General features: G+C 43.1%; 1 protein-coding gene across 2 annotated transcripts; it reads right to left on the bottom strand.

Moving 5' to 3' along the window:
* Positions 1–42,141: 42,141 nt before the first annotated feature.
* Positions 42,142–93,150, bottom strand: LONRF3 (LON peptidase N-terminal domain and ring finger 3). Of its 2 annotated transcripts, XM_077989515.1 has the most exons (13): positions 92,718–93,150; positions 91,176–92,592; positions 88,320–88,438; positions 83,814–83,936; positions 77,077–77,341; positions 76,189–76,279; positions 59,026–59,140; positions 56,029–56,150; positions 53,282–53,440; positions 52,060–52,222; positions 50,902–51,051; positions 46,037–47,387; positions 42,142–44,306 (listed from the first exon to the last, which is right to left on the bottom strand). In XM_077989515.1, exons 2-12 carry the CDS (start codon positions 91,990–91,992, stop codon positions 47,232–47,234), a joined length of 2,280 nt encoding a protein of 759 aa, XP_077845641.1. In that variant the 5' UTR covers positions 91,993–92,592; positions 92,718–93,150; the 3' UTR covers positions 42,142–44,306; positions 46,037–47,231. The 2 variants fall into 2 exon arrangements, with proteins under 2 accessions (XP_077845641.1, XP_077845642.1); XM_077989516.1 differs by lacking the exons at positions 42,142–44,306; positions 46,037–47,387; positions 50,902–51,051; positions 52,060–52,222; positions 53,282–53,440 and adding exons at positions 53,823–54,192; positions 79,694–79,849 and having other exon boundaries at positions 55,482–56,150.
* Positions 93,151–108,734: the final 15,584 nt, after the last annotated feature.

The raw sequence follows: 108,734 nt of genomic DNA, 5'->3' as shown, positions 1-108,734 counted from the left end.
TGGAGGGGAAGGCACGGAAGAGGTAACAGAAGGGGCTAGGAAAAAGATTCTTCCAGGGCCTTAATCAGCCTGAAATGTTTTGAAACCAGCTGACCTAATAATTCTTCAGAGACTGTCAGTGCACTGGTGCCCCATGAATGCCTCCATACAAAGCTGCAAGCCCATTATCTATGGCTGTCTAGGACTGGGAAATAACCAAGCAAGGTTATAACTGAGCGGACCTCAGTTCAAAGAAATGAGAACAAAAATCAGGTCGCTCTTGGCCATATTGATTTATACATATATACATATATATACATATATACATATACACACATATATACATATATACACACACACACATATACACACATACATACACACACATACATATATATATATGATTTTTCCCCTTCCTCTATATTCCAAATGGCTTGCAGAAGGGATTCTTGTTTCTCATGGCAGGGCTATCGATGGGGCAATTGAAGGAGCTACTGTAAATGACTGTAACTAAAGAACATTTCAAGACAGCTCCATGGGCTGTTTGACAGGTCTAGTTCAGGAAGCCCCATGCCAACAACCAAACAACTCTATTTGCAGTATGACCCACAGGCTCATCCTCTGGGCTGGTTCAGCTTCAAATGTCCATTTGGCACTGTTTGGCAACAGGTTGCCTCACCAGCCCACTGACCTCCAGAGTCTTCTGGAATTTAAAAGCACACATTCACTACCATAAGTTCTAAAAACCTATAGCAGTTTCCACTCAAGCCACTCCACTGACAGTTGGAGAGGGTGGGGAGAGATGGGGGAGGGCTGAAAGGGAAATGTTGCAGATAGAGAGCTTGTTTGAAATGCATTAGGGTACTTTCTCTTTGAAGGAATTTGTAGGGAAGGGTTTTGTAAAGGAAAAAGTGCTTTAGTATGCCGGTAATATGCAGTCATTTATCTGTGTACTAAGCTTAGATCTTATCCATCACTTTTTTTTTTTTTTTTACCCTTGAGCTCATCTCTATTAGGGAGATTCCGATTTCTCCAACTCCTTGAGAGACACCTCAGGTCCAGGGAAAAAAAGAATAAGGATGCCTTTCTCCAGAGGATGGTACTTTTTAATTCCAGATGTTCCTGCTGTGAATATAAAAAAAGAATTTGTCAAACTCGGGGGCTGAACTGCCACTTAGTACCTGCGTGATCTTGGGTAGTTATTTAGCCTCCCTGCACTTCAGTGGTTTTTTTAAAATATGAAAAATGTAGATAATAAGAGCACTTATCACATAGGCTTGTTGTGAGTATTAAATGAACTAATAGATGTAAAATCTTAGAACAAAGCCTGGCACATAAGTAACATATGGGTCCTCAGCATATAATTCCTGCCCTCAACTAGCTTAGAGTTCAGTTGGGGGGATAAAACCCACGCATTAAAGATTAAATAGCAGTACATGCTACCACTTCACTAGACCGTATGTAGTGTTAGGCCTTAGGATATGATAGTGAGCCGGAGAGTCTTGGTATAACCAGAAAATGTCAAAGAAACAGAACAAACAACAAAGGCACTGAGATCAGAGTAGTGAGAAAGTCTTTTGGTGTGGAGTGGTCAGAGATGTCTTCGTATAAGAGGTAGGACTTGGCCCAGAAATAGAGCAGGGGTTGGACAGACAGAAACAGAACAATTCATTGGGGTCAGAGAATAGGGCTTTGGAGGTAGAACACCTGTGGGATGGACGGAGGTGTTCAGGAGCCTATTTGAAATGCACTTAGGGTAGCTCCCTGTGCATGCCCTTCTGGTAAAATACTGATATGAGAAAGAGAAAAGCATCTCCTAACATCCGGGAGTTGGACTAGTACCATCAGCTAGGCCTTGCTGTTGCTAGGAGCTGGCCTAGCACTAGTAGCAACACCAAACTAGGTCTTGTTCTGTTGAACATAAATCCACAGAATGCCAATATCAGACAAGGCAACTCTGTGACTATGGTGGATCAAGGCAGAAGCAAGATCATTCTGTAACGGCTGAACCCAGACAAAATGTGAACACTGTCCAAACCCCAGAAATGACCAAACATCCCTCTCCCAGCTAAAATGAATGACTGCTACTCTTTACTAACTAGGGCTGTAGCTTCCCTCTACTCTACCCTCCCTCTAGCTAAAACTTATTGAAATACTTGATCACAGAATTGTTCTACTGTCCGACAGCATACAATTTAGGGCAAACCACAGCTTTTTTTGACCTTCCCCCAAGTCATCTAGCCAATGCCCAAATCCTATAACAAATCTTTTCTAACACACTATTCTTGAGATGCCTCACAGTTCTTCATGGTGTACATGCCCCCTCACTTCAACAAGTGATAAACCCAGGTTGATCAACATGTGTGTGCCTAGTGATCTTTGGCCAAAGGATATTGACAATATCACTAAAATGATTGAGGGGTATGGATGCATCCTTCTTCCTAGGGTTCATGTAAAAAATTCCAAGAAACAAAGAAATGTCTGAAATAAGTGCAGTCCCACCTCATACAACACAGCATGGTAAGTAAAATGACAGAGGCAATTACAGAGCACTGTAGGGATAGAAGAGGGACTTCTTTCAGCAACTTTTCCTTAACAACCGTTGCCAGGCACTGGGGATACAACAGGGAACAAGATAGACAGATAAAAGAAAGAAAAAGGCTGGGAGCAGTGATTCATGCCTCTAATCTCAGCACTTTGGGAGGCCGAAGCAGGTGGATCACTCTAGGTCAGGAGTTCGAGACCAGCCTGGCCAACATGGTGAAACCCTGTCTCTACTAAAAAATACAAAATTAGCCAGGTGTGGTGATGCACGCCTGTAATACCAGCTACTCAGGAGGCTGGGGCAGGAGAATTGCTTGAACCCGGGAGGTGGAGTTTGCAGTGAGTGGAGACTGCGCCATTGCACTCCAGCCTGGGCAACAGGGCAAGACTCCATCTCAAAAAAAAGATAGATAGATAGATAGATGATAGACAGATAAAAGATAGATTGGACAGATAGGGAGAGAGAGAGAGAGAGTCCCTGCTCAATGAACGAAGGAAGAGTACTTGCAAATGTTTAAAAACCAGAAATAGCAAGTATGTTCATTAACAGGGAACCATCGTCAGAGGCGGTGTAACCTAGTGGTTGAGAGCACAGCTTGTGGATCCAACCTGCCTTGGTTTCTATCTCAGCACTATCACTCAGCAGCTGCCAATAGGGCACAATCTCACAATCTACCGTGGACAGTAATTTCCTTTTTTACTGATCACCCCCCAGTTAGGGAGGTAGCTCAGCTCCTATCTGCTGCTCTTCCTACACCAACACTTGAACAAGGTCTTTCCACTTCCAACCAAGACATTCACCCAAGGCTGCTTTTTCTCTGTGGTCTCTGGCTGAGGGCCCAAGGAAAATAAGTCCAGACTTCAGCCTGGTTAAATACAGAGCCCAACATAATGTACGCATGGTTTTAGCATCCAGGAGAAAATTGCAATAGGTGTTCATGCAAGGAGCTCTCTTGAAGCTATTTTTAAGTGCTTTACAGGGACACAGACTTTATGTCATCCCCATCCCCTTTCTTGGTTGCATGTTTTTGAACAGACGTTTGGTTCTAAACTATGCTAACCCAGTGAGGGGGCTTGGGGAGGCAGTATGACTAAGGTATCTGACACCAACCTTGTTCTCAAGGAGTAGACAACCTGATTGGGGAGAGAGTCAATTGCTGACAAACAGAGCAAGAACATAGACCCAGAAGAATGTGCTAAATTACATGGCCGTCTGAAAGGCCACCTGAACTTGTATCATAAATACAGGAGGAATTCTCACAGGAAGAGCTCACTGCGGGCCAAGTGAGTCTACGAAGGCTTTGTGGAGGAAGAACCAGGGATAAAATACAATTTAGATAGAAGGATTTTCAGAGGGTATTTCCTGCCTTAAATTATCTTTGGTATAAAATGAATTGGGAAAATTAATTTTGAGAAAATTGTGCAAAAATGTTCCTTTGAAACCACTGAAGCCAATCTAGGGTGTTCCAAAAACAGTGCCAGAAATGGTCCCTTTTTACTGCAATCTCGGCTCTCCTGGGAAATGTTGCCAAGCAGCTGGCTGCACATTTAGCCAAATATAAATTTTCCCACATATGGAAAAATCATAGAATTACAAGTGTATAAAGGCCTGCTACCTCTGATTTGAAGAGTCTCCAGGGAGAGTTCCTGAACTACCACCATTAGCAAACCCCCACCTTTCACAGGTGCCAGGTATTCATCCTCACCAACATGCATTGTGATCATTATTTCTTATTTTAGCCATTCTGATAGGTGCATAGTTATATACTCATTTATTCTCCAGCTTTATTAAGGTATAATTGACAAATAAAATAATTATATATATTTACAGTATACAACATGATGTTGTTATATATATAATATATATGTATATGTATATACACATACATATTGTGAAATGATTAAATCAAGCTAATGTACCCATCAACTCACTTATTTTTTTTTTGTGGTAAGAATACTAAAGATTCAGTCTCTTAGCATTTTCAAGTACACAACACCATAACTGTAGTCACCGTGCTGTACAGTAGATTTCCAGAATTTATTCATCCTACATAACCGAAACTTTGTTCCATTTTACCAACATATTTCCACTGCCCCCACTCCCAGGCCCTGGCCACCATCATTCTACTCTCTGCCTTTATGAGTTCAACCTTTTTGGATTTCACATGTAAGTGAGACCACGTAGTATTGGTCTTTTCTGTACCTGCCTGGCTTCTTCCATTTAGCATAATGTCCTCCAGGTTCATCCACATTATCACAAATGACAGGATCTCATTCTTTCTTAAGGCTGAATAGTATTCCATTGTGTATATATACCACATTTGCTTTATCCATTCATTCATCAATGGACACTTAGCGGACTTAGGTTAATTTCACATCTTAGCTATTGTGAATAATGCTGCGACAAACATGGGACTGTAGATATCTCTTTGACATACTGATTTCATTTCTTTTGAATATATACCCAAAGGTGAGATTGCTAGATCATATGGTAGTTCTATTTTTAATTTTTTTAGGAACGTCTACACTGTTTTCCACAATGGCTGTACCAATTTACATTCCCACAAACAATATACAAGGGTTCCTTTCTCTTCAGATCCTTGCCAGCACTTTTCTTTCATATTTCTGATAACAGCCATTCTAACAAGTGTGAAGTGATCTCATTGTGGTGTTAATTTGTATTTTCCTGATGATTAAGCATGTTGAGCATTTTTTTATATACCTGTTGGCCATATTGATGTCTTCTTTTCAGAAATGTCTATTAGGTCCCTTGCTCATTTTTTACTGGGTTATTTGTTTTCTCGCCTTTGAGTGTTTGAGTTCCTTATATATTTTGGATATTAACCCCTTATCAGATGCATGGCTTGCAAATATTTTTTTCCATTCCGTAGGTTGTCTTTTCACTCTGTTGATTGTTTCCTTGGCTGTGCAGAAGCTTTTCAGTTTGTGCAATCCCAAACATTTATTTTTGCTTTTGTTGCCTATGATTTGAAAGTCATATTCCAAAAATCATTGCCCTGACTGATGTCAAGAAGTTATTTCCCCCATGTTTTCTTCTAGTAGTTTTAAATTTCAGGTTTTATATTTAAGTCTTTAATCTCTTTTATTTTTGTATATGGTGTGAGTAAAAGGTCTAATTTCATTCTTTTTCAAAGGAGACATGTGGATATCCAGTTTTCCAGTGCACTTTATTGAAGAAACTGTCCTTTCCTCATTGTGTGTTCTTGGCACTTTTTCAAAGATCAATTGACTATAAATGTGTTGACTTATTTGAGGGCTATCTATTCTGTTCTGTTTGTCTGAATGTCTATTTTTATGCCAGTACCATGCTGTTTTGATTACTGTAGTTTGTAGTATATTTTGATATCAGGTAGTGTGTTGCTTCCAGCTTTGTTGCTTTTGGTCAAGATTGTTTTGGCCATTTGGGGTCTTTTGAGGTTCCATACACATTTTAGGAATTTTTTTTCCATTTTTGTGAAAAACTCTTGTCATTTGAATTTTGACAAGGATTGCATTAAAACTGTTGATTTCTTTGGGTAGTCTGTACATTTTAATAATATTAATTCTTCCAACCTATGAACACAGGATATCGTTTTATTTATGTCTTCTTCAGTTTCATCAATATTTTATAGTTCTCAGTGTGTCATATTCTTATTTTTATGTATAATGTCTCATTTGTTTTTTTTCTGTTTATTTTTTCATGGTTTCATTTCTCAATTTATTGTGTGCAGGATTCAATACAGTATAAAGTTTCACATTGTATTTCCAATTGGAGTATAATTTTCTTTAGTTATGCTAATGACACATCTTTAGTGAAACAAAAATGAAATATTTAGTTTCCAGCATGGTTGTTGGGATCATTCTTGATTCGTGTTTTTATTTTTAGTTTATTGGCTTAGATCCTGATGAGAAAGAGAAAAAAGAAATGTGTTTGTTACTTTAATTATAGATGTCCAGGTTTTTTTCAGAATATTTCAACTGTTTTGCATGTCCACCAATTGTGAAAAGAAATTTTTGTTTGACCAAACAGTTAACAAAACGTATTCGGTTTTTTAATTTATTGCTGAAAGGCACATTAATTTCTGGTGTTAACGTTTTGCTATTCCTGTAGGTGTAGAATGGTTAAATTACATCTGTTTTTTGCATGCTTGTTATTTTATTTTTTAAATGGTTATAAATATATATGCACAGAAAAAATGAAAAGAGAAAAGTCAATAGTGGTTTCTGGGTGGTAAGATTGTGGGTTATGTTAAGTTTCTTTATACCTTCGTATATTTAATTTTCTACAATAAGTATATATTGCCTTTTTTAATAGAGTTTATTTTTTACAGAAGTTTTAGGTTCACCAAAAAATTGAGCAGAAAGTACAGAGAGTTCCCATATATACCTTGCCTCCATGCATGCACATATATTGCTTTTTCTAAAGACAGGATCTTGCTCTGTTGCCCAGGCTGGAGTGCAGTGGCACCATCTCAGATCACTGCAATCTCCACCTCCTGGGCTCAAGTGATACTCCCACTTCAGCCTCTTGAGTAGCTAGGACTACAGAGGCACGCCACTACACTTAACTGATTTTTTAATTTTTTGTGGAGATGGGGGTCTCACTATGTTTCCCAGGCTGGTCTTGAACTCCTGGCCTCAGGCAATCCTCCTGCCTCAGTCTCCCAAAGTGCTGGAATTATGGGCATGGGCCATTGTGCCCAGTCTACTTTTTAAAATCAGTAAAAATGTTATCAAGGAAATCCAATATAATGTATGTGGAAAAGCATATCATATAGGAAGTATAAATAAGTGTTTACTGAACCTAAAAGATAAAGCTTTTGCATATTTTATAGATTTCATTTCTTTTGTTATAAAAATAGTGTTAATTTATTTCTCTTTTCATGCATGTAGATCCTAGGTTTGGCTATTCAATTTATTTTATTTCATGTGATTTGTTTTCAATACAATACCAGTAGTCTTTTCGGTTGGTTTTCAGCTTCTATTATTGTCCCATTTGTTTTTTTCCTCATACTTATCACATCTCATCAGTGTTACTAGCACCAAAATAATATATGCTGCAGAAAATAAAAAGTGGATATGAAATGACTGTTGACAAGGTGTTCCCGCATAGAAATATTTTAGTTTTATTTTTTATAACTACTCTACATTGAAGGATAATGCTTACATACTAAATATCCAAGTCTTTTTCTTAAATGTACCTATTAAAATATCCCTTGTAGACCGGGCACGGTAGCTTATGCCTGTAATCCCAACAATTTGGGAGGCTGAGGCTGGAGGATCACTTGAGGCCAGAAGTTTGAGAGCAGCCTGGGCAACACAGTGAGACCCTGTCTCTACAAATACATATATATTTTCAATTAACCAGGCATTGTGGCACATGCCTGTGTTCCCAGCAATTCAAGAGGCTGAGATAGGAGGGTTATCTGAGCCTGGGAGATTAAAGCTGCAGTGAGCTGTGATCATGCCACTGTACTCAAGCCTGGGTGACAGAGTGAGATCCTGTCTCAAAACCAAATATGTATATATACATATATATCCCTTATAAAACAAAAGCTAAACTCTTACCCACTCTTTTACAAATAGTAATTTTAAATATCTGAACCACAGTTTCAGAAATAATTAAACTATGAAACTGAGGCTGGGTGTGGTGGCTCAAACTTATAATCCCCACACTTAGGGAGGTCAAGGCGAAAGGATAGCTTGAGGCCGGGAGTTCAAGACCAGCCTGGGTAATATCTCTGCAAAAAAAAAAAAAAAAAAAGTTAGCTGGGCAGAGTGGTGTATGGTTGTAGTCCCAGCTACTCGGGAGGCTGAGGCAGGAGGATCACTTGAGCCCAGGAGTTCAAGGTTGTAGTGAGCTATGATTGGGCCACTGCACTCTAGCCTGGGCAACAGAGTGAAATCCTGATTCAAATAAAATAAATGATTAAATAAGCAAAGAGTAAAACTAAAATAACAGTTCTGTGTGTGAACTGGCATTTCTATGTTTAATAACCAAAAATACTCAATTTCAGCTGTATTACATTTTAAAATTTTAAAGCAAGTTGACTCTGATTACAACTATTAAACATATTTTGCTTTTTATGTATTTATTTATTTTTTTTGAGACGGAGTCTTGCTCCGTCATCCAGGCTGGAGTGCAGTGGCATGACCTCAACTCACTGCAACCTCCTCCTCCCAGTTTCAAGCGATTCACCTGCCTCAGCCTCCTGAGTAGCTGGGATTACAGGCGACTGCTACCACACTCAGCTAATTTTTGTATTTTTAGTAGAGATGAGGTTTCATCATGCTGGCCAGGCTGGTCTCGCACTCCTGACCTCAGGTGATCCACCCTCCTCAGCCTCCCAAAGTGTTGGGATTATAGGCGTGAGCCACGGGCACCTGGCCATATTTTTTTTTAGAAAATGTTTTTAGCTTTTTGATACATTATCTTTTCAATGAAAAACGTGCTGGCAACATTTTTCTAAAATTTAATAAAGTATTTCTTTTTTCTTTTTTTATCCATATTTTACAGATGATCATATTTCTTTAATTATGAATGAATCACAGACCCACAATAACAAACTCAAATTCATACTCCTGAGCCGATTATCTCAGAAACTTTAAATTTAAATTTCTACTTGCACAGGAGCAACCCACTCACTAACATAGAGAAGAACAATATGGAGACTGTCTGTGTGCCACGATTTTAGACACTTTTGAAATACTTACAATATTCTTAGTAAAATGTTCGGTCCCATTATCTTTGTCTCATCGAATGAGCTAATAATGGAAACCAGTACTGAAGGACTCCAGTCTCTGGCTATGGAATCTTTTCAATTACTTAACATTGTTTCCCATGTTTTTCTTTTCTCCCATAGTCTTGTCCCTTGATGAGTTGCTCTGGGTGACACAATCTAGATGGGAAACTGTAACTTGGCAACGTGTATCTTTCCTACTCCATCAAATCCATACTTTCTTTCCAAGTGAAGCCCTGAGCAGTAGAGACCTAACAGCCTTAGAAGTACTGAAAAACGGCCAGGCGCGGTGGCTCAAGCCTGTAATCCCAGCACTTTGGGAGGCCGAGACGGGCGGATCACGAGGTCAGGAGATTGAGACCATCCTGGCTAACACGGTGAAACCCCGTCTCTACTAAAAAATATGAAAAACTAGCGGGGCGAGGTGGCGGGGGCCTGTAATCCCAGCTACTCGGGAGGCTGAGGCAGGAGAATGGCGAAACCCGGGAGGCGGAGCTTGCAGTGAGCCGAGATCCGGACACTGCACTCCAGCCTGGGCGACAGAGTGAGACTCCGTCTCAAAAAAAAAAAAAAAAAAAGAAGTAATGAAAAACCTGTTAGGATCATTAACACGGAAAGGTTACACAGCACGTGTTTCTAGATTTGGTGGGCTAAGTTTGAGATGATAACGAAGACAATGTTATGTTAAAACTACTTGAAGTTTATGAACCTATAGGTGTTGCAGTTTCATTTGAAGAATTCTCAAGCCATTTGAAAAATAGAGGCCCTCCAGGATGATTCTCTTCTTCATAGCGGACATAATGAATTTTTTTTCCACCAAGAAAGTTTTAAAACAAGAAGTATGGCTGAGGAGTAAATTACTACACTTTATCTCTTTTTGGCCACAGCTCAGTCAGTTTTTGTGACTATATATATATATATATATATGTATTTTTTTTTTCCAGAAACAGAAGCAGGCTTGTCACACAACTTGACAAATCCAATTGGCATTTTGCCTCAGTCATTAGAATATTTCAATCTTTAAAATAAACTACTCATGTCATGGAATACAGAGCCACAGGATTTCCATTTGCCTGCCTCTAACAAAGCTTATCTGAGCAATGGATTTGGAATTTCTCTCCATTGTTCTCCCTGTTTGGCTCCTGTGTCTCATGCTTACCCTTAGACTTCTACATGTGAGAGATAAAGCTGCAGCAAACCCCTTATTCATGCCACGCAAGAGAGTCTTCTGTCACTTTACCTCTATTCCTAACCCCCCACAAAGTCCCTTTGTTAGAGTAGGCAGATAGCCAGGAACGAGTAGGCAAAGGAGGCTCTGGGAAAAGAAGTCGCGGAGATGTTGCCCACTGACAGCAAAAAAGACAGGCTACACTGGCTACTTCTGACCTTGTGGTTGGGCTCCTCCAGCCCTGAAGGAGACTTATCAGGCCCTAGCCAGAGATAACCATGGTAGGGACTTCCCGGGCAGATGTGCATACACACTCCTCCAATAGCTTGCCCTGGAGTACCCTTTTGCTCATTATAATAGCAAAAAACAGACCCTTGAGTGGGGATTTTAAATGTTAATGAGACATGTGTCATGCATACTAACATGTACAATCATCCAGCACGTGTGCCCAAGGGGACCACCTAAAACATGATTGCAAGTGACACCTCGTTATGCCCCTTCATGAATAATCATGTAAGATTCTCTTAGAGTCCCCTAGCACCAGCTGCTGCTAGCCCATTCTTTTGAGCAGCCTGCTCTGACTCGTGCTTCCAAGTGTACTGTCCGTGTAAATAAACCTTGCTGCTACTGCTGCTGCTTTCCAGCCAGACCAGCCCAGAGCTGTTTTGCAGCCAAGTTAACTGGCTCCTCTCTTGGGTTGTACTCTTATCTCTTTAACAAACCTTTGACTTGCATTATTAATTGTCCCTTGGCCAAATTCTTTCTCCCAAATTAGACAAGAACCAAGGATTCCTGTACTTCCCAGTAACACCTTCACTTTTTCCATCTTCTCACTTCCACCCTCTTGAACGGGGCTAGAAATGGGGATGTTATAGAAGAGCAAAATTGAATCATACAGAGCTAGGGTCACTTGTGGGCCTACTTCATAGTTTTCTCAGACCTGGCCCTAACTCTTCTGAGATGTGGCACTTGCTTTTCCTGGCTTGCTCACCAGTTTTTCTCATCTTAATAATCCAGAGTCACCTTTAACCAGCAAGCAGGCCATGCTCCTTCTTCCATGAACAGAAAGTAGATGACCTTAGAATAAGAGTTATGCCTGAACAGAGGGATCTTGTACCATTCTCCTGTCACACTCATCTTTTTCTTAGTATGTTAACACAATGAGGATTTCTTGATTGTTCATTTTTAATGACGTAGAGCATAAATTAGACAAGGTAATATTTTATGGACAAGAATGCTCATAGTAAGAGAGATTTTCTTTAATCACACAATCAATCCATGTTCAATGTAGAAAATTTAAAACTGCACATGATTCAATAACACAAAGAAAATTAGTGTATGGCTGGCCACAGTGGCTCATGTCTGTAATCCCAGCATTTTGAGAGGCCAAGGTGGGCAGATCACTTCAGCCCAGGAGTTCGAGACCAGCCTGGACAACATGGAAAGACCCTATCTCTTAAAAAATACAAAAATTAGCCGGATGTAGTGGCACGTGCCTGTAATCCCAGCTACTTGGGAGACTGAGGTGGGAGGAACACTTGTGCCTGGGAGGTTGAGACTGCAGTGAGCTGACTCACACCACTGCACTCCAACCTGGGTGACAGAGTGAGAGGTAAGAGCCTAAGGGACTTCTAAAACGACATTGAAAACTATCACTTGAGTTTTAAAAATCATCTCACTTTTAAAATATTAATATATGCACAGAAAGACAATCAGTGAAAAGCAAGATTTCCTCCTGCCTTTCCCTTAAACCATCCTCCTGAGATAAACAAGGTTACTGATTTCCTTGCGTACATTAAGAGATGTTGCACACTTACACAGTCTGTAACATGTTTTTCTTAGAAATGTTGCATACTAGACACTGTTGTGTGCTTTATTTTTCCCTTAACACTACATCTTGGAGATCCTTCAGTATCAAATTACGGAGAGCTGCCTCATTTTTTAAAGGCTGCATAGTATTCTATTGTATATATATATCGTATTTTGTAGAATCAGTCTTAATTGAAGGACACAGTTTTCAATTTTTTGCTATTATGAATAATGATACAATGAGTGAATATTGATAGATGTGTGTGTGTGAGAAGGGTAAGTGCATTTTTGGTTTTAATAGACATTGCCAAATCACTCTCCAGCTTGATAGTATTGTCAGTTTACACTCTTGCCAGCAATGCATGAGGGTACTTATTTTCCCACATCTTGAATCACACAAGGTGTAAACTTTTTGTGTTTGCCAACATAACAGGTAAAAATGGTATCTGAGTGTGGTTTCATTTTGCATTTCTTTTGTTACTACTATTGATGGGCATCTTTCATGAACTGATGTAGCTCTTATATTTCCTGTGAATTTTTTATTTATTCCTTTGCAAACTTGAGTTGAATTGATGGCTTTTGTTGTTGTTGTTGTATCAATTTGTAGGAGTTCTTTATGTATAATAAGAAAATTATCCTTTTGTCTATGATACATGTAATAAGTATTATTCCCAGTCTGTCATTTTTATTTTTTACTTTTTTCTTGGTTTATAGTGTATTTTGAAACACAGAAGCTGTTTTACTTATATGAGGTCAAATTTATCAATGCTTCCTTTTATGGCTTCTGGATTTCTGTCATACTTAAAAAGGCTTTCTCAACTGCAAAATTATATATAAAACTTATCCTGTGTTTTCTTCCATTTCTTCATGATTTTGGTTGTAAAATCCTCGACCCATTTGGAATTCATTTTGGTGTAAGGGACACTCAGGTTTCTTAAAATAAGTGATATTTCCTGGATTGACCCAAGCTACCAAGTCTTCCAATCACTAGGTCTTAAATTCCTCTTAAAATGTCATCTAATTTTCTCTTGCTATTTCAGCAAGCTGAATATCCAACAAATATAAATATAAAATAATATGGTATGTAAGTATCAGTATTTATAGTCCAAAAAGATTTTATGGATCATAATGTATGGACTAGTCACCCAAGAAACCTGCTGAGGCCATCTTGCAATGAGTAAGAACTTCAAAATTTTTTACAGTTAACGTAAAGAAAACAGGAACACAATGTATAACCGAGACCAACAATTTCAAAATTAATCCACTCACTCTACAAAAATTAATTGGGTGTTTCAATAAATGGTGCTGGAACAACTGGGCATCCATATACAAAAAAAAGAGAATCTCAACACACACTTCACACCTTACACAAAATTAACCCAAAATGAATCATAGAGCTAAATGGAAAATGCAAAACTACAAAAGGTCTATAAGAAAACATAGGAGAAAACTTTATGATTTGGAGTTTGGCAATGTATTTTTAGATATAACACCAAAAGGCTAATCTGTGAAAGAAAAAATTGATATGTTTGACTTTATTACTGTTAAAAACTGCTCTTCAAAAGATTCTATTAAGTGAATGAAAAGGCAAGCCACAGGCTGGGAGAATATGAAGAGGCTGATGGGATGTTTTGAAAGCAAATCTAGGACTATTTGGACTCAGGAGACAGTAAATCCAATCTCAGCAGCCATTTTCAGTTCCAGATGAAGACGGCCCATGTTCAGAATGATGATCCTGAGGACCTCCTCTTCTCAGAGCATTAGTGTTAGGACTCAGGCATGAAAGTGGATTCACCCATTTTGGATAAAAATTTTAAGGGCCAAAAACGTGGTAAACTATACGTTCTATCAAACCCTCCATTAATCAGAAGACTGATCCCTTTGGCATTTTAGTGGTTGGTTTTCCACCAGGCACAAGGATGGACTGTATGTCTTTTGACTGAGGTTCTTCACTTGGGTTCCTTTCCCAGACACTTACGTTGACACCAAGTAAACAAAAACAAAAACAAAAAAACAAAAGAAGAAGAGGAAGAAGAAGGAAGAAGAAGAAGAAGAAGAAGAAGAAGAAGAAGAAGAAGAAGAAGAAGAAGAATTATTGCAGGAATATAAGGAAAGCTGTGGTTACTTCAAACTATTTTATTATTTTTTAAAACTTTTATTTATTGTAGCTTTAAGAAAGTAATTAAATGTGGCTATTAAAAGTGTTGGATAGCTCTTGAGTTAGGAAATCAGTGTTTTGGTTGACTTTACTCCTAAGAGCATCCATGGCCCATATTCACCCATTGGTGAAAGCATCCTTAAAACTGATTAGATGAAGCCAGTGATAATAAAATGGATATTGTCTATTTATTTGAGTTATTGATGGAATGTGGTATAACTTGATTAAATGGCTAGATATATTTTACATTAAGAAATTACAAGCTTCAACATATTAGTTCTCAAATTTTAGAAAAGGGGCAACAAAAATTCTAAAATAGGTCAACAAACAAAATCTGTTTAAGGACAAGTTAATACATAATAAGAAAACAATAAATAAGACACTTGAAAAGCAATATGGTTGAAAATTAAGCAAGCAAATCTGTAAATTAAGACATGGCCTCAAATGACACTCGGGCAGTTAAAAAGACTTAGGTACTTTGCGGAGTTGGGGGGAGGTAGGTTGAAGAGAACAGCACTGGCACTCAGTAGTCTCTCACTGCAAGATTTCCTCTGTGCACTTCCAAATCTAGAAGTTTCATTATGTCTGTATATGCCCACCTTCATTTCCACCTGCAAAGACTCTTAACTATGACTTTTATGTCTTGCTATCTTCCCAGTATCTGGCATATAATATATTCTTTTTCTCTCAATATGTATGTGTTTATATTTATCTTTATATATTTATGTATATATGTACCATATGTGCATGTACACATATATTTCATGTCATACATATATTGAATTAAAGAGTAGTGAAGGATCAGAAGTCTCAGCATTCCATGACCATATGGCTAACAAAGGGCTAAAAACTCAGCAGGAATTCAGAGATGGCTATAAAACTGTTGAGTCTAAATAACTAAAAATCATAGTATTTAAAAGTTTTAAAAGAGCAAAAGGGAAATCTTATTGTGGAGCACTCTTAGTTCAAGGTGAATTCATTTCAGTTCCTAATTGTTGCTGAGCTACATTCTGCAGGAATGTAGCAAAACAGACATGAATTGTGACCTCAAGGGATTCCAGCCTAATTATGGGCATAAGACAACAACCAATAACTACAATACAAGTTAGAATATGTGGTCAGTGACAAATGAATGGAAATGAGTCTTGGAGGATGGATGAGATTTCCACAGGAAGAAATGAGAGGGAATTAGTTGAGGTCAAAGAAATGCACAGACGCAGAAAAGTGTGGATGCTAATTGGGGAATGGAGTTAACCGAGATTTGGCTGAAGGCCGCAATATAGGTAGAACAGTGGTGAGAGACAAGGCAAGCAGGAAGAGGCATGGACAAAATAAAAAATAACTTTTTTTATTTTTTGACATCTTTATTGACATATAATTCACATATCATACAATTCACCTATTTTAAGTGGATAAGTCAATGTTTTATAGTATAGTCACAGAGTTGTACATTCTTCACCACAATCTAATTTTATACTGAAAACTACAAAACATTACTGAGAGAAATTAGAGACCTCAATAAATTTTTTAAGAAGTGTAAAATCTAATTTTTCTGTTTCTTTTTATTTATTTTTTATTTTTTGAAAGGGAGTCTCGCTCTGTTGCCCAGGCTGGAGTACAGTGGCGTGATCTCAGCTCACTGCAACCTCCGCCTCCCAGGTTCAAGTGATTCTCCTGCCTCAGCCTCCTGAGTAACTGGGATTACAGGTGCATGCCACCATGCCAAGCTAATTTTTATATTTTAGTAGAGACAGGGTTTCACCATGTTGGCCAGGCTGGTCTCGAACTCCTGACCTCAAGTGATCTGCCCACCTCGGCCTCCCAAAGTGCTGGGATTACAGGCATGAGCCACTGCACCCGGCCTAATTTTTCATTTTTGTTCCCCTTAAAGAAACCTATAGGCATTAGCCATCAATACCCATTATCCTTTACCCACCCTACCACCATCTCCCCCTACCCCCAGCCCTAGGAAACTACTAATCTACTTTCTTTCTTTTTTAAAATTTGTCATTCCTTTTATTTCATTTGTCAAGTTTCATATATGTGTGGTTATTTCTTGGATTCTCTATTGTTTCTTTGGACTATTTGTCTATCTTTGCTCTGTTACCACATTGTTTGTTTTTTTTTTTTTTCCAGCTTTTATTTTAGGTTCAGGGGGTACATGTGCAGGTTTGTTACATAAGCAAATGTCCTGAAGTTTTCTTCTTTCATTATGTCTCTGCCAGGTTTTGGTATCAGTTTTGTTCAGGCAAAAATCCTCTCTAGGGAGGTTGGGAAATTTTCCTTGGACAATATCCTCAAATATGTCTCCCAAGTTGCTTACTCTCTCTCCCTCTCTTTCAGGGATGCCAATGAGCCATAGGTTTGGTGTCTTTACATAATCCCACATTTCTCAAAAGTTTTATTCATTCTTTTTTATTCTTTTTTATTTTTGTCTGACTAGTTGATTTGAAGAACCTGTATTCAAGCTCTGAGATTCTTTCCTCAGCTTAGTCTATTCTGCTGTTAATAATTCTGATTGTATTACGAAATTCTTATAGTGAGTTTTTCAACTCTACCAGATCAGTTTAGTTCTTTCTTAAAGTGGTGATTTCACCTTTCACTCTTGTATCATTTTACTGAATTCCTTAGTTTCCTTGGACTGGGTTTCAACTTTCTCCTGAATCTCAATGATCTTCAGTGCCATACACATTCTGAATTTTATTTCTGTCATTCCAGCCATTTCAGTCTGGTTAACAACCATTGCTGGAAAGCTGCTGCATTGTTTGGAGTTAAGAAGACACTCCGGCTTTTTGAGTTGCCAGATTTCTTGCACTGGTTCTTTCTTATCTGTGTGGGATGTTCCTTTAATTTTTGAAGTTGTTGTCTTTTGGATGAGGCTTTTTGCTTTTATATTATTTGATGTCTTTGAAGGTTTGACTGTGGTATAAATTGAATGTAGTTGACTGGCTTTGTTTCTGGATGATTTCAGGAGGCCAAGGCTCAGCTCAGCACTCCTGGACTGCATGGTCATACACTGGGGGTTGGGATTAGGCGCACAGCTTTGTTCTCTGGCCCCTCAAGGGAACTTGCTGTGCTGGAGGGGCTGAAGTGTCTCTGGTCCGCTGGCAACAACACTCCAATGGGGGATACCAGCAAAAGTACCTCACTGGGGCAGTGGCAGCAGGGTCTGCGCTGGCACACACATGCTAGCAGCAGCAGGGCAGCGGTACAGTGGGTCTATGTGCACGCCAGTGGCAGCAGGGCAGCAGCGTTAAGGTCCACACACACACACATACATGCCAATGCGAATCTACTTTCCTGGTTTTCTGTTTGTTTGTTTGTTTGTTTGTTTGTTTTTTGAGACAAAGTCTTGCACTGCCCCCCGGGGCTGTAGTGCAGTGGCGTGAATTTGGATCACTGCAACCTCCGCCTCCCAAGTTCAAGTGATTCTCCTGCCTCAGCCTCCCAAGTAGCTGGGATTACGGGCACCCGCCACCACGCCCTGCTATTTTTTTGTATTTTTAGTAGAGACGGAGTTTCATGAAGTTTGGCCAGGCTGGTCTCAAACTCCTGACCTTGTGATCTCCCCACCTCAGCCTCCCAAAGTGCTGGGATTACAGGTGTGAGTCACCACACCCAGCCAATCTACTTTCTATTTCTTTTTTTTTTTTTTTTTTTTTTGAGACGGAGTCTCGCTCTGTCGCCCGGGCTGGAGTGCAGTGGCCGGATCTCAGCTCACTGCAAGCTCCGCCTCCTGGGTTTACGCCATTCTCCTGCCTCAGCCTCCCGAGTAGCTGAGACTACAGGCGCCCGCCACCTCACCTGGCTAGTTTTTTGTATTTTTTTAGTAGAGACGGGGTTTCACCATGTTAGCCAGGATGGTCTCGATCTCCTGACCTCGTGATCCGCCCGTCTCGGCCTCCCAAAGTGCTGGGATTACAGGCTTGAGCCACCACGCCCGGCCTCTACTTTCTATTTCTAAGGATTTACCTATTCTGGACATTTCATATAAGTGGAATCATATAAAATGATTTTGTGACTGGCTTCTTTCTTTAGCAGAATACTTTCAAGGTTCATCGTGTTGTAAGGTACTTCATTTTTTTTTTTTTTTTTTTTTGATATACTGTATGGATATGCTGCACTTTATCCATTCATCAGTTCATGGACATTTGGGTTTTATGAATACCCAAATGTGTTTGGCCATTATGAATAATGCTGCTATGAATATTTATGTACAAGATTTTGTGTGGAAATGTGTTCTCAGTTTATTTAGGATATATACTTAGGAGTGGAATTGCTGGGTCATACAGTAATTCTAAGTTTAATTTTTTTTTTTTTTTGAGACAGGGTCTCACTCTGTTGCCCAGGCTAGAGTGCAGTGGTGCAATCATGGTTCACTGCAGCCTCAATCTCCTGGGTTTAAGTGATCCTCCCACCTGATTCAGCCTCCCAAAGTGCTGGGATTATGGGTTTGATACACCGTGCCCAGCCTTTGTTTAACCTTTTGAAGAACTGCCGAACTGTTTTCCAAAGCAGCTGTACCATTTTACCTTTCTACCACCAATGTATGAGGGTTCCAATTTTTCCACATCCTTGTCAACACTTATGATTGTCTTTTTTATTATAGCCATCTAGTGAGTGTGAAGTGATACTTCATGGTAGTTTTGTTTTCATTTCCCTGATGGCTAATGATGTTGAGCATTTTTTGTGTACTTATTGCTCATTTACATATCTTTTTTGAAAAAATGTCAACTCACATCCTTTGCTAATTTTTAATTGGGTTACTTCTCTTTTTATTGCTTAGTTGTAATTGTGCTTCATATGTTCTGGACACCAGTACCTTAACAGGTATATGATTTTCAAATATTTTCTCCTATTCCTTGGATTGTCTTTTCACTTTCTTGATGGTGTTCTTTAAAGCACAAAATATTTTAATTGTGATAATGTACAATTCATCTAATTTTTCTTTGGTTGCTTGTGTATTTGGTCATGTCTAAGAAACCATTGCCTAGCTAAGATCACAAAAATTTAAGCCTATATTTTATTTTAAGACGGTTAGACTTTTAGCTCTAATGTTTAGGTCTTGGGTTCATTTTGAGTTTATTTTTATATATGGTGTGAGGCAGGTAAAAGCCCAACTTAATTCTTTTGCATGTGGATATGGTTGTCCCAGCATCATTTCTTGAAGAGAATATTCTTTTCCCATTGAATCGTCTCGACACCCTTGTTGAAAATCAAGGGACTATAGATGCATGGGCCTATATCAGGACCCTAGATTGTTCTGTTGGCCTATATGTCTATCTTTATGCCCAGTACCACACTGTCAAGATTATGGTAGCTTTGTAGCAAGCCTTAAAATCAGGCAGTTTGAGTCTTCCAACTATGTTCTTTTAAACATTTATCTTGGCTATTCAGGATTCCTTGTCCTTCCCTGTGAATTTTAGGATCAAATTGTATGTTTCTTCGAAAATTCCAGCTGGCATTTTGATAGGGATCATGGTGAATCTGTAGATAAACTTAAGGAATATGCCATCAAACAACATTAAGTCTTCCAATCTGTAAATATGATATGTCTGTCCATTTAGTTAGGTCTTCTTTAATTTCTTTCAGCAATGTTTTGTAATTTTCAGTGTGTAAATCATGAACCTCCTTGGCTAAATTTACCCCTAAGTATTTTATTATTTGTTATGCTATTATAAGTAGAATTGTTTTCTTAATTTCGTTTTTGTAATATTCATTGCTAGTAGAGATAAATACAACTGCTTTTTGTGTATTAATCTTATTTCTGCCATGGAAAGCTTTTCACTAGGGGCATGACTTGCTTAATATTTAATTCAGGAACCATTATATTAGAGCTTAGTCTGGGTAATCTCTAACTTTTTTTCCAAGCTCTGTGCTTTTAGAGATGATGAGGTCCTGAAATAGGAACAATTGAAATGTAGAGGAAGAAGTATTTATGAGAGAAGAGAACTTTGGTTTTACTTTTTAGAGATTTTCTGTGTGTATCTTCTCCTCTCCACCATCACTATCACTGCCTCAGTCCAGGCCCTTGTTATCTTTCTCTTGTAGTTGCATTAACAATGATCATTTAACTGTTATCACCTTGTTACCATTCTTGCCACCACCTCCCACCCACACAAACCCTTTCTGCATGCGGTTATTAGAGTGATCTTTTGGACATAGATCTGATATGATGCAAAATCTAGTGTCCATTTTTCTATGTGTTTCCTTCACTTTTTAGCAACATTCAAGATGCTTTACCACACTCTCCTTCATGAAACACTTTCCTCTCTAGACTTCTGGGGAACCACTCGATGGATTTTTCTTCCTATTTCACCAATCTCTTCTAAGTTTCCTTTGCTGCATCCTACCCATCTGTTTAATCTTTAAGTCTTAGAATGACCAAGGCTCTGCCCTGGGACTCTTGCTCTCCATCCCCTCTCTCTCTAGCAATCCTATCCAGTCCCATGGCTTTAAATATTGTCAATCATGTTGACACCCTTTTTTCATCTCCAGACTTGACTTTTTCCAAGAACTCCAGACATATATCCAGCTCTCCACTTGTATGGAATCTTAAATTTAATATATCCCAAATGGTACTCTTGATTTTTTCCCACCTCCAATTACAGTGTTTCCCACCTCAGTTCTTAGTTGCTCAAGCCAAAAACCTAAAGTTCATGTTTAATTGTTTTTATTTTTTTATCACTCACCTGCAATATCTTAAGAAGTAGTATTTTCTGTAGCTCCAAAACTTATCCCAAATCCATCCATCTCAATCACCACCACCTTAGGCCAAGCCTAAGGTTATTATATTATTAAAATGTATTCTATTATTTCTTTGCCAGATGACTACAAACACATACATACACACACACTTTATTCTCTATACAGTGACCAGAGTGAACTTTTAAAACTTAATTAATTTATTTATTTATTGAGACAAAGTCTCACTTTCTTGCCCAGGCTGGAGTGCAGTGGTGCAATCTCTACTCACTGCAACCTTCACTTCCTGGGTTCAACTGATTCTACTGCCTCAGCCTCCCAAATAGCTGGAATTACAGGTGTGCACCACCACGCCCAGTTAATTTTTGTATTTTTAGTAGAGACGGCGTTTCAACATGTTGGCTAGACTGGTCTTGAACTTCTGACCTCAAGTGATCTGCTCGCCTTGGCCTCCCAAAGTGCTGGGATCACAGGCCTGAGCCACTGTGCCTGGCCTGCCTTCTTCTTCTCCTTCTCCTCCTCCTCCTCCTCCTCCTTCTCCTTCTCCTCCTCCTCCTCCTCCTCCTTCTCCTTCTTCCTCTTCTTCTTCTTCCTTTCTTCTTCTTCTTCTTTTTTTTTTTGACAGAGTCTCACTCTGTCGCCCAGGCTGGAGTGCAGTGGCGCGATCTTGGCTCACTGCAACCTCCGCCTCCTGGGTTCAAGCAATTCTCCTGTCTCAGCCTCCCAAGTAGCTGGGACTACAGGCACATGTCACGATGCCTGGCTAATTTTTTTTTGCATTTTTAGTAGAGACGGGGTTTCACCATATTGGTCAGGCTGGTCTCAAACTCCTGACCTCAGGTGACCTGCCCACCTCAGCCTCCCAAAGTGCTGGGATTACAGGTGTGGGCCACCACACCCGCCTTTTTTCTTTTCTTTTTTTCTTTTCTTTTCTTTTCTTTTTAAGAGACAAGGTCTTGCTGTGCTGTCCAGGCCAGTCTTAAACTCAAGTGATCCTCCCACCTCAGCCTCCTGAGTAGCTGGGACTACAGGTGAGCACCACCACACCCAGCTCAAGTGATCTTTTAAAGACATAAATCAGATCGTGGTACTCTTTTACCTATAACTTATCAATGGCTTTTTCTGGCACATAAATCTATCATGCCCTACATGCTTTATATGATATGGTTTCTGCTTATGTCTGTGACCTCATGTTGTACTAATTTCTTATTCACTATGCTCTAGCCTCTCTATCTCTGTTTCTATTTCTTGAACACACCAAGTTCAACACAACCATAGAGTCTTGCTGCAACTCTTTTCTGTTTCCCCCCATATCTTCCCATGGTTGGCTCTTTTCTGTCATTCAGTTCTTCCTTTAGAAGTCATCACCTCAGGAAAGCCTGATCATTTAATCTAAATTAGCCTGTTTACTCAATTCAATCACTATCACATATCTCTGTTTGATTTTGATCAAATAATTTATCATTGCTGGATATTTTCTTCTGTATTTACTGTTTTGTTTATTTTCTCTTTCTTCTTCATTAGAATATAAGCTCTATGAGAACAGAGACCTTGTTTATCTTATTTAGCACCTCATCTACAGCACCTAAACAAGCATTCAATAAATACTTATTGCATAAATGAACTCTTAAGTTTGGAGCAAAAGTGAGAGGTTAGAGCTAAAGAGTAAGAAAAGAGAGAGGCTGGGCGCAGTGGCTCACGCCTGTAATCCCAGCACTTTGGGAGGCCGAGGTGGGCGGATCACGAGGTCAGTAGATCGAGACCATCCTGGCTAACACGGTGAAAACCCGTCTCCACTAAAAATACAAAAAATTAGCTGGGCGTGGTGGTGGGCGCCTGTAGTCCCAGCTACTTGGGAGGCTGAGGCAGGAGAATGGTGTGAACCTGGGAGGCGGAGCTTGCAGTGAGCTGAGATCGTGCCACTGTACTACAGCCTGGGCGACAGAGCGAGACTCCGTCTAAAAAAAAGAAAAGAAAAGAAAAGAGAGAGAGAGAGAAATTATAAGAAATTGGCCCACATGATTATAGAGACAGAAACATCCCAAGATCTGCAGGATGAGTTGGCAAGGTGAAGACCCAGAGGAGTGATGGTGTAGTTCCAGTCTGAGTCAGAACAACTGAAACCCAGAAGAACCAACAGTGTAGTTCCAGTCCAAAGGCTGGCAGGCTTGTAACTCAAAGAAGAGCCAGTTTGAAGAGTATCAGGTAGGAGGAGTTCCCAGTTACTAGAAGGAGGGTCAGCCTTTTTTGTTCTATTCAGGCCTTCAACTAATTCATGAGGCCCACCCCCATCCACGTTAGAGAGAACAATCTGCTTTACTCAGTATATTGATTATAATGGAGTTTTGTTTTATTTTGTTTTGTGTTGTTTTCTTTTTTGAGACAAGTTCTCACTCTGTCACCCAGGCTGGAGTGCAGTGGCACAATCATGGCTCGCTGCAGCCTCTGCTTCCTGGGCTCAAGTGATCCTCTCATTTCAGATTACAGGCATGCACCACCATGCCAGGCTATTTTATTATTATTATTATTATTATTATTTGTAGAGATGGGGTCTCACTATTTTGCCCAGGTTGGGCTTGAACTTTTGAGCTCAAGCAGTCCTCCCACCTCAGCCTCCCAAAGTACTGGGATTACAGGTGTGAGCTGCTACACAGCCCCTAAATGTTAATCTCATCCAGAAACACCCTCACAGACACACCCAGAATAATGCTTGACCAAATATCTAGGCCTAATCTGGTTGACACACAAAATTAGCCATCACAAATGATAATTTGCATTTGTATAACTTGTAACTTTTCAAAGAACATTCACATATTTTCTTATGTTGTCTTTATAATCATTGTGTATGTTGAAAAAGTGGGTATTACACTTTGGGGAAACTGAGTTTCTGAGGGGATGGCTGACACTATAATCCAATTCTCCAAATTACTAACTCTGTCTATTAGTTCAAACTCTACTTCCAATGAAGGGTGGAATGTTTGGACAATGCTATGGTTTGAATGTATCCCCCTAAAGTTCATGCGTTGGAAACTTAATTCCTCTGCCTTCATGAATAGATTAATGTCAGCTCTGGCCTCATGAATGAATTAATGTTGTTATCATGGAAGTGGGTTCATTATCTCAGGAGTGGCTTTGTTATAAAAGCAAAGTCTCTCTGACTCTTTTGACCTCTCGCTATGTGATACCCTCCACCATGTTATGATGTAGCAAGAAGGCTCCCACCAGATGCCTGCAAGGCTTGGCATCTTAGACTTCCCAGCCTTCAGAACTGTGAGCTAAATAAATTTCTTTATAAATTACCCAGTCTATGGCATTCTGTTATTGCAACAGAAAACAGACTAAGACATAGTCTTGTGGAAATCATAGGGACCCAAGTGATTTGAATGGAAACTGAAGAAGACATTTGCTAAATAACCCCACAGGTTCTCATAACCTGTACATTCTAGCATAGTTTCTCTTGTGTTTTTCTGCCCATTTGTGGTAATAAATGAGTGGCTTCAAAGTGTTGTTTTATGGTTACCTGAGTGATATAAAGGACACCTGGTGCTCAACTGCAGAGGAGCAGAGTGGGAAATGCATATGAAGAAATCTTGTGGGGGGAAAAAAAGAGAATAAAACAGAAGATAGCTTTATTACCTCAAGTAGTTTTTATTTAAGTGGCTTTATTTTACCAAAAATCAACAGAAGATTTATGAAGAGTTGGAAATGACAAATGGAATAAATAAATGTATCTTTTCTGAGCAGCTGAGAATACTCAATCTGTTTGATCAATATTTTAATTCTCGGCCGGGTTTGGTGGCTCACACCTGTAATCCCAGCACCCTGGGAGGCCAAGGTGGGAGGATTGCTTGAGGCCAGGAGTCCGAGACCAGCCCGGCCAACATGGTGAAACCCCATCTCTATGAAAAAAAAAAAAAATTATTCAGATGTGGTGGCACGCTTCTGTAATCCCAGTTACTCAGTCACTTGAACCTGGAAAGTGGAGGTTGCAGTGAGTCGAGATCATGCCACTGCACTCCAGCCTGGGTGACAGAGTAAGACTGTCTTAAAAAATATGTATATTTTAATTCTCAAATCTCTACCTGCCCACTCTTAATTCCAACTTGTGCACATTTGTAAAGGCTCATCCTGTTCCCAATCCTAAACATAGTGGTGAATGTCAATGAGAGCATTCACAAGGGGGAAGAATCTCCCAGAAATAGACTTGTAAGTGTTAACACAGGAAGTTATCTTTTCAGGATAAAAATTTTAAAAAATGTACACAGAATTCTGACATTCTGCCTTGTAGATTCTGGTCAATGTAAGTATCTTCTCTAGTCTGAGTAATCTTCTTGGATTGGATTGGTTAGCTTAGTAAGGTAAATATTAAAAGAGTTGTGCAGTGTGATGTGCAATTTTGGTTCAGTTACTTGGCCTGTCTAAACCTCCATCTCTTCATCTATAAAGTGGAGAAAATAAAAGTTCCTACCTCCTAGCATTTGTTTTGTGCTTAGCGCAATTCTGGCAAATAGGGAGTAATCAATAAGTATTAGCTGTTATTATTTAAGGTAAAACATATGATATTACAGTGGAAAGTTGCATGCTGTCCTGGAAAGGGCACTGAATTGGGTATCAGGGGTCCTGGATTCTAGTCCTGATTCTGCCACTAAATAAACATAATGGCCTTGGGTAAATGACAAAACCTCTCTAGAACTTAGTTTATTCACTTGTTAAAAATGTGGACATACGAGCCCTTCCAAAGTTAAATATCATTCCACGACAATTCCATAACTCCCTTATTACTGAAAAGTCCACTCTATCTGACTTCTACTACTCCAAACGTCAGGAAACAGAAATGTTTTCCCATAAATTATTGGATTAAATGTCCATGAGGTTATCAGAGGAAAATACAGGCTCCTCACCAGTACTGTAGCACATTTCTCCCCATAGCAGTAGTCTGTTGTGAGGGGTAAAGTACAACAGGAGCCCTGGAATAACCTGTTGGAGAAGGTTGGCACAGCCTGTATGTCATTAGCATGCCCAATGAGGCTGTCAAGGCCACACCTTATTGTCAACATTTCAGTGCCTCTACTCTTTGCATTTGGAACACATGGGAGTGCTTCAGGGGTGCCCACATGATAGTTCTTTGATGACTGTGTCTTGGACAATTAAAATACCTGCACAGATCTTGCCTTTGGTTTTGTGTGTGTATACCATTACTGAAGCTTTGTTTCTGGGGGGGAAAAAAAGTTGCCTCTGGAGGTTGGAATCCTATCTATTTCCTATGACTACAATCTGAGATCGAAAAGCTATGTAGTGAATTGGTCTTCACTGATTTTGGGGTGGGGGGGAGGTATTAAAAGCACTCCCTGCCCTGAAATTAGATCTCTGAATCTGTCATGGAAAATACTTAGTAACACTTCACAGAAGCTCACTTCCAGAGTTTCCTTTCTCTTGAGGGAAAAACAAAAAAACAAATTAAACATAAAGAAATTTGTTAGAAAACATCTTGATTAGGCCAGGCGCAGTGGCTCATGCCTGTAATCCCAGCACTTCGGGACGCCGAGGTGGGTGGATCATGAGGTCAGGAGTTCAAGACTAGCCTGACCAATATGGTGAAACCCCCGTCTCTACTAAAAATACAAAAATTAGCCAGGTGTGGTGGTGTGCGCCAGTAGTCCCAGCTACTCCAGAGGCTGAGGCAGGAGAATCGCTTCAACCCGGGAGGCAGAGGTTGGAGTGAGCCAAGATTGTGCCACTGCACTCCACCCTTGGCGATAGAGCGAGACTCTGTCTCAAAAAATATATATGTATTGATTAATGTGCTGTTTCCAGAGAATGAAACTCGCTAAATAGCCTTCAACTTGAGAGCTGGTCAGTTCCATTGAGAGCTGAGTATGATATTAGGGCATCTAAGGGATGCCTAAAAGGTCAAGTGTGCAGAAGAACCCAGGGAGCACCCAAGTGGTCAAAGGCCAAGTTATACTGACAGTGATGAACAACGACATCATCTTCTATATGGGCTGGACAAATCATTCCATTAGTATGAACACAGAGAACCCTGGGATAGACTCTAGCAGAAGTCTAACAAGGTAGTTAACAGAAGATAGTCACTACATTCATGGTAGAAGGTAGTTAATGCATTCATACACTCCTTACCAAGCACCAGGGAAGCTCAGAGAGAAGCCCATGTGTTGTTTCATGCCTAGCTTTTTGGGATATGTGGCCTTCAATTGGGTCAACATGTGCTGAGGGTCGATCCTCAGCTTTTAGGATGCAGAAATTAGATTGGATCACTGCCTCCTCTTCCAGGGTGATGAGGTTCTGGGGAGATAATTCTCACTAATCAAACTCATAATAAATGGATTTTAAACACACATGGCCAATGTAGTGATTTACAGTGGAGATAACCTTCTATTGACCTCTATACAGCAGTGACTCCAAGATGAGATTTCATCAACTAATTTAACTTCCAAAATGATTTGGGGGAGTAATGTAATAATGATTCACACTCTTCGAGCACTTACTGTATGACAGGGACTTTGAGACATTTTTCACATGATTTATCTTATTTAAACTTCATGATAATTCTGTGACATATTATAAAGCACCATTTTATCTCCTCATTGTAGATGAGGAAATTAAGTCTCAGACAAGGGAAGTAATCTACAGGTGGTAAATGACAAATCTGTATGACTCTGAAGCCATAAAATGTCATAATAATAATAGAAGACACAGCTCCTTCCTCAATTAACTGGGAAGAGTATGGGAGGGAATGAGGAAGGAGGCCTATAAGCGGAAAACATAGCTTGTCTCCCACTGCCTATGACTCAGCTGCAGCTGTGACTCATAGAGGACTGAAGGTCACTCAGCAAGCTGGAAATGACCCTGGACTTTAGTATTAGAGCCAACGCATGAGTGCTGTAGCTCTGGTTGTTATCCCCAACTGACCTCTCTCACTACCACTCCCCCCGAGTTATACATTCTTCAGTCCTGCACTCCTACCTTCTCTCAGACAAACGTGATCAAAGGTAACGAATAAGCCACCTGGGTGTGCTGTTTGGGGAATGGGGAGGTCAGAGGTGGGTTCTGAGACAGCGAGGATGTTGACAAGAAAGCAATTTTCAGGGCTAAGGAGTTGAGCGGCATCCCAGACTGGTCTTTTAGCATTTACATGATTGGTGAGAATGGGGACCCTGACCCCTGTGATAGGACTGATGTGGATCAGGCGACAGGCTTTCCTGCCACAGGATGCTGAGAAAAGAGAATCCATCTCTCTCTCCTTCAATGTGTGACCCAGGCTGGAAACAATTTTTTTCTAAGTCAACCCTCGTTCTCTTCAGCAGATGCAAAAGAAAACAGTTGCCTTGTATAATGCTCTGCAATTCCCACATTAAATGAAACTGGGTTGATTAATCTATTTGCATCTGGTTTGCAGAGGGGTTGCTAAGATAAAAGAGCCTAACCATGGGTATTCATTTCCAGCAGTCTCTGTATTAAGCACCAGGTTTTTATCTGCAACTTGTAGGCATAATGGGAACTTACAGTGGTTGGAATAGGTTGTGGGATAGGGAAGAATGAAGACTGAAAGGAATGTGTCTCTTGGATAGCTCAGCCTTCCTAATGTTGGCAAACCTTCAGGTTCCCAAGCCTAGGTTTTTTGTAACTGCCAGCAAGCCCATCCTGGTCGTCCTGTTTTCTTGTCCTCATATCGCTTTACTCCCAAGTCCAGCTGGCTATAGGGAGATAACAGTAGGCCTCCCCGCTGACCCTTCTCCCCCATCAAAAAGAGGCCTGCCCACTCTTACCAGATTAACAGGAACAGCAGGGATCATCTAGACTGGGTAGTGCCAGACTTCTAACTCAAACCTTAAGCGTTCTGTTTTCTCAGGTTTTTTTTTTCCCCCTTCTTTAATGCATTCCCTCACCACCTTCCATCCTGAAAACATAGGAACAACATGTTTCTGTTAAGCTGTCTGTTTTCTTAGGTTTTGTTTTTTCATTCTTTAATGCACTTCCCTACCACTTCCCATCCTGAAAACATAGGCACACACTTTGTCTCTCACCCCAGGTGAAGGCCCTCCTGATAATAGGGAAGAATGATGCAACCTGGGGCCTTTATAAAGACCTACTTGCTTCCTCCTGGGTGAGTGGGCTGTGACCTTCACTTATTCCAATTATATAATCATTGGTCAGCCGATTCCCATAAAGCTCTTCTCTGACCTAGTTGCACCTCTCAACTTAATGATTTCATAGGTTACAAGAGGTGCGGCTGCCAGGTTGCTATGGAAACCTTTGCTCCACTGACCTTTTTTTCCCCCAATAAAAAGTTAAATTAAAAAAAAGTTAAATCAACTATTCAATGAATAATTGGGTATATTTTAAGTATAATGCTCTCTTTCACAGTGGGGAGTGCTTCAAAGCCTTCTACCTTAGACAAATATAATTTGTTTCCTGGGGTATTTTTGTTTTGTTTCTTATTTTCACATTTCCAATCACATAATCCTGGCCAGGCATGGTGGCTCACATTTGTAATCCCAGCACTTTGGGAGGCCAAAGCAGGTGGATCGCCCGAGGTCAGGAGTTCGAGACCAGCCTGGCTAACATGGTGAAACCCTGTCTCTACTGAAAATACAAAAATTAGCCAGGTGTGGTGGCAGAAGCCTGTAATCCCAGCTACTCGGGAGGCTGAGGCAGGAGAATCGCTTGAACCCGGGAGGCAGAGGTTGCAGTGAGCCAAGATCATGCCGTTGCACTCCCGCTGGGCGACAAGAGTAACACTCTGTCTCAAATAATAATAATCCTATTGAGTTCTCAAAAAGGATAGACAATAACCTGGAAGTTGTACATGCTATTGCTAAAGGACCAAATTCATTGTCATGCCTGGGCTGTAAAGGCTTGAAAGGAGTGGGGAAGGGCTGATGCACATGAGAGCTCTGATGAGAGAGTTCAGGCAAGGACAGAGTACAGGTGGCATTGATCTTACCCAGAGGACATTTTCTCAGGTCACTTTAATTCCTTTATGAGATGACAAAGGACACCTGCCAATCTGAACTGTGGAAATCTGAACTAAAAGATCAGCCTCCCCTCAAAGACTGGTAGTTGTGTTTATAATAATGGCAAAGAAGAGTTGGAAGTACCAGAAACCGGGCAAGCCTGAGGTTGCATTTTTCAAAGGTCAGCTAAGGATTATGCTCCACACCCAAGAGATGGAGCCACGAAAGCCATGAATCCTGTGCTTGGGGGACTACTGAGTGAAGAGTTAGGTGCCTTGGCAACCAGACGTCAGGCCCCTCCCATCATCTTATCTAATACCAGCTACTTTTTCTTCTCTATCAATCAGTTCTTTGTTAATGTCCTAGCAGCCTTGTAGCTGCACTCACCTAAATTAAAACATCTGGAGTTCTTAAACCTCCTGATCTGATATCCTTCGAGATGACCTACTGGACTTCAAATTGCTCCACCTAATGGCAGCTAGTTCCTGTATAAGCATCAATTCAAGACCCAAAGCCCAGATGGGTGGAGATACCTACGGACATTTGACTATCATGTTCCTCAAGATAATCTATGGAGAAAATGATTCAGATGTGGTCCTGCTGCCCTTGAAAAGATCACAATATACATGCACCACTGTTAATTTTAAAAGGTTAGGTACAGTTGTCATGTTTCATTATCAGAAATGCACTATTTTGTTTTTTCAATATACTTCTAGGTCACTGAGGAGCATTACCCCAAGAGTTTCTCTATCTAGCTCTCATTTAAAATTTTTCCATAATCCTGTTTTGTAAATTGATAGTCATTAATTTTCCCCCAATAGATGGCTGTTCGTAGAAGTGACCTAGCTAAAATTCTGTTGTAAAAGAGTGAAATGAGGTTGTTTTGTTTATGAGCCCCTACGTGTACATCTCTGGGCTCAATCTGATGACCTTTTTTCTTTAGCCAAATAGAATGTTCTATCCTTTAGCCCCACAGCTAAGAGAGGTGGGGATAGGTGGAATGCCACTGCTGGCAAGCGAGGGGTTTTGAATAGTAAAAGCCAATGGAGAATAGAAAAATAGTCAGAACTAGACTTTTGAAAAATATATTAACATGGTTTCCTGAGTTGTGGGGTTTTGTCTGTTTGTTTTTTGCAAAGCAGAAATCTATGAGAATCATAATCAAAATGCAGTTGTATCTTATGAAGCCATATGAAACTCTCCAGGAGAACAAGAAAAAGCCCATCAGTGGGAGATGCTAGGACCATCAGCTGAGCCAGGCAGAGGATGACTAGGCATGTAATGTTCAGAGGCTACTTGGGGGGAAAGGGAGAAAAAAACGGTGTAATGCAAGGCCTCAAAGAATTAAAAATAAAACTACATTAAATCCAGCAATCCTACTTGGAAACTACCCAAAGGAAAAGAAATAATCAAAAAGACACCTATAGGCACGTTTATCACAGCACTATTCATAACAGTAAAGCTACGGAATCAAACTAAGTGTCTATCAATGAATGATTGCATAAAGGAAATGTGATATATGTACACAATGGAATATTATTCAGCCATAAAAAGAATGGAATTATGAATTTTGCAGCAAAATGAATGGACCTGGAGACCATTAAGTGAAACAACTCAGAAACAAAAAGTCAAATACTGCATGTTCTCACTCATAAGTGGGAGCTAAATAATGCATTCACATGGACATAGAATGTGGAATAATCACTGGAGATGCAGAAGGGTGGGAGGGTGGAAGAGGGGTGAGGGATAAGACATTATTTAATGGGTAGAATGTACACTATTTGGGTGATGGATACACTAAAAGCCTAACCATCACCACTATGCAATGTAGCCACATAACGAAACTGCATTTGTCCTCCTTAAATTTATACAAATATAATTGTAAAATAAAAAAAAAAGAAAGAAAAGAAAAAGAAGAGCTAAAGGAGTCAGAAAGAAAAAGTGGCTAGAAATATAATTATGAATCCAAGATAGGAGAGCCCAAGTATGGGGAAGCCAGGACAGAAACTGCCAGACAAATGGGGAAAAAAACAAAAAATGGGAAGTGAATATCCAGTTGGCTTTAGTCAAGACTCTAGGGTCAGAGAAAAACTATTCCCAAGAAGGGCCCAGATCAGAAGCCAGAAAGCACATAGATCAGGATGGTCCGTGGGTGTATGTCAGGGGGTCTAAGAGCCACCAAATATATCTGCCCATGGATGTGCCCTATAGTGTTTTCTCAAAGGTAGAAAAACTTAATATATTTCTGTTTCCATGGAATGGCCCCAGAAAGATTCAATGAGTATTGACATTTGCTTGTTTGCTGAGTCAATTCTAGGCTATAGCCAGATAGCTATAATAGGCTATAGCTCCCAGATAGCATGTCTGGGAGACTAAGGCAGATGGGGTGGAGAGGGCAGTCCCCAGACTTGTCAGAATGGGAAAGTGGGAGTTTGGGATAAGTCCAAATTTAGCATGTTGTCCTAATATACTTAACCACCAACAAATATTGAAATATTATGGGGCTCTCATGTTAATGCAACCTTGGTAGTCTCAAACAATTATGGCTTAGAACTTCCTATTAAGGACTGTGGACTTTAGCGTGTAGAAAGTCTTATACACAGAGTACACATTGATTCAGGGGAGATCTGTAGACTGTATGCAAAGTGCATGCAAAAACTGTGTGTGTGTGTGTGTGTGTGTGTGTGTGTGTGTGTGTGTGTGTGCATGCGCGCCTTTTTCTGGAGAGCAGATAGTGTTCCACATGTGTGTGGTGATAATCACTGAGATACAGCAATACTTTCACGCTTGTGCTGCCTGTCTACAAGCTACAGTGAGAGCTGGAGCTACGAGGCCAAGTGGAGCAGACAGTACTCGTCGCAGGTCTTTTGCTGTAACAAGCTCTGTGTTGGGTGAAATGTGTGGAGGGCAGCTGGAAAAGCCATTTGATCAAGGCCTTACATTCTTTTTTTTTTTTTTTTTTTTGAGACGGAGTCTCCCTCTGTCGCCCAGTCTGGAGTGCAGTGGCACAATCTCGGCCCACTGCAACCTCCGCCTCCCGGGTTCAAGCCATTCTCCTACTTCAGCCTCCTGAGTAGCTGGGACTACAGGTGTGCACCACCATGCCTCGCTAATTTTTGTATTTTTAGTAGAGACAGGGTTTCACCATATTGGTCAGGCTGGTCTTGAATTCCTGACCTCATGATCTGCCCTACTCAGCCTCCCAAAGTTCTGGGATTACAGGCGTGAGCCACCACACCCAGCCGGCCTTATATTCTTGAAGGGCCTCTATGTTTGAGGTTATCTCACAAAAAAAGGCCATTTTTCAATACATTCAGAGATTTATGGACAGGACTGAACAGAGACAACATTCATCATGGCCAGGCGTGGTGGCCAGGTGTGGTGGCTCACGCCCATAATTCCAGCACTTTGGGAAGCTGAGGTGGGTGGATCACTTGAGTTCAGGAGTTTGAGACCAGGCTAGGCAACATGGCGAGACCCTATCTCTACGAAAAATACAAATATTAGCTGGCTGTGGTGGCACACACCTGTAGTCTCAGCTACTTGGGAGGCTGAAGCAGGAGGATTGCTTGAGCCCACATAGAGGAGGTTGCAGTGAGCCGAGATGACACCACTGCACTCCAGCCCAGGTGACAGAGTGAGATCCTGTCTAAAACAAACAAACAAACAAACACAAAAATAAAACAAATTTAAGCTTGTGTTTCCTTTCTAGACCACACTGCATATAATGCAGGACAAATTAATTTTTATATAAATCCTGGATTTATCTTGCAAAGAGCAAAGTTATACTGTATTAAACTGCTCTGTGATTAAATGTGCAAAAGTGTTACCACAATATTTGCAGCCCTACCTTTGGCATTTCCTCATTTTTTTATACTCACAAAAAGATGTTTTTAAAATTATGGTAAAAACCATGTAACATTAAATTTGCCATCATAGCCATCTTTAAATGTACTGTTCAGTTGCATTAACTATATTCACATTGTTATACAACAGATCTCTACAACTTTATCTTGCAAAACCAAAACTGTCCCTATTGAACAACTCTCCGTTTATCTTATAAATAGAAAATTTATATTGCATTAAGCTGCTGTATATTAAATGTGTGAATATATTTCCACAAATTTTCTTTTATTATCATTATTATTATTCATTTTTGAGGCAAGATCTCACTCTCTCATGCAGGCTGGAGTGCAGTAGTGCGATCTCAGCTCATAGCAACCTCCACCTCCCGGGCTCAAGCTATCCTCCCACCTCAGCCTCTCAAAGTACCAGGAGTACAGGCATGGTATTTCCACACATTTTCGAACTTTTTCTTTGACATTTCCTCATTTTTTGTTTGTTCATTTGTCTGCTTTAATACATTAGAATGATCAAAAAAATGAAAATGGCCTGGGACTTTCTCAGCTTCTGTAATTTTCTCATTTGTAACAGTCAAGTTCAGCAACCTATCAAAGTTTCCAGGTGTGCTGGCCCACAATGGACAGGGAGAGGAAATGGGCTGGTCAGAGAGAGCAGCGATGAGTCTGGGCTGAGCTATAGGAATGTTGGGGTGATCAGACCCAACACCAGATCGTGGGGGCGACAAAATCCGGCAGAGTCAAAGGAATGAGAAAAAGACAGTTTGAGAGAGAAAGTGGGACCAGGGGGCCATCACAAGGGTGGAGGCTGCGAAGGCCCCAAGCTCTGGGAGCCCACCCTATTTATTGGTGATCAAACAAAGAAACAGTTGGTGAGGATGTGGGGGTTGAAAGGAAACAGTGCATCAAGTGAAAGAGAAACATATGGCTACTTGATATAATGGGAGTGCTAGAAGCAAGGAGCCAGCAAGTCTAGCAGGCATGCAAGCCCTGCCTCAGCTTCTCTCCCAACACTCAGCTTTTCTCCCAACATGGGAAGAGCCACCAGGACAACTTTAATGGGAAAAAGTTCTCTAACATGAAGAAGGAGCGCTCTGGAAGCAGACTGCCTGCATTCAGATCTCCCTCCACTGCTCGATTGCTGTGTGCCTTTAAACAAGTTCCTTAACCTCTCTGAGCCTTGGTTTCCTTTTCTATAAAATGGGGATGATAGTAGTACTTGCCCTATTGGACCGTTGTGTTAAAAAGCACTTTGCCTGTTATATAGGAAGCCATAAATATATATTAGCTGCTGCTGCTGCTGCTGCTGCTGTTGTTATTTACCCGTGTCGTGGTGGTGCACAGAAACTTCTCTACCTGGGAGTTCCTGGGCTGGGGACCTCTCAGTCCATCTTGTCATGACCTTAGTGGGATGAATGATGAGGGATTCAACTGCTTTATTCCACTGAAATCCTAGGCAGGGGAAATAATTTCCATCTTGTGGTTTGAAGGGGGTGAGCTGGAAGGATGGCCGTAAGCAAAAACGTAGGAGATTGTTGTTTATTATGCACATTTCAATAGCATATCTCTCAATCACACCATTATGAATGGTGTCTCTGGCGGATCTCTGTTAAAGTGCAAAGAAATTACCTAAGAACCAAGACCAGAAATCTGGACTCTTAGCACTTTACATATCCATGTGAATTAGTTGCGGGGGTTTCTTTTTCCTGAAAACAGCCCTATTGGTATTGGAGGTAAACATAAAGACAGAGAAAGGAAGCAGGCCCAGAGCCAGTGGTATGCTGGAAAAATGTAACAACCGGTTCTCTGTGAGGCTGTCTTCATTTCTAGTGAGATGTAAATACTCCCACCTTGCCAATTTCAGCTACCACCCTGACATCACTGAACGTGGAGCTGGGAAGAGCTGCTTAGCAGCACACCATTCTATAATAGCATTGCCACCACACAGATGCAGTAGACCTAAATACCTTCCAAAGCACAGATAACATTATAAGTAGTAAAATAATTAGGAAGCAATAGGTTTTGAGTATTTATTACTTTGTTTTTAATGCTACTTACTTAATTGTAAGTTTAGATCACTTAATTTTTAAAAATAATGACTGTGTTTAACAACTGGCTTTCAAAATTTTTGAAGTCTTAAAGATCTGCTCTTACAAGCTAGTATGAGCCAGTTCTAGCACGCCACAGGCCCCTAGTTTGTGTTTGGTTGATCAAGGTGAAGAGATTCACCTGGGTCCGTTGTCCCAAAGCCTCCAGATCATATAAATCATAATCCTCGATTCTGGTCATGCTGACTGCTTGCTTTCCTCCTCCCTTCCCAACCAGTCTCCCTACTTCTATTTTTTTTTCTTTTTTTTTGACATGGAGTTTTGCTCTTGTTTCCCAGGCTGGAGTGCAATGGCACGATCTCGGCTCACTGCAACCTCTGCCTCCCTGGTTCAAGTAATTCCCCTGCCTCAACCTCTCAAGTAGCTGGGATCACAGGCGCATGCCACCACGCCCAGCTAATTTCTGTATTTTTAGTAGAGACGGGTTTTCGCCATGTTGGCCAGGTTGGTTTCGAACTCCTGACCTCAGGTGATCTGCCCACCTCAGCCTCCAAAGTGCTGGGATTGCAGGTGTGAGCCACTGTGCGCGGCCCCCACTTCTGAACACCAATCACTCCTCAAAAATTGTCTGTATCACCAACTGCCACTTCTCTTCCTCTTGTCCAAACCCTAAGGGGCTTCCTGAGCCCAGCACCCAGCATCAGGCTGTGCCAAGGGGACTCCCTTGGTGGCTACCCATTAAACTGTGACTTGGCCAGCAAGCTGGGCTCTCATAGGCCAACCCTCTCCCCCTCACTCAAAAACCTGCTGCACAGACCTCCTTGGAGACCCCCTTGGAGACCAGATTTTAATTGGAATGAAACAAAACTGTGAGAAACCAGGCCCTGCTCCCCTGTCAGGAACTTGCATACCTTAAGCCCTGTTCGTTACCAGGCTAAACTGCTCACAACATTCCACACGACTGGTCAATTCTCTCTCTATGGATCACCAGATGTTTTTCATGAGTTGTTGCGTCTGCCTGGAGTACTCTTCCGCGCTTCTCCACTCTCTCATCTGCCTCAACCCTTCTCTACTCTCTTATGTGGAAAGTGTCTCATTCTTCTGAGTTCAGCTCCTGCATCACCTCCTTCCAAAGCCCTCCCTGAACACCTTCCCAGGCAAGATTAGGTGCCTTTTCTATGAGGTCCCACCACCATGCCCTGTGTAATGAATAAGTCTGTGTTTTCTTCCTTAGGCTGCAAACCTCTCAAGGGCAGGGATAGTATTCCTCTCTATAGCCCAATGCCTAGCACATGATATGTGTCCTGCAAATGTTTGTTCCATTAATAAATGAATAAATTAGAGATGTTAATGCCCTTTTAGGGCCTGGACTAAGAATTACCATGATAGCTGAGTCTCTATTTTCCTGGCAGTTTCTATAAGTGAACATCCTCACATTCGAACCTTGAGGTAGGCGTGAGCACTAGAATTCCCCCTTCCTCACTTTAAAAATTCCTTCATCTGTGAATTTGTAGCCCTTTAGACCTGGTAGCCAACAAAAAACCCTCCCTTTAAGGCATCTGGTCCCCAGCAGAAAGGACTAGATTGACTTGCTGCTTTTCTTTGTGAATCTACTTCACGATGGGGCTTTAAAACCATTCAGGAAAAATAGAAACAGACCAGGCACTTGGCTGGGATTGTTGAACCTGTGAGCCTAGCCCTGAAATCTCTTGCTTCTCGTCTTCCTATTTAAAAAGAGAATGCATGCCTATTTGGGGTGGGAAAATTATAGGAAATATTTTGATGACCTGCCCTATGAAGTAGATACAATTGTTTTGCAGATGTGGAAACTGAGACACAGTTTCTTTATTACATAGGTGGTAAGGGATGGGGGCAAGATTCTAACGTAAACAGTCTAACTCTAGCATCTGTGATCTCAACCACTGCACTGTAGTAATATTTGATGGACAGATTAATGAATTAATAAATGCAGTGGAAAGTATTGTGGGTTGAAGGGCTGTCTATGCTGGATCAGGATCCCAAAATCTGATTTTAGTCCTAACTGGGATAGCCATTCCGACTCCTTCCATGTCACCTGAACGACTGGGGCAGAGGGTGTGTGAGTTGGCAGGCATGAGGTTCCTCTTTTTCAGCCAAAAGCAGCCTGCCTCAGTTGCATGAAACCCAAACTTCTGTGAATGGAGTGGAAGGTTTCTCCCAAGTAACAGGTCGTGTGAGAGAAAGGCTCCTAGAACAGAGAAGCAATCTAAAGAGACGACTGGGTCGGGGAGGGTCAGAGAGAGAACAATCCCCAAAGGGGCCTTTCCAAATAGGCTGTAGCTCTTTAAAAAATTATTTGTTCTTCCCAATGAAAGTTCCATCTCCAAGAAGCCACACATCAGAACACTCATGGGGTGGGGAGGGCCAGCTGTGAGCTTCTTCTAGTGTGTTGAGTGTGCGTTACATTTTAGGCTCTTGTCTCATTTTGGCCACTAACTCATGGAGTGATCTTGAACACTGCTATGCAACCATAGTTCTCTTATCTGCAAAATGGGAAAAATAATACTGGCTGAAAGCAGGAGGTTTAGCTGGGCTGAATGATTTCTTAAGGCCTCTTTCAGCACTGGGATGTATGACTCTAGAACATACATCTGTATGTATGTAGCTTTCAACATTTATCCCTTATTTTGCCTTTTGAATCTCCAAATCTATACTCCTATTTTTTCTTTGTAATAAAATGATTTATATTGCTTTGGGTATATACCCAGTAATGGGATTGCTGGGCCAAATGGTATTTCTGGTTCTAGATCTTTGAGATATCACCACACTGTCTTCTGCAATGGTTGAACTAACTTACATTCCCACCAACAGTGTAAAAGCATTCCTATTTCTCCACAGCCTCACCAGCATCTGTTGTTTCTTGACTTTTTAATAATTGCCATTCTGACTGGTGTGAGATGGTATCTCATCGTAGTTTTGATTTGCATTTATGAATTGAGTTGTTCTCTTGGGTCTGTGGCACTACACAATGGGCAGCCCATAATAGTGGGTAAAACTGTGGGCTCTGGAATCCATACAGACTCTGGCCCAGATCTTAATCAGTATGACCGTTGCCAAGTAACAAAACCACCCTGTGCCATAGTTTACTTGCCTATAACAAGTATATAACAAGATGTCTACTTCATATATTATAGTGAGCTCTACTTCAGATTATTGTGATGAGCTCTATTTCACAAATTACTATTTCTTTTTCTTTTTGAGACGAAGTCTTGCTGTGTCACCCAGGTTGGAGTACAGTGGCATAATCTCAGCTCACCGCAACCCCTGCCTCCTGGGTTCCAGTGATTCTCCTGGCTTAGCCTCCTGAGTAGCTGGGATTACAGGCGCATGCCACTAGGCCCAGCAAAAAAAATTTTTTTCAGTAGAGAAGGGGTTTCACCACGTTTACCAAGCTGGTCTCAAACCCCTGACCTCAAGTGATCCACCCACCTCGGCCTCCCAGAGTGCTGGGATTATAGGCATGAGCCACTGCACCTGGCCACAGATTATTGTTTCTAATAAGAATGTTAAATATTCTAGAAAAAAAACATGGCATGTAATGAACACTCAATGGACACTGGCTTGGCCTTTGGATCAGTGACCAGCTCAATGAGGAGCTGCTGATACACTGTCTGTCCTTTCTGGGATCAGCCTACAGGTGCAAGAACATGGCTCATATTTCCTGAAGACATGACTGCATTCTTAGTTTGGGCATAAGTGACTTCCCAAATCAGGATGGAAGATCAAGGCCACAGTTAATATAGGAAGAGGATACATGATGTTCTGGCCAGGAGATGAAAAGGTAGCCACTTCAGCTCTCATAATTAGCCATTTCCATAACCTTTCTCTGCCTTCATTCCTCTCTTTTCCTGCCCCCATCCTTTTCTCCCTCCAATGGGAACTCATCACTGTAGACTGCCTAAGCAGAAGGGCTTAACTCCATTTGTGGACATAATGCTCCCCCTTCCCTAATAACCACTATTATTTATTTATTTATTTATTTGAGACGGAGTCTCTCTCTGTCGCCCAGGCTGGAGTGCAGTGGCACGATCTCGGCTCACTGCAAGCTCCGCCTCCCGGGTTCATGCCATTCTCCTGCCTCAGCCTCCAGCGTAGCTGGGACTACAGGCGGCTGCCACCACACCTGGCTACTTTTTTTGTATTTTTAGTAGAGACGGGGTTTCACCGTATTAATCAGGATGGTCTCGATCTCCTGACCTCGTTATCTGCCTGCCTCAGCCTCCCAAAGTGCTGGGATTACAGGCGTGAGCCACGGTGCCCAGCCCTATCTTCTTATGAAAGTGTTCATTTCAGCTCGCAGAAGAAACACATGGTCCTGAGACTGTAAAGTTGCCTTCTATCAGTGGCAACAGACATCCTGATAGGCCAAAGGTGCAATGATCTCCCCTGGTCCCATAACTGTATTGAATATTCCCATAATGCACTTCTAAAATCCAAGAGAAGCAAGATTTCTGTAGCAAACCTGGATTTAGGGCAAGTGGGCTATTTCAGCACTTTGCAGCACTTGTAGCGTCCAGAAATTGTTGATACTGACTTACTACAAGGTAGGAAGTAGTCTGCAAAAGGGTGCAATTTGGGAGGCCGTACTTCAATAAATGGAGTAAAGAGTATTTTCAGGTCTTTGTAATGCAACGATAACATTTGATAATATGTGTGTGTAAGTGGACAGGAAATGTGGATGAACAGTCAATGTGAGTATAGGTTGAAATAGGAAAATCAGTAACCAAAAACTGGAAAGGGCGGGAGAAGGGGCCTCAGAGATACAGAGGCAGGGTTCCTCAGAACTTACACTTCTCTACCTTGCCCAGAACATACCTCTGCATTGAGCTGACCACGGACGAGTCTGGCTAGGAAATCTCTACGTTACCTGGAAGAAGTCAATAGGGAGTACTGACACCAGCCCCTTCCCATCCCACCTCAGGCCCTCCTGGGAATGAAGAAATCATAAGAGAATAAGGAAAAGTTTAGGCCTCTGGGAGTCTAGGGCATTTTTCCTTCCTTTCTCTTGTTCATATCTCATTTTTCAACTGGCGTTATCTTCTAGGGAGGCATCTTTGGCCCTGGAGAACTCAAAAGAGCCAGAGTGGATCCCAGAAGAGAGGATGCACAGTGTTAAACTTTGGTTCTAACAAAGGCCTGGAGGACAACTGCAAACAGAACCTTCTTTTAAGGTGGTTCAATTCGGTTCTCCAGAGAAAAATTATGCAGGGATTCTGGGCAGGACTGTCTTGTGCCTATAAGTGTACTCTATCTCTTGAGAACCAGAGAGTGGCAGACTGGGCACAGAAGGACAAAGTCCAACAGAGCCAAGCCTTTCCTCTGGGGCCTAGATGGGCAGGAGTTCTGATTTTTTTTTTCCCAATAACCCCCAAGATCCTATTACACAGAATAAGATCAAGCTCAAGTGGAATTTTCTATCATTTCATTTTTAATTGTCCCATTCTTGTGTCCTTCTTCCCTCAATGGTAAGAACTCATTTAAAAGTTACCAATGGCATAAGACTAAAATTAGTACTGTAGAGAAGATGGGATGTTGCTGAAGCTCTTCTGCTGGGGTCAGCTTGGTCAGTATCACTCATTGTCACAAATGTTACCAATTTTCCGGTTAAAAGGTTCTGTTTTGGGCCTTAGCTTTAGCCTATTGTTAATAAACTGCTTGTTTCAAGTAAAAATGTGTTATTTGTTTTCTTGAACACTTTATGATGCCAAAGAAAATAGTAGGTAGTGTGTTCTGCTTTAAGCAAACCCAATATGTGAATGCTTGGATTTACATATAAAGTAGGGGCAGATATTGACAAAATGCTTCAACATAATTCTTTATGTAACAAGCTTTTCTGGTGCATTTTGAAACAATTTATGGCCAGTTTTTCAGAACACATCAGTCACATTAATCAGTTCACACCTGCCTCACTGTCACATACATGGGAGTTTGCTGTCTGAATGCAGGTATATTTCCTTAAAGGATCCTCTGGTCAAAGGTATTACAACCAATGGGAACAAGAACAAAATAGATGTTCCTGAAGCATTCCTTTCTACTCAGCTTCCACCGAAGTGATACTGAAGCTACTTGGATAATTCTTTTCCTAAGGTAGGAATACAGTTTTGTTGGACACAAAGTGAGGCAATAGGAAACATTTTTTTAATGAACAAACAACTTTCACACAAACTGTCTGTATCACATTGTTATTACAACATAGATGAGCTGAAACGTTTTTGTACAGATTTGGAGGAAGGGAATCCTAAAAAGAAATAAAGCATATAGAGGTAGTTGAATAGCAATATGGGGGGAAAAAAAGCATTATCTTATATTTCCCTTCAGTTCGTTACAGTGCAAGAGTAAAATGGCTGCTTACCAAACAAATGGAAAACACACACACATTTGCCACTGTTTATGTGGCTTGCTTGATATTTTAATCCTGGCATTACTTACAACTGCATAAGATGATGGAACTAGTTTATCTAAAATAAGCCTATGGTGCCACATTGACCTATTAACTTTCCTTTTATTCCATTATTAGTGTTGCTTTAACAATAGATAAATGTTAATCGACTTTTAAAATTATGCATTAGCTACAGTGTTGCTTTGTAAACTTCTGTTAAATCACGTTTGCTGCAAAAACATTTTAAACAACAGCTACAGAGTCATGAAGCAAAAGCTTTAAAGTGACACCAGGAACAGAGATTACAGGCACTTCTCTCTGGAGGTTAACTTAGCATGTTTGGAAATACACTTTTGTAAGTGAAAATTTCTTCATTTCACCTCTGGATGTGTGTAATCCAGATTATTAAATAGTTGTACAGTGTAATAAGGTGGGAGCTATCATTCTAAGATGAATTGAATGTGTACATTTTATGTGGCTCCTTTTCCTTCCTTCTCTTTGAACTCAGAACGGGCACAAATTGAAGCCCATGCTGCCAGCTGCTTTTTAGAACTGTCTTCTATCATAAATCAAAACCTCATTTCTCAGCTTCAAGAATGGGCTGAAAATCTTCCCTTTTCCATTGTTTGGGCTGCCCTCCATTTGCATCTTTGTCACACACCACTGTTATGGTTCTGCCTTGGTGAGCAGTAATGGATGCAAAGTCAATATATTGGGAACTCAAGGAATGAGTCCCTGAATAAAATTCCCATCTTGGAAATGGAGTTGGTGTGGGGAACACAGACAGATTGCAGTCTGTCAACAGTATGCAATCTGTTTACTGTAAGAGACCTCTGGATGCTGTGAACAAGCCTTAGGAGCTGCACCGCTCCAATGGCCAGTCACAGGGGATTATCTGAGCCCAGGTCAGCTCCACAGGTAAGAGCTGGAAGCGCCACATGCGCAATGACTCGGCTTGCCCCTTGCTGCCTAGGCAGCACTGGGCTAGAAGCAGCTGGCCTTCAGAAAAGGCAAACTTTAAAAATAGTCATTCTCTGCCCCGCTAAGTCAGGGGCAGGCACTCTTTTCTCCAAGTTGTCTACAGAAAATTGGTTTTTTATTTTCTACATTTTGCTGGTTATTTGCTAGCAGCAGTAGTACAGTACAAAGCAGAAAGGCATGATGTCCGCTTGCTACCTTGTGTGTGTGTATATACACACACACACACACACACACACACGAAGACATATATACATACATACAAAAAATAACCAAAAAATAACCTACTAGGCAAAAGACTGGGTCAGTCATGACAGACAAAAAAACTAACCAAATAAGTGGCACTATCTACCGTGGGGGAAGTCTTATTTTTCTGGCCTAGATTTAGCTTTATGTCTTTCTTCTAGATATCCTTCATTCCCAAGCTGTGCAGCAAAACCAATTTCCCAGTGTAAAAATGGTCAAGACCAATTGATTACCTCGTTAAGGTACATCCCAAAGAAAGCCAAAGCTTAGCCTTGCATCCTGCCTTGCAACTAGACAAAGCATTCAACATAGTGGAGGCTCAGTTTTGTCATTCATAATATAGGGATATAACTGCTCTCGCAGGGTTGATATGAGAAATAAATGATTTAATGAGCTCAGGTATGTGAGATCACTTGGCTCAGTACCCGGTACATGGGGATCTCAGCACATTTTTGTTGAATCTGTTACTTTGGGCAACATAAAGAAATACTACAACTAAGCACAGAAGTCACAGATTGTAAACTCTAATCATCTGGGATGGGTAAGGTTCTCAATATATTTTGGAGAACAGGGAGTGGTAAGTTGGTTATTCTAATTGAGCTAGAACTTAAGGCTTCCATTCTATCAGAAATCCTACACTGGGCGCGGTGGCTCACACTCACACCCGTAGTCCCAGCACTTTGGGAGGCCCAGGCAGGTGGATTACCGGAGGTCAGGAGTTTGAGACTAGCCTGGCCAACATGGTGAAACCCCATCTCTACCAAAACTACAAAAATTAGCCAGTCATGGTGGTGCGTGCCTATAATCCGAGCTACTTGGGGGGCTGAGGCAGGGGAATCACTTGAACCTGGGAGGCAGAGGTTGCAGTGAGCTGAAATCGAGCCATTGCACTCCAGCCTGGGTGACAAAGAGTGAGACTTGGACTCTCTCTCTCTCACACACACACACAAAAGAAATCCCAGACCTACAAACGGCACTACCTTTTAGCCCTTATTGAAGCGGGAAAAAAATTTCTGGTATACGATTGATCGCTATCTCTGACCCTCATTTGTTCTCCAGTCATTTCACTTTCACACAGATTTAATTCCCAAAAGAATTATCTGTAAATCATCAAATTATGGGTCCAAAAATCAGTGGTATGTATTCCCCCAAGTAAGTTTAAAGGGGTTTTAAGTGGATATTGTGTGTAAAGGCAGCGTTTTATACAAATGTAGGCCCTTGATGATATTCTATAACTATGACTAATCTAATAGTAGGTATTATTTCTTGAATGCATTCTAGGTGTGAGACACTGTGCTAACTGATTTACACGTTATCTCATTTAATTTTTGTAACAACCCTATATGCAGAACTTATCACTATCATTTCATAGATTAGAAAACTGGGGCTTGGCAAAAGTTAAATCAATTGCCAAAAGTAATATATCTAATAAGTAGAGAAGCTCAGGGCCCTTGTCTTTGTTGCATTTACACTAGATAATAAGAAACTATTAGGATTGTGTTATGACCAGATGGTCTGAGAATCAGGGGGGAGGGGGAGTCTTTTCTGCTCCCTGAGCCTTGCAGAGTTTGCTTGGGCAGAAATCATGCCTATACTTCCATCTATTTCTGTTCTTCACCTGCCCAGACTAGCTGCAAACATCAAATCTGATAAACACAATGCTCTGGCGACAATGTCCATTAAGTGAGTGCTGCAAAGACCATCTGGTTTCTGCTTACATGTATCTTTTTTATGTCGTCTGGATCATCTCATTCTCCCTTTCCTGTTTCTAGCTACAGGTGGTGATGGGAGAAGTAAGAATTACCCTTCTCACCTTAACAGAGCAATGAGCTGTGAGTGAATGATGCAAAAATCATTCGCTATCCAAAATCACATGGTATGATTTGCATGAAAGTACTAATGGCACAATTCACTTCCTCCCTGCTCTAATCGTTTCACTCTGCCATTATAACACTCCCATACTCGTGGTACTTTACAGGCTGTCCTGCCACTGAAGGACTCAAACTAGCACTAAGCAAGCTAAATCAGGGCTTACTCTTACTTCTCACCCTGTATTCTTCCCCTACATTGAAATATTTCACCCATGCAACTAGAAGCAAAGGCAGTACTTAGATAAAATAATAGATTATCTGGCTCCCCCCCACCTTTTATTTTTTTTTTCGAGATGCAGGTTTGCTCGTCGCCCAGGCTGGAGTGCAATGGTGCAATCTTGGCTCACTGCAACTTCCATCTCCCGGGTTCATGTGGTTCTCCTGCCTCAGGCTCCCAAGTAGCTGGGATTACAGGCATGCACCACCACGCCTGGCTAATTTTGTATTTTCAGTAGAGACAGGGTTTCACCATGTTAGTCAGGCTGGTCTCGAACTCCTGACCTCAAGTGATCCACCTGCCTCAGCCTCCCAAAGTGCTGGGATTACAGACATGAGCCACTGGGCCCGGCCGTCTGGTTCCTTTAAAAAGATTGTTTATAGGGTTCTACTCTATTTGGCTTGTTTACACTTTTAATAAGAAAAAGTCCTTCATCAAGTGTTTCTGCCCAGGTCTTGATCCTCAGAACCCTGAGGAGAGATGGGGTGTGGAGGCTAGCTGGGCATGACTGCGATGTGCTAAACTGAACGCCATTTCCTCTGAAGAGTTAATTATGATCCTGCCTAAAATCCCATTCCTAACTGCACTAGGGAAAAATTAGATACACGTACAATTAGATTGCTGAAATAAATGCCTATAATAAAAATAATTCTTTCAGCTTTGTTCTGTATTACACACAGAAAATGAATTATTTTACTTTACCTTGGCTTACACCATAATCTAGGCCAAATCCCTTAAGTATTTTATATTGTTTAGTTCAAACTGAAAAAAAAAAGCGGACTCTGAAGACAGATTATCTTAGCATCATTCTGAACTTCTTTTAAGCATCCACTTGGATAGATACAGAAATGGTCTAAGAACTAGTGTCACCGTAGTAAAAAACAGATTAAAGCAAAAACTGCACACTTCTAGTATTGTTATTTCCCCCTAGGTACACGGTAAACCACATCAATAAATAAAGCAACGAACTTTTGAGCAATATACGCTTACATAGTTACAAACATACATGTAGAAAAAAGGATACAGTAGTGCAAAAAATAAATTATTAAAACAGAAAGAAGTATGAACATTATTTTACACAATGCTCTATAAAACCTGAACCATTTGGAATGAGACCTCAAGTCAGTGAAATTATACAGCAACATTATTAGTATCTTTGTTCTCACATTTCAACCACACAGTCATTGATCTATGAAAGAAAGAATATTAAAGCAAAACCACTTTAAACTTTTGGAAATTTTAATGCTAAAATCAAATTATGTTTTTCTGGGCTCTTAAATACCTCTGCTGTTTATGTAGTTACGCAGCATGTCAAGAAGCATCTTAAGACAGAAAGTTTCAAAGAGGTCACATTCTTTTGGTCTTTCTACTCAACTTCTCTCTGTGATCAACAGCAGGCTCACGCCTCTGTTTGACACTCCCTTCTATTAAGATATTATTGCAATTAGATATATTTACAAGACTCCCCCCAACGGCAGTGGGGAAGGTGGGAGCTCCTCTTCAGCAATCCACTCACTAGTTTTGGTTTCGGGATATGAAGGCCAGGACTCGTCGAATACCATTCAGTCTGTCCTTTAAGGACCTCATTGCTAGGAAGGGGAGCTGAGCTCGGCTTTCCAAGGGAAGAACCGCTAACATCCACCAGCACCAGGCTGGGCCATTCGGGTTCATCTGCAACAGAGAAATACAATGGGGTCATTCTATTCCCATCCAAGAACATCAGTCTGCAGAGTTGCAAATGCTCAAGGTCAAGACCCAGGTGGAACAACTCCATGTGGCAGATTGCTAATTGTCCCTATATCTATTTTCCCCCCTTTTTTTTTTTTTTTTTTTTTTTGAGATGGAGTCTCGCTCTGTCGCCCAGGCTGGAGTGCAGTGGCGCAATCTCGGCTCACTGCAAGCTCCGCCTCCCGGGTTCACGCCATTCTCCTGCCTCAGCCTCCCGAGTAGCTGGGACTACAGGCGCCCGCCCCTGCGCCCGGCTAATTTTTTCTATTTTTAGTAGAGACGGGGTTTCACCATGGTCTCAATCTCCTGACCTTGTGATCCGCCCACCTCGGCCTCCCAAAGTGCTGGGATTACAGGCGTGAGCCACCACGCCCGGCCTATTTTCCCCCTTATTTTAGCAGAGCATATAGCCACCCAGAAAAAAGACTGCATTTCTGAGCTTCCCTTGCAGCTAGGTGAGGCCATGAGACAAAGTTCTGGCTAATGAGATGTAAAGGGAAGTGATATGTGTAACCTCTTGGTCATGCTCTGGGAAAGCAGCGTATGCCCTCTGCCTTCCTCTTTCTCTCCCTTTCCCCTAGCTAGAACATGGATGTGGTGAGGATCAGCCTTCCTCAATCAAGAGGATGAGGGCAACATTCTAAGGATGGTAGAGTTTTGTGATGAAGGAGCCTGGGTCCCTGAATGCTCTCGTGGAATAGAGCTGCCCTAACTGTCCAGGACTTAGCCCCTCCATCTTGTTTAAGCTCCGGTCATTTTTGGTTCTTGTTAAAGCAAACCAACCAATATCCTAACAGATACACCATGCTTCCTAGCCAATGTGATTTTACAAGCTAGTATCTACTACGTAGTCTCTTCCATTTCTAATATTCTGTTGAGGTCCTTTGGACTGATGCATTTAACATTCAGGCCTTCAATTCCCATGACCCCTTGACCTTTGCATGTCTTTTAAGTCCCCTCATTTCTTTGATGTGGCTGAAGGCAATAGTCCAGATATACCATATCACTATACAGGGCCACAGCTCTCTTCTCCCCTGAAAACCAAAGGCTATGATTTACAGTACCAAAGAATCACAACCTCACTTTGCAAAAATTCCAATTAGAAAACATTCACATTAGAAATATATTCTGCCCCGGGGCTCATGCCTGTAATCCCAGCACTTTGGGAGGCCGGCGGGTGGATCACGAGGTCAGGAGATCGAGACCATCCTGGCTAACATGATTAAACCCCGTCTCTACTAAAAATACAAAAAATTAGCTGGGCGTGGTGGCGGGCGCCTGTAGTCCCAGCTACTCAGGAGGCTGAGGCAGGAGAATGGCGTGAACCTGCGAGGTGGAGCTTGCAGTGAGCCGAGATGTGCCACTGCACTCCAGCCTGGGTGACAGAGTGAGACTCGGTCTCAAAAAAAAAAAAAAAAAAAAAAAAAAGAAAAAAAGAAATATATTCTGCCCCTAGATTTCCTTTTAAAATAAAGAGCTTTCCTATTCCACATAAATCCTTCCCCAAAATTCTGTTTGTAAGCAGCTTCCCTGGCACATTATTTTAGACATTGGGAACTTATTTCCTTCTAAGCCTAAAACGAGCTTTCTGCCCACAACTTTCACAAGTTTGGTTTTAGGACTACAGAGAACCATTCTGGTAAAAGTGCCTACACCTGAAATTATTTGGCTCCAAATTGGTTCCTCTGATCGTCACCACATCTCACTGCCTTCTTTGCTTCTTTGTGCCTCTAGCTTCATTTGCATTCTTTTTTGTCCCTCCCTGAAGCTGGCAACATGCTCTCCCTCCTACTATCAGTTCTGAATATTAGACTGATGTTCTGAACTTTTTTTCCAAGGATCACCAACAAAGATATTTAAGCTGGTATTAACACTTGTGGCAGTTTCTAAGAAACATCCTCCTGACAGAACATTCTTATTTGTGGGACCACTGGGGCTGCAGCATTGACTGGAGCAAACTGGGATGGGTTTGGGTTTTTCTTTTTTGCTGGTGCTGCTGCTGCCAAAGCAACATAATAACAGAACTAAGAAAAAAGGAAGTGAAAGCCAAGATTTCAACTTTCTCTGTCATTAGCCTTTATGAATCACACTGTAGCATCTGTGTTTTCCCGTTACCATTGCTGATCTATATCTTTTGCCTAAGGGAGAACGCTTCCCGGAAGGTGAAGGGGAACATTAAGCTTGATCGTGAGTTTGCTCAGAAGTATATGCTGCAGTCCTGACTCACCGTGGCCCAGAGCCAGGAGCTGGGTCACAGGAAGCACTAACTGGCCTTTCTCCCTTGAAGACTCATGATGCCTTTGCATGGGTGGGGAAGGAGCCACTTTTGTGGTCTGAGGAAAGCAAGACGTTTCAGCTCGTTAGGGAACAGACTGGTGTCTTAAGAACCTCAGAATGCAAGAGGAAGAGGCGGTTTTAGACCCCTCCTCATGTCAGAGATGGGACAAAAGTTGAGAAGGGGAAAGGGATCTTCCCAAGGTTATACTGCTAGAAAGGTAAGAAGGACCAGACTTTTGGTCAGAATATGCATATTTAGATATTTCTTTTGTGACAGAGTTGAGGATGAGCATAAGTAAAGAATCAAGGAAGTTCTGTGAGTGTTGATGTAGGAGAGCTAGCTCGGAGCATAGAAGAAGATGGTGATGAGGAAGTATGTGGTTAGGATATCTCCAGCCTTATCCTAGAAAGAAAGTACTCCCTGATTTATACCAGGCAAGCAAAGCTTAGTGAAAACCATCTCCACTCTCCTAGAGAGCTTCTGATCTGCAGTTTGATCTTGCAAATAGGCCTATCCCCCAGGAAGAATACTGATCAGTAGAACCTAACAAACTACTTTCTAGTATAACTCAACCAACAGTATTTAACGATGGGGTCAGTTTTCTCAGGAGCTGTTCAGCCCTGGTGAGGACAATAGCAAGGGTCTAGACTTGCAGGGCAAAGCATAGATAGACCGAGGCATGAAAAGTTTCTGTGGTCTTGCAGTTGTAATCTTATAAGGGTAGCTGGCCCTATCCCCTAGTTCCCAAAGCAATGAAGGAGAGGGTTATGAAGTTACCTAAAAGCAGCAGCTTTTGGTCTCAGCTCCCAGGATACCTTTCTCTTTAGTCCTGGCCTTTGCACGTATCTTGTCACCCTAACATTACCATGGTGTGAATCTGGACTCCCATGGAAGGTTCTTCTGTTGGTGATATCTATGTTCCCATTCTCTTATCTTACTTAGTTCTCAAAACCTTCCTTGAATCCAAGTTCCTACTGCTTTACTTTAGTTACCCCCAATTCTAACTTGGGATCTTTTTGGTCTTACTCATGACACTATGCAGCCAAACAACACCAAATTAAATCCATCTTCCTCTCTGTATTCAATGTGCTGAATGGCAACCACATACCCATCTAATCACAAACACTAGGCACTCTCTTCTAGTGGGGCAACCCGTTTAAAGTAGACATTTTTCTATACCTGAGGATCAGCGTCTTTCTCCGGCATGGGACCAAAGTGATTGAGTATCCGATTCTTTAGGGATGATTTGAGTGAATGAAACCACAATGACGCTTGCTGATAGACACAGTTATGTAATCCCATGAGCTCAGCACAATCCTCTCCCTGAACCTGAAAGTATCAAAGTGGAAGTGAAACATTCTATACCCTCTCCATCATTCCCGGAGTCACTTTTGACACCTGACTCGCTTTGAGCATCCATTCTGCCTTTTTATGGGAAGGCTCACCCATCCAGCTTTCTCCTGTGCTTGATGTGAAATTCCCCTTAGTGAAGTGCTGGACAGTGTGTAGATACTGCTGAGCATGGAGGAAGGAGAAGGGCTCAGCTGGTAGATTAGCTGAAACAGCAAAACATGCAGAAAACCAGAGATTCAAACCAGCCTGAGTGGAGGCATGTGGTTAAATCAGGTTATGCTGGTCCATGCCTTTGCCCTTTTCATTTTTACATCTGTTTTCCCATTGCTAGCTGGAAAACACACAGGAGTATGTCAGTCTTAGCATGTAACTATCTTGGTCAAACACATTTACTTAGTCATCAGATATTTATTAATCTACCATGTAACAAATGTAAATATAAATGAACACAGGATTATTTACCTCTTCTTGCACCCATTAGCTCAGAAAACCAAGGATTAACTAGATGTGTCATCTTTCTGCCTTATGGGATGATGGATTATTGGGAAGGGCTCTTAGCCAGGTTACGTACTTTAAAATACAAATGCATGTGTGGATCTATAATTGTCTCAAAAGAAAAAAGTTTAAAATATACATAAATCGATGGATAAAATATATACATATATATAGACCCACCCCAGATCTATTCCTTGGTATCTTTGACAAAGACTTAACTCCCAAGCTGAATGAGCCCCAGGGTTGATCTAGGATAGCATTTCTTACACATGAATGCAACTCAGTAGCTAAGCAGAACCAGGACAATAGGTGCCCTCACTGCCGTACTGCAACTGGATAGCAATCCAGCAGCATTCAATGCTGCTGCAGCAATTTGGTGTGAAACCCCAAGGCCCTCAAGGGTTCTGAGAAATCCTTTCGCAATTATCTTTGTGTACCAAGTTACGAGGATAGCCTGGCTTTGGGATTCTTGGCACTGGCCACCCTCACCTTTTGGTCTTCAATGTATTCAATGTCGGCTGTGTTGTAGCCATCCCGCTGGCTCTGATGGAGCACCCTGAAGCGCCTCTTTCCTATGCTGTCAACCACTGAGCGGCCATCGGCAAAGAATTGAACATTTCTGATCTCTAGGATGCAGCCATATTCTGCAAACCTGTTTATTGAGAATGGAGTCGAGAGAATAGATCCTTGATGAGTTCTGTTTCCCTGGCCTGGCACCCAGCCATTTCTGTAACCCCATGCTGTGGCTTAAGGGACTTCTGCCTATTTTCCTGTCCCTGGGTTATAGTTTCAAGTATACAACAGGCAGGGCCTGTGTGAAGAAAAACAAATCATAATGTGTTTGTGTAACTGCTACCATTTATTGAGCACATACTATGTGCCGTGCCAGTGCTATGGTTTGAATGTTTGTCTCTACAATCCATTTTGAAATTTAATTGCTATTGTAGTATTATTAAGAGGTGGGACATTTAAGAGGTGATTAGGCCTCCACCCTCATGAGTGCATTAATGCTGATATGGTGAAAGTAGAGTAGGGTTGTTATTAATACAAAAGGGCAAGTTTGACCCCCTTCTTTCTCTCTCTCTGTTGCCCTTCTGCTATGCCCTTCCACTATGTTATGACAAAGGAAGAAGGCCCTTGCCAGATGCCAGCACATTGATCTTGGACTTCCCAGCCTCCAGAACCATGAGAAATAAATTTCGATTGTTCATAAATTATTAGTCTGTGGCATTCTGTTACAGTAGCACAAAATGGACTAAGGAAGCCAGGAACTGTGCTCAGCATTTTATGTACATTATTAACTCACCAATCTTCCCAGCAAACCCAACGAGGTAGGTACTATTATTGTACCCACTTTACAGATAAGGAAACTGGGATACAGAGAGGTTAAATAGCTTGCTCAAACTCAAACTTGCTCCAAGGTTGCAACTAGATAATGAACACAGGCAGTTTGACTCCAAGGCCCACATTCTTATAAGTTTTATAACATATACCACTTGTTTAACCAAATATTAATTCTAGAGTTCTTTAAATAGACAGCCTCTCACATGGTAAACTAACCACCAAAGGGACCATGATCCTCACAAATGCTTATATTCTTCAGTTGGCTAACCTCATGAGCTAGGCCTCCCCATCTCCTAGGAGTACCCCAAAGTAAAAGAGAAATCCCTCATTACACAACCTCTTTTTGCTCGCATGGCTCCTTACTTACCCTTTGACAGGATCTCCAAGGCACATGCCAAACTGTCTCGTGCCTGTCTCAATGCATCTACGAATCATCAGGCGGTAACAAGGCTCAAAGATGTGCAGGGGACAAGGAACGGTGGGATAGGCCATAGTACACACGAAAATAGGCACATTCTTATTAAGGCTGTCAGAGAGAGCAAATGACAGGGATCTCAAAGCAATCGGACAGAACACAAAAATGCTGGTCAAATGTTAGCATGTGATACCCCTGGGGGAAGGCAAAGAGACACCAGTTTGTTTTTTGACGGTGTCACTTGCCAAAGATACATCAAGTTTTGATGGCTAATAGAAAAATATTGAAATGCAATTGATAGTGTGGGCTGAGTTCCATTATCCGATGCAGAGGTTAGCCTAAGGTCTAAGAAATTAAAATTGGCATTCTACACATTTTAATTTGGCTGAAAAAGTTCTCTAGCACCTTAATATTGTGGGTGACAGCTATAACTCATATTTTGTCTTTCTTTCTTTCACGCTCTCTACTCAAAACAATCTCTTCAGGTGTTTTTCAGGCTGCATGGGGAAGGCTGCTGATGATATAAGTGGACTCAGCTCTCCAGAAGGGTGGTGGGAAATTCTATGTAAGGTCCCTAGGGCATCTCAAATTTGCAAGGACCCCAAAGAATCTGCAAAGTAGGCACAGCTGAAAGGAGGAAGGACCAAGAGATAGGCAAGAGTAATCCAGCCCAGTGATGCTCAAATGCTTCTTTGCATCAGAATCACCAGGGGCTCTTAAATCAAGATGACTTGGACACCACATTACCAGAGATACTGATGCATTAGCTCTGGAATTGGAACCCAAGGGTCTGCCTTTCTCTTTCTTCTTCTCCTTTTTTTTTTTTTTTTTTTTTTTAGCATAATCTTACTCTGTCACCCAGGCTGGAGTGCAATGGTGCAATCTTGGCTCACAGCAACCTCTGCCTCCTGGGTTCCAGCAATTCTCTTGCCTCAGCCTCCCGAGTAGCTGGGATTACAGGTGCATGGCACCACGCCTGGCTAATTTTTGTAATTTTATTAGAGACGGGGTTTCACCATGTTGGCCAGGCTGGTATTGAACTCCTGACCTCAAGCAATCCACCCGCCTCTGCCTCCCAAAGTACTACGATTACAGGCATGAGCCACCATGCCCGGCCCTGCCTTTCAATAACTACTCCCAGAGAGTCACACACACAACCTGTTGGGGAACCAAAACAGAGCCAGCTCCTCTGGGATCCTTGTCTTCTTATTTGTCTAGTAAATTCAACACAGGAACATCTGAACCTAAACCTATCAAGAAATACAAGACCAACTGCCCAAATCTCAAAAGGATCAAGTTTAGGATTCATTTACATAGAAAGTCCTAATACATCTCAGTATTTGTTAATAAGACCTTAAATGAGATTTGAGATGAGGGCTCAAGAGGCTCAATGCTAATTTACAGATCAGAAATAAAGATAAAGATCCCCTGAGTAGTTCCAATGTAAATTAGTGAGAAAAAAAATGATTTCTAGTTTCTGAGAAAAACATATTCAAAGTGAGGAGTGCATTCAAACAAGTCACTGGCAGAGTTTACGAATGTTCTCTACACAGTGGGCATGAAACCAGAACCATTTTTGCTGTCAGGAACCTTGCCTCTGGAATGCTGTTAGGATTCTACTGCGGATCGGGGGAGGGGAGGGCAGAAGCAAGACAGGCAGAAATTAGTGATTGCCTCCTGCTTTTTCTGCGAAGGGAGCTGTTCTCACAGCTAGGCGGAGGGCTGAGAGCCTCACTGACACCTCTGACCCTCCCCTTCACCTTTCACATTACCTATGCACGGCAGAGAAAGCACTTAACAAGTATTAGTATTATTACCATTAATTAAGTGCTTACTATGCACAAGGTCATTTGGTTTTCATAAGAAGTTCATGAGGTGGCCAGGCATGGTGGCTCACGCCTGTAATCCTAGCACTTTGGGAGATCCAAGTGGGAGGATCATTTGAGGTCAGGAGTTCAAGACCAGCCTGTCCAACATGGTGAAGCCCTGTCTCCATTAAAAAATACAAAAATTAGCTGGGCATGGTGGTGCATGCCTGTAATCTCAGCTACTTGGGTGGCTGAGGCAGGAGAATCGCTTGAACCCAGAAGGCGGAGGTTGCAGTGAGCCAAGATCACACCACTGCACTCCAGCCTGGGTGACAGAGTGAGGCTCAATCTCAAAAAATAAGTCCATGAAGTAAGAACTCAAATTATTAAATTATTCTCAAGCTACAGATAAGGAAACTAAGGCCCAGAAAGGTTAAGTGACCTGCCTAGGGTTGTGAAGTAGACTCACTTTGAGGTAGAACTGGGTCTTAAGCCTGGTTCTGGTTGACACCAAAGTTCTTAACTTCATAGCAACTCCTTATGTATCTGAAAACAATCTTTTGGCCATTTCGTTAAGTTCCCCTGATTAAGCTACTCCAATTTACTCTCGCCAACAAATACCCTGTTACTGGGGGCAGGGTGTACCCTCATCACTGGTTTCGCTTATGCTTCTTCAGTGGTATGCTGGTATGTTTAACAACTGGCTCTCTGGGTGCAGGGGAAGCCCTGGTTTGTAGCACTTGCCAATTTCCATGGTGTAAATACTCTCACCATAGCCAATTTCAAGCAGCTGGCAGGACATCACTAAGTCGGAAGCTGGGAACTAATGTGCACATTCAGCTCTCATGAGCTGGTATGAGGGAAACAAAACAGAAATATGCATATACATACTTAGAAAGTTCTTCCATTTCCTCTTCGTAAAGCTTCCTTCGTTCCTTCAGTTCTTCTGGAAGGAATTTAGCTATGAGCTCCTCCATTATTACATTTTTGCTGTATTTTCTTGATGCCAAGCACTATATGGGGGGAGGCAATTAGATAATATGCAGTTAGGTAATACGCAGTCATCAGCAAAACACTTCTGATGTAATCACTGGACAAGTCACATGACCCACATATTGGAGTAGTCTGGACCCACAAATCAGCAGATGATACCATCATAATATATGTATTTTCTGGATGTTAGTTTCATTTAAAAAACCACACATGCAATTGATTATCTTTATAATTAGAATAAAAATATTTTAACAAGGGGGTAAAACCTGCATTGAAGTTTTAAAACTCTCACAATTTTCCTGAAATACTAAAATCAAGATCATGTTCTTGTCCAAAAAGTGGTGTGGGGGGAATCCTTCCCTTTCCATTTCCTGTTGATCGTGTTTACAAGCACACAGAAATGGTCTCCATCTGGGATATGCTCAAAGTTAGTGGCCAAAAGGTTCAGGGAACTAAAAAGCATTTTTCAATCACTGATCCTTTCCTGCCCTGTCCCACTCCCAGCCTAACCCAATGCTTGGGCTTCTGGATATTGCCAAATCTACCTATTTTTTCTCTTTTAATTTTAGTTTTAAAAAACACAAACAGCTAAATATTGATTTGTCTATTTGCCTTTCTAATATACCATCTAGGTATCATTGAGATTAAAAGTCATGATTTCAAGAACTGGACTCAGGCTCAATTGTCACTGTTACTCTTCTCCCAAACACCTCTGACCGATGCACACCCAGGGATGTTTAAGTAGTGGGTATTTAACGGTGTGAATCAAACAACTGATGTTAAAACATCTGCGGAGAATTGCTTGCTATGGAAACTACCCCTACAGTCCCAGCAAGGAGAGCGCCTGAGTATAAAACTGTTGGCTTCAAACAATTTTGTTCCTTTCTCAGTATGGGCTGTGTCTCTATTCTGCAGTGAACATGATTGGAATATTTAATCCTATGTAAAATAGTGCAAGTGTGACCCTATGTGAATACACAGAGATAGATGAGAATATCTTCTAGACCCCAAGTCCTGAACCGTATAGCATCTGTCTCCAGGATGCCTTATCTGCCACTGTCACTGCCATTGCCTGGCTATGGGAAAATCAACTGCACTTCCCAGTCCCAGTTTTGGGGGATAAGCAGTGATTGAGGAGGTAGTCGGTCCAAAAAGTAGGTGACTCCTCTGCTGATGCTAAAACAAAAAGCCAGAAAAGGCACATACTAAAATGTTAACTAACAGTGATTTTCTCTAGGTACTGAGCATATGGGTAGATTTTTCTTCTTTCCACTTAATCTGAATTTTCCAGTGTTACAACAACACAGATGTATTATTTAAGTATAAGGATTATGGACTTCTCACCTACAATCAGGCCTGCAAATCCTACAACTTTTATCTAGGGAAAGGTATGACATTGGCCCTCATCCCAATCCCAACACATACCCTGAGGGCTACCAGCGATGATTATTTCACTCTATTCCCTTAATTTAAATACTGGGGTGATGGTAAAGCTCAACATGTGACTTCTCTTGACCTGTAGTCACCTAGAGATAGCCTTGCATCTCCAACCTCTCCTCAGGAATGACAGGGGTCAAGGAATATTAACACCAATCATAAAATGTGGCACATAAGTCCCTGAGGGAGGGAAAACAAGATGGATTCTCAGGTCTTCTTTTTCTATAGGAAATTCCTTCAGGTTCACTTGAAAAACAAAGGTGGGAGTCTGTGTGATTAGTTTTAGAGAACCTGGAAGTCCTAAAGGGCTGCTGTCTGCTAAATTGGCTTACTGCAAAAGCTCTAGGGCTTCCAGGTACAGTGGCTCCTGAGGGGTTGGACAAGGATCACTCTGAAGTTCTGTGAGGTTCTCCTGGGGCCTTTGGAGCTGTTATCTTCAAGCCACAGAATAAACATTGATGATAAGGGAACATCAGGGCTTACCTAGTCCAATCCTAGAGGGGACAAAAGATTTACTCAAGATCACAGTATATCAGGTGCCATGATGAGATCAGAACCAGGATCCAAGTTTATCATCTATTTAACACTTTTGTTTCCAACACAAATTGATTTCCCTACTTACACCACATAAAAAACTGCATGTTGCCTCATTTTCCTGAAGGACTTTATGGAGATGGGAACAGTGGCTATAAGACAGGAGAAATAGGCTGGGCACGGTGGCTCACGCCTGTAATCCCAGTACTTTGGGAGACTGAGGTGGGTGGATCACCTGAAGTCAGGAGTTCGAGACCAGCCTGACCAATATGGTGAAACCCCATTTCTACTAAAAATACAAAACTTAGACCAGGCGCGGTGGCTCACGTCTGTAATCCCAGTACTTTGGGAGGCCGAGGCAGGCGGATCACGAGGTCAGGAGATCGAGACCAGCCTGGCTAACACGGTGAAACCCCATCTCCACTAAAAATACAAAAAAATTAGCCAGGCATGGTGGCAGGCGCCTGTAGTCCCAGTTACTTGGGAGACTGAGGCAGGAGAATGGCGTGAACCCGGGAGGGGGAGTTTGCAGTGAGCGAAGATTGCGCCACTGCACTCCAGCCTGGGTGACAGAGCAAGACTCTGTTTCAAAAAAAAAAAAATTAGCTGAGCGTGGTGGCATGTGCCTGTAATCCCAGCTCCTTGGGAGGCTGAGGCAGGAGAATTGCTGGAACCCAGGAGGTGGAGGTTGCAGTGACCCGAGATCGCGCCACTGCACTCCAGCCTGGGTGACAGAGTGGAGACTCCATCTAAAAAAAAAAAAAGAAGACAGGAGAAATAGATGGTTTGAGGGAGTAATGTGCCCTACCACAGTGCAGTGGCTTGGGGTCCAGTTGAACACTGTCTTAGTGCCCAATTCCAAATAAGCTAAACCTAACAAGAAAGAAATACTGATTTAAACCAAACAAAGAAATATTGATTTACCTGTGAAAGACCGTCTTTGCACAATGGACACTTGGCGTTGTGATCTAGGCATCTTTCTAGGCATTTTAAGCAAAAAGTATGCCCACAAGGTGTTGTGACTGGCTCATAGAATAATCTGAAATTTAGGAATCAAAATGGAAGAAAACTTCAGTAAGACCAAAAATAAAAGAGCAACTCAAAGCTAAGGTTTTAAAGCATTATTTAGACTATTTTAGGGTGGGGGAGGAGTTCTTTTTTAAAAGTCGCTATTGTTGCACTTCAGATAAACATTTGCCTTTCGTTTTTGAGCTGGATTAAAATACATTTATTAAAGTTTAGGGCATAGCTAGATCATTTTGTAACATCAATTCTAGTCTATCTCTTCTGGGGAATTCAGATTTTTTGCCCTGTCTGGTCCAAGAAAAATAGAGATTAATGCACAGTGTCTGGATAAAATTCTATTCTGAAAATATTAGCCAACCTGTTCACCTGAGTATATGTAAACACACACAGACACACACAGACACGCAGACACACACACTCTCTCTCTCTTACACATTTACCCACTTAAGCACTTTACATCATATTACCATGGAAAAAAACTTTGTTTGCTAACCTTGATTCCTCTTTTCGTCTAAGCAATGTCAATGCCTGAAGGATATCAAAACTGTACCTCTAACAAACATAACTGCCTTTTATATAGATAGATAATTTTCATAGGGGGAGAATAGTATTGTTAGTGTGCTTACTGATATAGACCAGATATGGATCTATATTGATGCATATACACATATACATACATTTACATGTGTACATACATATGTATACATACATATACTTCAATTTGGTACTATTTTAATTGCTTGGGGAGAGTAGGATATTTTCAAAGCAATGTGGGAATCCTTTTATAAAGCTGTTCTGTACCTTCAGAAATTCATGGATTTGCTTTGCTTAAAAAAAGGCTCACCTGCAGCGAGATCAGTGAGTGAGGGTAGTTGAAGATGACCGTTGAGGAGTGGGGCTTGCATTCACCAAGAGGAGAAGCACAGGAAGAATGGAAAGACCCCTCCCTGCCTGACCAGCCTATTTTCACCTCACAAGAGTGTTCAGTGGAAAGTCAGAGGCTGCCAGCTGTACGGCTCCCTCGTGTGGCCAGGAGGTGCACCAGCAGCCTGGCCAGCACTGCCAGGCTGAGTAGAAGAATCAACATGCCAGCTGAAAAGTACTTGTGAAGAAATTGAACCCACTAACTAGAATGAACCTGAGGTCCAGAAAGGTGGAAGTTACTTGTCTAAGTGTGCACAGCCAACTGTTGACAGATGAGAGTCTATCCAACTTCCACTTCCAGTCATGTGCCTTTTCTATTACAAGGATAATTCTCAACCATTGCTGTGCATCAGAATCACCTGGACAGCTTTATCTTTAAACTGCTTTATTGGTGCAAAATTGATATATAATAAATGGAACAGACTTAAAGTGTACAATTTGATAAGTTCTGACATATGTACACACTTATGAAACCATCGCCACGATCAAGATAGGAAACATACCCATCACTCCCAAATGTTTCCTCTCGCCCCTTTGTAAGCCCTCCTTCCTGCCTCCCCAAATCACCTGGGGAGCTTATGGAAACTCTAGATGCCCACTACAGCATTTACAGAGATTCAGATCAGTAGACCCAGTGTACAGGACAGGCATCAAGACTTTTTTTAAAGCCTCCTGGTGATTTTAATGTACAGCCAAGGTTGAGGATCACTGTGTTACACAAATCCCATTAATCTCTGCATAGGCAAACTTTCTGTATTGGTCTTCAAATATCAGTTACGTGTGGAGCAAAAAAAAAAAAAAAAAAAACAAAAAACATACATCGTGAAGCTCCACTGGCTAAAGTTCCAGATTCAGCACGTCAAGGGGACTAGAAAAAATGGGATATTTTTAACAAGCCAATGGAGGTCTGGAGTAGGAGAGAGACTTTTCATATATTCATCTTTTTGGTACTTTTTGAATTTTTTGATTCTGTTTAAAAAGTAGTTAATTTGTTTAACAAATTAATTAAAATTAATAAATTTTAGTTATCCAATTGGCCAAAAAGCAAAGTTATTTTTTTAAAAAAACTATTTACTATGGAGGTCTCCGTGCACTAAGGCAAGAACAAAATATGAGAACTGGAAAGGAAAAAATCAAATCTGTCATTATTCACAAATGATATGGTGAACTTAGAAAAATCTAAAAGAATCTACAAATGATTATTAGAATAAGAATAGAATTAACAAAGTTACTAGATAAATACACACACACACATACAATTATACTTCTATATACCAGCAATAGACATTAGAAATGTTATCATCTTAAAGATAACATTTACAACTACTTTTAAAAATCAAGTGTCCAGGAAGAAATCTAACAACAGTTATAGGAGACCTCTTTTGGAAAAAGCTACAAACTCCTCATTGAAAGAAAGTAAACAGCTAAGTCCCAATAAAAAACCTCAATGGGTTATTTCATTTGTTTATTTTTGTAGAACTTGACAAGTTGATTTCTAAACTTTATAAGGAAAAGCAAAGGGCCAAGATACATCTGAAGAGCAATGATGTGGGAGGACTCACTCTACCAGATAACAGAACATATAAAGCTGTGGTGATTAAAACCGTATATGACTAGCACAAGGACAAACAGACTCAGGGAATAGAATAGGAAGCCCAGAAACAGATCCAGATGTGGATTCTTGATTTATGACAAATGTGTCACTTCAAAGCAGATGGGGGAAAGATTTTCAGTACATAAATAGCCTTCTCAATAAATGGTATTAGGAGAGTTGGCTATCTATAGGGGGAAATGAAATTGGATCATCTCTCATATCATTCGCAAAAACCAATTCCATGTGGGCTGTAAAAATAAATGTGAAAAGCAAAACAATAAAACATTCAGAAGATGAAATAGCCAGGCACAGTGGCTGGCACCTCTAATCCCAGCTACTTGTTGGGGGGTGCTGAGGTAAGAGGATCGCCTGAGACAAGGAGTTTGACACCCCATGTCTTAAATAAATTAGTCAAATAAAAGAAAATAAAGATAAAAGAGGAGAATATCTTTATGACCTGAAGGTAAAAAAATGAATTATGACACAAACCCTGCCTATAAATGAAAAGATGGATAATTTTGACTGTATTAAAATGAAGCGCTTTTGGCTGAGTGCAGTGGCTCACACCTGTAATCCCAGCACTGTGAGGCCGAGGTGGGCGGATCATCTGGGGTCAGGAGTTCAAGACCAGCCTGGCCAACATGGCAAAACCCCACAGACTGTGGTGGCGCGTGCCTGTGATCCTAGCTACGGGGGAGGCTGAGACAGGAGAATCGCTTGAACCCAGGAGGTGGAGGTTGCAGTGGGCCGAGATTGCACCACTGCACTCCAGCCTGGACGACAAAGTGAGACTCCATCTCAAAATAAAAAAGAAGAGGAAACGCTTTTAAGTTCATCAAAAATGTCATTAAGAGGGCAAAAAGGCAAGCCAGAGTAGGAGAAAGTATCTGCAACACATAACGACTAGCAAAGAACTTGTATCTAGAGCATACATAGAGCCCCTAGAAGTCAATAAGAAAAAGAGAAGGAAGCCAACAGAAAATGAACAAACACTTATATGCACCAGCAGATGTAAACAATGTTTATAGCAATGTTGCCCATGATATCCCCTAACTAGATGCAACCCAAACATCCATCCATAAGAGAACTGGTGGATTCATACAATGGAATATTATACAATAATGAAAATGAACAAACTTCACCTACATGCAATAACATGGATAAATCCTAATACTGAGTAACACAAGCCAGATTGAAAGAATAAATTCTGGATAATTCAGTTTATGCAAAGCTTTTACGTAGGCAAAACTAGATTGCATCACCTAGATATGCATATACGGGTAGTAAAGCTATAAAGAGAAACAGGATAAAAGTCAAGATAGTGGTTGGGGTAGGGAGGATACCTACCTCCCTAGGGGTATCCTCTATGATTGGGAAGAGGCATATGGGCAGCTTCTTGGGTCCTGGCAATGTTTTACTTCTTGAACTGAGAGGGGTTACATAAGTATCTTCTCTACAATATTTTGTTAAGAGAACATATTTATATTTTATGCACTTTTCCACTGTGTGTATTTCACAATTTAAAATATTTTTCAAAAGTGTGATTTGGAACCACTGCTGTGATCTAATTATCAGAGCAGCCAAACCAAAATATCTCATTTCCTTGGTAACTTAGTCCTGTGAATCTGAATGCCTTATATTATTCGATGGTACTAATGATGATGATTGATGAATCTGTATCTACAACTAATATGCAAAACTGTTTTTCCTGAGAATTTCCCAATTGGGCCTATTATTCATTTAAGAATGTAACCTAATGCAATCTATCTAAAATAACGAAGATATAGCTGGCTAATTAATTGCAATAAATACTGACATTTAGTGAACAGATGAATAAAACACACACAAAAGGACACAGCAATCTCTTAGCAAAAGCTGTGATTAAAATGCCCCTGACTGAGTAGTAGCAAACACAAATGCGGCCACAGATGCTGCATAATTATTGCTTTGAAATAGTTCAAGGTTCAGATGCTTAGAATACATTACACTTTTCAATACTCAATTCATTTCTATATTTAGGGCTACTCTGCTGCTCTGCACGGCCTGACTAAAATGACTGGAACAGATGGAATCTATTTCTCTGGCTATATTTCTTGGTGTGTCAATACTGAACTTTGTATACTAAGAGGTGGTAATTATGATTAGCTTCATTATACTATTGAGAAAATTTAAACCCAGACAGGTTAAAATAACTTGCTTAAGATCACACAGCTAGCTGGTAAGTAGCAGGGCTTTGGGATGTGAGGTCAGATCTGACTCCCAAGCCCATCCTTCTTCCTCACTCTATGATGTGACAGCAACTATGTGCATGTATTTCTGCATCCAAATAGACGTCATCCGTCTACATGTAGATGCACACACTCATATGCACACTTTTCTCCCTCCCTCTCTCCTCTGTCCCTCCTTCTGAGAAAGAGAGAGACAGACGGAGAGAGAGAGAACTTGATTAGAATTCTTTTTATTTACCACTTTAGGTAACGATTTCAGAAAACACGTCCAAGAGATATTTATAAATCAGAGCAGAGCCAGATTTTCACACAAAAAACATTTTACATTGTTACGTGATGGAGTAAACAATAGCAATAATAAATGCTTTCAGTTTGATGTCAGCCCGGATAAAATGTTTGGCTTGTCTGGAAATAGCTATCTTTTCCCACCAGTTACATCCTTGTATTGTGTTCTTTTGCTATCAAATGAGAGCAGAGGAAAGGAGGGAGGGGAGAAGGAGAGGGAGAAATAGGGAAAGAGGGAGGAAGAGAGAGTGACAGTGTGTGTGTGTATGAGAGAGAGAGAGAGAGAGAGAGAGAGAGAGAGAGAGAGAGAGAGAGAGAGAGAGAGAGATTGAATGAGAGTGAACTGACAGGATCCTTAACACCCAGCTACTTGAGTAGCTAAAACTAGGTTAAATATAAAGCTTCTTGTTAGAATTGACAAAGAGGTTACTGGGCCATTAGATAACTGGTTCAAATATCAAACATTCTTACTGCATATCTCAAAATGTCCTTGTCACCCCAAAAGTTCTGCTCCACAGCAGCCCCAGAGGTGGCCCCCAACAGCTAAGGTATCCACACGAGGCAAATATCAAAGGAGCACTTGCGACCACTAAGGATTGAGGGGCAGAGTTCTGAAGGGTTGAAGTTAGTGGGTAACTTCCCTCAACAGAGCTCTCCCAGTTCAGCAAGGGAGACTTGGAGATTGGAATGGTCCTCACTTACACACCTCGGATTATTGTTCCACTCACTCTTTCCACCCTTTTCCCTGTAGAACTTACAACCTGCTCCTCCTAATTTTCTCTCTAGAATCTGTGTATACAAATTCACACTCTAACTTGTTTTTCTACAAATGCAGCTCCACGAAACTGGATTTCATACTAAAATCTTGCACAAATAGTACAAATGTCTAATTTCATGACCTCCACAGATTGTTTCAGACTATCTTTACTCCCAGACACTCTCCCACAAGCACACATGAGGGTAACAAGAGAACCAATCATATTCCTAACACCAAGAAAGAGAAGAAAAATACTGCAGAGGTGGAATCAAAAGCTTTTTCAATGCTAACATAATTCAAGCTGAAGCATGTGTATGAAATAGCCTCTGTCCACATCCGATGTCTAACTTACAGACAAACCCTGTTGGAAAGGGAACTACATGCTTCTGACCGATGGCTGCAGTTTTCAGAACCTCAAAATCCAGAGTTCTTTCTAGATTTAGTAGGTTTCTTATCACCATCAAGCAGCGAGAGGCCAGCTATAACTTAGCAGCTTATGCAATGGCTACTCCAGGCACAGAGGGTTTTTGTTTTGTTTTGCTTTGTTTTGTTTTGAAGTCTCACTTAGAACGGAGGGGCAGGATAAGAGAAATGGTGGCTTTTAAATTTCGAGTGAGCCAACTAGAAGGGGGTCTTATCCTCTTGGTGTTTATTTCTTGGACCAAATTGGGAGACCTCCTTCAAAGCCCCCTGTTGAGTTCAAGGACAAACAAGATGAAAGGGAGAAAGCAGAGGAACAAAAGAACTTACACCTCAGGATTCTTAGTTTTCAGAGAAAACACAAACAGGATGAGTCTGTATGTTTGATTTCTTGTCCCCTGGATGTTGGGGGGAGTGTTAAGGATACGCACAACAAAGACCTGGTCCCTGAGCAGGCTAAGTCAATCTACTCCACAGCTCACATCATGGGCTTAGAGTCACAACGGTATTACCTACAGGAGCCCATTGCTCTGCCTGGAAGTAGGATTTCTCTATCTTCTACTTTGGCTTTGCCAGAACCCACCTGCCATTCTATCGTGAGGGAGTGAGGGAAGTAGTGAAAGAAACCTGCTCATTTAGCCCCTCCCACCCTAGCCCACTCCACCCACACCAACTCCTGACATCATGTGAGGCTTGCTTTGAGTGCTTCAATATTCCACCTGCTGAGTAGGTCTGCCAAAGCTTATGAGCAAATCTGGCATCCAAAATTTTTTTTTAAGAGAAAGAAGGTCCACATTTCAGGTAATGGCTATGTTACTCATTTTTAGTCATCCGACAACAGTCATTCAGAATACAAATGCAGGTGATCAATATGAGAAGCATATGTGCCCATTAAAGGGCACATATCTGAGCAGTTTCTGCTGGCTGGATCCCACCATGTAGTGTATGAAAATACTTTTTTAGGGCCAGGCACAGTGGTTCACGCCTGTAATCCCAGCACTTTGGAAGGCCAGGGTGGGTGGATCACCTGAGTTAGGAGTTCAGGACCAGCCTGACCAACACGGTGAAACCTCATTTCTACTAAAAATACAAAAATTTGCCAGGCAGGAGGCTGAATTGCCTGAACCGGGAGGTGGAGGACGCAGTGAGATGAAATCACACCACTGCACTCCAGCCCGGGTGACAAAGTGAGACTGTCTCAAAACCAAAATTAATTTAACTTAATTTTTAAAAATTAAATAAAAAGACTTTTTGTTATATTTTCTCTTGGGTCGATCATCTTAAAATAAAAAAAGAAATTATTTTTCCGTAAGTTATTGGGGTACCAGAGGTATCTGGTTACATGAGTAAGTTCTTTAGTGGTGATTTCTGAGATTTTGGTGTGCCATCACCCGAGCAGTATACACCGCACCATGTTTGTAGTCTTTTATCCCTCACCCTCCTCCCACTTTTCCTCCCAAGTCCCCAAAGTCCATTGTATCATTCTTATGCCTTTGCATCCTTATAGCTTAGCTCCCACATATCAGTGAGAACATACAATGTTTTGTTTTCCATTCCTGAGTTACATCACTTAGAATAATCTCCAATCTCATCCAGGTCACTGCAAATGCTGTTAATTTATTCCTCTTTATGGCTGCATAGTATTTCATTGTATATATATACCAGAGTTTCTTTATCCACTCGTTGATTGATGAGCATTTGGGTTGGTTCCACGATTTTGCAATTGTGAATTGTGTTGCCATAAACATGCATGTGCAAGTATCTTTTTTGAATAATGGTTTATTTTTCTCTGGGTAGATACCCAGTGGGATTGCTGCGTCAAATGGCAGTTCTACTTTTAGTTCTTTAAGCAATCTCCACACTGTTTTCCATAGTGGCTGTACTAGTTTACATTCCCACTAGCAGTATGGAAGTGTTCTCTGCTCACCACATCCACGCCAACATCTACTGTTTTTTGAGTTTTTTATTATGGTCATTCTTGCAGGAGCAAGGTGGTATCTCAATGTGGTTTTGATTTACATTTCCCTGCTCATTAGTGATGCTGAGCATTTTTTTATGTTTGTTGGCCATTTGTGTATCTTCTTTTGAGAACTGTCTATTCATATCATTAGCCCACTTTTTGATGGGATTGTTTTTTTCTTACTAAGTTTGTTGTAGATTCTGGATATTAGTCCTTTGTCAGATGTATAGATTCTGAAGATTTTCTCCCACTCTGTGGGTTGTCTGTTTACTCTGCTGACTGTTCCTTTTGCTGTGCAAAAGCTCTTTAGTTTAATTAGGTCCCAGCTATTTATCTTTGTTTTCATTGCATTTGCTTTTTGGTTCTTGGTCATGAAATCCTTGCCTAAGCCAATGTCTGGAAGGGTTTTTCCAATGTTATCTTCTGGAGTTTTTATAGTTTCAGGTCTTAGGCTTAAGTCCTTAATCCATCTTGAGTTGATTTTGTATAAAGAGATGAGGATCCAGTTTCATTCTCCTACATGTGGCTAGCCAATTATCCCAGCACCATTTGTTGAAAAGGGTGTCCTTTCCCCACTTTGTGCTTTTGTTTGCTTTGTTGAAGATCAGTTGGCTGTAAGTATTTGGGTTTATTTCTGGGTTCTCTATTTTGTTCCATTGGTCTATGTGCCTATTTTTACAACAGTACCATGCTGTTTTGGTGACTATGGCCTTATAGTATAGTTTGAAATCAGATAGTGTGATGCCTCCAGATTTGTTCTTTTTGCTTAGTCTTGCTTTGGCTATGCAAGCTCTTTTTTGGTTCCATATGAATTTCAGAATTGTTTTCTTCTAATTCTATGAAGAATGATGGTGGTATTCTGATAGGGATTGCATTGAATTTGTAGATTGCTTTTGGCAGCATGGTCGATTTCACAATATTGATTCTACCCATGAGCATGGGATGTGTTTCCATTTGTTTGTGTCATCTCTGATTTCTTTCGGCAGTGTTTTGTAGTTTTTTTTGTTTTGCTTTGTTTTTTTGACGCAGTATCCCTGTCGCCTGGGCTGGAGTGCAGTGGTGCAATCTCTGCTCACTGCAAACTCCGCCTCCCGGGTTCACGCCATTCTCCTGCATCAGCCTCCCAAGTAGCTGGGACTACAGGCACCCGCCACCAGGCCCAGCTAATTTTTTGTATTTTTAGTAGAGATGGGGTTTCATCATGTTAGCCAGGATGGTCTCAATCTCCTGACCTCATGATCCACCCGCCTCGGCCTCCCAAAGTGCTGGGATTACACGCATGAGCCACTGTGCCTGGCTTGTGTTTTGTAGTTTTCCTGTAGAGGTCTTTCGACTCCATGGTTAGGTAAGTATTTTATTTTTTACAGCTATTGTAAAGGGGATGCTTGATTTGACTCTCTGCTTGGTCGCTGTTGGTGTATAGAAGAGCTCCTGATTTGTGTACATTAATCTTGTATCCAGAAACTTTACTGAATTCTTTTATCAGTTCTAGGAGCTTTCTAGAGGAGTCCTTAGGGTTTTCAAGGTAAACAATCATATCATCGGCAAACAGTGACAGTTTGACTTCCTCTTTACTGACTTGGATCCCTTTATTTCTTTCTCTTGTCTGATTGCTCTGGCTAGGACTTTCAGTACTCTGTTGAAAAAGAGTGGTGAGAGTGGGCATCCTTGTCTTGTTCCAGTTCTCAGAGGGAATGCTTTCAACTTTTTGCCGTTCAGTATTATGTTGGTTGTGGGTCTATCACAGATGACTTTTATTACATTAAGGTATGTCCCTTGTATGCTGATTTTGCTGAGAGTTTTAATCATAAAGGGATGCTAGATTTTGTTGAAGGCTTTTTCTGCATCTATTGAGATGATCATGTGATTTTTGTTTTGATTTCTGTTTATGTGGTTTATCACATTTACTGACTTGCATGTTAAACCATCCCTGCATTCCTGGTATGAAACCCACTTGATCATGGTGGATTATCTTTTTTTTTTTTTTTTTTTTTTTTGAGATGAAGTCTCATACTGTCGCCCAGGCTGGAGTGCAGTGGTGTGATCTCAGTTCACTGCAAGTTCCACCTCCCAGGTTCACGCCATTCTCCTGCCTCAGCCCTTCTACTACCTGGGACTACAGATGCCCGCCACCACGCCCAGCTAACTTTTTTTGTATTTTTAGTAGAGACCAGGTTTCACCTTGTTGGCCAGGATGATCTTGCTCTCCTGACCTTGTGATCCACCCACCTTGGCCCAAAGAGCTGGGATTACAGGCGTGAGCCACTGCACCCAGCCCAGATTATCTTTTTAATATGTTGTTGGATTTGGTTAGCTAGTATTTTGTTAAGGATTTTAGCATCTGAGTTCATCAAGGATATCAGTCTGTGGTTTTCTTTTTTTGGTTGTCCTTTCCTGGTTTTGGTATTAGGGTGATACTGGCTTCATAGAATGAATTAGGGAGGGTTCCTTCTCTATCTTGTGGAATAGTGTCAAAAAGATTGTTACCAATTCTTCTTTGAATGTCTGGTAGAATTCTGCTGTTAATCCGTCTGGTCCTGGACTTTTTTTTTTTGCTAGCAATTTTTAAGTTACCATTTCAACCTTGCTGCTTGTTACTGGTCTATTCAGGGTATCTCATCCTTCTTGATTTAAGCTAGGAGGGTTGTATTTTTCCAGGAATTTATCATTCTCTTCTAGGTTTTCTAGTTTATGTGCATAAAAGTGTTCATAGTAGCCTTCACTAATCTTTTGTATTTCAGTGGTGTCGTTGTAGTATCTCCTGTTTCATTTCTAAGTGAGGTTATTTGAATTTTCTCTCTTCTTTCCTTGGTGAATCTTGCTAATGGTCTATCAATTTTACTTATCTTTTCAAAGAACAGGCTTTTTGTCTCATTTATCTTTGGTATTGTTGTTGTATCAATTTAATTTAGTTCTGCTCTGATCTTGGTTATTTCCTTTCTTCTGCTGGGTTTGAGTTTGGTTTGTTCTTGTTTCTCTAGTTCTTTGAGGTGTGACCTTAGATTGTCTGTTTGTGCTCTTTCAGACTTTGATGTAGGTGCTTAGGGCTATGAACTATCCTCTTAGCACTGCCTTTTCTGTATTCCAGAGGTTTTGATAGGTTGTGTCATTATTGTCATTCAGTTTGAAGAATTTTTTAAATTTCCATTTTGATTTTGTTTTTGACCCAATGCTCATTCAGGAGCAAGTTGTTTAATTTCCATGTATTTGCACAGTTTTATTCCACTGTGGTCTCAGAGAGTACTTGATATCATTTTAATTTTCTTAAATTTATTAAGGCTCATTTTATGGTCTATCATATAGTCTATCTTGGAGAAAGTTTCATACACTGTTGAATAGAATGTGTATTCTGCAGTTGTTGGATAAAATGTTTTGTATGTATCTGTTAAGTCCATTTGTTCCAAGGCATAGTTTAAATCCATTGCTTCTTTGTTGACTTTCTGTCTTGATGACCTGTCTAGTGCTGTTAGTGGAGCATTGAAGTCCCCCACTATTATTGTGTTGCTGTCTATCTCATTTCTTAGGTCTATTATGAATTGTTTTATAAATTTGGGACTTCCAGTGTTAAGTGCATATATGTTTAGGATTGTGATATTTTCCTGTTGGACAAAGCCTTTTACAATTATATACTGTCCCTTTTTGTCTCTTTTAACTGCTGTGGCTTTACAGTTTGTTTTGGGCTGGATGCAGTGACTCACGCCTGTAATCCCAGCACTTTGGGAGGCCAAGGCAGGTGGATCATGATGTCAGGAGTTCAAGACCAGCCTGACCAACATGGTGAAACCTGGTCTGTACTAAAAATACAAAAATCAGCCAGGCGTGGTGGTGCATGCCTGTAATCTCAGCTACTCAGGAGGCTGAGGCAGGAGAATCACTTGAACCTGGGTGGCAAAGGTTGCAGTGAGCCGAGATCACACCATTGCACTCCAGCCTGGGTCTCAGAAGGAGACTCTGTCTCAAAGAAAAAAAAAAATTGTTTTGTTGGATATAAAACTAGCTACTCCTGCTCACTTTGGGTGTTCATTTGCATGAAACGCCTTTTCCCACCCCTTTACTTCAAGTTTATGTGAGTCTTTATGTGTTAGGTGAGTCTCCTGAAGGCAGCAGATGGTTGGTGAGTTCTTATCCATTCTGCGGTTCTGTATCTTTTAAGTGGGGCATTTAGGCCATTTACATTGTTAGTATTGAAATGTGGTGTACCGTTGCATTCATCATGCTCTTTGTTGCATGTGTACTTTGTTTTATGTTTTTGCTTTTTAACTTGTAGTTTTGTTTTATAGGTCCTATGTGATTTATGCTTTAAAGAGGTTCTCTTTTGATGTGTCTCCAGCATTTACTTCAAGATTTAGAGCTCCTTTTAGCAGTTCTTGTAGTGGTAGCTTGGTAATGGCAAATTCTCTCAGCATTTGTTTGTCTGAAAACGACTGTATCTTTCCTTCATAAGTGATGCTTAGTTTCACCGGATACAAAATTCTTGGTTGGTAATTGTTTTGTTTGAGGAGGCTGAAGATAGGTCCCCAGTCCCTTCTAGGTTTTAGGGTTTCTGCTGAGAAATATGCTGTTAATCTAATAGGTTTTCCTTTATAGGTTAGCTGGTTGCTGTCTCAGTTCTTAAGACTTTTTCTTTCATCTTAACTTTGGATTATCTGATGACAATGTGCTTAGGTGAGGATCTGCTTGTGATGAATTTCCCAGGTGTTCTTTGTGCTTCTTGTATTTGGCTATCTAGGTCTCTTACAAGGCCAGGGAAGTTTTCCTCAATGACTCCCCCACATACATTTTCCAGACTTTTAGAATTTTCTTCTTCCACAAGTACACCAATTATTATTAAGTTTGGTCATTTAACATAATCCCAGACTTCTTGGAGGCTTTGCTCATATTTTCTTATTTGTTCATATTTTCTTATTCTTTGTTCTTTTTTTCTTATTTATTTATTTATTTATTTTTAGTGAGACGAAGTCTCGCTCTGTCACCCAGGCTGGAGTGCAGTGGCTGGATCTCAGCTCACTGCAAGCTCCGCCTCCCGGGTTTACACCATTCTCCTGCCTCAGCCTCCCGAGTAGCTGGGACTACAGGTGCCTGCCACCTCACCCGGCTAGTTTTTTGTATTTTTTTAGTAGAGACAGGGTTTCACCATGTTAGCCAGGATGCTCTCGATCTCCTGACCTCATGATCTGCCCGTCTCGGCCTCCCAAAGTGCTGGGATTACAGGCTTGAGCCACCGCGCCCGGCCTTTAATTTATTTTTTATTATACTTTAAGTTCTAGGGCACATGCGCACAACGTGCAGGTTTGTTACTTTTTTCTTTGTCTTTGTTGGATTGGATTAATTTGAAGACCTTGTCTTCGAGTTCTGAATTTCTTTCTTTCTTTTTCTTTTTTTTTTTTTTTTTGAGATGGAGTCTCGCTCTGTAGCCCAGGCTGGAGTGCAGTGGCTGGATCTCAGCTCACTGCAAGCTCCGCCTCCCGAGTTTACGCCATTCTCCTGCTTCAGCCCCCCGAGTAGCTGGGACTACAGGCGCCCGCCACCTCGCCCGGTTAGTTTTTTGTGTGTGTGTATTTTTTAGTAGCGACAGGGTTTCACCGTGTTAGCCAGGGTGGTCTCGATCTCCTGATCTCATGATCTGCCCGTCTCGGCCTCCCAAAGTGCTGGGATTACAGGCTTGAACCACCGCGCCTGGCCTGAATTTCTTTCTTCTACTTGTTCAATTATATTGCTGAGACTTTCCAGAGCATTTTGCATTTTTAAAAGTGTCCAAAATTTCCTGATTTTTTTTTCTTTAAGCTATCTATTTCCATGATATCTCTCCCTTCACTTTTTTTTTTTTTTTTTTTGAGATGGAGTCTCACTCTGTCACCCAGGCTGCAGTGCAGTGGCGTGATCTCAGCTTACTGCAAGTTCCGCCTCCTGGGTTCATGCCATTCTCCTGCCTCAGCCTCCCGAGTAGCTGGAACTACAGGCACCCGCCACCACGCCTGGCTAATTTTTTTGTATTTTTAGTAGAGACAGGGTTTCACTGTGTTAACCAGGGTGGTCTAGATCTCCTGACCTCATGATCCGCCTGCCTTGGCCTCCCAAAGTGCTGGGGTTACAGGTGTGAGCCACTGCGCCCAGCCTCTCCCTTCACTTCTTGTACCAGTTTTTGGATTGCCTTGCATTGGGCTTTGCCTTTCTCTGGTCTACCCCTGAGTAGCTTAATAACTAACCTCCTGAATTCTTTTTCAGGTAAATCAGGGATTTCTTCTTGGTTTGGATCCATTGCTGGTGAACTAGTGTGTATTTTTGGGGGTGCTGAAGAACTTTGTTTTATCATATTACCAGGGTTGGTTTTCTGGTTCCTTCTCATTTGGGTAGGCTCTGTCAGAGGGAAGGTCTAGGGCTGAAGGCTGTTGTTCAGATTCTTCTGTCCCACGGGGTGTTCCCTTGATGTAGTACTCTCCCCCTTTTCTTATGGATGTGGCTTCCTGTGAGCCAAACTGCAGTGATTACTGTCTCTCTTCTGGGTCTAACCACCCAGAGTCTACCTGGCTCCGGGCTGGTACTGGGGACTGTCTGCAGAGTCCTGTGGTGTGAACCATCTATGGGTCTCTCAGCCATAGATACCAGTGCCTGTTCTGGTGGAGGCAGTCAAGGGTGCAACGGACTCTATGAGGGTCCTTAGCTTTGGTGGTTTAATGCTCTATATTTGTGCTGGTTGGCCTCCTGCTTGGAGGTGGTGCTTTCCAGAAAACATCAGCTGTGGTAGTGTGGAGAGGGAGCAGCAGTGGGCAGGGCCTTAGAAATCCTAAGATTATAGGATGTCTTCCACTTTGTCTTCCACTACCAGGGTGGGTAGGGAAGGACCATCAGGTGGGGGCAGGGCTAGGTATGCATGAGTTCAGATTCTCCTTAGGCGGGTCTTGCTGCAGTTGCTGTGGGGGATGGGGGTGAGATTCCCAGGTCACTGGAGTTGTGTACCTAGGAGGATTATGGCTGCCTTTGATGAGTCATGCAGGTTGCCAGGGAAGTTGGGGAAATACAGCAGTCACAGGCCTCACCCAGCTCCCACGCAAACTGAAGGGCCAGTCTCACTTCCACCGTGACCCCTTCCAACAGCCCCAAGTCTGTTTCCAGTCGGAGAGTGAGAGGGGCTTGAGAACTTGCCCGAGGCTATTTGCCTTCCAGAGTATTTAGGGTGTCTCCTGGGTCCTGCAGAAGCAACCCACTTCCTTCAGAGGGACTGTGGGTCCTCTCGGGATTGCTGGTTTGTTCTTGTAGTCAATCTGGAGCTCCATAGTCCTCCCTGCAGGACCCACAAGCACAACAAAGAGCAGCCTGCCAACCATCTTAATATTTGTGCGGATATCTCAGCCTCCTTTTAGTGCTCTTTTGGAAAACAAACACATTTGTGAATCTGCTAAAGGATGTGGACCTTATACTTGAAAACCCATATACTTTAACACACAACTTCGAGACATTCATACATCTATTAGAATCCATATATAGAACATCCTCAGAGGTCCATAGACCCAAAGTTTCCTTCTGGACCTCTGGTCTAGAAGGAAAAAAAAAGTTAACATTTACTGAGTATCTATTATATGCCAGACACTATTCCAGGTGTTAAATAGATTTTTCTCAATTAATCATGACAGCCCCATGGAGTAGGTACACTGTTCTCTATTTTACTGACAAGAAAACAGTAGCAGAGAAGGTCACTTGCTCCATCCAGGTAAACAGCCAGTAAATGACAGCACCAGGGAGCCCCTTCTCTAAGCTACTAAGTCACAGCTGTGAAATCAAAGACATGTAAGCAATTTAAAAAAAGATTGTATATGGTTACACACACCATAATCATAGCTTCTTTTTTGGGGGGTGGGGAAGCATGTGGATAATCTGCCTCTCCAGAGATCTGAGGAAGTAGAGATAATGTGGCACTGGTTGGTGGGGAGATACTTGGCTAAGTATCTCAGGCCCACCACTAATATTCATGGCACAACACAAAACAAAAGCTAGTCAGGCCCACCACTTGGCTTCCCAAGAATAGATCTGTGGCAGTGACAGTAGTCCTTGAACTTGAGTTCTTGACGGTGTAACTGAGATTAGTGCTGGGGTCCAAAATTTAAATTATCTCTAGGGGTTGGAATGTAATGCAATTGTGACACCAGGTTGGAATAAGGCATTTGGGCGGCAGGGGGCATGGTCAACTGGAGAGTACACGTCCTGTCTCAAGACATTCACATTTAAGAAAAACAACCCCCATGAGGGCCAAACAAAAGACATATTCAGACCAGGTGCAGTGGCCTGTAATCCCAGGACTTTGGGAGCCCCAGGCAGGCAGATCCCTTGAGCTCAGGAGTTTGAGACCAGCCTGGGCAACATTGTGAAACCCTGTCTCTACTAAAAATACAAAACCTAGCCAAGCGTGGTGGCGCAGGCCTGTAATCCCAGCTACTTAAGAGGCTGAGGCACGTGAATCACTTCAACTGGGGAGACAGAGGTTGCAGTGAGCTGAAATTGTACCACTGCACTCCAGCCTGGGCAAGAGAGCAAGACTCTGTCTCCAAAAAAAGATACACACACACACACACACACACACACACACACACACACACACACACACAAAAGACATATTCAGACATATTCAGCCCAGTGGGCCATCAGTTTGTGACCTGCGAATAGACCGTTCCCTTCCCACTCCAGGTTTTTCCCACGTCAAGAGTCAGGAATGCAGGGAATGCAGTCTGTGGGAAGGGGACACAAGCTGACCCACGTGACAATCAACGTTGTGATTTCCATTCCGTTAGAGCTATGCTTTTTACATGCTAACCAACCCAGCAGTAGGTCACTAGCAGAAAGGTCCAGACACCAGAGATGAAGAAACATCAGGAAGTAAATGATAGTACACAGGACGTACCTCATACATAGAGCGCATTCAAGGTCAGATGCGTCGAAAGATGCAAGTGGTAAACTGAGAGCAGGTTTGTCCCCCTGATCAGTGGGAGGATCTGTGATTTAGAAAGCAAGAAGTCAGCAGTGGAGTAACCTCGGTTTCATAGATAGTACTTCTGAGGCAAAAGAATCCAATGCGTTTTTCACTTTGCCACTCTCACCACCACCTCCCAGAGAGTTGATTTAGTGGACACCTGAGCCATTGAGAGTGGGACACTCAGAAGTAGGTTCTCAGAGGTTTCCAGCAGCCCCAACAGAAAGAGAAATGCAAGTCAAAGAATGTCCAGGAGCCCTGGGGACTTCATTCAAATGCAACAGGCACCTCTCTCAACAGCAGAAGCTACAGCAACTCAATGGATTGAGCCAGGCCTTCAAAGCTAAAACTGAATCTTGGCACTGCCAAACTCTCGTGGAAAGATAGCAAGCCACAGCTGCAGCTTCTCACATGCCTACCTATGGGAACACAGCTGGGAATGAGCAGGGTGAGGCCTGACCTCACTTTCCTCATCCTGCATTCCTAGAATGGGGATGAGGGTAGCGAGAGGTTGCCCTAGAAGGAAGTGGCATCCCCATGGGTATGGGATGCCATTAGTTGATACTGTGCTTGACCTAATGCCTTGGCGTTCCATTATATTAATAATTAGTATCAAACACTTACTACAGTGTGCTACGCACAGTGCATGCTCTCACAGAAGCCTCATAGGAATCTTTGAGGCCACACAGCTCATAAATGCCAAAGCTGGGTCACACACCCAGAGACTAAGGAGCCCCCGGACAGAGGTAAGTAACTTGTATATACTGGTGAGCCCAGGGATCTCCTCCAAGCTACCTTCTCCCTGGGTAGAGCCAGTACCTTGCTTGGAGGCTTTATTAGGCATCCCTGTGTCTTCTTGGGATTCAATTTGGCAATGTTTCCTTTTCTTTTCCTGGCATTTTCCAGTCTTGCTGGAAGCAGCTTTTGGAGAGGTAGCATCCCACTTCTCCTCCTCTTCTTCCTGGTCTTTCATGTGGTGCTGCTGACCATCCCCCTTCACTTTAGCTGGATCCATCAGACTGCTGCCATCTCCCCTGGCTGCTGCTTCCTCCTGACTAGAACAATGTGGGAGCTCCAGATTGTCCTGGATGAAGAAAGAGCCACATATCAGAATCTTCTTAGGACCAATATTGTCCTCTGATATTCTTACCCAGAGGGACAAAGGGAAACTATAGAGTCCTGATCCCCACCCCAATTGCAGAGTGAACACAGAGCTCAGCTGGGGGGCCGTCATAAGGTATTATTTCCTACTTCTTGTTCACACAGCATCTGCAACCAAGGCATGCCCAGCTTGGGTGGAGTTAGGGAACTTCCCTAGGCAAGGACAGGAAGGTATGTAGGAGGAGAGGCTCCTTGAGCAGGTCCAAAAAGGGGAAATGCCAGGGCTAGCAACAGTTCCCCTTCCCATCAAATCCTTCCCCAGTAACCACTTTAGCAAAACCAAGGCAGGCAGTGAGGGCAGATCCTGTCACTCAGTAGTTCCTCTGGCCCTCACTGCCATTCACGGCCGTCTGTGATCCCCAAACTCCAGCTCCAAAAGGACTTTTGGTAGGGCTTTGGCACAGGTCTGCTCACAGGCCTGCCAAGTTACCTCATGCTGCAGGGCTGTATGCTACGCTAGTCAAATGAACAAGGTACAAACTATTCCTTTTACTAGATTTGGGGTGAAAAGCATTAAAAAAAAAAAAAAAGACAAAATCACCTGGCAAAAAAAAAAAAAACAATGTCTCTAGGCTTTTAAAGAATATTTTCCCAGGAGATGGATATTTGAAAAAGGATTTAGAAATAAGTGCAATAACAACATGTTTATGCAGATTTACATGGAGAACCCCTCTCTAATCTAAACCCATAGTCCACAGGTCAAGATATTCATCTTGTTGTTTCCCTCTAACCCTACCAAAAGAAAACTGGTAGACAGGTGAAAAAGGGGCGCATACAGCTGGGAGAAAACGATGAGGTGAGGAGAAAAACAGTGTGTGTTTTCTGTCTCTAACTTGGGGAGTTGGGGTTTTCTCCAGCACAACAGCAGTACTACAACCTTGACTTTCGATGAACCGAAGGCATTGGCCACTCAGGAGTATACTGCTTTGCAAAGCAAAGTTTGGGTGGAAATCCAATCCTTGTTCCCCAGCTAGTTCACACTGGAAAGCCAAGGCTGCTATTTTTCTTCTTTTCAGATGGAGCTGCAATCAGAAGTCACTCCAGGCATTTGGGTTCAGTATTAGCATCCTCAATCATGTAATAGTGATCTTAATGATTGAAATCACTGGGGGTTCTCTGATTTCAGGAGCTCCTCTAAGTTCTGCTGTTTTTTAACAAAAGCGGGGCACACCTGCATTTCAGTCCTTTTTTGAGAGTCCAGGGCTTACACACAGAAGAACATGGGGCATGAATGGAGGGAAAACTGCCCCCTAAAGGTGCCCAGGCATTCAGTGCTAAACTCTCCCCTGGAGTCTGCGCTTCTGATCCTCAACTTCTGATCACTTACCCTCTGCCGGGAAAGCCAGGGCCTGGAGCCCATCTCTCTTGTGTTCTGTTTTCTGGTTTTCAAAGAAAGGTACAAATACCTGTCCTCCTCCCAGGTCCTTCAACTCAACATTCTTTCCAACATCTCTTTCCTCTTCTCTGTTACAAATATGTATTGGAAGCTTACTTATGTATAAGGCATAGTGCAAGAATATAAAATTACGTCCATTTGAGAATCAAACAGAGTTGTCTTTGCACAGGGTAAGTGCTGGCACTCAAAGGCCAGCAGTTTGAACAGACAAAAGCTCCAAAGGAGGGAGAAAGGAGGGATCCTCAGGCCCTCTTCCCAGACTCCTCCCCAAAGCCTATAAACCCACTCAAATTGTACGGCCCAGGGGCAGTGAGCCAATTCCTTTCTAGTTCTGTCAAATCTCTCTTGGCTGGATCTAACCAAGAACTGAAAAAAAAAAATGTATCCTAGCACTTTGGAAGGCCAAGGCGGGAGGATCACTTGAGGCCAGGAGTTTGAGACCAGCCTAGGCAAAAATGGTGAAACCCCGTCTCTACCAAAAAACAACAACAACAACAACAACAAAAAAAAAAAAAAACAGCCAGGCATGGTGGCTCATGCCTGTAGTCCCAGCTACTCGGGAGGCTGAGGTGGGAGGATCTCTTGAGGCCAGGAGTCTGAGGCTGCAGTGAGCCATGATCATATGACTGCCCTCCAGCCTGGGTGACAGAAAGACACCCTGTCTCAAAATTTTTTTTCAACGTAATGAATAATTCTGGGACCATGCCTGAAATTCACAACTGCATCTTTAAGAGGTTCTTTGCAAAGAACAGAACCACTAGTGACTCAATTTCTTCTTTCTCAGGAACCAAAATAGGAGAGGGAGGGCTCACTCCCCATGTTTGCCCACAAAACAGCCAAACGAAGTGTCACGAGCGAGCTGGGTGAGTTGAGTTTTACCTGTAACAACCTTGGCAGATTATGGCTGGTAACTTCAGTAGTCATTGACTCTACGTTTTCCTTTAATCTAGGGTGAGGTGCCAACAGCTTCAGGATATCGGGAGAATGTTCCTGAGAATCCCCCGGGACTGATGGTGAAAAGAAACTAAGGAGAAGCTGTGACATAAAACAGAAGACTTCACTACTTAAGTTTCTACAGGTGCCCAGGTGAAGGGGAGAAGGGCGGGGGTGAGGGAGCCAGCTTTTAGGGCAGAACTCCAGGGAGGAAGCCTTGGACCAGTGTCCCCAACACACCACACTGGGGCAGGGGTCCTCGCTTCAGCAGCCATCAGAATCAACTGAGGAACTTATGAAAAATCTAGGTCTCTACTTTCTACTACCATCTCCCCCAGGTCTGAAGTGTGGCCGAGGAATCTGGATTTTGAGAAGGCACTACAGATGCCTCTGTTGCCTAGCCAAGGTTAAGAGCCACGATGCTGGTGCTAACACTCCGCAGAAATATCTGCAGTGGGATTTTAAAACTCATCTAGGAGGAAAGAGACAGAGAGGTGAAGTCAGGAGAGAAACCTCAGTTGGAGAACTTGAAGTTCATAATACCTCAGTGAGTAGAAGTCTACAAATGTCTTCTAGGATCCTCACTGTTTCTTTTCTCCATCATCCATTTTGCTTCCTCCTCTCCCCACCATCACCCCTGGATCTTTAATCCCTTCAAAGCTGGGAACCTGAGCAGTTAACCGTTAGGAAAAACAGAACACCAGCTTCCTCCCTCTTCTCCCAGCCTTGCCTCCCCTATTCTGGCCTTTGCCTCCCAGAGGATGTTAGGTTAAGTTAAAGTACTAGGTGCAAGGAGGTTCCAGTCTCTTGCTCTTTTCCCTTGCAATTGGATAAGCTGGGAGGGTAGATGTGCGTTCTAATGTAGCTTGCACCATTCACTGTCCACATTCTTGCCCCAAGTTTCCCCTGTACCGGCAAGGATTGTGTGAGTGTGTGTGTGTGTGTCTGTGTGTGTGTGTGTGTGTATGTGTGTTTCCATATACTGAAACATGTAACACAAGGAGAGCAGGTGACTTTGCTTCTAAAACCTACTCCAGTGCTTATCACCCAGCAGCTCCTGCAGTATTTGGAGACCCACTAAGGGATGCTCCAGTCCTGTGCTGAGGATACATAGTTAGGGTATTAATTCATCAGTGAAATTTGACAGAGCACCAAACTCCAGTTTGATTCATTCTCTGGCCTCCAGCAGTCTCTTCATGATGTTCCTTCAGATGCCAGCACTTGCCATGAAGCCAAACCCTGCTCAGCCTTCAAAGCTCAGCTCAAGTGCTACCTTCTCTCACTATTCCAGTCCTGTCCTATGCAGTAGAGAGTACACCATAATATAGCATCTTGAACACCACGTTGTTATCCTAGAAATGTGTCACAGATGTAAGCCTTTCTCTCCCGCCAGATGGCCAGCTTCTAGAGGGCACATAACAGATACCCAATAAATACTCATCCTACGGGATGGAATTGAATTAAGACACTTATCCACCCCAGGGCCCAGGGAGAGGCCTCGCATTCAGGCCCAAAGTCCTCAGATTGATCCTTATGTTTCCTTTCAGCTCTGAGAAACCCACTTTCCAGTTATGAGTTGGCAAAGGAGTTAAATGGGGAGGTACTCACAGCACCCTGGGCCATAAATGCCAGCTTTCAGAGGTCCCTCTTCCACAGGAGCCAAGGTTGGCCCTCTGAAGCCCTAATGAGTGACCCAACAGGACCAAGCCAGTTCTGAGGAGGCAGTATCCTTGGACTTCTCCCAAAAAGAGCATAATATTCTTCAATGGCAGCCACACAACATCACAAGGTACAAGGATGAAAGGGCAGAGGGTGGTGGGAAGGAAAAGGGAGAAATCAAAGGAAACAAAGCAGAAATAACAACAGCAGTTCCCTTCTTCATTTTACTACTTGCGATCTCTCTCTGTGCCTTCTCAATGGCATTGGAAAACAAAGGTTAGGGTCAATTCTCAGTGAGAATGATCACTCCACATGAATGAAAGTCAACTACACTTCAGCCTCAGCCTTAGAAAGGCCCAAATAGGTCAAGAAGGAGGAAAAAGAATCTGCAGTAAAAACAAACATTAAAAAGAAACACAAGCCTGTGAGTTCAAAGGCAGCTTATTAATGTCAACTCAACCTGCATCATCTCTGTCAAATCTTTAGCCCTAAAACTGGAATGATCTAGTAAATAAACACAACTGAGGACTCTCGACGTTCTTAATCGCTGCCATGGCCTCATCACACTCAGTGGAAATTCGCCTCTAAATTCTTGCCCTCACTTCAGAACTCTGTAACACTCATCATGGGCATACACTCGCTTGCATCATCTGGCATTTATGTTAACAAATGCAAGACTGTAAATTCCTTGAAGACTAAAACTGTGACTTACACCTCTTTGGGTCTCCAGAGCTTCACACAATGCCTTGCCTCAAACCATTAGGCAGCTGTGGAAATGACAACAGTTTGTCTATGAAAGCAGACTGGAGAGACAGGTCAGCCCAACTGATGACACCAAAAACATCTCAGGCCAACTGGGAAATGGACAAACAGGAGTCAAGAAACCATTCCTCCTTGGGTCTAAGACCTGCCTCTGTTGGCCTTTGCACGCTCTGTTCCCAAAGACAAGTTGCTTCTAACTGCCTTTGTTCATCACGGAACTGGAAAGTTCCATTGCTACTATTGACCCAGCATCACCAGTGAGTGCTGAGGCTGTGGCCATGTCCTCATGGGAAGCAGGATGGCAGAGCAGCTAAGATGCCAGGCTTTGGAAGCAGATAGACTTGGGTTTGAATACTTTCCCACCAATCACCAGCTGCATGACCTTGGGAAAGTCAGCAAGCCCGAGCTTCATCTGTCTCATCTGTAACCTGAGGATAAATAACCAAACCTAGCTTCAGGAATGTAGTGGGGTTTAAATAATCTACTCTACATAAAATGCCTAGCACAGTGTCTAATGTAGAAGAAATTCTCAACAAATGTTAGCTATTATTATTATCATTACATCATGGACTACACTTAAGATTTGGAGAAGGGTCCACAGCTTGAAGCAATTCTCCCCGAACCATGCTCCTCTCAAGCACACCTTTTTCACATACTCAAACCAATTCAAAGCAACTTCCCAGAAAGGAGATCCTTTGTGAGAGACAGAAATCCAGGGCCAGTTCCCTTAGGTTCATCGATTTTGCTAACCATTCCTTTCTAGAGCCTTCAGAAACCAGTTCTGTCTCTTGCTCAATTTCTTTATCCAATTCTCTGCCAAACCACACTGGGACAGAAACCGTAAGGCTCGGCAGTGAATAGCGGGTGGGGCACAAGGAGAGCAGAGATAACCTCCGACTGTCAGAATCCAACTCACAGGCCAATTACCCAGACACCAGCAGAGTAAACTGTAAAACAATAAACAACAAAGTCCACGAATTGAAGATGCCTGAGCCTTCACTCATGCTCTCGGTATTTCACACCATTTTTCTTTTATAACTACCACATTCTCCTGGGACCCAGGAGTTGGAATGACTGTTTGCATTCCATTGTAACGGTCTCTGACTAGCATTTGTGAGGCAGTGTGTTTTATTTTTAGCAAAGGAGCTGAAGGTTGGAGTTCTGTGTATGGTGATAGGAGAGGTGGGGACCACCAACGTCCCTTCCCAGGGGCTGGTTATCATGTGTGGATGGTGAAAACTGTGATTCAGCCAAAGAAAAGTTATGTAACAGTAGGTAGCCCCACACCCTGGATCTCTCATCAACAGCCAGAATGTCCTCAGTGAGCCTCAATCCCCATGTTAATGTACTTGATTTTGGTTTTTCTCCCACTGACAATCCAGACCCTGAGTCAAAGAAGCAAGAACATTCCTCACAGGCTCCTACAAAAATGTAGGAACTGCCCAATCTGATCACACACACCAGAAGGACGGTGTTTCTGGGCAATCAATTAGCACTCCCTTCTCCCTTTTGTCCCCTTAACCCAGGGAACCACCCACTCAGGACCCCAAATGCCAGGGAGGACAGCACCCTCACTCCCCTTCCTAGAGAAGACAGAGAGGTGAGGGTCCAATAGGCAGCTGGACCTGATGTCATTTCAACTCACTCTTTGGGCTTCACATCTTGCTCTCTTGTTCTTTCCATCAAGGGATACACAGTAGAGAAACTCCCTTAGTGCCTCCTCCACCTTGCCTAGGGTGGCTAAGGCTTGGGCTTTTCTGAAATGTGCCTGGAAGGAAACATTAGCATTCAATCCCATTTTATTCAGCCTATTAACACTACTGCTCTAACAATAACTAACCCAGAGCACTCTCTGTTGTGTAAAACATTTTAAAAGGACTCTCTTATCTACAGCCCTAAAATGTAGGCAACTGTTCTAATGCCATTATAAAGAAGACAAAACTGAAACCCAAAAACTTTAACTTGCCCAATGTAACACAGCTGGTAAATTGTGGAATCGGTTTGAACCTGGGACTGACTGATACCAAAGCCTGTATTCTTAACCACTCTGCCACACTACCTTGTCTGTGCCCCACCATTGTACGGAGTGACCATCAAATGTAGCAAGAACCCCTATTTGACCACATGCTAACCTGCTTTCAGGGCCTGCCCAGCTATGCCTTCATTTGAACTAGTCTCTCAAGTAAAGAACTAGTCCTCAGTAGTGGCTTGAAAGAGCACCTAAACTAACTGATCAATTTTCAGAAGAAGCCCGGGAGAAGGGATCTGACCTACCCAAGACCTCAAAGGTAGCTAATGGCAAAGCTGGAACTAGAACTGCAGTCTCAGGACTCCCAGGATGCTCTTCTCCACAAAGCAGACTGCCCTTCAGAGGGCTAACCAGGGGCTGAGCAGATGCTTACTCTCCTAGGGGCTTGGATCACTGCTGCTCCCTCACCACATACTTTAAAAAGTATGAAGAAGTTTATGGTTCCTCAGGGCCCAAGCCCAACTGCTCTGGGAAAGACACTCTAGGGAGAGCAGAGAAACATCCTGGGAAAGAAGGAAGAAAAAATCGTAGTTGGGGGAGAGGGCTGCCCTCTGTGTGTGTCTTGAGACAGGTGGACACTAGCAACTTGGCTTGAAGAGCATTTCACTTGAGTCATCTAGGACGTCCCTCCACCCAGTGGCCTGCTCCCTTGCCTCCTCCATTGGCAGCACTAAGCCTAACTTAGTGAATGAAGTGATCCAGGTTGTGGCTGATGGATACTCCCCTGCCTTCCTTTCTAACATGCCTCTTTGCAGGCCCCAGAGCCCTCAGGCTATGGCCTGGCTGCAGGGGCTGCCCTGAAGCTGCCTTCTTGAGCAGTGGCCCCTGCTCCAAACCTCTCGAGGACCTTTCTGCATTCCCCCAGCTCCTTCTGAAGCCTTGTCTTGGCTGATACATGGATGTTGATGGCCTCCCTTGTTGCTTCTCCCAGCAGTGTTTACCAAGGACCTTTGGGAAAGGCTTGCATGACATCACAGGGCAGCTAGAGGGGAGAAGTGTTGGGAGACTGGAAAGGCCTCTGTGTGATCCCACTAATCATATCAAGTAGCAATCCATATACTCTTTTTTTTTTTTTTTTGAGACAGAATCTTGCTCTGTCACCCAGGCTGGAGTGCAGTGGTGGATCTCGGCTCACTACAACCTCCGCCTCTTGGGTTCAAGCGATTCTCCTGCCTCAGCCTCCTGAGTAGCTGGGACTACATGCATGCGTCACCATGCCCGGCTAATTTTTGTATTTTTAGTAGAGATGGGGTTTTACCATGTTGGCCAGGCTGGTCTCAAACTCCTAACCTCAAGTTATCCACCTGCCTCAGCCTCCCAAAGTGCTGGGATTACAGGCGTGAGCCACCGCGCCTGGCCAACCCATAAACTCTACCTGCTCAGGGCAACCAGCTCACACCACTGAGAGCTGTATCACCTGCAGGATGTGCAGAGTACCACACACTCTGTCTGGATGGCTGGAATAGAGAATAGGGCTGCCAGATTAAACCCCTACACTTGGGGCATTTTACACAGAAATGTTGGGAAATATGCAAATCAGGGTGGGAGGTGGTTTTGAATTATATGCATCACTTCCAGTCTTCTCTTAACCCCCAAGACAATAAATTATCTCATCACTGCCCCCACCTATCACTTCATCACTATGGGGAAATGAAACTCCTATTTAATACTTTCATCAACTCTTCCGTCACTGGGGAAGTCACTTTTCCCATTTCACACCCAAAATGCTTCATTGCTTCTCACAGTTCTGCTTCTCACCACACTATCAAGGTTCTTAGCCGTAAGATCTAGGCTTAGGGTGGAGGTGGAAAGAGCTGCAAGTCCTCTTACTCCTAGGCAGCTCCCTGACTTGCACTACTGGGAGGCTGAAAGTGCCCCCACTAAAGCTCCTTTGGGTTAAGACACTGGTGCCTTGTATTAAACACTAAATGTGTTCCTTGGGGAAAAAAAAAACATACTAATTCATCATCACTCATGAAAACCTTCTCAGGAAAGAACATACAATATTCAACTGACATTCATGGCAGAGTACACAGGTCCACATGCTTTATCTGGTTTCCAGATCCAAAAAAGTTCTGATAATCCATTGTTTTCATAAACTCGACATCAAAATTCATTAGATGGCAAAACCTGACCTCAACTGATATAAAGTGTTTAAAAATATTTAGCCCACTGAGTGTGAATTTTCACAGAATCTGCTGGATAGTGTGTTTGATTACAGGAAGCTATCCAGAGCTCACTGAGACCTAATATATGGTCCTTGCAAAATATAAAACATGCTGGATTCTGAACACTTCTGATCTTATAAGATTCAGATAAGGGATCATGGACTTGAACTTGGATACATTGGTTTTCTGAGGAAGGCATCCTTGGGTTGTGTAGAGAGCGAGCATTGCACCCAGCAATCTTTATAGCTTGCAGAATGTCCTCTTGGCCACGTTCACTTTTGACCCTCACTGCATCATTGCGAGGCAGTCAGGGCAGATACCAATAGCTTCATTTTGCAAACAAGGATACTTGGGGTTCAGAGAGTGAAGTCACCTCCCCATGGTTTCCAAGTAGTAGAGCACAGGCTCAAATCTAATCTTCTAAACAAAGTACTGACATATGGCTGAGGGCCAGTCCTGAAGCCAGGCAAAGATACGGAAAGTGACACTTTGCATCCTGGCATCCTGAGAGGTGTCCAGGCTGTTTTTCTTCTCACCCCCCATCTGACCTAAATCCTTGGGGACACTGGCAGGCTGACTGACTATATTAAGGACTTGAAATGGCACAACCATTGTGTGAGTGTGAGGATCCCTTCAGAGAAAACTGGTTAAGCTGCCAAGGAGCCTGGCTATCAGTAGAGGTTCAGGAGCACCAGGCCAGCAACACCACTCTCACCTTCCTCTTTCTAATGTCCCTGGAAAATGATGATAATGATGGCGATAGAAAACATTTATGTAGGCCGGACACGGTGGCTCACGCCTGTAATCCCAGCACTTTGGGAGACTGAGGCAGGTGGATTGCTTGAGGCCAGGAGTTTGAGACCAGCCAACATGGCAAAACCCCGTCTCTACTAAAAATACAAAAATTAGCCGGGCATGGTGGCACACGCCTATGATCCCAGCTACTCGGGAGGCTGAGGTGGGAGACTCACTTGAACCTGGGAGATGGAGGTTGCAGTGAGCTGAGATCACGCCACTGCACTCCAGTGTGGGAGGCAGAATAAGACTCCGTCTCAATAAAAAAAAAAAAAAAAAAAAAAAGCCAGCGCAGTGGCTCACACCTGTAATCCCAGCACTTTGGGAAGCCGAGGCGGGCAGATCACACAGTCAGGAGATCGAGATCATCCTGGCTAACATGGTGAAAACCTGTCTCTACTAAAAAAATACAAAAAAATTAGCCAGGCACGGTGGCGGGCACCTGTAGTCCCAGCTACTCGGGAGGCTGAGGTAGGAGAATGGCGTGAACCTGGGAGGAGGAGGTTGCAGTGAGCCGAGATCGTGCCATTGCGCTCCAGCCTGGTCATGAGAGGGAGACTCCATCTCAAAAAAAAAGAAAACAGAGAGAGAGAGAAAGAGAAGAGAGAAAGAGAGAAAGAGAGAAAGAGAGAAAGAGAAAGAAAGAAAGAAAGAAAGAAAGAAAGAAAGAAAGAAAGAAAGAAAGAAAACGTTTATATAGTGCTACATGCCAGACACTGTTCTAAGCACCTTACATTATTAGCTTATGTAATCCTCACAACAGCCCTATTTAGTAGCTGCTTTGAATATCCCCCATTTTACAGATGAGGTGATGATAAACTACTGGGAAGTTAAGTCATTTGTCCAAGGCCACGAAGGTCATAAAAGTAGCAGTTGGGACACAAACCCAGGCAGTCTGGCTCCCAAGTGCATATTCTAGAGAGTCACTGTGCCCAGGCTGTTCTGAAGGTCATCAGTTGAAGACTGAATTGGGGAAGAATCCAGTTCCTTTGCAGACCTGAGTCACCCTTTGCCCAGGGATCTTTACCCTGGCTCTTTTGCAAAGCCTTCTTCCTGTTCTGCTTGAGCTCTAGAGCCCCTACGCTCCAGGGAGGCAGCCCTTCCTGCCAATTCCTGTCTACAGTACAACCCCTTCCCACCTCTCCCATCCCACACTCACCTTAAAACCCATTGGGCGGAGCTTACATGCTATTTCTGCATCATGCAGTGCGTTCTCATGAGACTCCAAGGTGAAATAAATCTGAGACCGATTGCTATAAAGCAAGTGGTCATTCGGAGCTGCGAAAATAAGAAAGAAAAACCCTTATTAACAGCCCCCAGTGCAAGCAGGTGTTAAGTCCTGTATGAGTATGGATCTTGAGAAATGACAAGTTTTCTAGGACTTTTCTACTGGAGATCAAAAGGGTTAGGCTCTATTTCTAGTCCTAATATTGTCCTGCTTTCTACACCCCCAGCCAGTCTGGGCCTGAGGTTCCCCAGCTGCAAAGTCATTTTTGCCCCCGCTCACAAGCAGTTCATTAGAGGCCCCGTGGTGTCAGTGATGCATTAGACACTTTGACATAGATGAGATGTGGCTACACACAGCTAGGGCCTGGCAGCCTGGTTTATGAGTACAGTATTACCAACAAGAAAACAGGCCAGGTAGGAAGGAGAGAGAGGTGGGCAGATGTGACCCCTATCTGAACCACCAAGAAGACAAATCCAAGTTAGTTTTCCAGGTGGCAATGACTGATGACATTAACAACATCTTAGTCTACAAAGCCCAGCACATATGAAGATTCCCTGAAGAAAATGGAAATACATTTACATGGTCCCATCCTCTCATTTCACATGGTCAAATGTAAATGAACTTGGACAAGGTTTCTGGGAATAAGGTGAGGCTGGCTCTCACCAAAAACTCCGAATTACTAGATGTCAGAGCTGGACAGGCTATTAGAGATTATCTGGCTCAATCAACCCATTCTTCAGATGGGGAAAATCAAGCCCAGAGAAGGGAAGGCATCTTCTCAAGGTCACACAGCTAGCTGGGCAGTCACTGATAACTGGTCAGACTTCGAAGCTTTGAAGCTGGGATGTGGGGAGCAGGTAGGTTCCTTTTACTGAAGGTGTGTACAGTACTTGGAATAATGCGGACACAATGGCCATCTTCCAGAACAGAGAGCCTCCTTTCCTCTTAGAAGGGTAAAGCTGGCCTTGACATTTTCACCCTGACTTCTCTAAGGGGATTAACAAAGACGCAAGGAAGAACCTCCAGGGGAATGTGGTGGCAATAGGAGGGTGAGGGCAGGAAGGGACTTTCCTGGCCCTTGGGGGGTGGCTAAGAGGTATGAAACCTGCCTTAGAGATCTGGAGTTAAGTGGCCTCCACCTGCCTCATTCCTATTGCCCTGCTCTTCCCCAAGATCTGGGCTCTAGCTTCCTCTGTGGCAACAGGCTTTGATGGTTTTTTCCCCAGGGGTGTGCTGAGGGCTTGCTTGGGTGCCCATTACTTGCTCTTAAGACATTAGCAAATTGTTTACAGTCTTTTCTGTCTTTCCTCTTCTGCAGCACACTCCAGCCTGGTGGCAGCTCACAGTCCGCCTTGCTTGTGCACAGACAGGAGCTAGAGGGGTCCCCTTCTCTAGCTGCCAGCTTTGCCCTGTCCGTCCTCATTCCTCCTCCTCCTCCTCTCCCCATTACCTGTTGCAAGCTTGAGTGGAGATTCAACACGTGGAGACTCCGGCCCACACCCCTCCTCCACTCCAGAGTCAGGTCCAGGACACCCTCGGATCCCAGGGCCCTGCCTGCCCAGCCCTGCTGCCTCCTCCCCGGCATGCTTCGCCAGACACCGCGCCCCGCGACCGAGCTCCTGGCAGACTGCCCGAGCTGGGCAACACCGGCTGGCGGCTCAGCTGCCACTTCCTGGGTCCAGGCACGGTGGCTCGGAGAGAGCGTCTCCCTGGTGAAATTCGGGTGCCCTAGTCTAGCTGGATATGTGGGACTGCCCACGTTGCCCTTGAAGCTGCAAAGCCCACCCAACCCTCCCAGGTGGCACTGGAAAGCGGGACAGAGGCGTGACCCATTCGTAGCCAGCCCACGGTCCCCGGGGATCCCCAAGCAGTTGCCGGGCCCGGCCTCCCGCCGGGCTGGCCAGGTTAAAGGGGTTCAAGGCGAGGGCACAGGCTACGGGTTGGCGGGGCGGGCGGGGAGAGGGGACATCTATTTCAGCCGAGGATCGTGTGATAGGAAGCGGTGACAATGAGTCACAGGGCAGCGGGGCGCAAGCGCTCCCCCTCCCCCCGCACACGCTCGTGGGATGGTTTCCGAAGCGAGCGTGGTGGCCCACTTCAGTTACCTCAGCGGTTACACAATCCCGCCCGCTCGCGCGGGGGAGGGGCGCCCGACCCGGGCCGCTCGCGGCCCTTATGCAACCAGTGCTCTCCTGACCTAATTCCACGCCGGACCCACCCCACAGGGAGCCGCGGCCCCGGAAGGGGCAACACCCGGTGTCGCGAGCGGTGGACGCAGGCGCCGACCGGACATCTCGGGCTGGCTACAGCCCGGAGGACCAGGCGCGAGTGCGAGGAGCGCGCGAAGTTCCTCTCCTCGCTGGGAAGGTGCGAGCAGGTGTAAGAGGAGGCCAGGAGTGCAGCGGGAGAAGGAGAGTCAGAAAAACAGAGACAGTGACACCGAGCAAGAAACAGTGACAAAGATGCAAAGAGACGGAGAAAAAGAACCAAAAGCAAAGAATGGGGGCTGAGAAACAGGAACACAAAAGCTAACAGAAGTAGTAGGAAAAGACAAAAAGCAACGGAGATCAACACAAACACAGTGAAAGACAGCTAAAGCAGTGAAAACAGGACAAACTCAGAGACCCAGTCCCAGAACCACCCCTCCCCCACCCCGGCCACAGTCCATAGGTCCCCCGCCCCCTTTTCTGCCCTGGTCCAAATCCCATCTCGCTAGGGGGTTTGTTCTCCCGCTCCCTCGTGTAGCCACCGAGCCTCAGCCCCGGCCCGGCAGCGCGTTGAACTCACCCAACTTAACTGCCTCGTTGTACTTGAGCAGCGCCGCCTCCACCTGGCGCTCGCGGTACAGCCGGTTGCCCTCGTGCCGGAGTTGCGACGCCCGCGCCGGGCCTGGGAACAACTTGCCGAGGAGGCCGCTGAGCACCACGTTGACTCGCAGCGGCGGCGGCGGCTGCTGCCCAGCCCGCCGGGATCCACGCGCCCGCCCAGTGGCCACCATCAACGCAGAGAGCTTGACCCCGCACAGCGCACAGCGCCGGTCGGCGGCCCGCCCACGTTCCAGGCACAGTTTACAAAAGGTGTGGCCACACGACAAGGACACGGGGTCTGATAGAAACCCATGACATTTCCGGCACTTAAAGCCGTCCCACACCTCGGTGGCCGCCGCGGCTGCGGCGGCCCCAGTCTCTTCCGCCGCCACGGCGCCGCTTGCGGTGCTACCCTCGCCCGGGGGCGCTGGCGCCAGCGCCTCGCCTTGCGGGACTTTCTCCGCCAGGCAGCGCACCAGCTGCTCCAGCTGCTCAGCCACCAGCTGCTGCCGCTCGGAGAGCTGTCTATACACCTCGAGGGCTTCCCGGATTCTCCCCCGGGACGCCAAGGCGTCTGCCTGCGTGAGCAGGACTTTGCTCTCCGGCGTTGAGGTTCCCGGAGACTGCTCTTGCTCTGGCTCCCGCGTCGGTAGAGGTGCCGGGCTCTCTGCAGCCGCCTCTCGGTGGGGGCCCATGTCTACTTGGGCCGCTGATGCCCCTCGCTCCGCCGGCTCCAAGTTGTTGCTGCTGACCTCGGCGGGCAAGCTCAGCATCTGTTCGGTCCGTAAGGACTCCATAGGAAGAGGGACACGGGAGGGGAAGAGGCGTCTAGGGACTGGGGACACGAAGCAAAGAGTGGCAGCTGGAGGAAATCGGGGCAGCCACCGCCGCCGTGCCACCGAGCTCCGGACCCTGCCGCGCCTCCGGGAGCTCCATGCCGGGCGCCCCGCGCCGCCTAATAACTGTCTTGTCTCAGCAAAGTGTTATATAAAACGGTACCACGTGACCTGCCGCCACGCTGCTCATTGGCCGGCGGCGGGGAAATTGTTACAAAACCAGACAGTTTTGTAACAGTGTTGCTCTTGCTTCTTTGGGCTTCGCTTTTCTTGGCTTCTTTTTGAGGTTGTTTGTGTTTACACGTCGCCTTATTCCTCCTCGCCACCTGGTTCTTTATCGGAAGTGGAGTTGGGGGGTGGGGAGAAACTCAGTGTCTTCCCTTGGGCTTCTCAGTCTCCAAACCCCACCCCATCCCACGTCCAAACGGGCCAGCAAACAGGTCCCCTCTGCCAGCCGCTGACCAGCGGCCCCCTACTCCTCCTAGGAGAGGCTGGTACCTCGAGGTGCACAGTCCGCGGGGTCTTCCGGGACGCCTAAGGCTTTCCCTTTGGGGGAGATGGCTGCTGTCAGGGAAAGGAAGCAGGTTGGGAGGGGTATCCATGAAGCCCTCCCGCCCCCTCCCCAACACACACACACAACCCAGCTCCAGCCCGAGAGCCCTGGGAGCCCCGCCTGGGTTTCTTGCCTTCTCTCAGGAGCCTCACAAACGTGGTAAATGCGGTTTCTGAGGGTGCTTGGTCTTCCGTGCCAAGAGCGACTCAGAGCAGCGGGTCCCACCGGCGCAGAAGTTGGGCAGCGCTCGCTGGACAGTGAGGAACTCGCAGAGAAGATGCACTTAGCCAGCTCAGCCCTGGGAGGGAGATGCCCCGCCAACTCCCCTCCTTACCTCTCTCCCCTCAACGCCAGAACTAGCGCTGGGGCGGGCGGCGGGCGCCCAGCTGGAGACATACCAGGCCCGCCCCTGGAGCCACTGGCCGGATGCGCGCGGCCGGGAGTACCCGGCCTGCTGGGGTCGGTGGGTACTCTGGGGGCGTGCGAGAGTGGCAGGCGGAAGACGCTAACTGAGAGCGCTGCTCAGGAGAAAGTCCGCGAATCCTGGCACAGCCCAGTGACTGACTGAATAGCCTCCAGGTTTGTCGCTCCTGAGCGCTGCGCGGGAGGGGTACAACTGGGCACGAGCCTCAGTGCCTGGTTTACAATGGCTAGGGGGCCTCGACGGTGTCCCACACACTTCCTGAAGGCGAGCAGGGTGGCCAACTGCACACTCTTTGCCTCCCTTGAATCCCCACATTTAGGATGGGAACTAAGCTCACAAATGAGCCAACAGAAAACGGTATGGTGGCACTGCTCCAAGCAGGGAGGCAGCGACTAGGCTTGCCGCTGGCTCAGTTGGCCTTCAGAGCCTGCAGGCTCTTGGGCAGTGCCAGGGTGCCGCCCCAGGGGCCTGAAGACCTATTGTTGCCTCCTGCTGCAGCCATCTCTTAGCTGGATGACCTTGGAGAAGCCAAACTTTGGAATCCATCATTTTTCCTTCTGCACAAATGTCAGAGCTTATCTTACTTGGGATTAAGTCATGTTTCAGAGCTGGGTTATGGCAGGCCCCCTCAGGGCTCTGCTTCTCTTTAGGTAGTTAAACCAGCCTTAGATCAACACCAAGGTCCCAGAGAATAGGTACTATGCAGCTAGCTGTAGAGCCTCTCTCTAATAAGACAGGACAGGGGGAGAGGGTCACAGGGCAGAAAGGAAGCATCATATAGGGGGAAAAAGACACACACACAGAAGAAGAAGGAGAAGGAGAAGGAGAAGGAGAAGAAGGAGGGAGAGGGAGAGGGAGAGGAAGAAGAAGAAATAGAGAAACTAGTTGTAGCCAGGAAAGCATGAGGAACACATTGGAAAAATTGGCTTGAAGCCTTGGATCTGTCACATATTTGCTATGAAACCTTAGGTGGGTTCTCCAAACCTTAGTTTCTCTTAATCTCCAAGGTTCCCTCCAGCTCTAACCTTGAGTGGCTTTGATCCTAAGACCAAATTTCGTGTTACTTAAGTACAAATGATTAGTACTCAGTTACTTAAGTACAAATGACTAGTCCAAATGCTGTAGATGGTGGCTTTAACGGGGGTTGAGGGGATAGGAAGTCAATGGAAGGCTGTCCATTTAGTCGGGTCAGACCTGAGCTAGATTTTTTTTTTTTTTTAGACGGAGTTTCATTATTGTTGCCCAGGCTGGAATACAATGGCACGATCTCAGCTCACCGCAACCTTCGCCTCCTGGGTTCAAGGGACTCCCCTGCCTCAGCGTTCCAAGTAGCTGGGATTACAGGCATGCGCCACCACACCTAGCTAATGTTTTTGTATTTTTAGTAGAGACGGGGTTTCTCCATGTTGGTCAGGCTGGTCTTGAACTCAGGTCCCGACCTCAGGTGATCCGCCCACCTCGGCCTCCCAAAGTGCTAGGATTACAGGTGTGAGCCACCACGCCCAGCCCCTGAGCTACATTTTTAAGATGTAGAAGTTGGAGGACTGGCTAGGAGGCGGAGGAGGTGGCCGTGCCACACAGTAGGGGAGAAGTTGGGGTTCCTGGTGACTTGCTATCTAATTGAGGGGAGCTCTTTTCACTTCTCAGTTTCCCCTACTATCAAATGAGATCCCCAGCACTAATTATCTGCCTGCCCCTTCAGGCACCTGTGAAGAAGGACACTCGATGGGGAAGGTAGAGATTCATGAGATAGATAATGATGAAACCATCTTAATTAAAGAGCTTTACCCCTTTGACATATCTAAAAAATATACATATGTCTGTTACCCAAAATTGTTTCCTAGATGCAAATCTGGGATGTGCTTTGCTCCGCGGAAGACCTTGACAAGGGAATATCCCCTGGGTTGATTCCCCTCCCTTGCCCTGTTATGGTAGGGAGGCTAGGAGAGGGCCAGGTCAGGTAGAGAGTCACAGTCTTGCAGGCATGGAGAAGAGAAGCTCCCTCTAGGCAGGCCCTCTTGGCTGCCGGTGCACAAGGTTGACCGTGAGCTTGGTCAGGAATGTTAATAGCGTTCTGGATAATGCAAGGTACTCTGGTGTAAATGGCAGTACCAGCTACTCACTGACCAGACTCCATAGGGAATTTTACATTGTAATCAAGACTGCCCGTAGGACAACACCAAGTGGGTTTCTATTGAATGCTGAAAAACATTATCACAGTGGTTTTCTTTCTTTCTTTAAGTTAAACAAGTATTACCATTATATTGATATACATTTGTGAACCAATTCAGAAATCTCCTACTTAGAACTTCCTTCCCTCTGCTCTTACTAATTGGAGACTCCCTGGAATGAGGGGAAGGGGGAGATTAACACCATCTTTTTCAGGTGCACATATTCCCTTTGGAGTGTCAGATTCTCTAAACCTCCATTTATTTTGCTAGGCTCACCTTGTGGCTGAGGTTAACCAAGAAGAGAGAGCAAGGATTGAGCTGCCCCTCATTTTCAACTAGTAGTTTCCCAACTGGGCTCTTAAGAATCTCTCTGGGGCTCAGAGGAGACAAGCAGGCAGGCTTTGATCCTAGCTCCCTTCAAGCAGGGCAGTATTGTATCCATCTGTTTCACAAAAGTGAGCCTCCAGGTATGATTTCATTGAAGAAAAACTGTCCCTTACAATATCAAGTTTGAAAACCATAGCAATTTTTACACGTTTTCATGTATTTGTTGGGCATCTTCCACATACCAAGGACTGTTCTAGATACTGGAGACACATCAAAGCAGCAGCCGGGTGTGGAGCCTCATGCCTGTAATCCCAGCACGTTGAGAGGCTGAGGCAGGTGGATCACGGCAAAACCCCGTCTCTACTAAAAATACAAAAAAAAAAAAAAAAAAAAAATTAGCAGGGCATCATGGTGCACGCCTGTAATCCCAGCTACTTGGGAGGCTGAGGCAGGAGAATCATTTGAACCCAGGAAGCAGTGAACCCAGGTTGAGGCAGGAGAAGCATTTGAACCCAGGTTGCAGTGAGCCAAGATCACACCACTGCACTCCAGCCTGGGTGAAAAAGAAAAGCAGCACATAACTCCCAGGCTCTCCCTCACATATGATAGTGCATCTTTCCCCACATACACACATCCTCGTACTGGCTTCCCATGTAGGCTAGAAGCTTCAGAGGGCAAGGACTAGTATATCTCCTCCAGTGACATAAGCAGGACAGTGCTTGAACAGATCTTACTGAACATGCCAGTGAACATTCTGGCCCTAGGAGTGTGCAGAGGGACAAGAGGAAACAGTTGGAATGCCATGCACTGTGGTCATTCACAAAGCAGAGACTGGGCACACAAATAACAAATGGTTGACAGTCTTGTACTTGGAAAGGACTGCTGAGCAACTCTGGGAGGAAAGAGTCCATTCAAAGCCAAAGACCTGTGGTAAGGTGTAAGCAACCCCGTGCACACATACACATGCACACACTCTATGCCTGGAAGCTTGGCCAAAGCATGCATTTGTTCTGTATTTGATAGTCTCATTTTATAAACTGGGGTGACCCATAAATCTGCAGTCCTTACGGGGGAAAAAAAGGAACCATGAACATTAATGGTATCGATATGGAAAGCAAGACCTCCCCTTGCTATACAGAGTAGCCAAAATCCACAACTGAAAGAAAGTTTAGCCGGGCATGGTGGCTCACGCCTGTAATTTCAGAACTTTGGGAGGCTGAGGTGGGTGGATCAGTTGAGGCCAGGAGTTCAGGACCAGCCTGATCAACATGGTGAACCCCCATCTCTACTAAGAATTTTTTTTATAAAAAAATAGCTGGGCGTGGTGGCGCGTGCCTGTAATCCCAGCTACTGAGGAGTCTGAGGCAGAATTGCTTGAACCCAGGAAGTGGAGGTTACAGTGAGCCAAGATTGCACCATTGCACTCCAGCCTGGGCAACAGAGCAAGACTCTGTCAAAAAAAAAAAAAAAAAGGAAAGAAAAGGAAGGAAAGAAGGAAGAAAGGAAAGAAGGAAGGAAGGAAGAAGGAAGGAAGGAAGGAAGGAAGGAAGGAAGGAAGGAAGGAAGGAAAGTTAGCTTACATGTCAGCTCTGGTTTCACAAATGAGGCAACTGAACACTAGAGAAGGCAAGTGACTTGCCACAGGTCATAATGAATTTGATACGGCCAAATTGGAAGTTAGGGTTCATATCTCTTTGTCTCTTTGTTTATAGAATTTTTTCCATGTGATCTGAAAGCTAAAGAGCACAGAACATCTCCTTCTTTTTTTTTTTTTTTTTTTTTTTAAGACACAGTTTCACTCTTTTGCTCATGCTGGAGTGCAATGGTGCGATCTTGGCTCACTGCAACCTCCACCTCCTGGATTCAAGTGATTCTCCTGCCTCAGCCTCCCGAGTAGCTGGGATTACAGGCATGCACCACTGCGCCCAGCTAATTTTGTGTTTTTTTAGTAGAGACGAGGTTTCTCCATGTTGGTCAGGCTGGTTTCGAACTCCCGCATCTCCTTCTTCTTACTTATTGTAAGAAATTATTTCAGATTTCCCACCTACAAGATTTTCATCGGTTCAACAAATATTTATTGAACATATATTATGTGCTAATGGAGCTGCCATTTGTAGGGCAATAATAGGATATGACACAGTCCTTATCCTCTAGTAGCTAACTGAGGAAACAAGAGACAAAGATTTAAAAACTAACAGGCTGTCTGTAAGAAGTGCCAAAATTAAGGGAACAGTGTGTCCACGGAAGCCCTCAAAGGGGACAGACTGCAATGCAGTCTCATGGAAAAGGTGCCTTTAAGCTAGGTTGGAGAGGATTTAAATAGAGAAGTGAAAGACCACCCTGAGGCTCAATACCAGGGGACTTCCTTTATATTGGGGGATAGGTGGCCCAGGAAAAAGAGAATTCCAAGTAAGCCGGATTGGTCAAGTGCAGTGACAGGATCTCAGCTCACTGCAACCTCTGCCTCTCAGGTTCAAGCGATTCTCCTGCCTCAGCCTCCTGAGTAGATGGGATTACAGGCATGCACCACCACACCCGGCTAATTTTTGTATTTTTAGTAGAGACGAGGTTTTGCCATGTTGGCCAGGCTAGTCTCAAACTCCTGACCTCAGGTGATCCACCCGCCTCAGCCTCCCAAAGTGCTGGGATTACAGGCGTGAGCTACCACACCCAGCCAGGAATTTGTATTCTTAAAGGCTATCCATGTGATTGTGATGCTCAGTTAAATTTGATGTTCACCCATGTAAAGGATGATGCAGAATACATTGGAGGAGTTTACCCCAATTCTTCCCTCCCTACTTCATCCTCAGTTCCTCTGGTGGTGGCATTAATAATTCTTCCCTACATTTTACTGAAGGGTAAACTGAGAGTCCAGAGACTATCAATGATGCGCACAAGGTCATTCAGCAAGTAGTGGAGATGCTGGCCTGTCAACCACTAAAAACAGAAAGATGGCAAGATACTATCCCAAGGAAGATTTTGCTTAATTTCTCTGCAAGACAAGTTAGACCCACTTGGTAAGCCAGGGAGTCTGTCACCCAGAGTACAGAAAGGAGCAAGTCTTGAGCTGCCAGATGTGTGGGACAGAGCCCAGGGCAAAGTTAGTCGCCAGGAGGTTGGAGTTCTAACTTTGCTGTGTGACTCAGCCCAAGCCACTTCCCCTCTCTCTTTATGTCTGTTCTTCACCGATGAATAACAATGCCCAACGTCACTGTTGGAATTAGCTACCAGTGATGGAAAATGCACAGTGCAGTTAGTCCCGATGTGAAATGTGATTCCTGGGAACAGAAGGGATGCACAGCCATCTGTTAATTGTTATGAGTAAAATTTGTGCTGGCTGCTCTCAGAGTAAGCATTTTCTTCCCAAGAGGAGAGTGGGCAGGAGGCTTGAGCCTGGGCCCTGCCCTCTTCAGAGACACTCACTAATGTGGAGGCTCTAGAGGACCAGACAGAGCAGTCTGGTCATGGGAGGAAAAAGAAATAAAAGGCAGGTTATCTGGAGGGAAAGCAGCAAACATTCATCAGGAGCAAATTATCTGAAGGCTTTGGCAGGATTGGGAAATGGTTAGAATCAGGGCTTAGATCTTTTTATTAAATTGTAGTAAAATATACATAACATAAAATTTATCATTTTAACCACTTTTAAGTGCATGGTCAGTGGCATTAAATACATTCACATTGTTGTGCAACCATCGTCATCATTCATCTCCAGAACTTTTTTCATCTTGTAAAACCAAAATTCTATACCCGTTCAATATTAATTCCCCATTCCGTTTTCCCCCAATCCCCTAGTAAGCCACCATTCTACTTTCTGTCTGTATCAATTGGACTACTCTAAGCAGTTCAAAGAAGTAGATTCATACAATATGTGTCTTTTTCCAACTGGCTTATTTCACTTAGCATAATGTCCTCAAGGTTCATCCATGTTGTAGCATATGAGAATTTCCTTTTATTTTTTCTTGGAGATGCAGTCTCACTGTATCACCCAGTCTGGAGTGCAATGGTGCAGTCTCAGTTCACTGCAACTTCTGCTTCCCGGGTTTAAGCCATTCTCCTGCCTTAGCCTCCGGAGTAGCTGGGATTACAGGCGCATGCTGCCATGCCTGGCTAATGTTTTGTATTTTTTAGTAGAGACGGAGTTTCACCATGTTGCCCAGACTGGTCTCGAACTCCTGAGCTCAGGCAATCTGCCTGCCTTGGCCTCCCAAAGTGCTGGGATTACAGGCATGAGCCGCGTCACCCGGCGGCAAGAATTTCCTTCCTTTTTAAGGCTGAGTAATATTCCATTGCATGTAAATCTCACATTTTGTTTATTAATTCATCTGTTGATGGACACAGGTTACTTCTGCCTTCTGGCTATTGTGAATACTGCTGCTATGAACATGACTATACAAATATGTCTTTGAGACCTTGATTTTAATTCTTTTGGGTACATACCCAACAGTGGAATTGCTGGTTCACACTGTCCTTCTATTTATTTTTTATTTTTTATTTTTTGAGGAACCAGCATACTGCTTTCTACAGTATGCACCATTCTGCATTCCCACCAGCAATGCTTACGTAAGGGTTCCAATTTCTCCATATGCTGGCCAACTCTTGTTATTTTCTGTTTTTTGTTTTGTTTTGTTTTGTTTATAGTAGCCATCATAATGAGTGTGAGTAGTATCTCATTGTGGTTTTGATTTACATCTCCCTAATGATTAGTGATGTTAAACATATTTTCATGTGCTTTTTGGCCATTTTCATATCTTCTTTGGAGAAAGGTCTATTCAAGCCTTTTCCCATTTTTTAATCAGTTTGTTTTTTTAAGAAAACAATTGCTGGCCGGGTGCGGTGGCTCATGCCTGTAATCCCAGCGCTTTGGGAGGCCAAGGTGGGCGGATCACAAAGTCAGGAGATCAAGACCATCCTGGCTAACACGGTGAAACCCTGTCTCTACTAAAAATACAAAAAATTAGCTGGGTGTGGTGGTGGGCACCTGTAGTCCCAGCTACTCTGGAGGCTGAGGCAGGAGAATGGCGTGAACCCGGGAGGCAGAGCTTGCAGTGAGCCAAGATCGCGTCACTGCACTCCAACCTGGGCAACAGAGTGAGACTCCGTCTCGAAAAAAAGAAATCAATTGCTGCTGAGTTTTAGGAGTTCTCTATATATTCTGGATATTGATCCGTTACTGGCTATGTGGTTTGCAAATATTATCTCCCATTCTGTGGGTTGCCTTTTCACTCTGTTGATAGTTCCCTTATCTGAAGACTTTGGCAGGGCATGGATCTTGAACTTGAGAAATCTGGATTCAAAATCTGGCTGTGTAACATTGGGCAAGCTATGTTTTCATCTGAAAAATAGGGATGATGCTTATAATAGAACCTTGCTTATAAGATTGCTATAATGATAAGTAAATGAGATTGTACATGTAAAATCTTACCGCAGAGCCTAGACCAGGTTAAGTGCTCAATAAGTAGTAACCTTTGTTACTATTGGGCTTAAGAAGGAGCCAGAATAATGTACTTGAAATACTATATTCTTTATTATCAAATGGATGAGTATGCCAACAATAACTAAGCAAGCAATCTGAACACAATAACGTTACATAATACTTAACACTTGTGTAGCAAGTTGCAGTATACAAAGCATTTAAACATGCATCATTCATTCAACGAGCTCCACTGGGGGCATAATGATGAGTAAGACACAGTGCTGCAGAAGTGAGTAGGAGAAATCAACAAGGAAAAAAAGGCCGTTTAATCAGGCTGATGAGTGTTAAGAAGACAGAAGCATAGGGTGCTGCGGGGGTGTGACGGGGGAGACACAGAGGAAGAGCAGTTCAGACTGGGGGAGGGTTTCCCAGGTGGGTAATATAGATACAGAATATTACAGCGTTAGAAGAAGAAAAGGGGGAGTGGGAGCTGCAAGGCACTGAGTGTTCTGGGAACAACAAGAAGCTAGTGCAAAGGCTGGAGGTGAGAGAAGCTGGCTCACTCAGGAACAGCTGTTAATTACCGCTAGAGCTTAGAATTTAAGAGGGAGTAGTAGTGTGGGATGAGTCCAGAGAAACCAGCAGGTGCCAGATCATGAAAGGCCTTGTAGACCAGGGTAAGGAACTGGGATTTTTATTATAATAACAGAGACCTATTGAAGGGTTTTGAGCAGATGAGCTACGTAACTGGGTTTGCCTTTTCAAAGGATCTCTTTGGCTACAGTGTAGAGAGCAAAATGAAGAGGACTCAGTTAAGGAGAGAACAGAGGATGGAGAGAAGAGGCATTTAGGGATAAGAGCAGATGTGGAGACTGACTGGATGACCTCAATTGATTCTCTTTGGTAGTAACTTAGATATTAGCATCAATGGAAGTTGAGGAAGGCTAAGTGATTTGTACGAGGTCTTACAGCTTAAAGAATTCAATTAGGACTCTGGCTTTCCACCTTGACATCTTTTGTTCGCTTCATCAGAAGATGCCATTAGACGGGGTGCTAGGTCTTTGTATGTAAAGCCACTTCACGGAATTCAAGTCCCATTTCCCCATTGACTTCTATGCAGGAAATATTCATTTCAGAGGTATAGTACTTTATCTAAATGTTGAACTGGTCACCAATGTACTATGTTTTGGAACACTTGAGCTTCAAGTCACTCTTTTATCTTCTATTCTACTTTTAGTGTTTAATGGGCAGCAAACCCTTCCATTCCAGGGAGGCTCATATAAACAGGCCAAGGCTCAGGAAAGAAAAATGGGCTTGCGTCCTAGTCCAGACCACTAATTAACTGTGGGATGTAACTAGTCACTTTCTTTTTATAAACTTATATCAGAAAACCCCGGGGAATAAACAAGTGCTTATTCACTCAAATTCGATAGCTTTATGAATGTCTTTTAAAATAACTGCCCTTTCAAACTGTGACTAGCAACTCTCTCATCAATCTATTTGGTAAATTGGGTCTCTGACCTCATAATACACTTATACTTGATAGCGATTTTCCCTGAACGCTACTGTTTGCTCACCAGGGAGTGTGTCCCTGCCCTGTAATTGCTGAGCATGGTGTTATCAGACTCAAAGTGTCAACCAAGATATATGGGTATGTTTGTTTTTTCTGAGATACTTGTACTGCTAATATACTTTTGGAGGGGGAGGGCCACTCACTGAGTTAGAAAACCAGTAAGAAGAGAAAAAATGACTGAGGAAGGAGTTCAAATTATAGTTTATGAAAAACCCAACTGATATGCCCATCCTGAGACATCAATAAGATGATGAAGTGTCTCTGTGAATGACAAGGCCCTGCACACACAGAGGATATTAATGATAATAATCTTTCTTCGAATCCCACAAGGTAGCTGAGTCTGTAAGTGAAAAGGAGCCTGTGGTGGTGCAGACTTGCCCAGAATCAGGGCCCAGTGGGGCTGCAGTTCCTGCTCAACAGGAAGGATGGAGCCCTGACATGTAACTCCAATCCCAGGGGCTGAGCTCAAGGTCACAGAGCCTGTGCAGTGACCCCCATGGAATGTGGGAGTGAAGGTCAAATCCCAAGAGAGACCAGCATTCCAGACTGTCCCCTACCCCTCCCGTGGCTTCCAGGAGCAGCAGGAAGTGCTGGGCTTGAGGACTGTGGGCCTTACCTGGCCTGGAGGGAGATGGCACTCCTGCACTGGTGTTTGTCTTTGGAGAGCACCCGCAGCCTGCTCCGGCTGTGACACAGTAGACTAGGAGGCCAGCAAGGGACCAAGTCACTCCCTGTATGTGGGGGGCAGGGGCAGGGTCTCCCCTGAGGGGTGAGATCCCTCGTTGTCCCCAGCCTCACAGGAGAATCACACTAGGCCGGAAGAGCAGAAACCTCACGCGAGGCCAGGGAAACGATCCCAAGAAAAAGGAAGAGGGGATAGCAAGGCCCTTTGTAGGCAGTCAAGCCCTAGGCAGGTAGAAGAGAAACACCATTCACGGTGATAGTGATTCCAAAGCCTTTTGAGTCATTCAGCAAACATTTATCAAACACCGATCTGGTGCAGAGCCCTGTGGCAGGCTCTGTGGGTGTTACAAACTTGAGGCAGGCGTAGGCCTTCCCCCCAAAGGGCCTTCTTAGAGGAGCTAAACCATGTCCACACATATCACTGTCATTCAGGATGGCCTCTGGTGAGGGTGGTGGGGGACAGATATAGAAAAGTAGGCTGCCTGGAGGCGATGAGTTTTGAGCCAGGCTGTAAAGGAGATCTTTGGGCTGGTCTTCCAGGGGTGTTCCCTACCATCCCAACATTAAGCGGAAACCTCTGCGGGTTGTTGTGCCTTTAAGTCTCTCCCTCTGTTCCACCCTGACCCTGATATTGGGTCTGCAAATGGAAAGGACTTGGCCACTTCTGTTGACTGACAGAGGGAGTAGGGTGGGGAAACAGAGCACCTTTCCCTAAGGAAAATTGTCATCATCATCCAAATGTCTGTCTTCTCATCTAGACTAAACTGGGGCAAGCCACAAGTCTTAGGCAACTGTGAGTCCCCAGCCCCTAACACAACTTCAGGTGCATGGTAGATGTTCAATACATGCTCACTGCATGATTGAATGAGTAGAGTCTAGAGTGTTTGTCTTGCAGCTTTGAGTGGACAGCCCTGCTCTTCATGACCTGGGAAGACACTTTTTGCTTTCTATGAAAACTGTCTACCTAGGAGGATTTGATTTTGCAGTAGGCATAAAGACACCTTATTCGTCATCCTCCTCACCATAGAACTTCCATTAAATCTTCTATATCTGTCCTGTAGGTCTTTCCTCTAGACAGGACAACATCCCCTTCCTTCCTCCCTACCACAAGGCTCAAGTGTTGTGTTTTTGTTGTTGTTGTTGTTGTTTTTCAGCCAAGAACCCTCTGAGGCTTCATGTACATTTTGACATAAGTCCTGTAGAGACAATGTCCTGCCTCTACTGCCCTACCCAGTCAGGGGCTGCCTATCTTTTGAAGCCCAAGTCCCTCCTCCTCTGGGAAGCCTTTCTTGAGAAAAGGCCACACACTGTGACCCTTCCTGACTCTCTTGACTGCACAGTTGAGTAAGTCATCATATTATAGGTAAACATGGTTGAGTCATTTGAGTCATAGAGATGTTTCATGTGTAGCTTTTTCTCCCAAATAGATGGTGATCCCCCTGTTGCCAGATATGGTAGCACTGACTTCTCTATCCCCGGTAGTGTCTCCCAAAAGACATTCTGCATAGGTATGTGGCAAATACTTGCTTGATTGAGGGGAAGGCAGATAACTGATCTGAACCTTTCAGGGATTGTCAAGTCACACATATTTCCTTTTTCTATGCCTGATTAATCAACCTTCTGCTATCAAGTTGTGCCGGACGTTAGACATGAAACAATTCTGTCTCAACTGCAGATTAGAAATCAGGAAATCTTTGGTTATAGTCCTGACTGATGTGAACTTTGGCAAGCCAGTTAGCTGCCTCAGTTTCTTCAATTAAGAAATAGGGAGACTTCCACTTCTGGCTAAGATGGAGCAACAGGGTTTGCATTTACCCTCCTGAATGAAACAACCAAATAGAATCAAATAAAGACAGACGACATGAAGTAAGTTTTCAAGGCACTAGATATTAATAGTAGGTGATGAAGGATGGTGATCCCAGGAAGATGGGAAACAAACAAGGTGAGCCCTATGAATGCCCCAGGTTATTTTTTAACAGCTTTATTGTACTATAAGTCGCATACCATACAATTCACCCACTTAAAATGTAGAATTCAGTGGTTTTAGTATGTTCACAGATACTGCAACCATTACCAATTTTGGAACATTTTCATCACCTCAAAAGGAAATCCCATGCCCTTTGGCTATCCCTGTTCTATTCCCTATTCCCTTCAGCCCTAAGCAACAATCTACTTTCTGTCTGTATAGATTTCCCTATTCTGGACTTTCAAATTAATAGAATCATACAATATGTGGTTTTTGTAACTGGGTTCTTTTACTCCCAGTTTTCAAGGTTTATCCATGTCGTAGCATGTATCAGCAAGTACTTTATTCCTTTTTATGGCCAAATAATATACCACTGTACGGAGATACCACATTGTGTCTATTGATTCATCAGTTGATGGACATTTGTGTTGTTTTCACCTTTTGGTTATTATGAAGGATGCTGCTATAAACATTCCTGTACAATTTCTGTATAAGTTTTTGTGTGGACGTATATTTTCCTTACTCTTGGGTGTATACCTAGAAGGGGAATTGCTGGGTCATATGAGAACTTTCTGTTTAAACTTTTCACGAACTGCCAGACTGTCTTCCAAAGTGGCTGCATCAATTAACCTTCCTGTCAACGATGTAGGACGATTCCAATTTCTCCACACCCTTGCCCATACTTGTTATCTGACTTTTTAATTATAGTCATCCTCATGGGTATGAAGTGGTGTCTCATTGTAATTTTGCCTTGCATCTCCCTGATGATGTTGAGCAACTTTTCATGTGTTTATTGTCCATTTGTACATCTTCCCCAAAGAAATGTCTATTCAGATCCCTTGCCCATTTTTAATTGGTTTGTCTTTTTATTATTGGGTTTTTATATAGTCTAGATACCACTCCCTTATAATATTAATGAACTGAAAATATTTCCCCCATTCTGTGGGTTGACTTTTCACTTTCATGATGGTGTCCTTGTTTTACGTTTTGATGAGCTCAAATTTATCTATTTTTTTATTTTGTTGCTTGTCCTTTTGGTATCATAAATAGCAATTCCTTGCCAAAGCTGAGGTCATGAACGTTTAATCTTATGGGTTTTTTTGTTTGTTTGTTTTGTTTTTTTACGGAGTTTCACTTTTTGTTGCCCGGGCTAGAGTGCAATGGCACCGTCTCGGCTCACTGCAACCTCCACCTCCCAGATTCAAGTGATTCTCCTGCCTCAACCTCCTGGGTAGCTGGAATTACAGGCGCCTGCCACCATACTCGGCTAATTTTTGTAATTTTAGTAGAGATGGGGTTTCACCATGTTGGCCAGGTGGGTCTCAAACTCTTGACCTCCGGTGATTCACCCTTCTTGGCCACTCAAAGTGTTGGGATTACAGGCGTGAGCCACCGTGCCTGGCCATATTTAGGTTTTTGATCCATTTGAGTTCATTTTTATATATAGTGTGGGGCATGATCCAACGTCATTCTTTTCTGTGTGGCTATACAGTTGTTCCAGCACTATTTGTTGAAAACACTATTCTTTCCTCATTGAATGGTCTTGGCACTCTTGTCAAAATCAGTTGACCATAGACACATGGTTTTATTTCTAGACTCTCAATTCTATGCCATTGGTGTATATGTCTATCCTTATACCACTACTGCACTGTCTTGATTACCATTTGTTGTAAAATTTGAAGTCAGGAAGTGCGAGTCCTCCTACTTTGTTCTTCTTTTTCAAGATTGTTTTAAGTATTCTGGGTCACTTGCAATTTCATATGAATTTTGGAATCAGCTTGCCAAATTCTTTCTTTTCTTTTCTTTTCTTTCTTTCTTCTTTCTTTCTTTCTTTTTTTTTCTTTCTTTCCTTCTTCTTTCTTTCTTTCTCTTTCTCTTCTTTCTTTCTTTCTCTCTCTCTCTTTCTTGCTTTCTTTCTTCTTTCTTTCTTGCTTTCTTTTCTTTCTTTCTTGCTTTCTTTTCTTTCTTTCTTTTTTTTTGACGGAGTCTCGCTTTGTAGCCAGGCTGGAGTGCAGTGGCACAACCTTGGCTCACTGCAACCTCCGCCTCCCAGGTTCAAGCGATTCTCCTGCCTCAGCCTCCCGAGTAGCTGGGATTACAGGCACGTGCCGCCATGCACAGCTAATTTTTGTATTTTTAGTAGAGATGGGGTTTCACTGTGTTGGACAGGATGGTCTCAATCTCTTGACCTTGTGATCCACCTGCCTCGGCCTCCCAAAGTTCTGGGATTACAGGTGTGAGCCACTGCACCCAGCCAGCTTGCCAATTTCTAAAGAAAAGCTAGCTGGGATCTTATAAAGACTGCATTGAATCTGTAGATTACTTTGGGAAGTATTACCATTTTAACAATATTAAGTCTCCTGACCCATGAACATAGAATGTGTTTTCATTTATTTATACCTTCTTTAATTTCTTTCAACATTGCCTTGTAGTTTTCAGAGTATAATTTTTGTATTCTTTTTCTTAAATTTATTCCTAAATATTTTATTCTTTTTGATATTGTAAATGGGATTGTTTTCCTTAATCTCATTTTTGACTGTTTATTGCAAGTATATAGATAAACAATTGATTTTTATATATTGATCTTATTTCCTGCAACCTTGATCGACCTTTTTGTGGATTCCTTAGGATTTTCTACATACAAGATCGTGTTATCTGCAAACAGAGATACTTTTACTTTTTTCTTTTCCAGTTCAGATGGCTCGTATTTCTTTTTCTTGCCTAATTGCCCTGGATAGAACTCCCAATACAATATTGAGATGCTGACATCCTTGTTTTGTCCCTAATCTTAAGAGTAAGTCATTCACTCTTTCATCATTAAGTATAGTGTCAGCTGTGATTTTTCCTAGTTGCCCTTTATCAAGTTGAAGGAGTTCCCTTCTGTTGCTAGTTTGTTGAATATTTTTATTATGAAAGGGTATTGGGTATTGGATTTTGTCAAATGCTTTTTTTTTTTTTTTTTTTGATGGAGTCTCACTCTGTCACCCAGGCTGGAGTGCTGCAGTGGTGCGATCTCGGCTCACTGCAGCCTCCGCCTCCCGGGTTTGAGCAATTCTCCTGCTTCAGCCTCCTGAGTAGCTGGGATTACAGGGGCCCACCACCACGACTGGCTAATTTTTGTATTTTTTAGTAGCAACAGGGTTTCACTGTGTTTGTCAGGCTGGTCTGAAACTCCTGACCTCAAGTGATCCACCGGCCTTGGCCTCCCAAAGTGCTGGGATTACACGTGTGAGCCACTGCGCCCAGCCTGTCAAATGCTTTTTCTGCATCTACTGAGGTGATCATGCGAATTTTAGTTTTTATTCAATTGCTGTGGTATATTGATTTTCAGATGTTAAACCAACTTTATGTTCCTGGGATAAATCCCACTTTTCTTCTTTCTTTCTTTCTTCTTCTTCTTTTTTTTTTTTTTTTTTTTTTTTTTGAGACGGAGTCTCACTCTGCCACCTAGACTGGAGGGCAGTGATGTGATCTCAGCTTACTGCAACCTCTGCCTCCCAGGTTCAAGCAATTCTCCTACCGCAGCCTCCCAAGTAGCTGGGACTACAGGTGTGCGTCAACACGACCAGCTAATTTTTGTATTTATAGTACA

Source organism: Macaca mulatta, chromosome X, assembly GCF_049350105.2.
Source record: "Macaca mulatta isolate MMU2019108-1 chromosome X, T2T-MMU8v2.0, whole genome shotgun sequence".
NCBI classification, from domain to species: Eukaryota; Metazoa; Chordata; class Mammalia; order Primates; family Cercopithecidae; genus Macaca; species Macaca mulatta.
The sequence above is the reverse complement of the archived record's forward strand: the minus strand, read 5'-3'. Positions and strand labels throughout refer to the sequence as shown.

Bases quoted from the DNA above. Each gene is read 5' to 3' on its own strand.
- LONRF3 (XM_077989515.1), bottom strand. From the start codon at position 91,992: ATGGAGTCCTTACGGACCGAACAGATGCTGAGCTTGCCCGCCGAGGTC. The intron at 51,052-52,059 runs GTGAGGGTGGCC...TGATACTTTCAG, and splicing joins AATACATTGAAGACCAAAAG to GTTCAGGGAGAGGATTGTGC. The intron at 47,388-50,901 runs GTATAGAAAAAT...TCTCTGTTGCAG, and splicing joins AGAAAGACGCTGATCCTCAG to ATGAACCCGAATGGCCCAGC.